We start from the raw sequence: 121,896 nt of genomic DNA, 5'->3' as shown, positions 1-121,896 counted from the left end.
CCAATCACACGCATGGCCAGACCCAGCAACCGGGTAATGTAATGGGCCATTGCTGGGTCTGTAAATCTCTAATCATGCAACCAATATGAAGACCAGAACTTTTGCAGTGATAAATACTGTAACTATATGGATAGTTTTAATGATGGCAAGTTTTTTTCCTATGCCTACTTCTTTCCAGTATTTGATTCAGGAATTTAAAGCCACGCTAAGTTACACCCCATTTTCCACTGTTTATTTCACTGCCCCCTCAAAAACAAAACAAAACAAAACAAAACAACAAAACAAAACAAAACAAAACAAAACAAAAAACAAATCCATGATCATCTTATGTTAGAAAATCCACTTTTATTGCTGTTAAATAGCATACATGAACAAGACCAAAGCATGCATCATAGGAAGACACTTAAATAAATCAGTTACATGCCTAAATGAGGCTTTATCATAGACCTCAGCCTCCACATGTTACAGCACTACTAAGGTTAGAGTCCATCTTTAATTCTCTCATTGGCTCTACATTGATATTCTTGATGTCCTTACATCCATTTGACCGGTTTTCTGAGTAAAACAAAAAACAAACAAACAAACAAACAACAACAAAAAAAACTTTTAGCTTCCAGATCTCTCTGACAGCCCCTCTGGAAATCACTGCATGCTGACACATTTTATCTATTAGTGTTCCTCCAATCAGGTGGAGTTAATTAGCATACAATCAGTGAAATCACCCGGTGGAGTTGGAGAGAGTTTATCACTGCGCCATTTTGCAGAAGTTAACACCATACGCTGAGTCCATGAAATGTTATAAATACCATGAAATGTGTAATTTTAACTGTAGAAAAAAAGATGTTTTCTAAATTCAGCAGACATTTTGATTTGATATAATACTGAACAACAGCCAGCAGACAGATAAGGAGGGAAAATATAACTGATACAATACCACCACACACTTTGTACAACTTGACAAGTGGAAAGCAGTTATAGGCTTTGCATTGTGTTTTCAACATGCAGAAGTTACCAACATAGAAGCACAGATACACAATTCTGTCAGCGACTGAAAATTCTACATCTGCACAAAAGCAAAAATAAAAGAAAAAAAAGAAAAAAAGACCACCCTGAATACTTGTGACATTTGGGCGTTAAAAATGTCCAGCAAATATAATGTTAGCATTTATTTTGAAGTGCCCATCCTTAACTTTAGTTGAAAGTTATCAGTACTTCCATAACTGTAGTCAAAAGTTGCAGCTTGCAGAATTATTTATTGATAGGACAGTCAATCTTTAAGAAAAAAAACAAAAACAAAAACTCAGAAACAAAAGCAGACCAGAAGAAATGTACATTTAAATCTGTTATAAGATAAAAATCAACTGCAGCTGAGTGTTAGTTTTAAAAAAAAAATCAAGTTATCAACACTTTACTGTTTCCCTACAAACTCTGTCAGTTTGTTAATGCATGTCCTACTTTTGTCCCTATAATTATCTTTCTGTTTAGTTATGCATGAGAAGCATTATTTTTAGAAAAAAAACATAGTGCAAGCTAATAGCTAATCTGAAACTCTTTAAACTAAGAAAATAAACTTTACTGGAGAAAAAATCTGTACAAAATGGGAATAAATATGTCACCATTTGCAATATCCACTCTATGATAATCTAGTGGAAAATGGGGTTCACATAGATTATTATTTGCAAACACAACATTCAAAAGATGCTTTTCTAGTACCTTTTCCATAATAATCCCTCAAAATCAGCTTCTAACCCCAACTCCTCAACTCTTTTCATTTTTTCCAGTGAGAAAATTGTTCACATGCCACCAAGGTTACAAACAGGTCACTGAGTTCACTGGAGTCTGAGTTGCTTCCTGGCTAATTTTAAACAATGAGGCCTCCAAAAATAGATAGACCACTTTTCCATATGGGAGGATTATTATTATCCGTATAACTCAGATTCCACATTGCAGCCATGTTTGGAGCTGCTCTGTTCTTTGGCAACTAAAAGATTTTTTTCTGTGCAGCTGATTGTATTATCAACGAGTAACCCACCACACCTGGATGATGTCACCACTTAATTTTAATTGAAAAGGGGACAATGGGTCCAAACATAGCCAGGTTATCTTGTGCTTTAACCACCTAGCACATGTTTTATCAAAATGATTTGTCTTTACGTTTATCTCTGAATTTCTTAGGCACAAGGAGATGCACAGAAAAATTTGAAGATGAAAGATCTGATATATGTTTAAATCAGGCAGATTTTAACTCAGAAAAGTAAACAGCTCTTCAATGGCAGCTGTAATGTAGCCACAAAGTGTTACAGCTTGGCATCAATTTTTCACTGCACTTTTTCTCCCTCTCTATTTAAGGCAAGCTTTCTCTTCCTCTGTCTCGTTCCCTAAACTCCTCTGTTCCTTCTTAAATATTTCACCCCCTCCTTCTCCTCTCCTCCTGTTGCTGTCTTTGCCTTTTTAACCCTAAGTTATGTTTTAACAGCTAAACTGAAGACATTAATAAAGTGGATTAGCATGTGTTCAAAACAAGAACCATGTTAAAACCAGTGTTTACAAAGCAGAAAGCACAAGAGGAAAAGTACAGCTGACCCCTTCCATTGTTCCATCCATTGTCAAAGTTCCCTATAGGGGCACTTCTCTCCCTAAGCTACGACATAAAAGGGTTCAGAGGATTTAATAAGTGTGAGGCGAGGTTTACACAGAGGTCAGGTTGTGTAATTGCTCCTTTAACGGCTGGTTTTTGATACATTGCCAATAGTAAAACCAAACCTTGAATACATTGCTTTAAGCTAAAAATGATGTGATGGATATTACTGTTGAAAACAAAGAAATATAAATTCATCAAAAATGCATTTAGAGAAAAGACCACAGACTCAGTTTTTATTGCGTTCAGGAGCACAAGGATCACCAACTAAGGAAAACAGAGCTTTACTGTGGTCATCAGGTACATGAGGTGTAACGGTATGTACCCAATGCATGACCATAAGCCCCTGTGAGACATCTCTTTAAGGTCTGTGAGAGGAACATTTTGATCTTTAGCCGGTGTTCAATGGAAAGTTTACCCCACAGCTGTAATAATAAAGCAATGTGCCTACAATCTGTTGAACAGTCAACAGTCGTCTCATGGTAGCTTTTAGTTCTAGCAAGTTAAGCTTATATGTTCAGTACACCACCTGAGTGGGATTGAGCTTTTTGGGAGTGTGTATACACAACCAGAATCCCACTTTGTCTTTGTGCTCTGGCAAGATCTGTAACAGAAACAGTCTGAGCTGGTGTTCAACGCCTGCATATGCCTCTTAAATACATCTACTATAGCTTCTAATGAACTGTTAAGTCAGTTATGTCTTGAGCTGAACCAAGTATATTTTTTATGTGTAAAATAAAGTATGAAGCCATAGACACAAAGTAGAGTGGAGAGGAATCCAGTGATAACAGTGAGTGACTTTGTCCAGCTTGGTAAAGCACAACACAGATAGAGAGTCAGTAAACATGTCCATGTGTGTTGCATGGGTGCTTATTGAGAAACACTGAGAAATTGGAACCCACCCAAAGAAAGTTGTACTTTTAAAGGTTAAGCTTTTTGAGAGTCCTACAGATGTGGAGTCTGAATTGATGCTAGCTGACAACAGCTAATGTAGCAAAAACAAGTTTGAGGAATTCTTTCTCACTGGGGTGGGATTTAACATGCAAAGCTGGTCTTTCCAATCAACCAATTAGCAAAACATTAAAAAGAGGGTATGATGCTTTCCCATGTTTTAAACATGGATTTAGGGTAACAATGCTGGATGTCAATACCAACGTCCAAATTTTTAAACTGCTACATAGTCATCTTCACAAGATCTTAATGAGACTTGCTGAAATTATGTGGTCATCTTATAAGGATTGTTCTGACTAGCCCACGATAATTTCAAAAAGTGGGCCTCAATCACCAAAGTCAGCCCAGACAAGTGCCTCTTACAGGGCTGGCCAATCAGAGGGGAGGGGGTTTGTGGAGCCTTAAAGAGACTGCGGCAAAAGTGAGTCACTTCAGACAGAGGCTGAAATAGGGGTTTTCTAACACATCAGCGTGAGAAAAACAGGGATTTTTTTTTTTTAGATTTACATCGTTTAAAGCTAGGTACCAGGGTACCAGAGAGACAGCATAAACCATAAAAAGCATAGTACCCCCTCTTTAATATGTTGAAGGTTTTTTCTGTGCCAGGAGCTGACCGATCTTCAAACAGACTTATCACCCAGTGTTAAATAAACTACAATCACTCCCACATTGTGGATTCAGGGTAAACAGAGTGAGTCCTCTAACTGTTTATAGAAAGACACTCATCTGATCTGAAAACATTTCCTGGCGCTGTGGGTAAAGCCAGTCCACGAGCATGCGTACATCCATCATGAGGTTGAGAAGTTTTTCAAGATTTTAGATTGGAGGTGACATTTCAATACGTTTTTAGATACATACAGGGGTTAGAGTTAGGTGTGAGAGTTAAAAGTCATTTGAAGTCAGAATTGTCAAAGAAGCATCCTCTAAGCGTATGCGTAAGATTGTCTTTGTTTCCTTTATTCAACATGACTACACCTGCAGCAACCAGCTCAGTTCAGTAGCAGTCGATCTCTGTGAAGTCACAGACGACTGAACATTAGTGTCTCAATGAGTGCTTTATTCAGATCCAGCCTCTAGAGTCTCACCTTATATACACTTGTTTAAAAAATCCATACTGTTAGGGTCAGTGGCAAGAGTAGACACGTTTAGACCTTGCTCATCTCTTGAATGCAAGTCACAAAGTTTGACCATTAGGATTTTATGATGGCCTTGACTCTTTTTTTGTAGCCTGTTTTATCTTCTATCCTGTAGTTCAACCAAGTCTCTTTCTTTTTTTCCCCTGCTGTTTCAGCTCTCTCTTTGTTACTCCTCCCATGCGCTGAGATCTCTTGGTGTCCGGTTTCGTTCACCGGAGCTCTTACTACGAGCCTTCCTGGCACTCTCCTGTGCCTGCCGATACTTCTCCAGCATGCTCTTGTGTTTCCTCCTCAGTTTGTCGTTGCACCACATCCTCTCGCAGTACTCCTCCACGTGTGGCAGGTTGGACGGCCCAATCAGCTGCATGATATCCTTGAACCATGTACGTGACTGGCCCATTTGGTTCGATGATCCCCTGCTGTACGCGGCACAAGGCATCCAGGCCCTGTAGCTCCCAGCGGATCGGTCTTTGAAGGAGTCAGGGAGGCCGGCCATGTTGTCACGAGCCATGAGCTCATCCACAGTCTCCCCCTGGAGGACTTCGAGGGTGAGGCGGGCAAGGGTCTGGGTGAAGCCATGCTCTCTGGAGCGACAGATGTACACACCTTCGTCCTGGTGGAAGAGGCTGCGGAACAAGAGGCCCTGCTCTGTGGCCATCACACGATCATCCAGCTTCACCTGAAAGAGGCAAAGAATAAGGCCACTATTAACTCTTTCCCCACCAGAGTGTTAGTAATAAGTTGTCAGCAAGCGCCAGCTTTTTTGATCATTCTCACTTATCTTTGAAGGCCTGCTGAAAATGTGTAAGAAGTATATGAACACTGGTTACATCAAATGAAAGAAAAAACTTGAATCTTCAAAACAAAAAAAATATTTTATTCTATCTTTATTCATTCTTGAGTAATTAACATTTGAACATGGGTAGTTTTCATGAAAAAAAAAACAAAACATAATTTTGAACAAAAAAACAGAGAGAAAAGCTTTTTTTATCCAAGACATTCTTTAGGAAGATAAAACTGATTAGATATTTACATTTTTGACTGTTTCTTAGATATTAACAGTAACACAACATTCAAAATGGTAAAATATAGCATTAATGGTAACAATAATAATAATTATCTGTTTGAATGTATCCCAAAATTCACAAACTTTCTCAAAAACTTACCCAAACTTTACACAAAACGTTTCCAAGGACACAGGATTTCTTATCAACTTTACATATTTACAAAAATCAATAATAATTTCTCTATATAGCAGTTTAGCCTCCTTTATAAACACTTTCACCGATCCTCTTTATGTGGATGTGGGGAAAACATTCAGGATATAGGATTCATAACTAGAGGTAGACCGATAAATCGGCCGGCCGATATATCGGGCTGATATTTGGACATTTGTCTCTATCGGCCATTGGCCATATTTTCTTTTAAAAAGCCGATTTTTGATCCGTTGTATAAAATGACGCAAATTTTGATCAGGCACAAAAAAGATGAGCACCTCAAACTTGTGGAACCACTTGGATACATGACATACTTTTGTTCAAATTATATTAATAAGTCTAAATTTCTTTTTTGACATTTTAAGAAGAGTGTGAATGTTTACTACTGCTTGTTACATTGTGTGTTTACTCAGACAAAATATTTCATTGTTTTGAAAGCTGAACAAATGTTCAGAGGACTGGACACGACTTGTCGTAATAGATTTCTTTTAGTTGCTCAGAAATTGCTGCGTTTCACAAAAATGTGATAAATATATATTTATTCAACAATTGGCCTGAATATCAAACTGGAAAAATTGGCTATGCATATCGGCATCGGCTGCCCTAATTTGGAAAGTATCGGCATCGGCATCGGCCCCCAAAAAACCCATATTGGTCGACCTCTATTTATAACTTTAATGTAACTCTGTTTCCTGGGTCAGCAGCTTCTTCTTTGTTTGTTTTGAGCTCCCAGGAGTGCATGGTCAGTCACAAGATACGCAACAGCGCACCACCCAAAAACATGGTGAAAACACTTATTGACGGGAAATCTCGTCAATGGCGGGGAAAGAGTTAACAACCAACTATAATGATTTTACAACTCCAAATCTGTAACACTTCAAAGGAAAAATACCAGATACAGTTACACTTTGTTAGCAGCAAAGTCAGCTAATGCATCTGGCTGACGCTAACAAACTTTAAAAAGGAATCAGGGGAAACATGGCCAATGAGCATGTGATCCACTCTTCTGTGTGAGAAAAGAAAAAGGGCTCTTTGTACTGTTTTCTCAGCCTGAAATCCAACAGAAAGAATGTAGCATGAAATCCAGTCCCTGTTAGTTTTTACTTGTACCTTTCCTTTTTTTTTCATTCTTTCTCCACCAGGTTATCCTTTCTTTCAATTTTACCTCTTTCTTTCTCTATACACCTCCTGATCCTTCCCCTTCCTCAGATTCCTTTCCCCTGCTTGTCCAACTCTCCCTCCCCGCCAACACAAACACAGCAGCCGCATCAGCTAGATTGGCAGCCAAATGTTTATTTGCAAGGAAACGGAGAGGGGTGGTAATGCTTTAATACGTGCACGGCTGGCTGAGGCTTTCAGCTAAGCTTGGAGAAACATATCCTCAAACAAATGAATGCTTACTGTGGGTGTGGATAAACACTGGAATTTAATTTTCTAAGTACTTTGCTACACCATGTTTAAGTCAGAGCAAGCGGCAGACATTAAGTGACACTCCAGCTTTCAGAGGCATGTGGTCAAGGTTTGAAAAGAATTCACTGTTTATCCAAGAGAACGAGTGGCTGTGCACTTTGCTTTGAAATGTAACTGCTTAATTTCAGCCACATGCCGAATGGCTGTCAAATGTGTCAACCACGTGCCAAATTCACACTTAAAGCTCACTTTTAAAGGTAGGAACCACAGCCAACGTTTGCACACTTTCGTTTCCTTTCCTTGTCTTGCTTCCCAACCTTCCCCCTGTCATAGCTACATTAAGACAGGCTGGAATGTTAATATTTCACAGCTGATAGAGATTGACATATCATCTTACCTCTTCCTTGTGGTTGTCACGTTGGATGAGCCAGGTAACAGTTGCTTGTGGGGAGCGTGGAACACACTCCAGGAAGGTGCTGTTGTTCTCAGTGCCGTACACCACCCTGTCCTCTGTCACATCAAGGTCTTCTGGTTGAAAAAGGAATCAAGTGACAGAGAATGAAATATTAACTTTTTTATGTGCTTTAGAGCAGTGTTTCCCAAAAAATTTTTTCAGGTGACATTTTTGGGGAAACAAGCCAAACCAAAATATGTCATCTGTGAATCATTGACAGGGTAAAAAAGGAATCTTTAATCATGTTTCTGCATCTTACATCTTTTGTACCTGCTAACAGGCCTAACATATTTGACAAATGCATTTCAGCTCTGAAAATACTCACATTTTTACGATAAAGGTTAGCCTGCTTGCTTTTCAGAATTGTATCCCAGTCATGTGATATTCAGGAAAAGATATTAAGATGCCATGTTCATCCAGAATAAAATTAACAGCATCTGTCCATGCCTCTTTTTCAGTGGGACGTCACTGCACAGCTGTAACAAGCTGTAACAGCCCTGTTTCTGCAGCTGGTGCCTGTCCAAGATCCAGCAGTGACTTTAGACTTTCAAACTCAAAGAGGTTTTAAATATGACTTCAAATCTTTCTTTTGGAAACTGACGATCAAAGTATGTGTGATGGTGACACAGTGACAGCGTTTTCCTCTGAGTGCTGTAAAACAGTAGGAAACATACAGTGGTTTGGCTTTGGTTGTTTGAGTAGCACCAGCTCATGGCTTTAGACTTCTGAAAAACAGTAACATGTTTCCAAATACAGTAAACATTGTAGCGCTGACCCTTTAATGATGAAAACATAACCAGATATGACAGTGTGAGGAGCCAATTATCAGTAAACAAATCGTCGAGGGGAGACTTCTTCTGGTTAAGGAGAGCATGAATTTGGTGTGAACATTTTGAAAACTAATCTGGTGACCCAAAAAAAATCTCTGGCGACCCACCTTTAGGTCAGGAGCCAGACTTTGGGAATGATTGCTTTAGAGAGTAGAACTGACCTATGGCTAAGTCCCACCCTCAAACAGGAAGAGCCAATCAGAGTGTGTATAGCCATTCCCATACACTGACAGTCTCCGCCTGAACTCCCATTGAAATACATCATGGAAAGTCATTTTTAGTAGAGTTTTCTGAGGTTTTTCTGAGGTTTTAGGTTCAAAAATCGTCAAACACTGTTCATGCGGTACATGCAACTCAGATACAAGGTTTCCTGAGAGGCTAGGTGTATTTTTTAACCTTTTCCTAAGCCACATCTCAGCCAAGAAAAGTGTCTTTGGGTTAAAGTTGTGCAGTTGACCACAAAATGAACTCAACTTGAATAAAATTGACAATTTTAACATTTTTAAATTGACATCTGTTCTAAGGTAAGCTAACATTGTATTAGATGCAACATATTGTGAATTTGCAGGAAGTTATCTTTCACATTTCTATATTTAATTGAACACTAGCCTAAAATTTGCTCCTGGCTGTGTTGTTCATCATGTTGCTTTGTCTGTTGGGGGTTCGTGCATCATTGTTAGCTGTTGTCCAAAAAGCCAATATTTTAATAACGTTAGCTTCTGGAGCATAGCTTCATTAGCTTATCTGAAATAGCTGTGATAACACATGTTGGCAAACATTCTGCTGAATGATTCAATCTAAATACTGTAGCACCAAACTAACACAGACACACTCTTGGTAAAGCTTGTTAAAAAAAAAAGCTTTCTGGGCTGTTAGTGAGGTTACAAATCACAACCAAAAGGGTTTCTCATGTTTGACAAAGATAAACCATGTTTGTTACCTTCAAATTCAGGGAAGAATAGTTAATTTCTCAAAACATGAAACTTTTTCTCCCAGGACTTTTATCCCAAATATGTCTCTGATATGTTACATTCCAAGTTGCAAACTGTTGAATGTGGCAACAGTTCATATATCTTGTGAGTTTATATTTAGAATAACTATCAAAAGTCTTAAGTAGGGATGACAGGTCGCTCTCAGAAAACAAACATGCCTCTGGGGATTGACACCTTGGCAAAGGAAGCTTGTAAAGTCTGAGTTCTTCCAAAGACCTTAAGGGAGACACATTTCAACACCTCTGCATTAGAACTCAGTGCTCAGGTGAGCTGGTACAAATCCAACACATGCACACATTCTTTCTTCCTGCCTCTCCACATCCTCACAGATCTTCTGTAAACCACACCTCCAGATCCCCTTTGTCTTATCATCCAATCCTCCAAATATTTTGTCTTCTTACTTTTGTTTGTTCTCGCCTTTCTAATGATAACTTCTGGCTGATAGTTTGAGTTCTCAGTTCTTCTTTATCTCTCTAATACACACAGACATGCTTTTTCATGCTTGGAATAATGAGGTGATAGGTTTATAGGATGTCTTAGTGTATATTACCCTGAAATCACATCTCACATCATCCAACAAGGTTAAAGTTCTGGTGTGAACAAGTACAACAGCGTGTTCTACATGTACCTTATATGCAGTGTTTAAACAGATGTGTGTTTCTGAGGAGCTGACATGATTTTTTGTCTATTACACCTTACACCATCTGTTTCAAAGTGTTTGGATAAAGTGACCTGTCCAAGTCTGACTTTTCATGTAAATACCCTTTGGCTTTCATCCCGAGAAAGGCATAAAGGGATACACCGACCCTTACAGACACAAACACAGACAATTTTCATTAGGTTGGCACATATCCAACAGCATCCCCCCTGGACATGGAGAGTTTGGGACTCATGAACAGTTTACACAAGAGCAGGGCCTCGATGGACTACTCCCCGTCCACAGCTAAACAGTTTAGAGAGTGCAAGGAAAGCACCGCCCTGGTCCAGATGTTACAAGAAGAAATGCTTTTTGGAAAGGAGCTGAGTCTAAAAACAAGACAATCAGAGGTCTAACAAAACATTTATTGTCTTTATTACAAGTTTTGAATATGGGCTGTTGTCAATACTGAATAAAAGTGAAGCATGTTAAACCTTTTATCCCTGTTATAACTTACATAGTATCTAAATTGTGTAAACTAAAGAGCACACTAACCCTATCTGCCAGACATTTGTGTTTGGTAGATTATTATTATTATTTTATTTCATTTTATTTTTTACTGTAACAATTCTTCTTCAGTGGTGACACATTTTTAAGAAGGTGGGTAGAAGGTTTTCTGAGAAGACGACACCCTCAGAAGATGGTTTCCACATCTTGTCAGCACCAGTGTTGGGCCTGTTACTGAAAAAAGTATGAAGAATTTTTACTCATTACTTGTTACTCTTTACTTATTACACCTATGGATGGGTACCTGTCACATTTGAAATGACATGGTACTGATACCTGGTACCTGGCAATCGGTACCGGTACTGAACAGTACCAGTTTTCTGTACTTTTCTGTGTTTATATGATAAAAAATATCAATTTGTTTCATAATTAAATATATATATATTTTTTCAATTTAACATATGTATTCTTCAATATATGACCTTACAATGGTGTGTTCATGTCCAGTACGGAAAATCACCTACTCTTCCACTCCCTTACAGTCACAAGGATGTACCTAAACATGGTACCTTTTGATTTTACATGAAAGGGTACCCAGTACTTTTGACATAATTTGGTCTGTACCTTTAAAAGTTCCTCATTGGGTATCCATCCCTACACCCTGCCAACACTCCTGATTATATAACTTTTCTTTTCACCCCTCCAAAATTGATAATTGTTTCCTTTCCCCTCATGATTCTGAGTTTGCACATGATCTCTGTATGGACGTCTTCAGTGGTGCCTTTTTTTTTCCAGCAGCCTGAGAATGTATCCTAGCTACATGCTTTATGAAATACACATCTAATAATCTAATTCAACTGAGGACGACAGACACAATTTTTGAAATCCTGTCAAAGTTGATCTAGGTTGAAAGAGACCCAGTACTGGGACACAATTTACATCTGACAAAGGAGTTGCTGTCATCTTTCCTCTTGATAAAACTAAAGTTATGGTCATACCTCCAGCTGCTGAAGGTAAACGGGCACCCCTCCATCTTCAAGCTAGCTAGGATTGCCAGGTATGTATGACAACAGTTGAAAAAAAAAGCCCATTTGCCAAAAAAAACAAACCCCATTTCTGGAAAAACACATACCTGGCAACCGTGAAGTGGTCTACCTTGCATATCAGCTGACGTGCCTGATGAAATTAGTCTGCAGCTCTTTGTATTTAAAATCATTGACAACAGTGAGGGAGTAACAAGTTATTTTAGCGCGAATAACTGTAACATTATTACTGAAATCTGATGAGTAATTCCTTACACTACTCATCGTAAGTAAAAGTAATATTATTACTGTAACAGGTTACTAGTCAGAGCTTAGGAACCCCAGGCTCTCTTCTATGGATTCGCTGTTAAGGTTTGCAGGACAGTGTGGCAGACAGCTCTCTTTACAAACAATTTGATTTAAGTTTTGTTGCCAAGAAACATTGTTACAATAAATAAATAATCTATCAAACACAAATTTCCTTTACCTTTTTTTTTAAGTTTATAAAGCTACTGCTAGCAGCTGCTAGCTTAACATGATGATGATGATTTGAAGCTAGGCGAAAAGTTAATTTGAACAAGGCCAGCACCTCTCCTTTGTTTATCCTGCATAAAAAAAATGCATCAATGGAAAACTGTGGTGTAACAGTTGGAAATAGCCACTCAGCAAACTTTGTCCCCAATGGTGAGCAAAGAAAGCACATCAACCCACACCTACCACTCAGATTCTGATCCATACACTGCAGCGTAGGGTTTCCATGCCTTATGTCCTGTCTGCGGAAGCGCCGTTTGCTGTTTGGCATATATCGTGAACACAGGGATCCATCCCAGGCGCAGTAAGGGTCTCTGGCCAGGCAGCACTCAGCGCAGGCTTTGCCATATGTCTCACAGCGGTGGAGCTTCACTTGTGCCACACCTGCTGGAGAGCCCACAAACAGGGCTTGCTGTTTGAAAGAGGAGGGAAAGACTGTCACTGTCACTTCATGTTACAATGTTAGCGTGAGCACTACTAGTTATATTTATGACAACCTACCCTTTTCACTGAGATTTCCATTGATGTAATTGGAGTTGGCACCTGGGGGAATGAATTCACGGCAGGTTTTGTCAAAGTGTTAAAAGGTTTAAACAGAATTCAAAGCAGAAACAATTCATCTTTTCTTCCAAGAACTCTTCATTGGTCCAAATATAACACAAGTTTTAAAAGATCTTATAAACACAACTGTGTAAAACTCACTTTGAAGACTTGAAGTTCCTCCAGTGTTACTTCCTCTGTCTCCAAACTGTTTCCACTGTGCAGAGCGATGACCTTTAGTACAGTGCCAACGTCTGAAAAAAGGGAGAAACACAAACTCTGAGTGACAATGTTTCAGCAGGAGCTAAATATCATTAATGTATTGTTGTTTTCTCTGCTCAGTGGAGTTTATCTGAACTCCATTTGGAAACGTGCACAGTTCAGGTGTTAAAGTTTGGAGAGGAATACAATCACACACTCGTTCCAATGAACATGACATCATACTGCCCGTCCTCTGCCTCGACTCGGTCCACCACGATCTGTTTCAGCTTGTAAGGAATGTTTGCCTTTACGAGCACAGGTTGGCGCAGAGCTGGAAACACCGGTCGCCACATCAGCGGGTGGTTGCGTGCAAACTGCAGAACTGAATCTGGAAAGTCCTTAGTGCTGCCAAACTCTCTGCCTGGCTGGTTGGTGATCTTACTCGGGCACTGGAGAGATAGATAGGGTGATGATTATTAATAGAGAACAACTTTGGTGGAATCTTTGTCCAAAAAATGATGCAACACTGGAAGAGGAAAAAAACAAATAGGAAACTTTGAGACGTTTCCCTCAGTGATGCTATGTTCTGACCACTGTAGGCATACTTTCTACAAGAATGGTGGCATTTTTTCCTGATGTCTCCTCAAAAAGCTCTCATTAGTAGTTTTATTGAGCCTTAAAATGCTGGTTTGGGTCTAAAACTGTTGTAGTAGAGATTTGGCTGTAGATTTCAGCTCCACAGAAAAAAATAATTAGGTGTTTGTTGAAAATCTTCATTTTGTGTCATTGAGAAAAGAATTGTGCTTGTTCTTGGCTGAGAAACTGTTTAACTCAGATCATTAAAAGGGCTGAACACCATCCAATGAACTCATTTACACACCCAAATAAACGCATTCACGCGCATCAGTGACCTTTTGGTTTACCCAAGACTGAAATCATAAATTCCTTGAAAAAAGCCAAGTTTTTTTTTGTCACGGAGAGTTTTCAATTAAACTGTCTACTTGTCTAATGCCATTATGAGAAAGTAATGGTAAAAACTCCAGCTGCAGTCGTCAGACCTAATTGAATGTGTTGTCCCTGCTGATGGCCAAAACTATTATGTGTATTAAGTGTTTCGTTTCTTAGCTTGTTACTTCTCTGAAAGCAGGTCAGACTCTTTTTACCTCTTTTATAAAAGAAGGATGCAGACGGTGAGTGTGTTGTATTATTTTGTTAAGGGACAATACAAAAAACTCAAGAATTGTACAGCATCTTACTTATACTAAAGAATGTCTATCAGTTTAAACTTAGCTGCCAGTTGTCCCTCCTGCCCTCTCAGCTTTAGGGTAGGATTAACAGAATGGTTAATAACAGAATTACAGGTGACAGACGTTGCTTTCAATGTCTTCTAGAGTACAGAGGATGAAGCTGGACACTGCCCCATGGATGAGCTTGCTGAATGTTGTAATTTTGCTGTGTAGATCAATAAGACCTTAAAGGATCTCTGGATTTTGAGTAACATTCTCACATTTAAAGATTTTCTCTTTCTGACTGACAAATGAAGACATCATCATGTCCCACCATTCTCCCTCCTGAAGTGTCGGCTATGACATGCAGGTCCAAGGCCAGCTATGACACAAATTACATGGAAACGTCTGAGGAAACTGAACCTGAGCCTACTCTAATTCAGGATGCAACAGGAGTTTCTGTTATGAACTCCAAACTGGCTACTGATGCACACCTTCCAAAATGTGGACCCAAGAAGGACAGCTTCTGTTGCTCAGAAAAGAACAGCCAATCAACACGCTGTACTGAGGAAAGGAGTGTCTTGCAGATCATCTGGAGAGCCCAACACCAGAAAATTAAAGAAGCTGCTTCCGACTTGCTTTAGAGTCTTTAGAGGTTTAGAGGACCTAGGGGGATCACTTTGTTCAAGATGGCTTGATTTGAATAAAGTTTTCAATTCAGGCTGACTGAACTCCTTGGCTGATTAGATGCTGCGTCTTCTTCCTCAATAGTCTAACATCAAGGTATTAGAAAATTCAGTGATGAAGTGTTTAGGCAGAAGAATCAGGGGTCTGTCCCAACGAGGCCTGCAGGAGGCCCAAAGCGCCAGAAAAAAAGTTACTACAGGTCTTGATAATTTAAAAGCTAATGAGTACCTAAATAAACAAGGAAGAAATGCTCTGAAAAAAAAAAACAACCTCTCCCTGGATCCCAGTCCCCAACTAAACCCCAGACAGAGGTGGTGATCACTCACAGCCCCATAAACTCAATCCCTTTACTTCAACTTTCTCCAGCAAACTACATTGCACCATGCCACTGAACACACTGAACACTGCAACTTTTCTTTTCATCATACATTTGGTCTAAACAGTGTTATGGATATACAATGTGCACTTTGGAAATTATTTCTTTTTAATGGATTCAGATTTATAATCAGTCTTATTTGGGGCCTACAAGCACATATTGAGTATAACATTGATATATACAAGCTGTCAATAATAAAGGCTAAAATTCAAATGTGAAAAAAAACAAAATCCACATCATTTGTGCTATACTGTGGCCGATCTACTGTGCACATGCTTTTGGAATGTAGCTGCATGCCGAACAATGTTAATAACAGAATTAAAAGAGATCAGCAACTTTAATCACTTTGTGAGAGTGAGGGATGGTTTGACTTAAAATATCTACAGATTGGCTTAAATGAAAGCATATGTACAACTAATGGGGCTGAAAATTGGCCAAATATGAGTGTAGTTCCAAACAGGATAGATTGATATTGAGTTTAGTACACAGAAAATATTCTTTGAGGATTCATTCAAACCAGGGTTTTTGGATAAATCCCAGAGCCTGATATTGCAATTCCAGACATCCATATGGTAAAAATATTGCTGCTTTGCTTATCACAACAGAATCTGATCCATGCAATAACCTTTTAATGGTCTGGATTCAGTTCCAGAGGAAGATCTGAACTGTGCTGACTCAAAATGCAAGACCATCGAAATTTAATGGAACATTCCTCAGAGTGTGGTTTACCAAATGGCAATAATTATAATGTTTCCCATAAGGTGTGAAGCGTGTGTGTGTGGATCCAAGCTGAAGTCTGAAACTAGCTGACTTCAAATTCTTCCTTAAAAATGCAAGTTTGTTTACAGTCTGATCAAATATAATGAGAAACATGTGCATGGAGGGATCATATATGATTCTAAATCAAGTCCAAGCATTCTCTCCTTACAGTGTTTGTTTCTGATGAAATTTGGAGCTGACACACAGATCATGCAAGCACATCCCGAAAATGACAGTCTGTTTGACACTTCCTGCTGAACTGTTTCTCATCTGTTTGCACAGCATATAAAATTCTGACTGGAATCACTCCAAAATCTATCATCAACTCATCCAAACTGTGCGCAGCACGTCAACCCAGTGCCAAGTGGGACTAGATGTGAAAGAGATTTGCTGGGTACTTGGCAGATGTATTCAAACCAATCGCTACCATGTATCTGAGTGATTGCACATGCAGAGTTAAACACAGCAGCCTGTATCCAAAGCCTTAAATCAAATCATGTCCCTAAAGAGAAGGTTGGCTGAGGTGTAAATCACACAAAAACTTCTCTCCTCTCTGCCAGCATTGCTGTGCATTGTTTAGCTAATATTCCAGGGATGCTTAAGATCCCCAAAAAGTAGATTCTTAGCAGAATCAAGTTTTATTGCCAAGTACATTTGCACATACAAGGAATTTTACTTGGTGTGTTGGTGCAACAGTAAACAAGGAAATAATACAGAATTACTTGCTGTAAATTCCGTAAAATAGAATACAGAGAAAGTCAAGATATACAATATACAAATATACAAAAAATACAGAGAAAAATGGAATAAAACAAAGATAGAGAACAATTGTGGAAAAACGAAATAATAATTAAAATAATGATGAGAGAACAGAGGATACAATGTTTGATGTGGAGGTGTGCAATCACATTTTATTATATATTACTATATTGACATTTGAAAACCCAAAAGATGTCAAACTATCTATCACTACAGTATCTCCATTACTCAGCTGTATTGAATACTTGATTCTGATTGGCCAAAACGCCACAGTGGTTAATTCTTAACAGCAAAAATGAGATGGGCAGTGTGATGGCACACATTAGATCAATTTAATCCATGAAGAATTCTGTTACACTCCACTTTTGCCTGTTGACGCTTGGGCAAAACATCAGCTGCTGTTAGCATCCCAAATTGTAGGCTCCACCAAGGGCTCCAGACTTTTTAGCTAGTGACCTACAAAATAGCCGTGCTGGAGACAAGTGAACCCCAACTGTGATAATGCACTTGGCTAATTAAAAAAACAGACAACCCCCCCCCCCCCAAAAAGGCCTTGGTAATACCCCAATCCAAAAACAAACAACAGTGATACAGTAAAATAAAGATACTGAAAAAGGACTGTGAGGACTATCAGTTTGAAGTGGGATGCAGTGACACCTTTGGCCGGGGTTGCATGTGCATACTATCATGATGACATGACTCTTAAGTCGTGTGTTTGTTTTGAAACATGAATGGAGATCAGATCTTTTTAATGCCTCTTTTCTTTGCTTAAAACAACTTATACTGGAGACAACACAACAAGGTCATGTATTTATTAACAGCTACTTAGCACTGTTATTTGAAATGTGACAACAAGCAAACTTTGTAAGTTTGTACTGTAGTTTAGTAGCCAGCTATATGAGATGTATCTGTAACTTGTAGCGTTAGTAAATCCTATGTCCTGCCAGTCATCTACCAAGCAGAGCTAACATAACCTCACTCTTTATGCTATTGATAGATTCCCAACGGCTACATGTGGTTTGGAATAAACATTATCACAAACAATTTAACCTGTGTTTTAGCCTTTAGCCCGTGTTTCAGCCTTCAGTCCAGTCCTGTCCACCCTGATTGGGAAGTTGAGAAATACCATTTATAAATAACCTATATTAGTGCTGATAATCTCATTTTAAACTGTATATTACGATCAGGCATATATGTAGAAGTCACACTTTTAAAAATCACTTAGAAGGTCCACTCAATCCCATTGGTTTAGTTGATCTATAGAAAGTTTGACTACCTATATGCACATATTGCTGTGTTACCGAAATCAATCTGACCCTAGCACTGTTACGAAATGAAATGAAATGAAAAAATACTTTATTTATCCCAAAGGGATATTCAGGTAGGAATTATCCTGGATTAGTCACCTCAAGGGGCTTGGAGCAACAGAAAAAGTGTAAAACAGATCTAACACTTTCTGCTTGCACAATTTAACATCAAATTTGACACCTATCTTGTTTATATTTTTACACTATGCCCCTGGAGTCATTGTTTTACAACCGCCCAGGGGTCCCAACCTCTGAATTGGAACCACTTGGCTACACAGCAAAGGACATTTTTAGCATTTGATTCTGTCTTGCAATCCAGGCACCAGCAGCAGAGCTGGTGAATGTGTTTTGATGTTACCAACCGTTACAAAGTAATCCAAACCATGAGAGCCCATCTTACATTTTACATCTAATCTCAAACCAGTATAGGCAGATAGCAATCCTGAGGCTAATGGGGCAGAAACAACGAGTATGAAGCTAAGTGTCACGGTGAAATACACTACAACATGTGGTCTGCAGGGGCCAGGGATCAGACTGCTTTTACCTCTATGAACAAAGCTGAAACACAGCTGGTATATAGCTGGTTTAAAACAGAGGAATGTGATTTTAAAGTCAGGAATCAGTCCAAAAGAATCAACCCAGGTGGATAAAGTGATGCAAGGATAAGCAATTTGAATTTTTACAACCTAAAAGTTTCACATCTTAGTGTCAAACATGAGGTCTTTTTGATGAAAATGGATGTCAGCAGGGACCCAGGCAGCTAACACATCACAGAGCTCATATCTGATTGAGACTGAATAATTAAGTCCAGGTACGATTACTATCAAAGCTTGAGTAAATCTAAAATGAAGCAACTACCTCATCCTTTCCCCCATGAAAGAATGAGTTCTGACACAAATTCAAACAATATGCTGCAATACCTCAATCCAGGATAAATATCCTGAGAGGATAAAACCACTGAATCCCTCTCAGATGAACTCTTTGGAACATAAAACTGAACTTTAAAGCTTCATCCTGAGGCGAGTTTTGACAGGTGAGTGAGGTGATGTGATGGATAGTGGGCCGAATGAAGCTTAAATCTGTTCAAAAATCCAGCAAACTGATAAAAAAGAATTTCACAGTTCTCCTCAAGAACAAGAAAAAGTAGGTCGTTATCATGAATTTTAAACTGTTTTGTGACTGAAATGAATAAATATTTTAACTTGAGCTAAACATACAGCCAGGATTCAGAGCTGTCATTCATCAGATGAGTTTTGATCCATATTTTACTTCTCTCGTCTTCCCTTTTCTGCTTCTTCTGTGCCTCTTTCTCTCTGCAGTCCTCTTCCCCCTGTTTCCTCTCTGCCTCCCATTCCTCCTTCTCATCCTCACTCAGTTTTTAGGCCAAAACATTTGTGTTAATCAGGGATTCAGCTGCAGAGGTGTCTGTTCTCACATTATTCATATTCCTTCTGCCTCAGTGCACTCTCCCTGTAATGAGGGGAAATTACATGTGCAATGTGAGTGTGTTTTACACGTGTGTGTTTGTGTGTAAAACATGTCTAATTTACAGTGATCTGGTTTGGAGAACATGGCAGGTCTCCTCAGAGAGTCAGGATGTAAACCAGGACGAGGCTCTGCACTGTGTATGCTCAGCACAGCTGCACTCTCACAAACAGTAGTTTGCTTTACTGATATGGAAACTTCCACAGCTCATTTATTATTTGATGATCACTTTTCTACTCGTAAGGGTGCTTTTTTCTCCCTCTGTTACGGCTAAGCTATGCACTGAGCCTGAGCACACTGACACACAGCTAAAGTCCTGCTATCCTCTGTGCCCAGTCATGGACCATGATTCATATGTGACTGTTTTGAAGAAATGTAGAATGACTTAAATATGAATATAACATGCAATGTAAAGCTCTTTAGAAATCTATAGACAAAAAGAGTATATTCTACTTCCTACTAAGTGTTATTTTTTTCTTTGTTACGACCTAGAAAAATTTGTCTGCAGTTCCGTTTAGCAGAAGGAATCACTCCACTATAAGTAAGGAAGAACAGTACATAATATTATTTCCCACTTTTTAAATTTGTTAATCAAAAAAAAAAAGGTTAAATGTGCTGTCATTTTATTTTACTTTGAACCGAAACTAAAAAGTTCTTATCAAATCTTATATATACAGTGGGTAAAATGAGTTTTGAACGCATCAACTTTTTTCTCATCACATTTATTTCCAAAGATGCAATTCAAACAAAATTTCTACCAGACATTGGTATTAACTCAAACAATCCACACGTGAGAAGAAATCATGACATTCAAGTCCATAAATAATGATTATGTGGAATTAAGTGCGATAACAAAGGAAATAAGTATTGAACACACCATGGAAGGCTGGATACTTTGGCAAGGAATTGCACCATACCACCTGAAATCTTTCAGTAATTATTACTTAAACTTTAAATTAGTGCAAACCAACATCAGCTGGGCTAGAGCAAATTGATGGTCCTATAAAAAAGGTTGTTTTTTGCCAAGCAGTTAAATACAACACACCTCATGATGGGTAAAGGCAAAGAGCAGCACCATTGGGGCCATTATTCACAAGTGGAAGAAGCACCACCTTACCATCAACAGGCCACGCACAGGAGCTCTTTGCAAGATTTCTGACCAGGGAGTCAGAAAGATAGACAGAAGAGTACTCAACGAGCCAAGGACCACCCTGAAAGTGCTCCAGAAAGACTTGGAGGCAGCATGTACAAATGTTACAGAGAAAACAATAGGCAATGCACTCCACCGCCATGGCCTCTATGGCCTCTTTTTTCCGGGCTGTACATGTATATTGACCTGCGTGCAGAGGTGATGTGAAGGGTTGGGGAGTCAAAAAGAGGGGAGAAAATGTGTGCTTGTGTGCTGTGTTTTTGTTATGAAGGATCTGATGCTACGGAAAGAAAATAATAATGAAAAAAATACAGCACTGGGAAGTCCTGGACAGAAGATAAAGTCCTGTTTTTTTTTCATTGGTGCGACATCTTCTTAGAGATAATGCCAAATTTGTCCTTTTTGCAGGGGGGGTGCTATGACTTCTTTAAGTGGAGTGGTAAAAATAAGACAATGACAAAACGCAGGACCTGCCCAGGTATCTGCATGTACCAGGGATGCAAACAATTAATCGATTATCGATAAGAAATTACTCAATTAAAATAAATTCGTTGCAATTAATCACGTTTTTAACCTGTAATTCCCCGCCACCCCGCATGAGGGCGCAGTTGGCGCCAGACGTCCTTGATGCACAAAAGAGAAGCAGACCCCTGACAACAACAACACAAAGACAAACGAACAGAAGTGGTCAGCTTTCTTAAAGGTCCACCACCACTCCCTGACGCAAGTCCTGCAGTATGGTGGAAGGTAAATGAAGGCAGGTTTCCAAGAGTGGCAAACCTTGCACGGAAATACCTGGCCATACCTGGCACGTCTGTCCCTGCTGAGCGAGTGTTCTTGGTAGCTGGCCTGACAGTGAACAGGCTGCACACAAGGCTCACTCCTGACCTGTGTTTCCTCTATCATTGTATAGGGGGGCAGCCCACCCTCCCAACAGAGGCACCCACCCCGCCGGAAGTCGAGTTAATTTTACTTTCCATAGAGCATCAGATCACAGCAGAAGTGATTCAGAGTTACCTTTCTCATAAATCAGGCCTATACTTTTTTTTTTAATTTGACAGACTGAAAAGCAATATCCATCTAATTTACATGATGTGATGTCATTTGTACATCGTTGCGTTCACATTTCTCACTGTTTCGCACTGTTTCGCGCAGGGTGAAGTTTTACCTTTTTGGCTATCTACTTCAACAACTATCAGCAAAATGTTGAATTTGTAATATTCCTGTGCATAATTGTCTAAACAAAAGAGAACACACTAACACTAAGTTGTCTTAGCTTGGAGCACAGATATGGCCTGGCAGGTCAGGTCTAGAGTCCAGCTTGCGGCCTCATTTCACTCTCACCCTGTTTCTTGGCATATCCACTGACCTGTCCTCTGATTCAAGACATAAAAAGACTGAAAGGAATAATGAAGGAAATCTTCTTAGTTTGCACTTTGAGGGCTCAAAAAGGTCTGAAATGAATTAACTCACTGAGGAAAATATGCCTCATCAAAACATAAAAAAGGTACAGTCAGCCAGTTGATTTCAACATGACTCCCACCCCTTAAAAAGTAAATAGCCAATCATAGCTTAGAGTGTTTCAGGCTGGCTCCTGGGACTAGCCAATCAGATTTCAAGGTTGGACCAGTGCCACCCTTTGCCAACACACACCACAAGATTAAATAAATGGTTGTAGGTGAGACACTTGAAGAGAGTTCACTTACCACACCAGGTCTTGGGTAAGGAACCCTGCCTTCATAAGCTCCCCACTGGTAGTCAGGGCTCTCCTTGTGAGCGAACGGTCCATTGAAGGCTTCTCTGATGTCAGACATTCGATAGACACACACAGCAAATCCCTGGAACACGTTACTGTGAATGAAAAGAGGAAGAGATGTACCGATAAACATGAAACATGTTTAGCTTTGTCTGGATTTAACATAAAAATGATGGGCAGATTCAGTTAAACTTGCAATCATAAAACTAAATAACATTATTCAAAGCTAATTTTGTCTGCTCATCAATATTTAATTACAATCCATATGAGGTAGCACATCTTTGACTGTCCCTCCATGGTTACTCACCTGATGGTGCTGAAGATGGCATACACATCTGGGTTCCTCTCATCCTTCGTCCTCAGCAGGAAAACATCCTCTGTTCCACAGAAAAACACAACATCAGGTGTACTGTGTGTGTGTGTGTGTGTGTGTGTGTGTGTGTGTGTGTGTGTGTGTGTGTGTGTGTGTGTGTGTGTGTGTGTGTGTGTGTGCGCGCGTGTGTGTGTGTGTGTGTGTGTGTGTGTGTGTGTGTGCGTGTGTGTGTGTGTGTGTGTGTGTATGTATGTGACATATATGGCCTTTCATATCGCTCTGTATTTTTCTCACCCAGTTGGTTGAAGTGTGTGTCGATGCCATGGGGTCCTGGTACGGAGCACACCAGCCTGGCTTTAATGAAAGTGCTCCATTTGTTCACCAGCACTCTCTGGCCTCCAACATCATTCTGGGAAAAGAAAGAAACATCCATAAAACAGTGTATTCAACTCCAAAAGTGCACTTTTATTGTTTTGGCTTTTGGCTTTGGGCTGCAGCGTACGATGATGTACGATCAGCTCTGAGGTTAAATCAACTTGAAGGGTGTTGGAAGAAAGTGAAACAGGGTGTTAATTTTTTATGTTTTCAAAAATTCTGCAAACAATGTGTCACTCAGTGCCAGTACAGACATTCATTTTTAATTAAAACCAACTGATTATGCGTTTTATACCGAAAACAAGACAGCAGCAGTATTGGAAAAAGCAGCTGATGTAGGTGATGAGTATGAGTGATGATAATCTGCAACTACAGGGAAATAGTAGGAGAACTTGTAAGCGGCTGTGGAAGAAAAAACTAAACGTGCTGTTGGGACAGAAAGAGAGAAACAGATGGAAAGAAAGAGGAGAGATGGAGAAATGTATGACAACGTTGTAATTTGAAGGTTTAGGTGGGATTTTATGCTTTGTGCAAACTTTTCTGGCACAGTGAAACAGTCTCGGAGGAAATCCTGCAGCTGTCTTTGGAAGTGTGAGCGTATTCAGTGTTTGAGTGTATTCTTTCATGCCGTACCTGCACTCGCAGCACACAGCGCACAAAGCAATGCGTGAATAATGTGGGAGAACTCGCAGAGCAGATGGGGATCAGTTTGACAATTCGACAGCTGTGTGTGCTTTGGAAGGGGAAAGGACTCATAAGATTCTGGATATCATGATGCCTTCACGGCCCTACGGGGAAATATAAATATTTGATCACTCCCAAAGACGTTTGTCTTTTACACGAGAGGGTTTGGAACAGTTACCTCCCCATGAAATCCAGAACCTTTCTGAAAATGAATGTAACCAAAACTCAAGACGTTTTTTTTGTCTTTAAATCAAGTTTCTTTTTTTTTATAAGCTCCAGTTTGCTTTGTAATAATGTTCTGATTAAACTCTTCTCAAGACAACTTCAGTTTAAGCTCATAGGTCAATTGGACTTACGGACCAAGAAAATCTAAAAACCCTTCATTGGTGGAATCACCCACAGAAAATGAAACCCCACGAGTCCCCTGGCTTCATAAGGACCACTACAGCTTGGACTGAACCATCTCTGCAGATGTCTCATTCCTTTCACTTGAATCTTGTGTGGCCATGAAGACATGTCACGCTCCTGTGACCATCTGTTCTCACTCCTCTTCTCTTTGTGTATTCAGATCATCTCTTTATCTCTCTGTGAGCTCCTGCTGACTGGATTGAGGGTGGATGTGCTTCTGCTAAGAAAAATATTTCCTGAGGTTGTGTGTTTGAATTTTCATTGAGCTGAAGGAAAAACCCCGCACCAAACAAGCTGTACAAATATTCTGTAGAAATATCAAAATGTGCTGCATTCAAAATGAAATGTAAACACATAACAGTTCAAGTGTCTCACCGCACACACTCGTCCAACTCGTGTGTGTATGGCCCCCTCCCTGTCCCCGGCCTCTGATGCTTTCTCAGTGAAGAAGAAATACACTTTATCGTTGTCTCTGTCGTCGTTGTCTGGGATGAGGTGAGCAGCGATGAACTTAGGATCTAAAAAGTGAGAGGTACAATGAATCAACAAATAATCAATCAAGTCTGTTTGGAGAGCACCAGTTAATGGGAAATGATATCTAAAGACACTCGGCAAAAAGAAGGTCCAGATTGTGTCATTGATATAACGATAAATCCACCATAAGCCATGACTTGGCCTCAGAATGTAATTTATTGATTGCAAAAATAGCAAAGTTAATCCTAATGATTGATATTCTCCTCATAGCAGAACCTAGCTCATTCGCCCTGATGGATAAACATGCTTTGTTGACGAGGGATGTGCCTTTGACTGTCGCCTTTACAGTTAAAGCCCAGGAGGCAGAATTACAATTGTGCTAAATGATTTTTGCAGTTTGTATCACTGCAGTGCAAAAAATGCAGGTCATAAGTTTGTGGCTGAGCTAAGGTGCAGCCATCTGCTGCTAGTTAAAGTTAATTTCTACAGCCATACTGCTGTCACTGTAAATTAGACATGTCACTGTTCTGTTAACCATGTGATGAGGTTTGTTAGCACTTAGTTAGCTTTACCAGGTTAAACCAAGGGGCAACATCCAGTAAGTAAAAATGAAGCTTATCCAGAAGTGCTAAAAGTCCCGCTCAAGGCTGGCTGCAGAAAGACCAGAGGTCATGTACACACATAAAAACAGACTTCTATGGCATTAAAAATATATATTTACAGCCTGGTTCAAAAAAACAGCTTGGGTCTAAAAAGCAGGCATCTGTCTCTGTGGTTAAAAAGTTATTAGGATCGTTTGATTGTCAAATCAGAGGTACAGCTCAGATCACGTGACCACAGGGTGCCCTGTAGCTACTCGAAAAAAACTCACAGCCAGCGAATGTGGCTGCGTCTGCGGTCTGGCTTCATTTCACGGTTTCAGGAACAGACGGGTGACGTCACAGATGCTTCATCCACGTTTTATAGTCTATGGGTTAAACCAGTGTGCAATCACTTGACCTGAGTTAGGTGATGTCACCTGTCAATCACAGGTGATGCAGGCACAGGACCTTGCATCACCTGCATATCAAACACATCATAAGTTGTGGTGCAAATATATGGTTGGTATTAATCAATTCATTAAAAAATTAACGGCCAATTTTATAGTATTGGGTTATTGTGGGAAAATATTTTCAGAATAAAATTAGATATCACTGAAATCTATGCACTTTTACGGTTTGAGAAAAAATATAACTTTAAATCCCCTTTAAATTTATTAGAGAGGTACACTGTGTTGCGCTGCTACAGCGACATGTTGTTTAACAGCTTTCTGCCTTTGCCTTTTGGCATCCGGCTTACACGCCACCTATCACGAGAGGGCACCGTTTGCAGTGAAAACGCAAACGGGATCAGGCTTAACTGTACCAAACGGTACTGAACCGAACTGGACTGCTCGGTGGAAACGCGGCTATATGTGAAAAGTACCCATCCCAAGTCACAACGACTGGGAAATTGTCACGTGGGAAAATCCCTGGTATGACATTGTGAAAAGAAAGACTTGAAAAACTGGAACATATTTTTTTTGTGTGATAATCTTAAACATAAGACTGAAGTCATTCAACATCTCAAAAGCCGTACCAAAAAATTGAAATCTTTTGAAAGTAAAAACTTGAGCTAATAAAATAAAAATGAGGATTCATTGACTGCAAAAAATTTTGTACATTTTTACTGTGCAACTCACTGCATTCAAACTGCATCCAAACATTTGATGGCTTTTATCGCCATTATTCTTAACAACCCAGAATTGTTAAAGCATAAATTCTTTTAACCTGTGACATCAAACATTAAAAAATCTGAGTCCACAAATGTAAATGTGTCCTTGTGTTCCCTCTCCCTCCCTGTTCTGTTCTCTGTCCTCCTGCTCAGCATGTGTGGCAGGGGGCGTGGCTACCTCCCTGCTCTCCAGCTGATGTAGCACACCTGTTTCCACTCAGCTCATCAGCCTCAGTATAAAAGCCGGATTCTCACTGCACTCCTCTTCCAGATTATCTGTCTTGTGTGCAGTGCTGCTTTTTACCAGTCCACTGACTTCAGAGCCAGAGTTTCCTCAGCCAGTTTCCTGCCTCCAATTCCAGCTTTTTGTTAATTTTTCAATGAACTCTTTCTTTATACTCCAGCCAACAGGACCAGAAACAGTCCTTGTATGGGGAACAATGTCTACTTTCCAGTAACATATCTGTTTAATGGGACAGATAAACAGAACAGTGGTGTTACCATGGAGGAGTTTCTGGTCGGTCTCTGTCCTCATAGTGGAGCGACCTCCCATACTCCTGAAGATCACAGAGTCTCTGCCCAAGAAGTCTGCTGTCAGTCCTGCATACAGCTCCCCACCTGTAGGAAGAGGAGGAGGAGGGTGGTAAAGTTAATCATACACTGAGAAAAAGAGAAGTGTCAAGTTACAAAAAAAAGAGGAAAAAAGTGAGAAAAGGTTATGAGAATGCAAACAAGGAGCAGCAGTGAACAGGAAAAAAGATTAGGGAAAAGATTAGGAACTCTATGAAAAAAGGAGACCTGAAAGGAAATCAAAGGTGACAGAGAAAGATTTTGTGGTTCAGGGAAACGAGGGCAGAGGGAAAAGGAAATCAAACAAATCCTATATAAAACACACAGAGTGTAACCTGAAACCTAAACTCAAACACACTCGGAGCTGTGCCTCCTCCACGGGGACCCACACCGTCAACACGGGCTCATTTTGAATTTCAGCAACTCTGGAATTTGACATCGGTGCAAATGAAAATGAAATATTTTCTGTGTCAAAGCTCTGCTGCCACATTACATCAGTGAAGTCAGTCTGGGTCATCTGTCTTCAGATGAGACTGAAACCTCAGACCAAAATAACTTCATCACCTTCTTAATGATGGCGATTAATGTGACGTCATTTCCAAGCTGTTTTTCATTCCTTTTAAAACACAACTGTCGTAACAATTCTGAAAATACTCTGCACACTCAGACTGTGTCAGTGATCTCATGGCTGTAAATTAACTTATCTTCTTTAGCTGCAACAATAAAAGCGCAGACGCCTCTAGACAGAACACAAACAGGCTGATGTTTGTCCTAGCAAATATCAACAGTCACACCTACTGTCCGTAATTGCTGATGACAGAGTCTATTAAGATTTGTGATTGTTGGAAGAAACTCCCGTATTTCAAGAGTGGGAAACGTATTGCTTTGACAGCTGATGAATTAGACTCCCACCATCCCTCACTCTATCCTTCAGGCTGTATCGTATTTATTTCTGGCTCTGTCTAATTCAGAGATAAAATGGCGAGCTGTGTGTAAAAGGAGCTGTCCAAACGAGGGGGTTTTCACCCACATGATTGTGTTCATGTGATTTTCACTATGTTGCCGCTGTCTGAGTTGCATGGGTTCTTGGGTAGCTTCAGGCTGCTGACGTCATCAAAGGTGACAGCGTGTTTTGCTGCTCCTGTCCCTGTGCTTCAGTAGTTTTCATCTGATGTTAGCAATAAAGGGGTAAAATATTTTTTTATCATTATTTATTATTAATATAAATATTGTTGTAGCCTTCACCGGTGTTTTTTCACATGTCTAGGGACTGGGTGGAGAAAAGAAAAACATTAATTATTTATTCTTTAAGGAATTTTTTTTCAATGATTCCCTGATTTTGACTAACATTAGAGCCTTACTCTGGGGTCTTCTCATGGTAGCATTTTTTTTGTGACTGGAGTTTCATGATAAGTTGCATATGAAAAGGTAAAAGAAGAAGTACCATGTTGACCCAAATATAGAACAACCCTGATTATAACATGACCCCTCTATTTTCAAGACCAATCTTCAGAAAACAACTCTGAAAACATAAATTAACTTTAACAGAAACTTTTTTAATTGAAATTCTGAGATAATCATTTACTTCTGTCTGCTGACACTGTGGCTAAAAACTAGCTTCTGTTACAGATAAAAACTCATTTACATCCAAGGATTCTAATGTTCATAACCACTAAGTCATAGGGATGGGTACCTTTTAAATTTGAAATGATACTTTTCTGTGTTTATGTGATTAAAAATAACAATTTGTTTATTAATAAAGTATATAAAAAATCAATTTAACATATTTATTCTTCAATATATAACCTTGAAATGCTGTGTTCATGTCCAACATGGAAAATCACCTACTCTTCCTTTTCCTCCCAGTCACAAGGATGCATTTAAGTACCTAAACATGGTACCTTTTGATTTTACAAGAATTGGTACTCTGTACTTTTGACAAAATTTGGTCGGTACCTTTAAAAGTACCAAATTCAGAACTGATCCCTGCTCAGTCAAATATACATTTTATCATATGCCTCCACTTCAGGCTGATCTTGAGAGATGAAAAATAGTTACGGGTTGGGGGGCAGGTGTGACAGCAGCCTGAGGAGCCACTGGGTCCCAACACTCTCTGATAAGGGAAAAGAAGAGCAGTGTGATTTCCTGCAATCCAGGCAGCAGCAGGATATCTGGGAAGCCCATTTCTATATTTCTGATCACCACAGAAATAACAGACTGGATATGGACATTGTATGTTTCAAGATGCTTCCATTGTAAAGCAATATTCAGTTTAATGTATATTATTAGAAAAATCAAGACTGACTTGTTCAATTTAGTCTTAATATGTCCCGTAAGGAGGCGGATAAGAATCCATTGATTCTTAAGTTCTACAAACAGTAGATTTGGGGGAACCATTTCTTTTAAAGCTGTAAATAAATCCTAAATCATCTCTTAAACAACAACAAAAAAATCTTTATATATTGTGTGACTTGTTCTTGTCTGCTGTTGGTAGCTGGGTAATGGGAAGGATAATGTACATTGAGTTGCACCTTTGCTCACCCTGTCAGGATTCTAATCTGCACAACCACCCAGTTACGATACTTCTTTTGGCTTTTTCCTTTTAAGGGGTCACTGCAGCCCCATCACTTGTTTCTGACGTGGGTTCTGCATGTTAATTTGGCACAATTTTATACCAAATCCCCATCCTGACACAACCCTCCCTATTTATCCTGGTGCGGGACCAGCAATGATGGCTTTTGCCATTCCCCCAGTGGCTGGGTTGAAGCAAAACTAACCACCTGTTGGAGCAATTTGAGGTCAAGTACCTTTCTTGAGAAGTGAAATCAACCTTCCGCGTGGGAGACAACGACCTTACAGCTGCCCCATTCACTTTACACTATCCCTTAACTAATGCAGGAGAACAAACCCCTCTAGCTCTTTGAAAGCTCAATCCAAATTATTATTATTTTATTAAAATACTTTTATATCAATTTCTTTACGAGGAACTTATGCACAATGTAAGTATCCCCCTGTGTGTGTTTCTGCAGTATATCGTAGCTGAAGTCCAAAATACTGACACCATCTTTAATTTTTCTTGCCAAATTTTGCGTCTTATGGGGGAAACTTGGATGCTAAACAGGAAGGTAGGACACTAAGGATTGGATAGATGGATGCACATGTACACTTCCACCCCCAGTGGCTCAAAATGTACCCTGTTCCTGCAATAAATCTGCTGAGTTTCACAAACGAAATGCACTTTGACGTTCTGAGGGGAACACCCAGAACATTTTAACCTAGTCAGCATAATTCCAGTGTATGTGTGTGTTTCTGTGGGTTTCAGAGCCAAAAAAGGTTTCTTTCTGGCTGTTCTTATTATCAATTTGGGATTCATATATCAGGCAAAGAGCAGCGAGCTGGAGGTAAAAGAGGCAGAGAACAGACTCTGTGTTTGTCATTTATGATAGTTAGATGTGGCAGAAAAAGAAAACAATGATACAAAAGGGTCTTTGCTAATGTGACAGCTTTGTCCAAGCAGATCAACTTGTCAAATTGGTACTGAAGACTCTGTGCAAAGGGAAAAGAATAAAACAACCCCCCTTTTTGGATTCCACACCTCACGTTTTCAATTTTGTTTTGGGGTCTGTGCCTTTATTTTGACAACGTACAGAAGAGGTGGACAGGACGCAAAAACAGAGGAGGCATGCAAAGAAAATTCAGCTGTGGACGTGGAAGTTATTATGCATGCACTGAAACAATATGAATACCAGCGCTTCTGCTCCATAAACTGCATCAGAGTTTAGAAATGAATTCAACACATATGGGACATACCACTGAAGGTGCTTGCAAAGGGGAGGCTGGGGTCATGTGGAACCTTCCCTCTGCCATTTTCCACATTGGTAGGGTCCATTGTGAACACATGCTGTAAGAAGACAAGATTCATTAATACAGAAAAATGGTCTGTTTGATCACATATACACATCAAAGGTTTGTGCTCTCATTGCTTCGGGTGCTTCAGACTGTACGCTGTTAAAAAAAATGTAATTTTATAGGAAATGGTCTGTAATTTTTAACAGATTTTTCCTCTTTTCTTATGAAACAGCAAAATGCTAGAAGGTTTACAGATATTTTCAGTATTTTTACACAGTAAAAAAAAATAAATCAGAATTTTACGATTAGTAACCCTTGATTTTTAAAGTATTTATTATGTTTTTTTTTTTGTTTTGTTTTTTCTAACACTAAACAAAACTGTAAAATTAAACAAATTATCTGTAAAATGACATCCTGGATGTTTTTAAGGTATTATGTCAGCTGAACCCTGTACTCTCCTTACTCGTGGTTGCAATTCACTGATTTAAAAAAAATGGTAAAAGCCCTGGCAGCAAAGTATTCAGACAGTTGCTGCATTATTACAGTCAAACACTGAAAAAACATGGAAATAACTGTAAAACTACAGACTTTACTGTAAAAGAAATAAAAATCTGACAAAAAAAAGGTAAAGGCACTGGCAGCAAAGTTTCCAGAAAAATACAGTTTATTTACAGTCAAACGCTGAAACATAGAACTCTAATTAAAAAAAACTGTAAAAATACAGGAATGAATTGTTTTGTGATAAGAGACAAATTTAAAAAAAAAACAAAAAACCTCCAAACAGAACACACTGCTCTTCTCCTAAAAACACTTTCCTCTAATGCATCAACTGCACATTTTGTCCTCCATCAGTTTGTGTTATTAATTTTACTATTTTCTTTTTATTTCACAGCAAAATCATTTTTATTGTGACAGTACTTGTAACCATGAGTGAAGAGGACACACTGTGGATATGACTGCTATACAGGGGGCACAGAATGTTTGTGCTCCATGGCGCGAACCGGCTATCTGTACTTTAAGGCGCGGACCAGCTGTTTGTGCTGCGGGGGACTGGCTGTCTGTGCCCCATGGGGCGGACTGGTGCTCCCCCGGGCAGACCAACTGTCTGTGCCCCATGGAGTGGACTGGCTGTCTGTGCTCCATTGTGCAGACCATGCCCAATGATTTTAAGATTGTGTTTTGTTTTAAATAAACAAGTTGTGTTAATGGTCTTTGCTATATTGGTCAGTTTTTAAAAGCAATGTTATTTGAATTACACAGCTGGTCCATGCAGTGTTGCATGGCGTTTTACATACAGAGTTTGTTTTCATACATTACAAATGTTTAATTGTACATGGTAAAAATAATACTTTTCACAGGAAATTACTGTAGATTGATTTGACTGTAATTTTATGGTATTTATCGGGAAGCTTTGCTGCCAGTGCTTTTACCGTTTTTCTTAATTCTTTTTTATTTTTACAGTGTAGAGTTCAAATGAAACTGAACTTGTCCAAGCCCGAGCACACAGTGGACCAACCCAGGTTTTCAGATGGAGGTTAGTTTCACCAGCTGAAAGACCATTCTTCTGCCTCATTGCTTACACATAAAAAGGGGACAGGAACTGTTTCTAATCTCAGCCTGTTACTGATTTATCTGTCCTCTCACTGAACTCTGAATGTCTGTCTGAGAACCAAGTCACCGTCTGAGAAACAAGGAAATGCTGGATCAGTGGCGTTGCCAGACCTCAGATGAATTTCCCACTCAATTCCCAGATCAACCCAAGAGACTAAGTGTGTACTGAGCAGGCAGCAGGATACTAACTGTTATCAAATAAAAGCTACGTTTACATTCCAAACTTTATGAAAAGAAAAAGAAAACAGATCAGTCATATGAACAGCTGGGTCTCAAGCCCTGAACTTGCTCATCAGTTACCGTCCAACCAGGTAAGAAAATATCTGCTCTAATTTACTGAAATAATAACATTTCATTCAACGGTTTGTAATTTACTGAGAGTAGCACTCGGTGTGTGATACACCTTTTCCTTTAAGATTGATTCTGTTCTGAAATGCTATCAGATTTGACTTTTTTTTTTTTTAAATAAAGGTTAAAGGTCTTGTTCCATTTCCCTTCTTCACTTAATAACTTCTCAAACTCTAATACCCAGAAATGAGTCTAATGTTGAAAGACTCACACAGCTTTTACAAAAGCAGCAGTTGGCTTGAGGTTAAAATATTATTGGCTTCAGCTCTCCTGGTGTTTCAAGTCATATAAACTACTGTGTCTCACTTTTTAACTTGAGGAAATAGAATCATCACTGTGACCTGTACACAATCTCAAATTGGCCATCTTTGAAGTTGAGCAGGCATTTACACTGGTTAAGTCTGATTTATAAAGCTCTTCTTGGTTTGGTGCCTACTTATCCGTGTTTTTAGCTTCAAGGAACCACAGTGCCTTGTGTTCCTGTGAGGTCTTTAAAGTGTCTGTCCCGTGTGTCCACACTGAGCTCCATAAAAAAGCATTTAGCCTTGCTATTCACACTGCACAACACTTCCTCCAAAATAGGTTAAGAATGGTGTGTCTTGGCTTGATCTTAAGAGACAAAATATGCACGACAATTGGACAGCACAAGTGTTTTTGAACTGTAATCTGTGAGCAAGACTCTGCACTTTGTTTGTAGAGCAATTTGCACATTATTAACTGTTTTCTATTGGCTTATTGTTTGTAAACTGTCTTTTTTTTATCATGTTAAGGCTGGTAAATATTGAAGGATTCACTAAAATTTTAGAGACCACACACTTGATGCCAAGGGCGTAGGTTTGCATAGGGACGGTAGGGACATAACACTACCAACTATTCAGGGGGCACAAATTGTCCCCACTAACTTTTAAGCAACCTTTTTGCATTATATAACGACTTCAGTTATATAGGGAATTTAGATTGTCTTTCCATATGTTGTAAGGATAAAATTGACCATTCTGTTATCAAGTAAATTATTTTCATAATGTTCTGACTTAAATTTACCCCTTTTCACTCGCTGAATGTGCCGGTCCAATTTTTTTTTCCTCAAACGCACGTTAGATTGGCTAATGACACACACACACACACACACGCACACTCACTCAGCCCCGACAGAAATACGTGTTGACAACATGCCGCCTCCTTCGAAGAGGAGGGATATTATACGTTTTTTTCGGCCAGCAGCAGCCACTGTAAGTAATGTAAAAAGACGTCAATGTTGTGGAGGCGAGGAACACACCACTAAATTTGATACTGAAAGTCCGACCTGCATCAGATTTAGCATACTGCGCATGCGCTGTGCTTTCTAGAGAGCTCCTTTCTTTGAGGGACAAAAGTCTTTGTCAGTTCAGAGGTCACAGCGCTGTCTGGAGGGACACGGACTTCAGCAGATCATTGATATCTAACTCAGAGCGGACTATGATGGAATATTGGTGAAAAACACAAGTTTTTGGGTGATTAATGCAGTTTTAGGAGCGGTGCTGTCTATGAGTTTGGCTGTGCTTGTGGACAAAAGCAGTAGTGTTTTACCTGAAGGAAGGCTCCATTTTTATTTATTTTTGTTATTCTCTGACTAAGACGTTTTTTCAGTTATATTTAATTTATTTATAAGACAGACAATGTTGAGTGGTCTTAAGACAAATGTTTATTTTTTGCATTCAGTAACACATTTGTATTGTGTATGTTACTATGATTTTAAGTTATGTTCAAATATTGCAATTTAAATTTGCTAATAAAATCCAGACATTTATTCTGGAAGTTCTCAAAATGTTTCTATAGTAGTTTTTGAAAATAAAGGTTTGGAATGGTGTATCAGGTGAACCAATACACATTTATTTTGCATCGATCATTTAGCCTGTCTATCCATTAGGTTCATATTTGTGAGAAATGTAGCCCTGACCCCCGTCCACCCAATCTGTTTGGTCTTATTAATGTCCCGTCCCCAGCAAAAAGTGTACATGCAGGTTATGCTGTTATATTGTCCCTACCAATGTTGAGACCAAACCTACGCCCTTGCTTGATGCTAACAAAAGAACCATAGCACAAGATTTCTCTGTCCTGATCTTACAGTGTGTGGTCTGCACTCTGAGGACACCACACACTCACAGATTCTTCAGCAGAGTTTCAGCTTCTTCATGCTCAATATTCCAAATCTTGTGTAGTAAAATGTGACTTTGGTTTAAAGAAACATGATGGACGTACGGGAAAAAGCAAAGATGATTGTTTTAGAACTCTAGAATTTCGAAAAGGGATGTAGGGATGGGTACCCAATTAGGTACTTTCAAAGGTACTGACCGAATTCTGTCAAAAGTACCGGGTACCGATTCACTTAAAATCAAAAGGTACCATATTAAGGTACCTGAATACATCCCAGTGATTGGGAGGGATTGGAAAAGTAGGCGATTTTCCAAACTGGGCATGAACACAGCCTTGCAAAGTTATATACTGAGGAATAAATGTGGTAAATTGAAAAAAAAACAAAAAAACAAAAAACAAACAAACAACAGATTATGTTGTAAAAAAGATAGATATTTTTTTTACATTAAGCCAAAAGAGTACCAAAAAGTGGTACCGTTGAGTACAGGTACCGAATGCCAGGTACCGGGTATTGGTACCGTATCATTTCAAATGTAAAAGGTACCCATCCCAGCTGAGTCAGCTCGCGTCTTGATTGGCTTTGCTCCTGTACATGTGACATTACACACTGTATCTGCTCGGCTCCTCTCAGAGCGCCCCACACACTACAGGATTTGTAGTCCAAAATATTAAACATGTTCATTATCTACGATCTCTGAATCGGAGGCCTTCAGAGCAGCTCTGACCAGAAGAGATCACTCTTAACACACCCCACACTACAGGAATATCACACATGATGTCATCAGACAATCACGCCTTTGCTGGTTTGATCGTAAGGGGTAGATAGGGACAAATGTCAGCCCAATTATCCTGTAGTGTGTACCCACCTTTAGGCTTTTTATGATTTCTGCTGCTGCCCTCTTGACCAGTTCAGCCTTTTAAAAGAGACCCTGATCCGAATGGGTTCTTTAAATGGCAAATGGACCAGTACATGTATAACACTTTTCTAGTCATTCTGACTGCTCAAAGTGCATTACAATGCTAGTCTCATTCACCCATCCGCACCACGTTCACTCACTGACGGCAGAGGTTTTTCTATTACAGACACCATCAGTTTATCTATCACATTCATACCCATCAACACCACTCACTAACAGTGGGGGCAATTCAAGGTTCAGTATCTTGCTCAAGGACACTTTGGCATGTATCTGCGGGAGCCGGACTCAAACCCCAACCCTCCAATTGAGAGGTGATGACTACCACTGAGCCACAGTCACCCAATTTGTATTTACCTGGTTGAATAAAAATAACTTGTCATAAGCACTGTTTGCTGATCCCAGCGCTCAAGAACACTAAAACACAAAAATGTCATCATCTTTTTAAACAATTGAAATGATTTTTTTTTTTTTGGTTTGAAAGAAAAGGAAACATTTGGGTTTAATTTATTTTCCTTTGAGCATCCAGACAAAGATCAACCCTAAATTAATTCTGACCTAAAACTTGCTTGTAATAAACACTTACAGACCAGACTTTGGCAGCTCAGCTTGCAGACACTCCTGACTCTTGTGTCCCTGAACAAAGAGCATCATGGATGGTTTTCATTTATGTGGCTGTGCTCAATTATTCTTCTGACAAGTTTAAGTCACCCAGTCTGTTTGCTTTTTTTCATTACAGAGGAGGAGACATCTGCAAGTAACTGTTTCCAATAAAAGATATGTGGACAAGGAACTGAAAGGTCATTTCAGAACTTGTTTTTTTAAGTACATCCAGCTTTGCTGTTGATCTTTTTTTTGTTTGTTTTTGCACTTCTTCACAGCAAGCAGCTTTAGGTTGACAAACTGATAGGATACCAACTTTCAAAAACGGAAAATATTATTTTTAAGAAAAAGCCCTCGAAGTGGCAAAGAAACAAGACATTTGGTGAAATTTGACCTGAAAGGTATTGAAAAAGACCTTTTATTGATTTTCATTTGACACCTAACTTAGTTGTTTTTCACTTTTTGGGGTGGACCACTTTGGTAAACAATTGAAACAACAGATTTGTAATTTCTGTGTCACTTAACAGTTAGGTTAACCAGATAAAACTCAAACCACATCCTTGAATTGTGTGATTGTTCAGTAAGGAAAAGGTCACTGTCATCCACAGTACAGTCAAAAAGCTTTTACTCAGAGCTCTTCTCCTCTCTTTTCAGTCACATCAGAGTCCAGAGCTGTCTCTGCCAGAGCAGGGTGGGTGTGAACAATGAGGGGCCAAATGTTACTCAAGAACAAAAAGGGAATGAAGGGTGACGGGACCTCCAGTTAAACCTTATGTTTGATTGCGTATGAGTGATTTGAGTGCCCTCGCAGTGACCTGTGTCCATGTTCCTCTGACAGACAATGGAGTATTGTTACAGTGAGGGTGAGTCTCCCACTGAACCCAGATCACTGGGGAGATGATGACATTGAAGTCTGGGGGATAAATATAATGTAAGAAACACATTGGACAATGCACACTCTCACGCACATGACACTTTGCACGTGCACCTACACATTCTCACTACGTGCTGAGAAACATGGATGCAGCAAACTGCAACAGTCAGAAAAACATTTGGGGTCAGTTCCCAGCAGGTGTAAGGAAATAGGTAGAGACAGTTAAGATAATGTGTGATCCAGATGTTGGTTTCTGGATGTTCATGAAGAGTTCTGTTTCACAGGTGTCAAAGTGAACACGTACAGACTTAAACTCAACACAATTACAAAAAGTGAGTTTATAAAGAATATTTAAGAAGTACCCTTTGTCTTCTCTCTCTGCACTAATTTATGAAACAATGAACAGTAGGACTATCGATTTGTTATTTTTTATACACATTGATACTTACTTATAGACACTAGACCTACATTGGAAAAAAAACATCATTAAGAAAATCTGTTATTTTGGTGAATCACGCTGCCAGGATGTTACACGCAAAAACAATTTTCTGATTGGTGATAAAGTGAAAATGATTTCTTGATATATTTTGGTAGAATTTACAGATATCACTGGGGGCTGTCGGGGTTAACATTTTAATCCAGAAACAATGGAGGTCATAAATTCATACATTTTTTTTTTTTTTTTTTTTTTTTTTGATCCACTGAGCGCTATTTGTCCCTTTTGGCACGCCTTAGGTAAACTGCTGCAGCAATGATAAAAATAACAACACAGCAACACTTCTGAATGGCATATTTTTCTCTTAGATTACTCAAGTTCAAACAATAGACCGATATTTTCGGGACTGACCCTGGGATACAACAAAGTCAGGGAGGTTGACTACAGTACTGACTAAATGTATGGCAGCTGACTGCAGCCCTGTGAAGGCTTCATTAAATTTGTTTGATTCCACAAAATCAAGACACACTGGTAAGTTTTGCTTAACATTGCAAGAAACTGTTATAAAATGCAAAACAATGGAATTTTGACGTTGACTTCAAACTGTGAATAGTTGTAAATTACTTCTAAAATTATTAATTTCAATAAATAATGATGATAAACAAATAAAAAACTGCTACTGGGAATATATAGTTATCATTTTTCTCAAACACCGCAAAACGGCTTTTCAGTGATAACTATATTATACTTAGCGTATTTTCCACAAAAGCCAAATCTAATAGAAACATTTATTACATGTTATTTTTTTGAATAAATAAATAAACAAACCATTCTGCGCAGCAGCTTAGGCTGTGTTTGAGAATTACGTGCTCCAGTGAATGCATCACCCGCGATGAACGGTTTAGCGGCTAACGTCTGTGTTGTTTGTAATTCTGCTCGAAGTTGTGAGACGGGCTCGTTCGAAAGTTAAACAGAGAGCTAAGTGTTATTCTCTGACAGTTCTTTAAATTTTGTTTTCATGTTATCAGAAATCACCAATAACGTAATCCATCCATTCCTTATGTTTGAACCGCAACGTATGATGGTAAATATTGCTCATATAGTGCACATCACTAATACGCTACTTTCCAAAATGCATTGTGGGATACAATGAGTGGACTATATAGTGAATAACCATGCTCGCTTAGATTTCGGACAGCACTACAAAATAGTGTTTTCACTAAATAGTGAATAGGGAGTGATTTTGGACACAGCCTATGTGTGCAAAGCTGGAACTTGAAGGAAGTGATGGAAAGACACCATGAGTGAAGCCGGGAGCCTAATTTGACTCAACACAGGGAACTTCACCTGGTCTGGACATAGAGAGAATTGTCAGCTTTGATAGAAGGGACATTTTGACTGACAGGGAGAACTTGTGGTGAAATACTAAATGAACCTGAAGAGCACCAAGACAACCTAAAGCAAGCTAATTTATTTAATTTTATTAGCCTCTCAAATATGGGGTATGGTCCAGCTCGCGTTTCACAAAAACCACTGGTAGAAATACTCAAAGACGCACTCTTCACTTTTATGGAGTACATTTCTGAGCCTATTTATTGACTTTCAGAATCGGCACAAAATAAAAGTATTTTCTTACGAGTAGAGTAAAGAATGTGTTTTTTCCTGTCTCTGGATTTAGGTCACAGGTACTTTAAAAAAAGAAAGCATGTCATTCTTGGAACACTCCTGTCCTCCTTTGTAAATGTGTCGTTGGTTTGCTCTGTGGCCCACTGAACCTCTCCCCTCCTTCTTGATCAAACTCATTGTTTCTCTAAAGTATTTCTCCTCCGCCGACCACTTTTAGCTCACTCGTTTGTCTTCCTTGGTCTGTCAGCACCTCTCCCCCTCCTGTCACTGAGGTTAACGTTACCGCACCTCTGTATTCTCCATCGGAGTGTATGTGTGTGTGTTATCTAGGTGGAGTAACATGGTGTAGGTATAGGAGACCATGCAGTTCAGGGTTGTTTGTGTGTGTCTGTGTTATCTCATTATGATCCAGAGGAATGGTGCGGCTGCCTGTGCAGCTGATTAGTCTCTCAGAGTCACTCTGCCAAAACAAATACACACAAGAGCTGCAATACAGAGAGGGAGAGGCATCCAGGCCACTTTGTTCTGGCCTGTGCCAAGCCAAACACATCACGACCCCAACTACAAAACCACTGAGACAAGAGACTACAAATCCTATCTTTGTGAACATGATGTTGGCACATAAAGCTGATTCTAATTACTGATTTAAAATCAACATTTTTTTAATCATATTTGGACAAAGTAGTCACTAGGAAAAAGGCAGACTCTTTTTAAGGGAATAGTTTGTCTCCAAAATGTTTGGAAACACCTCCAAACATGAATGAATGGCTTAGGAACCAGTTTCTTGAAACGTGTTTCTGGGGCTCGATGAATGGTCATGTGCATAAACTGTGTGTAAAATATGAAGCAAAACTGCACATTAATTTTTTTGGGTTGTTATAAGGCCCAATAATAGCAGCCAACAATCAGGAAATGCTCATTCTCCCTAATTTTTGGTCAAGTTAGAAACAAACAAAGAGGTCGAGCTGGGTTGGACTTTGGCCTCAAGGAAAGCACAAACATTTTTCATTCAAATCAGCCATGCCCCTAATTATACAAATCTATGCTTTAATCTCAGAAAGAAAAAGAAAATCTGTGCTTTGTAACAGGTTAAAAACACGTTCAATCTTACTTTAAAACCTGACATTTTACTCCTGGTCTTAATGTATGAGGCTGATGTAGAGTTGCAAAGGTCTTTGAATTTCTGCTTGAAGCTGGCTGCAAAAGCCCCAGAAGCCACTGGTGCACTAATTCAAAATTTTCATTTTAAGGGGCTGTGAGGAGTTTCTGGGTGATCATAAAAAAGTTTGAAATGCTACTTTGTAGCTTCCAGATCAGGTCAAGCAGAACTGGATTGATTTACATCACATCTAGGTATCTCTGACAACATCACAACAGCTGATGAAGTTTAGCAATGAGAAGAGAGATCTGTGTTTTTCTCTGCTGTAATGATTTCTGTGATTAATTTTGTAGTGATGGTGGACACTGGAGCCTAACTGTCAGACAGAAAAAGAACAGAAGAGCAGAAGAAAGAGAAACAGGTGAGAGATCGAGCATGAGCTAAAGGCTAACACAGTTCCCCCTTGAGAGGAACTGTTTGTGATAATGTTCATTTCAACCCACAGTCAGCAGTTATTCTGCATTGGTCTGTTCAAACTTGAGAGTCTATCAATAAAATGAAGAGTGAGGTTACGTTAGCTCTGCCTACCAGTAGCGCTACATAAAGCTGGCTAACTAAACTACAGTGCAAACTTACAAAGTTTGCTTGTTGTCACGTTTCAACAACAGCCCTGCGTAAGTGTAGTGATAAATACCTTACCTCATATCTGGTAAAAAGTTTACTTGAATTAAGAAAATTTGTTTCAATCTCCATTTAATTACAAAACAAATAAAGAAAGTTCTGGGCCAAAAGATGGCGCTGCAGAGGAATTAAAACAGATCCTCCTCAGAGCCCCTTTAAGAGAAAAAACAAGCCCATTAGGCCTGGTTAAAAAAGCATTTTAGTCTGAATAGCTAGTTTCTTGAGTCACCAACTGACAGACAGACACAGCTGCTGTTTTCCAAAGACCCTACTACACACTACATGTGAGCGTAGTCTGTAGTAGTCACTACATACTACCTACTGCTTTTGCTTATAGTATGTAGTAAGACAGATCTGTTGGGTCTGTTTTGTAGTATACTACTCTGGTTTCCAGTCTCTGAAGGTGGAGCTACAGATGGTGTTTTTTTTTTTGTTTTTTTTTTTTAACCTTTATCATAAATAGACAAAACAATCCATGGGCAGATCTCGGTCTTTTAGTTATTTTGTTAATCATATCACACAGAATCATCATACAATTTCTTATTTTACACCAAAAGTTATATCCTTTACTGAAAATAAATCTGACACGGATTTTTATTTTTTACAGCTGATGAAAAACCCACTTTTATATACTCCACATATGGTTTAAAGAGTGAATTAGTGGTTTATATGGGCTAATAAATTTGTAGAAGCAAAAACTTATTTAAGACTGGAAGTGACAAGTATAACTGGTGTTTCTTCGCATCACTTCACTTCTGTCTCACAACAACACTAACGTTAGTGTTGTTGTGTTGTAGTTATAATGTAGACTCATTTCAAAAGATGGCGGTAATTCACCAAAACCTGCCACCTGCATAGACAAACAGCATCATCGCTGTGCATTGTGGGAAACAATATGCCAGATAGACTGGTCCATTGCATGTACTAAATTTCAGCCAAAATAGTAGGCACTGCTAGTGTAGTAGGCGGTTTGGAAAACAGCCATAATAATGGTTAGCAAGGAGCCAAAGGCTAACGTCAGCCCATTGTTTCTTGATAAGTCAACTAAAAGTTAGCTTAAGTCAGCATTTTTTGCTGCTGTCAATGAAGTTCAAAACTTCACTTCAGAAGCTGACCATGGACTGTATTTCAGCATTTTTGGAGTAAATGGATCAGACCAACTAGAGAAAATTGTATTGACACCAAAATGATATTCTTTTGTCTTCTCTGGACCGAGCTGACTCACTTATTAGGACTGAAACAGCAATGACTGGATAGGTCTTGAAAGTGTGTGTTTCTCAAAGTAAATTTAAACAAACAAAAGTAAAATGCCTCGGAGGTGAAATCAGTTGGTGTGCATGTTGAGGATGACCACACAATTGTAGCTTGGTGTAAAGCCACAGAAAACCTCCCAGAGTAATCTTCACATAACAAAGTGGACTTTCTATTGCAAGAGACACAGAGCATAGTGCATCCAGGAGAGGCACAGGAGGGGATAAGAGAGACTTTCAGTTTTAATCACATCATACAACCCAGTGAGACAAGTCTAACAAAGCAGACATCCACCTTTTGTACTCTTGTGTCACACAGTGCAACAAAGGTCTGCAGTAATAACAAGGGCTGCTCCATTATACATGTGATGATCTGAAACATCTGTGGAGGGTCCTGGGGTTTATCTCTAATTCTCAACAGGCCATTTATAAGGCCTTATTCCTTATAGCTGAACGCTGGATAAAAGTGAACCACACATTTAAGCTCATGGTCTGATTTAGAAAATTTGCAACTCCAACAAAAAAAGGGTTTGGATTGACTTCAAGGATCTCACAGTAACTCAACCAGCTAACATACTTCATCAGAAAACAGCTGGCTTGGCCTTTTCTTCACCGATCAGTAAAATCAAGGCAGGGCTCCATCTGTCAACACTCAAGTCTCACTTCAGTGAAAGGATGGGAAGCTCCCTCTGATTTAATCCTCTCTTTTTTTTTTGTTTCTACAATAAAAATGGAATAAAAAATCAGTCATAAAGCAGAAAAGGATGGAGAGACCTGATGACGAGTTGTGGAAATTATTACAAATTTTAAACGCCAAGTTAATGGACTGGAACTGAAGCGGTGGACATAAAAAGTCAGAGGCAATAAAATAAGAGGCTTCGTTCATCTCCAGTTTGAGGGCCTTTACTCCAAAAGCAACATACATGGGAAAAATTACTGGGTGATTTACAAGCAATTATATTTTTATTACGTTTTCAATCTTTTAGTCTTCTGTTTTTATCCACATTAATGCTGTGCCTCTGACCCTGCTGAAGAGCTCTTCAAACACTGCAGTTTAAAATGTGTTGCACTGTGATTAATGTGGGTTTTTGCCATCATGGTAACAGGAAGCTGTGGCTCAAAACAGAAACATGCTGAGGGAAAATTTTACTTTGAAAAGGACCCAATGTTTCAGGGGCAGCTGCAGTTCCAGGCTTTTTCAACTCAGGTGGCCTAAATGGAGTTTTGGAGTATACAGGAACGACGTGAAGTGTGCAGTCAGACACATACATTAATAGCATGACCTTTCCTCTCTCTATCAATCAGATTTACATTAATGTTGAAAGTTTAAAACTGTGAATACTTTCCTGTAACTTTGAAGATCTAAATGACGTCCCATTTTTCCAACTTACTTTTTCCAAAGTTTAATCTTTGACAGTGTCACCAAAAAGAAAATTTAATTAAATGAGAGAATAAGATTAATTAAAGCGCAATCAACAAAATAAAGGGTTGGTTTTCAGTGTGATAAAAAAAGAAATGCCTGTAAGAAAATGTAAAGATAGGTTGGGGTACCTGTTGTTATTACGTCTGAGTTTGCTTATGAGTGAAAAAGGGAAATAAGGACGAAATTATAAAAGGAGGATGTGGCGTCAGGGAAGAAGTGGAGAGGAGGATCGAGAAGTAATAGGGACAATGGACCAGGAGTGCCTGTAGTAAGGGCCTGAAAAAAAAAGGAAAACAAGGAAAAGTAACAAGCTGTCCAGTAAAAGGGGCAATAAACTTAAAAATAACGAAAACAGAGGGTGGTTACTTGAGGGTGCCGTTCCAACATCCCAGCGGATCCCAGTCGGTTTGCTCTCCCGGGGACCTGGAGTGTGCGCCAGGCATGCAAAGACCTTTGTGGGAATTAAGGTTTCTGCTGGAGTGGTGAGATCATCTTTCTTTTGGCACTTTTCCTAGTTTACCAGTGTTTCATTTGGTTGATTGATCACAAATTTTAAGATTTGGGTTTTTTTTTTTCTGTGTCGATTACCTTTCGTCCCTCCTATTGGAGGATTTACGGCGTTTTCAGTTGTGTGCAATAAGGAAAAAAATCTGTGGGAAAGACAATTTAAAAGGACTCAAGATGGACAAGCGGGTTAATTTTTGTTAGGTTGGGATTTTTACATTATTTAGGATTAGAAAAGACTGTGTTTGGGGGCAATGCGCTTTGTTGACAGGGTATCCAGGTGTCCTGAAAGTTTCCCCCGTGTGTGTTTTTAACGCTGACTTGAGAAGGGTTGTGTTGTTACAAACTTTCTTCGTACACATTGTGAAACAAAATTCAGGTGCTTAAGTGTTTTTTGTTCGATCATTGGCTGTGATTGTTGACTTCCTTTTCTTTTTGTGTCAGGCCAAGTTTATACCTCTATCCTTTGATAGATTTAGTGGGTGTCTGTAGGAAGTCTGACTTCTTATCAACTACCTTTGAAGAGACACAAGCCTTAATTTCTTTGAATTTCATATTAAGCTCAGTATTGATATTTCACCACACCCCAATCCCTGTCTTACAGGACGGGGTGTCCGAACTCTTATCAAAAAGGGCCACATTTGGTCTTATGAAAATGACCAAGGGCTATGAGCCCCCACTGACATATTTATCAACTGTGAAAGTAAATGCACTATTTGATAACTAATTATTTTGCCAATTTCTGGAAAAAATAAACCACTATGTGGCATCAGACATACTTGTGAACTCAAACCTCACCTGCCCTTCAGTAGTCTCTTGATACCAGACAATAAGTGTACAGTTCCCTGCAGTGTCCACAAACTGTGCTGAAAGATTATGTTGGGATCTTCTCTCTTCCAGGATCAGGATCTGGATTGTATCAACATTTTTTCTCTCATAATATTTTTAAGACTGACCACCAAACAAAAAATGTTTTTTTTAATTCATACAAGTAAATCTACACGTAATTTAGAACATGATTATTTCAGTACCATAATTAATACATTGTAAGATGAGAGTTAGGGTGGGTAAGAAAATGGACCTGGATGGCCTGACTTTGGACACATCTGTTTTGAGGGAAAAAAAAACAGCACAAACACAAAGAGCTGTGTGTGCTTCATTAAAACACAAGTAAGGTTAGGAGCTTGTTGCAGCACATTGTTTAATATAAATCAAGTCACAGGTTCAACAAAGCAAAAAGCAGATCATTATTATCTTGAGGCAGCTTGGGGAGCAGCCTATCAGGTTTCCACCTTCTGGATCTGACCCTGCAACAAGCTGTCTCTGTGTTCTGATGAGTGTTTACCTTTTTATCCCCTTTTTCAATCTGTCAGTAGTAATTCACATTACACACACGTACATGTCTGCTCAGCTCTGTGTGTGTGTGCGTGTGTGTGTGTGTGTGTGTGTGCACCTCTTTCTACACATTTGTTTTATATATTTATGTTTAAATGTGCGTGTCTTTCATCATGTTTATGTGTGTTACTGACCATATCCCCACATATTTATATCTCCAGGTTTCTGTCATTTGTTTTAATTCACTGTGTATGTGTGTGTGTGTGTGTGTGTGTGTGTGTGTGTGTGTGTGTGTGTGTGTGTGTGTGTGTGTGTGTGTGTGTGTGTGTGTGTGTGTGTTCCCCTGTATGAGGTCTGGTCCTCTGTATGTCGTCACTGAAATGAGGTGGTTTATTTTCACATGTATGATGCTGCTCATGCAGCCGTGTCACTCGCCACAGGGACTCTGCATTGTATGTTTGTGTGTGTGTGTGTGTGTGTGTGTGTGTGTGTGTGTGTGTGTGTGTGTGTGTGTGTGTGTGTGTGTGTGGGAGGGGGGGGTTGAGGTAAAGCACTGAGAGTTAAGACAGATTATCGAGTGTCATCATTTTGGAATAAATGAAACCTCGTACTAAGAGCTAATCCAAACAAAGTATTAGCACTGCAGAACAAAAATAAGACCTATGACAGATTCAATAAAAAATGGCGACATATTTAATAAAGAAATGGCGACATGTTCCATTAACGATGACGTACTTTGACCCTGATGATATGAAATTCTATTTCACAGCTATTTCAAAAGATTTCTGGCAGTTCTGACTCATGAATTAGTTACACTGCAAGGATATCTGTGAAAGGATTTCTTTGTTTAAATCTTGGATCAAAGCATGAAATGTGGATCGGACAACATTTTTCCAATATTAGGAAAACTTTGTTTCCAAACATTGTTTCTTCACATCAACACAGCTGATGTTTAACAACTCACAGTCATGTCGTTTTTACTTCTACATTTTTACAAAACCCTGCAACACCAGGTCTTGATCGAGAGACAGAGAGGTGGCACGAGAGACAGAAACAGTTTGAGTGTCTGCCTCTCACAGAGATGAAACACCCACAAGGTCAAAGGTCATCCCACCCAGAGTCCGAGAGTTCGAGGTCTCAGCTCTATGGAGAGGTCACACAAACAGACGGGTGTGTGTTCTCCAATAGTTAAAGATTGGTTAAATAAATGGACAGGATCCCTGTGGAGTCCTCCATCCAGACGGACACTGACGAACTGAAAAGACGCAGGTTGAGGTTTGAGTGATGGTGGAAAAACACACAAACACACACACACACACACCAGAGGATAACTGGTATCCCAGCATCGACCAGTACTACAGAGGTGTTTTTTATGTACCAAAGCTTACACACCCTGGGAGTCATTTCATGCTCACCTGATTGCAAACTAATGGACCATTTTTAGCACTCTCATGCATACCACTTGCAAATAGCGACATGCAGTCATGTGTATACAACACTTAATGGTAATGTAAAGATTATTATATGTAAATAAATTAGGGATAGAAGATTATGGGCCCGGGCCAATATTTGGCATTTTGGGGCATATCGGCATCGGCCTTTTTTTTTAAATCCGACAGCCGATACGAAACCAATCCCAAACTGTGTTGTTTCAGCTCTGATGCAGCTGTGCAGCTGTCTGCAATCACTTCTCAGTCCCCAGCACTGTCCCACTCACAGTACCATCTGATTGGTTACAAGCAGAGCCATGGCTTGGGTAACAGCCAATCAGCAGTGCAAGCTGTGCACATGCAGCACTGTCTCTCTCTTACACACAGTACATTTTTCTGCCTCTTAGAAATTGATAAGAAATGTTTTAAACTGCAGATATTCAGGAGCTGCTTACTGATGCTTCTCTGCACAGAGTTTCTCCGTCTACCCTATGGAAGCCCTAGATGGTCATTTAAAATCAACCATGTAAAACCAAACAGAAAATTAGTTCAACTGCATAAAATGCCTGTAAAAGGCAGCACAAACTCAATTCTGTCCAGTTTTATTGCAGTTACATTGATGTTTTAGAAAACTATAGCTATTATGCTTTACATTTTTCATTTAACTTTATAAAACATGCTGCTAAGCCTGGGAGCTGTTTAATAAACATGTGCTTGAGGGCGTTTGAATGAAGTTAAGTGTTGGAGTTTGTATTCAATTTTTTTTTGCCAATATTTTCACTTTGACTGCAAATTGATATCTGCTTCAAATATTGGTTATCAACCTCCTTGCCTACTAATAATCCGTATTGGTATCAGCCCCAAAAAATCCACATCAGTCTATCTCTTTATATATATATATATATATATATACATAATATATGCAAATATTGTAGACTGGAAAAAAGACTTGACTCGATATTTATAATTTTATGACATTTAAGGATCAAGTCATTCTGTGGCTTGTGTGTGCCTTCATGCATCACAAAAATGTTTCTTTGAATTATTTTTTTTTTTCTAACTGCCAAAGAGCTGCTCTCTGTTAGCTCACTCCGGAAAACAGACTGGACATATTTTGTGTCAACACAGTGTGTGTCTCATGTGTTAGGAATCTAGTCCATAGCAAATGTGTGAAAGTATTCTCCTCTCTGATCAGCCCATCACTCATAATTGGAGAGATATTCTAAATTTCATTTCATTATCAGTGTATAAAGGACACTTTAATTTTGAATTCCTAAAGATGACTTATGTCCCTCTATATTTCCTTTCTCATATACTACTTATTAATTTACAAATGACTCATTGTATTTCTTTTAGAGTTGATTTCATGTCCCACATTGCTCTGCATCCTGAAGCAAAAGGTATATCAAACAGTTAAAGTAATGTTTGATTAGCTGCCTGCACTTAATTAGGTGAATTTAATAAATGTTTCCTGGAAATGAACTTCTGTTTCTAGCAGGTCTCAAACATGCGACCTACTTTTTGGAAAACAGGTTTCAAGTAGCACCTTTTAAGGATACCACTGACTTGCAAAGCCCGAAGCTATTCAGTGAAAGCAGAAGAGGACTTTGACTTTTTTTTTATGATGTGCCATAAAACCCCAGAGTCCAAAAACCACAGTGAGGATGACAGATTGAGGGTGAGGTGGAAAACGGCACCAAGAGAACACACACGGTGACAAGCACCTAAATCTACAAGAAAAACTAAATGTAGCAGTGAACCTTTTATGTTCACACACACAATCCAGCAAACACACACTCTTTCCACTAAAGGGTTGGCACTCTCCCACCCTGCTGTCTCATTTCCCCTTTCTTTACCTTTTACCAACATCCAGCTTTCCTCTCCCTCATGCCCAGTCTGACCCCCTCCTGCTGAGCCCGGCAGGGCGGCACACAGGGCTGCCATTTGGAGGGCCGCCGTGAAACAGCCAGCTACGAGTTTGTCTTAATGGCTCCATTCACTGATTTGTGTCTTTCAAATGGCTCCAAGTGTGAGGCTCTGCAGTGGGTCCCACAAGCTGAGAGGCTGAGTGGAGAGCCAGCCTGTGTGGCTGAAAAGACGTATGGAGGGCTCGATGCTGTGGCTGAGTAGCCCTACAGAAAGACTCATGGCAGAGCTGCCTGCTGAGGCTTAACCTCCAACCCTGGGGATGTGAGCACAGAGAAAGGCCAGTTTGCACTGCACTCTCTTTTTTTCAACATCTTGGCATCAACCATATTTATTTCATTAGCCTGGTTTCCTCCACAGGACTCCTTCGGGGTCCACATCAATCCCTTATCATCTCATATGAACCATTCCTGTGTTTACTGCTTTAGAGCACTCTGTTCTGCCATGACGGTACAGATATTTTCCACTGACTTGTTCATACATTAAAAAAAATATATTTATTTTAACTTGATTAAGTTTTCTTCTAGCTCTGGTTAACTGATCCAGCTGGATATTACTTTAGTAAGCACCCACTGTTATTTACAGAGCAGCATTGACTCAAAAGTCTGAAAAACCATTTTGCAGCTTGAAACAAAAGGATGAATTGTGAGGGCGCTCTCATTGAGTTTGATGGAGGGATCATCACAAAGCAGAGTCAGGTGTGTGTGCCTGATTGCTCTTGATTAGGAGCAGCTGGTGGAAGCTTATATATCCTCCTAGAGTCCAGTGCCACGTGCTGACTCACTGGGTGACCTTTAGAGGTAGTGAGAGCATCTCTCTGTGTTGTCAGTGTGTCTCTAAAATGAGAATTTTAACTTTATCGGAGATCTCTGGCTTTTTGTTTTTGCCCTCGGCCCATTCTGTGTTTCATAAAGTAGTCTCTCCAGGGTCTCCATGAGTTTTTGCTTTATGATCAGCTACTCAGCAGTGGTGGTTTAAATCACCTTAACCAGGCTTTAGTTTAGTTTAACTGAGGGCGTATTCAGACCTGGACTGTTTGGTCCACTTTAAACGGACCAGGGTTCATTTCCCACGCTGGTGCGGACTTTCCATGCAGGTGTGAATAGACACAAACGAACCCTGGTGTGGACCAAACAACTGGACCGAGACCCACTCTTTAAGGTGGTCTCGGTCCGCTTCCAAACGAACTCTGGTGCGGTTCGTGGTTCTCCGGTGCATGTCTGAATACAAACCAAGGTCCATCAGAACTAACTACAGGATACATGCTCCTTTTGGGCCTATAAAGCCACCGTAACCTAACTGTCTTTAGTTCATACCTGATCCTCCGTCTTCTGTTTAGCCACACTGTTGCTAGCATGTTGTCAGGACACGCAGAGCATAGCGTCTCCTTGCTGCGATCATTCGTCTTCCTGTTCCTAAATTGTAAACGGTGTTGTTAAGCCTGCTTTGAAGGAGCTGCTCTTGAAACTGAAAATGATTTTACAGCTCTAATAAGAGCAAAAACACACATGTTTACCTCCATTTCCTGGTCTGTATTCTGTGTGCCATCCTTTGTCAGTGCTGTCCAATGAGAGCACTGATCGTCACACACGTGGATGTGTTTACAGAATACAGTCCACTTGCAAAAAGTACAATCTGAATACGAACCGCACCAAACGAAAAAAATAAAGTCCGCTTTTGGTCCGGACCAAACAAGTGGACCAAAGGACTTTTCTGGTCTGAATACAGCCTTAGGTTAAAGGAAGCCTGTGTGTTTGCAGCTCAATACACTTGGGGGGGTTATCCACGGAGTTGGGTAAAAAAGGCCAGGCTATCCCCAGTACGCGTGGCTTGAATAAGTGGCGGCTTTAATCTTAGCTGCAACTCGTTCCACTGACGAGGCTCAGCTGATTTTCAGAGACACTTATTCAAGCCAAGCTGATCCAAGCTGCGACTGAGCGCATGTCCAGGGTAGATAAAAAGCCCAGACGTGTCGTCTCATGCCACTTGATGCTAGCCCAAGTTGACAGTTCACCTCTGGTACCCACACAACACACAAACTATGCAAAGTAGTAAACTGGCTGATGAATGTTCTGGTACTACCTAAATGTGAGTTGATGGGGACCATGAGCCAAAGAGTTAAATAAAAGCAAATGAATTATGGACTAATTCTATTCATTGGAGAACGACTCCACATTAGTGTTGTGTTGCTCTGTCCTCGTGTAAGCAAACTACAGTTTGTCCATGACATATCAGCACCATCTGGTTGGTAAGCGTAATGTCACTTGTGAAGTAAAATCTTTGTTTAATTTAATTTATTTGTAGCCAAAAGGTCTAGGTTGCACACCCCATGAGGCAAACCCTCTCAAGTGGGTGGTCCAGGTTCATGTCCAACCTGTGGCTCCTTTCCTGCACGTCACTTCCCACTCTCACCCCATTTCCTCATCTGCTCACAACTCTGTCCTCTCCAAATAAAGACACAGAAGCCCAGATTCAGGTTTATTGCCAAGTAGTTTTTGCATCATGTGGAATTTGTCTTAGTCTGTTGGTGCAATAGTTAAAAAAAAACAACAACAAAAAAAAAACAAACCAACAACAAAATACAACTGATGAAATATTAAGACTATAAAAAAACAGAAGTCTTTGTGTGAAAAGATGGAAAAAAGTAACACATCTACAAGTATGTAGACTAAGAAGACAAGATAACAATGGATTGATTTAGGGAAAAATTGGTTTTCAGGTTCAAATGTTCCTTAACTTGTTAGTTACCCCCTGCTGTTCTGTGGATTTTTCTATGGATAATTAGCTAACACATAGTTGGCCTACAGAAAAGTATCAAGCCAATGCCGTTGAGGTTTATACTTTCACTACAAGCTAGCTTGGCTACTATCATCAAATTTGATCATTTACAACTGAGTTAAAAAATGTGCTTTTTTCTCATCTTGCTTTGTGAAGTTTCCCCCATGGGTCTCAAAAACTTGCACAATTTTGCAAATTTAGCATCTGGCTGAAAGGATTCCTGCACGCTATAAGCCACATTAGCAGAGAGAAGTGTTTTGTCAATCAGTCTCTCTTATAAATATTGTCAACAACTTCAAACGCTTATCATTTAAAAGCACAAGACATTGGTCTCAAACACGTTTGCTAACTCCATAGCTTTATGCTAACATCATAGAACTAATGAGAGGTTATGTTTTCTAACGTTTTAAACTGAAATGACCAACTTCAACCTTCTCTTCTTTCTCACCTCATGGGTATTGGAAAGAAAATCAAACAGTCCTTCAGACTCTGATCACCAGAAAAAACGTGAGGACGGACTTTGTTTTATTCTGCCTCTAAGGAACCAAAAGCTGCCTCATGCAGCTTGCACAAAAAGTGTCCAAAATCAAATCAATTTCAGTATGAACTTGTATCTGTTTATAAATCTGACGCCTCGATGGAAATTTAAATCATCACAAAGTCAACTGGGAAATACATATTTTCTGAAGTCTGTCATCATGTTGTAGGAAAACTCAGCTAAAAGCCAGAGGATATATTAGGGTCAACTGAACCGTCAAAAACGAGCAGTCTTCCTAATTGCTTCACGGTGCATTAAAATTCAATTTAATTTATAGTTTCCAAACATTCCCTTTAGGAAATGAAGACAGAGTGCAGCAGTAGTTCAGTTTGCATTCAGAAAAATATGGGTCTTACACAACTGTGACATCTGTATATCAGCGTTTTCTGTAAAATCCAAATGTTATTTATGGCATGTGGTTAGCAGCACACATGACTTATGTGTTTGGGCCTGTGTCTAAGTGTGTGTTTTTCTGTTTGAGTGATGTGCTGAGACATTTCTCCACCAAAGATGTTTTCAAGGCCCCTGCAGCTTTCCCGCACAGACCATTCCATCACACACACAAACGCTGTCTCACTCAACCAGGGCTTACCTCTCCTCTGTGTCCCACATAGATGAAAGCACACATGGGCTGGAAGGCACCCGTGCCACAGGCCAGGAGGTGGGTGCGGTTGAAGGGTTGCAGGAGACGGACAAAGTTGGCACACTCGGTCTGTAAAACACAAACACATCAAGATTCAGGCTCTGTGTCTCACTGGAGTGTGTTTTCACTTATGATACATGTTGTAGAGGCAGGTTGAATTCATTTAACTGATGCAATAGATAATGAACCTTGAATAATTTCCCATTTAACTTGTAATTAATTTCTACTAAGCTCCAGAATATGCTGCACATACATCCACAAACATACAGCACACGCAGACATATGCCATATTTCACCGCGTTATCATCCAGATGCAGATATGTTGATTTCACAGAGTTGAAAAGAAGCAAAACAATTTCTTAACAACGCACATTGATCCCACATGTTGGTGATCAGAGCCAAGGAAAGAGCTTTATTAGATGAAATGGATAGCCCGGCACTCGTATCTCTTGTTTTTGGACTTCAGCCAATGGGACAATCTGATGTTGTAAAACAAGTTTCATCACGTTCAGGTCAAAGCCCAAGATGTGTAAAACTTAAGAAACGCCTGAGAGCAAAAATAAGAATCTAAGGGGTCAAATCAGTGTGAAGATAAGGGTCGTATCTGCGTGTGAAGCAAGTGAAATGGAGACACCAAGAATAACTTTAACTTTATAAAACCACAGACCCTACTGCTTTATTATTCCATAAACTCTCTTTTCATTTTATACTTTTGAGGCCACATTTTCTTGGGTTTGTTTCAAAGACTGTAAAAACTCTAAACCTGTCAGGCAGACACTCAAACACATGAGAGCAAGAACAAAAGAGGTGGTGGCTGAGGAAACAAGTGTCCAGACGTTAATGCACTCAACAAAGGACCAGAGGAAACAGAGGGCACCAATACTTCCTGTTTCCTGTCTGCAGCAGCAGCTGACAGAGGATGTGAGCTAAGAAAGAAGAGATCAGCTGGGTGTCGTTCCCTCAAGTTGGAAAAGGTCAAACTCGTTCTGCACAATGAGCGTCTGGGGTGTCAGTGCCAGGGGGACAGTTAAGAAGAAGATATACTTTATTAATCCCCTTGGGGGGGACACTCAGTTTTTATACTCTTAATCATGCTATACACACACACACATGCCAGACAGCATTTTGCACAGAAACACACACTGATTAGAAAGGACAGAGTGATGATGCTACACTCTCAGTACACACCTCAGGGCTCATTTATAAAAGAGTTTAGAATCCTTACTAAAAAGTTATGTGTATATTTGATGCCTGGTACAACTTAAGGTACAATTGTTTGGAAAAATATGATAACAACAAAAAAGCTCATAAGAGTTTAATCTGAGGGCTGATACCTCGTCATTTTCCATGGTTTCCTTGATAATTACCATAATCACTGAGGTTCTTACATTTATGGATATGGCATTGCACTACCAAAAAACAGAGCTTTTAGGCATACCATGTATTTTTCTTTCTGCTTAAGTCACATATTGCATACAGGAGTGAGTCAGGGATGGGTACCTTTTACATTTGAAACAATACAGTACTGGTGCCCGGTACATGGCAATCAGTACCGGTACTCAACTGTGCCAATTTTTTGATCTTTTTTGTGTTTATGTGATAACAAATATCACTTTTTAACAATAAAATATACAAATTTTTCAATTTAACATATTCATTCTTTAATATATAACCTTGCAATGCTGTGTTCATGTTCAGCATGAAAAATCGCCTACTTTTCCACTCCCTCACAGCCACAAGGACCCACACAGTGACTAATCCAATTACCTTTTTGGGAACGTCACAGGTAACCATAATGAATGACTTTTTTTCCAAAATAATTTGCCCATCACTGGCTGTAACTCTGCCTTTCTCATTCTTTCTCAGCCTTACCTTTTTTTCTTGAGTGAGAGCAGTGGACTTCAGCTTGCTCTGTAAAATATTTACAATCCAGACAGGAAATGTCTTTGGCAACTCCTGAACCATAGAATAGATTTTTATATTGGCATGACGTGAACATTTCCATGTTATTTTGGCATTGAATGATTGTTTCAGGAGTCTGTAAGATGGATTATACTGGGCTCTGGACTTTGGATATGAGTGGATATGAGTGATGAGCAAAAGATTTGATTTTTGACCCGTAGTCATGTTGGACACTGCTGCTTTCAGTACCTGCCACAAAATCAGAATAGTGACTTCATTTTAAACAGCCCATGGGAATTATCTGAGTCAACCTACTCCTGATAAAAACCTCTGTTTTAACGGTGAACCGTTCTCATTTAGTTCTGTTTCCACCAAGCGTTCAGCCTGGTTCATCTCAGCACAGCACACACTTTGTGGCTTTCCACTGACTAATCCCAAGACAGGTCCCCAAATTAACAACCCATACCGTCCCACATTTTGGGACTCTTCCGCTGGGGTGCCAGACTAAACTGATCAGAGACCCAGAAGGGAGAGCTAGAAACGTTGCAATCTATTGATTGGTTGAAAGAGTCATCACTTACTGTGCAACAGAGGCTGCCATACTTGTCCTCTCGGCTCACAAATTTCTCTGAAACAAAGCTCGATTGCACTTGGCCACAAAGAGCCACATGCCAATCACAAAGAAGACAGAAAAGCTGGATGTCTTCCATTGTTGTTTTTTGTTAACTGTGTCACATTTGTCTTCTTCATTGGATTTATTAGCACTGTATTGCACTGCTATGGTGTCACACTATTATGTAACTGAATCAGCCATCAGTATCTGGCTTACACACCGCCTATCAAGAGGGAGCACAGTTGCCTATGGAAACACAAACAGGATCAGGTTTTACCAATCAGACCTGTACCAAACTATACTGACCCAAACAGGAGCGCTTGGTGGAAACGGGGATTATGTCTACTTCTGACTCCCTTTCTTCCTCCCCCAGTGCTACACAATGTGTGTCTCTGAACATGGATATAGTCTCTGTAATATCACCCACTGTTTGCCAATTTTGCAGCCTATGAGTCGCAGAGGCTGCCACAGTGGGAATGATAACCCACCTGGGAGGGTGCCTCTGTTCCCAAGGTCCTATCCCACATTTTTAAGATTTTAGCTAGATTTTTTGCTTTAACTGAATCCATTTTCAATCAGGCTGCTTTATTTCTTCTTGTCATGATTGTGACTGTGAGGATCTGTGGGCTGTGGGAACATAGTGGGCAATTGACAGTGGGGAAAAAAAAAAAAGTCTTACAAATGTGGGAACATAGGGCTGACCCGCCATCTCCATCCCTGACCAAGCTTTGGATTCACGAAGATCAATCACTGACTGTTTTGAGCTGCAAAAGTTGCTCCCATGAGGTGGGAAAAGGTGGCAACAACTGTAAAAGCACGATATGCTGCAGTGGTAAGAACAAGACAAGCTGGTCAAAGTTAGAAATGATGTCCTGATCTCTCTGAGATCCAGTCCGCATCTGCCTTTTTTTAATTTGGTCTTTTTTCAGATCGCATCTATTGTAACGTACTGGAAGCTCTTGTCCTCTTTGCAGTGGTAGCTGGTTTGACCCTCAGCAACAGCGACTTGTTTTATAACTACTCACTTACTACTTTCTCTGCCTTTCTTTAGCAATACCATCCAATGAAGGCAAATAAAAGCCCAAAAAATCTGAAAAATCTGAAAAGAAATGATTTGGATGGACAGGAATTGAGCCGTTGTCCAATTGCAAAATAAGAAAAGCTAATTCTGAATCTTCTAAGATGGTTTCTGTGCATGTGTTGTTTGTTGATAGGTAAATCAGGGATTTCTCTTTTGCGTGTGGCCTGATTTCTCTTTAAAGTTGCCCTCAGACTCTTAAATGTTGTTGATAATTTTCTCAAGTGCTTTCAGCGCTGCCGGCTTGATATAAACCATGTCTCTGCAGCACGGCACACAGTTTACACCAACACAGTCTGCCTTACCCAAACAAATCCAGACCAGCTATGAATCAAACAGAAACACATTCGTGTAAAAAGCCTTTTCATTAAATCAGAATATGATGGTCATTATTTAGTTCATACATAACATGGCAATCTGACATGTTTCTCTTTATCCATCTCAGATTAGCATTGGCTTTCTTTTGAAATGAGGATTATACTTGTCACCAATCTGCTGAAATCATCTTCTGCAGGGATAAAATGAAAAGCTGTTCTTAACACGTTGTTTCCATCAGAAGGTTACAGGAAAGCCAACCTAATAAGCTTATAATGAATAGAAATCTCCCTCCCCTGCGTTCTCTTTCTACTACTCTGGGAGTCGACTTACACATCTGTGTGGCCGAGCAGAGCAAAGAGTGGAATGAAACGCTGAAAAGAAGAAATATGTCTCTGCTCTCCCCACCCGAGGGCCTGAGGTTTAACATGTCTGTGTGGTCTTTCTGAGATTAAGTGTCAATAAAGGGAGGGGTGTCAGGCAGAAAATGGACTGGTTTGCTTTCTAAATCTGGTTTAGCCTCATCGGGGGGATCTCAGGGAGCAGCCTGAACATTCAGCCAAGATTTGAAACGCTGAGATGTATTGACTACATGAATAAGCCAGGGTCAAGGCTATTTAGCGAAAACAAGAGTTAGCAGTGTTCGTTTATTAAGCTGTGATCGTCAAGGGATGGACGGTTGACCGCGGATACTCTTTCCCAGCTGCAACAAGCTGCACGTTCACACAACTCAAACTGTGACACAGCCCACAGAAACCCACAGAAACCACTGTTTTGGTGTCTTTGGGGTTCTGACAGGCATGTGCAGGGTTTCAAACATGAAAACTACATCTATTTTATGTGTATTGTTAACATATACAAACAAGGGCATTGCCAAGACTTCTGGCAGCATCCCACAGCTTTCACATTTTGCAATACTACAACTTTCCCATGAAGTGTGGTAATACTGAGGCAGGGCACAGCGCTTCCAAGAAAGTTAAAGGCTCTTCAGATGATAAATGTGTGAAACTACTGCAGAGCAATACTTCCCACAAGTTCTATAACAGTCAAACAATTATACCAATGTTTAAGGAACCATAGCCATAGCTTTATTAAAAGTCTGTTACTCTACTTGGATGATGAACATTTGGCAGATTTTTCTTCTGTCAAATGAAAAGAGAAAAAGTTTGGATGAAAAAGTCGAAATGATGACTCCAGAGAGTGGGAGCGGAGGTAAATGTCAGAAAGAATAGCTTTTATGGCAAATTAGTTCTGTGAAATATGAGTTTTAACAACATCGCAGGCCACAAACCATATGAATCAAAGTAACGATTGTTAACAGTTTGTACAATAAAGGATCACAGTTTGATGAGGCTGTATTAATGTGAATTTATTGGGAATAAAGAGCAAACTATCAAGTTTTTTCAGGACAGGGAACAAAGTCTGAAATTCTGCAGAGCATTGTTGAATTCATGTTGCTGACATTTCCTGGGATTCAAAAAGATTTCACCAAAGTGTGTCATCAGTAAAATGCTTTCTCTTAAGTGCCACATTAGAGGCTTGTGGTATATGCTCTGCGTACCTCTGCAAAATGCCAAAGCTTTTGTCTTTTTTTATCTTATTTGACCAGGTTGGTCCCATTGAGATCAAAAACCTCTTTTTCAAGATGCCAAGACAGGCAGTAGCAAAAAAAAAACAAAAAAACAAAAGAGACAAAGCAGAGTCAACAAAACACAAACCTATGAGTCATTTTGGGAATCAATTGTTCTAACAGCCAAGCTTCAACATTAATGTCTTCCAGAAACTGCTTTCGTGTCTTTCATTCCAGATTAAAAACATATATGGACACCAGCTCATTGTACTTGAAGTCATCATGCAGCAGATTCTAGGCTTAGTACCCAAAAGTCCTTAATCTGGATTTGGAATAAAAGTTGGTCTTTGTTAATAAAGAGTTTGTGACATACATTTGCTAGGACTTGAGAACTGGCTGCATTAGCAATAAGAAGATAGATGGGCTTGGACTCATAGACTGATGAAGACTGGTTTATTGTTTGCTTAACCTCTTTGTACAAGGCCCTAATTTATTAAGTTTTTTTATATGATTTTTCACCAACATGCTCCGTCACAAGCTGTGCATTTTCCTTTCATAGATTCTAAAGCATGCAAGTACCTATAATCAACGCTCCATCTAAGCTAACTGTTGTGTCTCACTCAAGCAGCAACCTCCGGTCTGAGAATATGAAACAATGCGGAAAATCTGCTGTTTCTCGAGTGTTCGCTTGAGACTGGCTCCGGAAGTACCAGAAGTCACATACACACCAAGCCAAAAAAAAACATTTTCAAAGCAGAAATTAACCTATTTACAGCCTGGTTCAAAATACGTCTCCTGTCTAAGTCACTAATTTTACTACCGGCACCCACTGTACGGGGGGTGAATTTTTTTCTAACGCCGCCGTTCAGAGGATATTAACATCGCAAGCTCTCCCAATAAGAGGCACAGCTGAGGGTCACATGACGGCCGGCGCCCTATGGCTGTGGGCGAAGCCCTTGCCACTACCAATATGGCCACTATAGCCAATGTGCTTCATTTTCCGTTTCAGAAACAGACGGGTGACGTCGGCGAGACTACGTCCATGTTTTGTCCAGTCTATGGTCTCACTTTAACTTCTGGATGGAACCTGGACAGGTCTAGGTCAAAAGTTTGAGATTATCTCATCTTCTTCACAATGGGTCTTACAACCTCCACATGCTGCACTGCTAGCCTTTAGCTTGTTCTCTACCACGCTCCCATTTATCTTTGTTCTGCTCTTCTGTCCTTTTTCTGTCTGATAGTTAGGCTGCAGTGTCCACACCACTACAAAATGAATCACAGAAATCATTTTCAGCAGAGAAAAACACAGATCTCTCTTCTCACAGCTAAACTTTGTCAGCCAGTGTGGTATTGTCATAGAGACCTGGACGTGCTGTAAATACATTAAGTCCTGCTCAACCTGATCGGTAAGCTAGGAAGTAGCATTTGGGAAAAAACTATATTGGTGCTGATAATCTCATTTTAAAGTGTGGATTATGATCAGGCATATATATGTATTGGGGAGACTTTCCCAAGATCACTTAGAAACTTCTAACAGTCCCTTAAAGGTTGGTAAACAAGCCAACACAGAGCTAACAGAAAGTCAGGATCAAACAGTAAAACATGAGGTACCTGCACGCACAAAGTGCATGGAGAAAGAACTGAGTTACGCTAGCCACAAAGTGGGCCAAACATGCTCTGTGATGACTGACCCGGGCAGGGAACAGTGCGTTTGGCCAGAGTAAACAGTCAATGCTGAGAGAAGTCAGATTCTGTAATACTAACAGGAAATGAGGAGCAACACATACACATAAATATGCACATGTACAAGAGTACAGTGAGCAGGACCTCATACACAAACACAATCACACACTCACACACACAAACATCATGAAAGCAGTTCAAAGCCAGACAGTGCTGGCCTCTCCAAGTCTTTGGTCTCAGTAGCTGTTTGATCCTCAAAGAAACCAGTTTTCTAAGTACTCTTGATTGATTTCCATTTAGGCCCTGAGATCTTTCAGTGAGGCAAGAAGTGCTCGCCAAAGTGTGTGAGATGATTTTTCCAAATATCTCCCAAGTGCTCCCATGAAGCAGCAAATCAAATAATCTTTTATATGATGTAAAACCACAGTCACCTTCTTGGCTCTCTGGCAGACAGCAAGGCTGCGACCACTTCCCGTCAACCTGACACTGAGAGGGCAGAGGACAGGCGGGGACAGACCCCACTCTGTCCCTGTGTTTCTTGACTTTAAAGCATCTGAGACCACAATGAGTTCATTTGTGCAAAACATCCAAGGTCCATGTGTGTTATTAATGTTAAAGTGAAACGAGTTTACTTCCAAATTCAGACATTTCAGTCAATAGGAAAAGGAAAATGTGGAACCGTTACCATCTAAGCTTTCAACAGTTATAAAGACAGATAAAAATAAACAGATCTTTGGCTGCATTTGTATTAATAACCTGCTGCAAAACACTCAATCCAAACACAATGGAAGTGATTCCTGCTGTGCAGATGAAGCCAAACCATGAGGGAGGCTCCCTGACATTATCAAGCTTGACATGAAGGAGCAAACCGCAGACAAATCAATCAGACTGGAAATCCTGACTTGCATACACAATGTGTAACTCATCTCCCAGAAACTGAATAACCCGTGCACAGGAATGTCTGTTGTTTTTCATCCGTCTAAATGTGATCAGCACATCGCTCTGGAGAATCAAGAAGTAGATATCTGATTTGATCGATTCAGCCAGCAGAGGATGCAGATAGATGAGCCAGAAGAATGTGTTAACAGCCAGAGCAAGACACCACACGCTTGGCTGAAGTCACTGAGAGCCTCCCCTCAGCCTGTTATTTATTTGTCTGAGCTGTAATTAATGACAGTGAAGGCTGGGAGGTTGTGACTCTGGGAGGATGAGCTATCAGTAAAAACATGTTGAAGGTGTAGGACACTTGTTAGTGGAAGACTTTGGAGACAGATTCTTTCATTAAACAGATAAACAGTGCTCTGTAAGAGTAAAATGTAACGTTGCCTGTTAAAGATATTTAATGTCGATAAAGCCTGTTTCAGCTGCTTTATGGTCTCTATGCCTCTGGGTTAAAGTGTGGCACAGCTGCAAAATTTTCTGCTCTTCTGGCACTTGAGCCATTTTTTCACATAGTTCATGAATGAATGCTTCGAGTTTCTGCCTTCACTCAAACTGCAAGAAGCTTCTTGACAGCTGCATTAAAGAAAAGTCTGTGTGCAGCAGGTGTAATGAACTTTTTGTGGTATTCTGGCTTATTTGATATCATGCAAAACTTTTTTCAAGCTTGTCTGCATTGCACAGAAATGCAGAAAAACAGCAGCTGCATGTAATGTATACTGGTATGTAGGCACAACTGGAATGACTCAGTGAGCAAGAAGGCTCAACTTTTGTTATTTAGTAGATTCATTGAGGATATCAACAATTACTGACATGTAAATAAAAACTGGCAGAATTACCCTAATGCCATATTATTCTCACTGGCCACTTTTTTAGGTACACCTTGCTGGTACCGGGTTGGACCCCTTTTGCCTTCAGAACTGCCTTAATCCTTGGTGGCATAGATTCAACAAGGTACTGGAAACATTCTTCAGAGAGTTTGGTCCATATTGACATGATAGCATCACACAATTGCTTCAGATTTGTCGGCTGAACATCCATGATCAGAATATCCCGTTCCACCACATTCCAAAGGTGCTCTATTGGATTGAGATCTGGGGACTGTGGAGGACATTTGAGTACAGGGAACTCATTGTCATGTTGAAGAAACCAGTCTGAGATGATTCCAGCTTTATGACATGGAGCGTTATCCTGCTGGAAGTAGCCATCAGAAGATGGGTACACTGTGCTCATAAAGGGATGGACATGGTCAGTAACAATACTCAGGTAGGCTGTGGACTTTAAACCATGCTCAGTTGGTACTAAGGGGCCCAAAGTGAGCCAAGAAAATATCCCCCACACCATGACACCAGCAGCAGCAGCCTGAACCGTTGATACAAGGCAGGATAGATCCATGCTTTCATGTTGTTGATGCCAAATACTGACCCTACCATCTGAATGTGGAGCAGAAATCCAGACTCATCAGACCAGGCAACATGTTTCCAATCTTCTATTGTCCAGTTTTGGTGTTGCTGTGTGAATTTTAGCCTCAGTTTCCTGTTCTTAGCTGACAGGAGGGTCACCCGGTGTGGTCTTCTGCTGCTGTAGTCCATCTCCCTCAAGGTTGGACGTGTTGTGTGTTCAGAGATGCTCTTCTGCAGACTTTGGTTGTAACCAGTGGTTATTTGAGTTACTGTTGCCTTTCTATCATCTCCAACTAGTCCATTCTCTTCTGACCTCCAACATCAACAACACATTTTGTCCTAGAGAACTGCTGCTCAGTGATTTTTTTTTTTTTTGTCCAGACCATTATCTGTAAACTCTAGAGACAGCTGTCACTTGTACCACCTTACTTCTCTGTCCTGATGCTCAGTTCAGCAGGTCATCTTCACCATGTCTTCATGATTAAATGCACTGAGTTGCTGCCATGTGATAGATATTTGCAATATTGAGCAGTTGAACAGCTGTACCTAATACACTGGCCGATGAGTGCACTTAAGTACAACCATGCAACCAGAACGTCTACCAACCAGAATGAAACTTGACTGTTTCGGCAAGTATTGTTCATTTCAGATTTTTTCTCATGTGAAGAACATCTTCTCTTTTCCTGACTTACACAACTTTTTCTTCGCCCATTATGTACACAAACTTTAACTCAAACGCTGAAGTTCAACAAACATCTGTGGTGACCTTTCACCTTTAACCTCCTCCATGTTTTGTCAAACTCAGTTATGTTTGGCAGATGCAGACAGAGACAGATATGAGATGAAACATGTGTCTGTGTGTGTGAGTGTAAATATCTGAGTGTATGCTTACATGTGTGTATGTGTGTGTGTTTGCTGGGTATATGCTGTGGATACAGCAGTAATCCATCTGTGCTGACACCAGAATACTCAGAAACATGGAGAGGCGTGCAGGAATGCAGGGATACGTCTGTGTGCTTTAACGTAAGCTGACAAACACCTCAATTTGTCTCTCACACTATCTCACACACGCTCTGTATGACTCCTCTGGCAAAAGTAAGGCAGAGTTACACACTAACATATTTTTTTAAGAGCTGTTTGATAATGCTGTCACTCCTATTTATCTACTGTATAGACATTACAGAAGCATAGGCAACAGGCAACAGGCATACACACACACCTATATAAGCCACATGAGCAGCTTGAAGAGGAAACACCTAATAAAACTGATATAAGACACCCAAGACCTACCTGTCACTTCAAACACAGAGAATATATACCTGGTCACACATCTGTACACACACACACACACACACACACACACACACACACACACACACACACACACACACACACACACTGATACACACACACTCTAACACATTCCAGATGGAGGTAGTAGTCAGTCAGTCTTCTTGCAAAAAGGGGCTGAATTTGTTTTACTGCTCTTCAAATAATGTCTTCATTTTGTTTAGAGTTGTGTGTGCATGTATGTTTAGTGTATTTGACATAAATCAGTTCTCACTGGTAAGTTTAGCTAAAGTTGTCTGAACTCAACTAAAGCCAAAAACAGATTCACAACTGGGACATTCAATGACATCTCATCTCATCTATCACTTTTTTTGTACAAGAATGTGAAAATGTTTATTAATGCTTTTAAAATTATTTGTAGGGCTACACGGTGGTGCAACGGTCAGCGCTGCAGCCTCACAGCAAGAAGGTCAGTGGTGTGATTCCCAGGTTGGCTGGTGGGCCTTTCTATTTGGAGTTTGCATGTTATCCCCATGTGCCTGCATGCGTGGGTTCTCTCCTGGTCTTCCGGCTTCCTCCCACAGTCCAAAAACATTCTCAACATGTTGATTGAACACTCTAAATCTAAATAAATAGGTGTGAGTGTGTCTGTAAATGGTTGTCTGTCTCTGTGTGTCTCTGTGATTGGCTGGCGACCAGTCCAGAGCGTACCCTGCCTCTCGCACAATGACAGCTGGGACAGCTGAACCACGACCCTGAACAGGATAAGCGGATCAGAAAATGAATTGATGAATGAATGGAAATTATTTAAAAAGCACCCCCTTTTTTGGGCTTGGTGTGTACGTGGTTTCCAGTACTTATAAAGTCAGCTTTGTTAAAGCCTGATTTCTAACAACGACCAGAAACATAATAAAAAATGCAATATAACTAGACATGCATTGATCGATCGATCGGTGCCGATTTCCTTAATTTTGGGGGATCGGTGATCGGTGATCAGAGATCAGAGATTAGTGATCGGCCCATTTTAACATGTGAATACATATATATTGTTCAATGATTTTCAATTAAATAAGATTATAACATTAAAGGTGTATGCTGTCAGTTATAAAAAATAAAAGTAAAAATTGGTATCAGCCCAAACACAAATCACAGTATCAGTGGGTCAGGCTCTTTAAAAATCGGTGATCGGCCAGAAAATTGTGATCAGTGCACCTCTGAACGTAACCCAAAATGTAATAACTGAACCAAAATGAAACAAGTTGTTACATTTTGGGCAAAAACTTATTGAGTTTAGGGCTCAGCATCTTGTAACATTATCAACCACTTTTAACATTTTGGGTCATTGTTACATTTCAGGCTCTAACAAGCCTCAAGCAGACACTTGAAAAATTACAGTTTTTAAACACTTCCACAAAGGCTTCATTTGGTTGGACACTGGTCATTTGGTCTCACTTGGTGAGAACATATCAAGTGATGCCATGGGCTCATGGGAGGCTGTCCTGACCCTGGCAGACCAATTGTTATTTATTTGTTAATAAAAAATCTTAAACGACTCTTGATTGGTCCAGAACCACTGAAATGTTTTCCTGCATTGACACAAAAGTTAAAAAAAGAGGCTGACATTACTTCAGAGGAAAAAAGTGAGAACAGTGATAGCTTTCTACTTTCTTCTAATAAAAAATGTCCTGGGCATTATGCTGTTTTAGTTTTGGGCTACCTGACAACTTGCAGTTTTACCCTGAGCTCGGCTTTGGCAGATCTGTCTTCTTGCTTCCTAACATTTCTGATCCTTTTCTCCCTTCCTCTCCCCTTTTAATCCACTTCTCTTATTTTCTTGTGCAGTGAAGTTGTTTTAAACCTCCTTTGGGCTGTAAACAGAACGCTTCGTCAGCTTGTGAGGAGGTAAACAGCCAAAGGTGCTGACACATTCAGTTCTGTACCTAATGGATTTGTTAGTGTATGCGGGTTTTGAGGCTCACACTGTCTGATGAAACTTTTTGTTGTCTGACATTATGGCTTTTGATGAAACTTCCCCTTCAGTTTGTAAACCTGCTCATTATTCGATAATCAATGTCTTCCCTTTCTTTCTTTTCTTTGATACAACCCTTTCCTCCTTTCCTCCCTCATGTCACTTTACCTCCTTTCCCTCTGTTTTCCTTAATCAAACCTAACCCTCCCTCTGTATTTGCAGTACTCCTCTAGAGCAGCTCTGCTTTTAGATTAACCTTCACAGAACCTGAACTGAGCTTTCTGTTGTCTCGAATACCTCTGGCTTCCTCTAATAAGCGGGATGCTTTCAGGATATTTTGCAATGATTTAATATTTTGACTCTTATGGGGGACATGTAGGGGTCTGAAGTGACGTTTGCTGTGGGGTAAGAAATTGTAGAGCTTGAAAAACTTGGATAAATCCAACACTTCCCATCAGAAGCGCAATTTGGGGGCTGCTTTGAAAAAATCTTGTCCTTTGGTTCAAGGAGTACACATTCTTTCTTGTTAAAAACTGGGGAAATAACAGCAGGGATCGGAAGACATTCAAAAACCACAAGGACAGAGAAAGAGAAGAGACTGACGTGGCAACAGAAGTCAGCTATTTGGCAGCCAGAACCACTGAAAGCCCTTAAACTGACTCGACAAGCCAGGGTTTGCAGGATAAGTGCCACACTGAGAGCTGCTTCTCTGCTCTTCACTGGGAGCATTTTTGGCAAAAATATAAAAAGAGCTGCTCAAAGCAAAGGTCAATGCAGTCACCTCAGTTTTAGAAAACGCAGAGTCCAATGGGTTCATCTTTTTTACCACTTTGTTACGGTCCAAGTTTCAGTTCCAGCAGAACCAAATGCAGACACCAGCAGACAGATTTAATGCTCTGAGAAAAAAATTGAAGTGCAAAAATCAGCCTCATCAAGATAATGATTCTGGAGCTCATTACAGTGGAAAGAAAAGAAAATATTTCAATAAAGAGGTCTTAATAGCCATATTTATGAATCATGGACTAACACTGGCACCCGACCCGTGTCCAATCCATCTCCACCCTGTTGCGGTTTGGCTATGTCTCCCCATGTGCATCACATTCACCAGCAGCATTTCCAGAACTGGCTCAGAGGACAGCTGGAGACATGAAACAGAGGACTACAGCCCTTTCCAGCCATGAAAATGATCCAGTCCTCATTCATATCGTCTTTATTAGCCTCTGAAAACATCTCACCTGCTAACTTCAGGTCTGGCTCTGCCCAGTATCATGTTGTTTGTTGTTGTACTTAAGTAAAATACAGACTTTCATCTGCAAGACTGTTTTTTTCTGTAGATCATCTGCTTTTACAAACTGATGTGTGCCATAGCATTTTGTGCTGGCTGGAGACTTACTGAACATGCATCTGGTGTAATTTAGCAATTAAAAAATCATTCTGCTTACTCTGGTGTCTGGTTTATCTTTGAAGAATGTGATAAGGGAAAAGGATTCAATCATCCTGAATGTACCAGAATAGGTAGAAGAACAGCTCTCTGGGTGAGTTCAGGATAAATTCAAAGCTAAATGTTAAAATGCAAAGAGTAGAAAAGCAAAGCAATCAAGATCATGTGAGTTACTGAGACTTCTTTTTATACCAACCATAGACTGTAAAAAAAAATGACGTCATCTGGCTTGAAGTAAGGTGACAACAAAAATTGCTCCCCCTGGTGGCTGGCTGCAGTAAAGGCCAAAAACTGTGTCCCCAGTCATTCCGGATGAGCTGTGGTCAAACTTTAAAAAATTAATACAGTTCATCTGGAATGTTTCTCACATCCCTGTGCTGTGGTGACAAGAAGATATTATTTGGCTGTGTATTGTGTTCAAGTATGTTTTTTTTTTTTTCTGAAAATTTTCATTTTTAGTAGTTATTAGAGGTTAAAAACGTGGTGCTAGGTCACATTTAATATTGATTAACAGCTGCTGTTCTTGTGGGGTTTTTCTTTGGAAGGAGAGCCAAGAAGAGATTTGAGTTTTGAAAAAATAAAAAAAAGGATTATTTTTGTCACTCAGCTTTACTCAGATTCTCTCGGAGTCCCATGTAGTCTCAAATGGGCAGACTCTGGCGGTGCCTCTGACAGGGGTAGTTTGGCTTCAAAACTGTACAATGGTAAAAGGCAGAGCCACGCTCTCCACTCTCTATACAGTCTATGATTCCAGTTCACTGTCAGGAGCAGGAACTTTTGGACCTGACTCAACTAGGTCAACCACACCAACCAAAGACAAACCTTTTTTTGGCAAAGTATTAAAGAAATGCTGATCTATAAAATGCCTACCTGTGGATCCTTCCCAGTTTGAATGCAGTCCTCTCTGTTGCCTGGTAATGGGGGCCAGTAGATCTATAAAAAAGGGAGAAACAGAGAAAGATAGAAAGATGGAAGGTCAGATAAAGAAGATTAATGACGTCATCCTGATGAAATAATGCAAACAACTGTCTCCTTCAGCTATACCGGAAATAGAATGGGCAAATGCTAATCTAAATTTATAACAATCAGAATTTCTACATTGGCTTAAACACTGGCCATTCAGTCTCAGGCCAGTAAATTTGGGAGTTGATGTTTGGCTTGTAGAGCTGTCTTGATTGAGCCATGACCGGCGCTTCATCATTCCACTTTTTCAAACTACACAAACATTCAATCCACCCAAATGAAGAAACATAGAGTGTCTCATTTACCCGCATCTAACCAAGCCATTGATTTTTTTCCACATATTGAAATAACATTTCTCTTATATATCTGCTTCCAAAACAATGGAGGTTAAAGGAATTTCACTTTGTGGTGCTCCCACATAGAAATGCCTTTTAAGAAACAAGCACCAGTGGACGGAAACAAAGCTCTGCGAAACCCATCGACTCTGCAATGACCGCTTTTCACTGGAACCACCAACTGTTATAAATAGTGCACTTGAAAAATGTCCTGCGGGTTATCCGGAGTAGAAGTATATTTGTTTAAATGTGATTTTTCAAATGCCTTGGACACCAGAAACACAATCTTTTCAACCCAATTGTGTTGCAATGAGGCTGTAAATGTCAGGAGCAGACATGAAATTTAACCTTTACAGATTGAACCAGAGCTGTAAGGAGAAGCCACTGTATGAACGTTATGTATTTCTTATTTTTCAGACATTGGGTAACCTTCGTCTTTATTGGGCTGAGGGTTAAAAAAATCACCATATGCACCGTACAGGCTTCCTGAATCTTGCTACTGAGGTCTGGGACTGCTCTCTTCCAAAAATACAACTTTTCACAAATTTGATTTAGCAAATTCTCCCACAGTAAATGATGTGAAATGACCATTTCCTCTGTTTTTACTCATATTACTCAGCATGGATGATTTGATAATTTGTTCTCCCGTAGGCTCCTGAAACTCATTACTTAGTGTCCTTCGATGTCACAGGTCTGTTTTTACAGAAACTGAAATTAGACCGTTGGCTAAATACAAGCAGGAAATCAGTGCTGAGCCAAACGCTTAAAGTATCCTCACTCCACCAAAGGGAGCTTTAAAAAAGAGGGGGTATGATTAGTTGTAAATCTCTCTTGGACTGTGTTTCTCAGTTAGGATCCAAGATTACATGGAAGTTAAGTCCCAGAGTCCTCTGATTCTCTGAGGTGAGTACCAGATAAGCATTGAAAAGAATCTGGAGCTAGACTCAGAAAAAGAAATGACGTCCCTACTCAAGTAGAAAGATCAAGTCGAAGTTCAGAGACAATGAGGTGTTTCAGACTGTAGTTTGATGCAGACTACTAAAGGTTTGTGTGAGACAATAGGTCTTTGTCTGCCCCCCTATGAAACTGGCTTTGTTTTGGCTAACAGGGAGAATAGGAACCAGAGGTGGACACAAACAGGCCTGACTTGCATTACAAACGTCTGATCAGCTTTAATGTGCCTGTGTGTGTATGTGTGTGTGTAAGGACCACTGTGGCAGTTGTTCAGTTTTTAAGTGTTGAATAAGAAAGAGATAAAGTTACTATAAATGGAAATTAAGTTGATGGTTTAAGTGAAAAACTTCTTCCACTTAAGCTCAACATCCATCCCTACATCCTTTTTTGTAATAATCAAATCTTGGATCCAGCATCAGCAGTGAACGTTGGAGACAGATTCAATCTCCTCGCTCATGAATACTGACAAATCAAATCAAGCACGGTGAACTGAAACTGCTCACAAGGATTCAATTTCTCTGGATTCTCTTTCAGTCCTGTATGAATAAAAGATGTGACATCAGAGAGCCTGGGATATGCTAAATGTAATGGATGATAAAAGCCAAAGTCTTTGGCTTTTTCTGTCGATGGAGTGAAAGAAAAGTTTAGTCATTGCTGAAGATCAAATAATGGGATATGCATCTTTGAGGTGATGCAACGAGTGTGTGCATGAGAATAACTTTACTGTGAAGACTTTGTGAGAGTGAGAACATTTGTTGTTTAGACTTCTTGCAATAGACTCCATAAATACTAGATTTAAAATCTGTTGAAGTTGAGTTAAGGCCTGTGTCCACTGATGACATGGTACTGTATGTTCTTGGGGTGCTCATTTTCTATATAAAATCTTGCAGACAAGCCTTTTCACTCTTAATTTTAGATAAAACTAGTTCTTTTGTTTAGCACCACTCCACTGCTTAATCACCAACCAATCAAAATCAAGAAGAGAAGGGACTTGCCAAATCTGGAGATCTGTACAAAGAAGAAACAACCAACTCTCATTTTTCAGGTTGCCTACTTCCAGGTCTCTGTATATTCTAAATCAGGACCTCGAAGCATTAAATAAACCAGTGGTCCAGTTGTCTGAATTTGCATTCCTATTTTTCATTATTCCTAAATAGTTGTCCTGATTCTGTCACATAAATGATTTTAGACAGTTTCTCTGTTTTCTCTTTTAATTTTAGCACTTTAGAATTCATGGCCTTGTATAGTACCATTGTTACAATTGTTGCAATCTACCGTGTTGTGCTTTTGCTGCTGAATCTGCTGACTGTCTTTAACAAAATGTGCATTTATTGCTCCACTTTTGCACTTAGTATTCCCCAATACACCAGATGATCAGCTCAACTCTACTTCGGTGGAGATTTCCCAAAAGCGGCTTCTGGACAAGACAGTTAAAACACCGACTACAGGCCTGGCATGCTTACTACAGCAGTTTTAGTCCCTCAGCGTTTCTGTGTAAACACAATTTTTTTTCCACTGCGTTTTCACAGCGTTTAAGTGTTTTCAGATGAAACCTTGTGTACACGGGGCCTATGACTTTGCAGGGTACTTCTGGTTGCTTTTGAGTAGTTACAAGGTTTATGGTAAAAGACAGAAAAAAAAATCATCTTTAATCCAGACTGGAGTCATTAAGACATCTGGAAAGCCTCACACTAGCCACTGTCCCTTTAAGGCCCCCTTAAGGCCCAAACAAGGCACTCTGGAAGCCGCTTTCACTGTTGCCAGGCACCAAAGATGTGTTCTAGTTTTGACAGTTCATATTTGGCGCATGCCAACTGGCAGTGTCATGGTTTTTACATATAAAGTGTTGAACCTTAATCCCATATATTACCAACATTATAACTTGTTAAAAACTATAACTATTATATATATATATATATATATATATATATATATATATATATATATATATATATATATATATATATATATATATATATATATATATATATATATATATATATATATATATACACACACAATTATATATATGTTTGTATGTATATATATATATATATATATATATATATATATATATATATATATATATATATATATATATATATATAGAGAGAGAGAGAGAGAGAGAGAGAGAGAGAGAGAGAGAGAGAGTTGTGTGTGTGAAAAAGCTTAAAAATGCCTCTTAAAATTTCAATTATTTTTATAATTTTAATTACTTTTTTTAAAACCATGGAAATGTATCTGCTTTGTTTTCTTATCAAGAGTAGGACCCATTTCAATTGTGTAGAAAGTATGGAGCTGGAAACTTGGCTTTTCAAAGTTGTTATTTGCTTCAAACCACATTTAAAAAATACAATTGGTCTTGTTAAGGGGCATTTAATATGCTTGGCTATTTCTTATTTGCTTGCCTGGAAACTAGTCCAAGCCTCAGAAATACCCCATCAAAATGGAATGAGGATTGTATCTTGGTCTTACATGCAATCCTGCTTTTGATTGACCTCCCCACCATCACACCGTCTGATTGGAGGGTTTGTTTGACACCCAGCCTGCCTTTGTCTTGAGCTGGCTTTCATTAGTAGGAATCCATCAGAAAGAAAACTTTTCTTTCATGCATCAAAGAAGTGATTGTATACATTAGGACCGGTCTCAAACTTGGCTCAGCGGGTTTCATTGGCAGCAGGCTGGGCTGATATGAGAGCTTGGCTGTGGAAAGGCCTGGCTTGTATACACACATGCTGACCTCTAACAGCCTGATAGCGTGTCAGACTGATAATGATATACTGTGAAATCAGGCCCAGCCTTAAATGGTCTGAGTCAGAATGTTTCATCCATTGTCTGAAAATCTCTCTCTCTATGCTTAAAGAAATATGGCCGACCTCCATCCATCATCATGTTTCTCCCTCTGTTTGACATCACTGTGATCCTTCCTCTTCAAAGTGTTCTCTATTATTCACACCGCCCTAGGACATCATCCACATTTCCTGTGTTTGGTTTAAGAACTTTGACAAAGTGTTTCTTTGGCCTGATACAAGTGAGCCAGGCAGAATGGAGCAGAACATCAGCTGACCCTCAAGAAAATTCACAGATGAGTTGAAGCCCTAAAGCAGGGAAGCTACTTGTAACAAATCCAATTGACCCATCTGAGAGGAATTAATTACTTCTATCATTTTTCTCATTGAATGGCAAAATAACGATTACCCATCAGCATATTATTGTCAACATGTGCACTCAACATGTGGTTCTGTTTCTTGAAGCAGAGTAGAAGTCAGGATGCAAACCACCAGCTGCAGCGACATCATACAGCTACAGGCCGATACAAGCGGACACTTTTTCAGTTTTGGTGAGCTCAGTTGTAAATCCACACACAGAACCATCTGTCTTCCTGTCAGCTCAGTATTGTTGAGCCAAAGCTAAATTTGGCAGAGGCAGGAGGCTGGAATCATCGGATGTGATGAGTTTATTTTCATCTTCATCAGGAAACAGCAAGGCTCAAGTTGCATCATTGTAACAATAGACTTAAATATTGAAGGGACCTTTGCAGTCTTAATCTTACACCGATTCATCTTAAACAGGACTACATGTGGCCTACAGGGAGATTATTTAAGTTTGAAAACATCTGTTGTATCACCTTATTTTGTTTTACATTCACTAAGAAAGCACAGCAATACATGATGTGTGTGTGTGACCAAACATGGCAATTGTTTCAAAACATGAGTGTTTCTTTGGCAGGTACCAACCACATACTGGAAACAAACAAAGTAAAGTTACAAACTTGTTTATGTTTCAACAAGTATCGAGTGCAAGCGTTAGTCTGTATTTGTATCTGCATAATTAACACAGTAAGAACTCAACACACACATTGGAAACACTGATTTTATGTAATCTGACATTGTTTTCACACAAAGCCTTGTGCTCAGAATTTCACCTTAATCCCATTTTAACAGTCAGCGCCCTGTCAGTGAGCGTTACGAGGAAAGGATGAAACACTGTTCCTTTCTGCCAAATCGTGAGCTCATGTGGGCAGAGTTTAATCTTTAAGTGAAATTAAATGAGCCAGTATTCCTGCATTCAGCCCAATCACACACACATTTAAAACAAATTCATCCCTCATTGTTCTACATTAGGTCCCTCTCTGTGCAGGGTCAGGTGTGTGTCTCTAATCAGCACTGATTAAAACCAGGTGTGGACTCGTGCTGACTGCTGACTCATAACCTCACCATCAGAGGTAATGAGAGATACTTTTAGTGTTTTCTCTTGTACTGCATTTACCTTTCTGTGTGGTTTGTCACCATTTCTTGTGTCTCTAACACATACTATCAAACTTAATGAACTACACAGTGGAGCTCAACCTGTCCTCCTGACCAACACTAGAGAAAGAAGAGCGAGTCCAAAAAAAACATTTATTTTTCTGACTACGGATGGGTACCGAATTAGGTACTTTTTTAGGTACTGACTGAATTCTGTCAAAAGTACCAGGTATCGATTCATGTAAAATCAAAAGGTACCATGTTTAGGTACCTTAACGCATCCTTGTGACTGTGAGGGAGTGGAAGAGTAGGCAATTTTCCATGCTGGACATGAACACAGCATTTCAAGGTTATATATCGAAGAATATATTTGTTTAATTGTAAAAATTATACATTTTGTTATTGAAAAAAGTGATATTTTTACCACATAAACACAAAAATGTACCAAAAATTGGTACCGTTGAGCACCGGTACCGATTGCCGGGTACCGGGCATCAGTACCATATCATTTCAAATGTGAAAGGTACCCATCCCTATTTCTGACCCATGGTTCCATCTTGCAGCACCAATTTGATGGTTGGTGGCTTGGTTTTAGGACTTGAGGCACTGGGTACTTGGTGACTTTATAGGACAGGCAGTTTTGGGGTGGTTGTGGGTTTCTTCACTGAGTGCTCTTCTAAAAGTACAAGTATGTGTTTTGTGTTTATGCTTGACCGATTCACACATAAAGCCCTGTGCACTATGTACTACGCCATACTTAGAAACCACTCCAGTCAATCATTGCATTCACACAGCGCACACTGCGGTCCACTGGCACTGCGATCACCAATGGCTAAGCATGATGGTTATGCTGTGAGTCCATTTTTGCCGGAGTGCGCTGCAGAAACTCGTCAATCCCTGCAGAGCAGATCGTACCAAAAAGGAAATCAGACACAAAAACAATCTTAGTATCTGGTCATTTCAAAATGAAGCTCCATGTTCTGGCTCTCAATCGGCAATCTCATCCTTCTTTATCAAAACTTTGTCACTGGCACATGGCCATAAGTCATCAGCAGGTCAGATCCAGAGGATATCTGACGTTTTGGTGGAAGAAAAGTTAATCTTGGAGGTAAAAAACTTCATTATTCTAAAGGACACAAAACATTCTTTCTATAAGGACACTAACAGAAAGGAGAAGGCATGGATTGAAGGAGCTGAAGTTTAGAGAGGACCAGATGAGCTAAACACACTAATTAATGACCATGAAAGTATGTTTTCGTGGGTGAGATTCCTGCAGGAACATGTGGTTCTCCTGTGATCTTGTGATCTCTGGTATCCAGCTGCTTTGGGCACTGCCCTGTACAGCGCTATGCGGCGCTCCAGAGATGCATTCAGTGTGAATTGGCTTGCACCAAAAAACTGCAGTGCTCACGCTCTATGTGTGAATTAGGGGTGAGACTTCTGCATGTTCAGAGCGTTCTGTTGTCTCATTTTTGTGCCTAACTGACACAGCAGAACCCTGTTTATAGAAATTTTACATGCTAAACTTTGATGCCTCCAAATTGGTATGGGTATTTATGAGAAGTGACCATGTGAATGCCCCCCCTCTAATGGTAATCACAACATTATAATATTCTGTATTTCCACCATTTCCATTTCCGAGGATGTCTGCAATTTAGTTTTTAATTTTGCAATGGGGGGGAATGTGGGAAAGTGAGCTGGTGGGGGCTGCTTTTAAATATGTAAAGTACTCTATAAATTAAGTTTGATTTGATAGAACACTACATTGTTACTTCACTGACCGGGTCTGTAGTTACAGGCACTAAATTACCAAACATTACTGACAGCGCAGCAGTTTGGATACTGTTAGCTGCATACAGAATCAAAAGGAGTTATTAAAATTGTTAATCCAGATCATTAACTTGAATGTATTTTCTTCCATTTCTCCGTGCGGCAGTTTGTCACAAATAAAAAAATAACAATTTGGTTTGGGGGTTGATGTTGCTGTTGCCTGGTAAAGCTGTTCCCATTTAGTTACCACTTGAATACCACCTCATGTGCCCGGCTTCAAGACTTAACCAAGCAGCAGCTTCTGTGTCAAGAGGTCAGGAAGTGTCACAGATGAAGCTGAGTGTTGTTTTTTATGACACACTACATGTGATAAAACAGCAGGTTTACAGGGATGGTTTAGTTTTGCCTGTAGTCTGACCTCCACCACAGTATCATTTTCTGGTGTTGGGTAAGTGTTTTTACCCCAGGCTTTAACTTGTGTTTAATCCCTGAGCACCACTGTGCTTTGGTTGTGTAGTGTTTCCTTGGTTCCTGGTGACAGCTGGCTCAGCAGCAGTGGTTTGGTTTCTCCAAAAACTAACCATTGTTTACAGAAGGACGCCAGTGTGCAGCTTATTATTTTTGGTTAAACCTTCTCTCATGAAATCGCTTTTAATTATGTGGTTTTTCCTTTGAGACAACTTTAAGACGCTTAAGTTTTGGTCCCTTTCACGTCTATGAATCACAGAATAGCTCAATTTCCTAACAGCAGTTTGCTGAAGACATCAAGTTTCCAATGTCATAAAAAAGTTTGGAACTGGAAGAAAACCATCAATACAAAATCAGTTTGTTGTATTTTCCAACACATACAAAAGTAAAAAATAAAGACTTTATTTGAACAGAGGTTTTGTGAAGATACACATTTTAATTTGAAATTAGGCAAAACCTGTTCTTACCTCCTGCAACGGCTAAGCTAAATAATCAACCCCTGGCTACAGTTCCTGTAGGGTCCTCAATGCCTCAACACTGATGTCACAGCAACCGTGGTTTAAAATCCCCACGTTGTCTAAAAGTGATAATTTCTTGTTTGCAGGCAGAGACTGTTCATTTCCATTCTGCTTCTTTCTTTTAAACGCTGGTTTTATGGGGTGCTTGGCAGGCGTGAGACGTGTTTCTGAATTCTATCAGTGGTGCCAGTTCAGTTTAACATCGACTGGCTTTGAAAGAAGCCCTCCTGATATTTAGCTCCTAACACCCTTAAGCAAACCAGAGTATCAGCAAGCTTCATGTGTTACTATGAGCCTGAGACAAAGAGCGCCGAGAGAGGAAGCAAAGGGTGGATAAGGTGGGCGATAACTGGCTCACTGTGTATATAAAATTCACATGTTAACACTGCTGCTTTCAGCAAACATTGAGCTTAAAGAGGTCTTCTATTTGAGGTTTTTTTTGGTCATAACTGAATAAAAAACACTTTTTGAAGCACATGGTGTATAACAGTGGATGATACTGAGGACAAATATGGTAAAAGCTGCATTTTCCCACAAACTACTCCCCCACATTTCCAAGGAAAAGTAAATTAAAAAAAAGTTTGTCTTGTGCAAAAAGTTTCCAGTAAATCCATCAGAAAATTTGGAGATGATTCTCCAGAAATCAACCCTGAATTAACGACATTGATTAAGATTGTAAACATTGTGATATTACTCAGTTCTTGAAGTTATTGTGTTTGTTACAATTAATGGAGATAAACATTTGATTAACTGAGCTCACCCTTGGTAGTTGAGTAGTTTGTGGGATAATGTTTAGTCCGTAGTTAGTTATTCAGGTTAGAGTCTTGACAGGGTGAGTATGACCATGATGCTTTGTGATACCGCCCTGCTCACCCTGTCAGGATTATAATTTATATAAAACCTAAGGTCAAATGTTTTAAGAGCAATAGTTAAAATGTTTCAAACTGACATTGTTTAACTTCCTTTTCACTCGCCTCCTATAAAACTCCAGTGTTCGATGATGGCACTTATTTTGTATGCTTGTACAGTTACAGTTTTTCTCCATTGGTTTGGCTCAAAGTTCTTGAAACAGAAATTACATTCTCAAAAATTTAAGATCATTTGGCAAAACAGTTTTACAGTTTAGCACAACACTGTAGCTCACTTGCAAAAGCACATGCCTGTACCATGCTTCAGACATGCGCTTCAAAGCTAAATTCCTTTCCCATACAAAAAGTCAGTGCCACCAAAAATTGCAAAGATCCTTCCCAATTGCTTTGGCTTGTTTCTCAAAACAGATCGGGCATTCTCAACAGTCTGGATTGAACAGCATAACACCATGGATCACCTGAAAAAAGCTCGTATCTCTCCCAAAATAGTTCAGTTATGAGTAAAAAAAAAAAAAAAATTCTGTCTCGTACAAATAGTCAGAGCCTCCAAAACGCATCGACCCTTTGGCTTTGTGTGAGCACTGCAAGTCAAAACGTTTAGATGTTTTGTCACTATGGCAGAGGACCATTGAAATATCCCTCATGTCCACCTCTCAGTCTGAGCCCAGTCCTTCATTGACAAAGGTTACTGTACTCATTGTTTTGTCTAGCTAATAGAATACAATTTTTTTAATAATATATAAAGCTGAATAAAAAAAGGGAAACTAAAAAAGATTTTGCAGTAAGGTTTGACATCACACATTGCACTCGTACTGCTGAGAACACTGTAACCTTTATTATTCACACACATAACTTAACTTCCCTGCATCAGAGTAAAAAGAAAATGTATAAAGCCCAAAATACTGTAATAAAAACGAGGAAACTATGCATAGCCTACAGTGTCAATAAAGCAGGAGTTCCACCACTAACACTTCTTCACTGGTCGCTGTCCTCACCCTCTCTCTCCTGACCAATCACATGCCACACTCATCTTCAAGTTCTAGTTTCACCTGACGTTTGATTTATCAATTTATCAAATGCTCCTAGAGATTCATATATGGTATTCATGTTATTATGGTGCTGACTAATTTTGACAGTTGAACAGACTATTGTGCATAAGATGACTCCTACAATGAAATGATGTTGATATTTTTTGGAGAGACTGATCATTAGACTGAGAATCAACAATCAGTTTAGATCAACAAGATGTATTCAATCATTTATTGAAAATCGTGCCAAATCTAGGCTAACTGTGCTAACTGTAGGTTACTTGTACTTTGTATTTTGCAAAACTTAACAAAAGCATTTGCAATTTGATGAAATTAAAGACAAATTCAATTTTGTTGTGAACAATTAGTAGTTCAGAGGTTTGTCCATGTTGTTTTGAGAATGTAATTTCTGTTTCAAGAAATGAGCCAAACAAATGCAGAAAAACTGTAATAAAATATATATCTTCACACACATTTCCCAAACACATTTGACAATGAGAAAAAAATATCAACAGATCTTCTTAGTGGGTCATAATTCATGCTCATGCCCTTAAAGTAAACACAGAGAAACCGTCACAGTACATCCTCTCTGTTTGACAAGTCTTCCTGAAAAATGACTGCAGATTCAGGGCGACACAGATGGAGAGATATGTTTTGATTTATGACCAGCTGTTCTTTTACAGGTGTTCCTCCACAGGAAGGGCAAGAGATCATGGACATGTTTGAACAAAGGAAACAAAACATGGATATAGATTGTTAAGCTAAAGGAGGGGGAGGCTGCAAACAAAACCAAAAACAGAACGTAGAGTCAAGTGATCATAGATTAATTGATCTTTTATTCTGTCCACTCACGTTTCTCTGAGCTTTGATTAACATTCCTTTACCACTTCTGTGACTGTTTTATTGACCACAGGATGCCAATGATTAAAGGAACAGGCTGCCCAGGCTCAAGTCAGTACACTGATGATTCATTACATGAGAATTTGAACCAATTTGTCGGGAGGTTATGGGACTTTTTGCTCTTTTAAGAGAGCTGATTCTTTTGGCTAAGTTCCTTAAAAAAAGCTCTCAAGTGGCTCCTGGGATTATTTTGTAGACTAAAGTTTGTTACCTAAAATAATGTGGTAAATCTCTAACAAGAAAAGACATCACCATACATTAAATCAAATGTTTACTGTTTGTATGGCTTTATTTCTATACGCAACAAGCTACATGTTACACAACATAGCACAGAGAACAGTACCAAAAAAGTCAAAAAAATAATAAATAAAAAGTAAAAAAATAAGAACCATTTTAATTCCTCAAATACGTCTAGTCTCTGATTGTTTTTATAATGTTTTACACTCTGTTTACTCTTCTGTTGCTTTGTCTGATAAAAGCCAAAAGAGACCCTTAGTAAAACTTTAAAAACCTTTAGTGAATCACTACAACCTTCATCCAAACATAACAAGCAGGATACAATGCAGTAATTACACTGAGATGAGAAGAGTTGAATAAACAACAACAAAAAATCTTACCTCTTTGGACTCGCTGCTGGTGGGTCCCAGCAGGAGAGAGTAGAGCACATCTTTCCCTCCCAGGAAGAGGCGGTCACGGTACTCATCAAGGAAGACTGCGGTGAGTGAGAGCTGGCCGTGATGACCGCTGAAGATGGATGATCTGTTGGTGGACAGCAGGTCTACAAGGAGGGGACAGGAAAGAATTAGCAGTGCTACTTTACAAAAGTTTTTTTTACAAAGACCACAGAGATAATATATATATATATATATATATATATATATATATATATATATATATATATATATATATATATATATATATATATATATATATATATATTCATTTAAGAAGAGCGCGGATCAAATGAGGCTGGAATAAGACATAATCAAGAGTGCATGACTTCTGACGAGCATGACTTAATTTGATCACACACTTCTGATACACACTTCCAAACATGCAGAGTGAACACAGCAGTCTGCACCTGGCTCTCCTTTCTGATCTGGCAGCAACTTCAAAGTCAAAGGTTGATGCAACCACTCAGCAGGAGCGGCAGAGATCGGGTTGAATTTAAGTTCAGATAGATGTGAGAGGTGTATGAGACATTGTCTCTTCTCTCACTTCTCAAAACATTTCACCTTCCCACTCAAACACCTTTCTATCTGCTTCTCCTGACTTTCTTTTTTTAACCCTACTTTTCTCCTGTATCACCTCTTGTTGATTTTCCCTCTCGGTAACCAGACGAGGAGGGCGATGTGTACGTGTGAGGAGACCTCTTGGTATGTCAAACTCTCTGTGGAGTAGTCTTAATCGGCTTTCTGTCTACCTCTCATCACTTGAATGTCGCACGTTATTCCTCACTGTTTTGCACTTCACACACACTCCGACCTACACACACACACACAGACGGTGAGAAAGTAGGCGCCGTCATTCACCACTCAACCAGGGCACTGACAGAGTGAAGCACCGTGGGCCTCGTGTTCCACTGACACCTTGTCCATCACTGGGGCCTCGCAGACACACAAACACAAAACCTGTTTTTAGAAGAAATCTCAGTTTCTCAAACTTCAACGCATGCAGATAATGTCAAACTCTCAATGTGCCGGGTGTTAGAATCACTTTCTGTATTGATTCTCTGAAAAACCCAGAGAGATCCAATTTATTCTGATGTAGAGAGGAGCCTGTCAAAAGTCAGCACATAAACTCTCTGCAGACGGATTTGAGGAGAATTTTTTGGAATGAAACTTGATATAAAAGCTGATGGCGAAGGACTAATGAGGAGACGCTTGAGCAAGGAGAGGATGAACTGTAGGGAGTTTGAGGGAGTTACAGAGTGAAATATAAAGTTGGAGGAAGGGGGGTTGGGCTTTGGCTTTAAGCAGATGGTTAGATTCAGAAAATAATGAGGAGGAAGAGAGACAGGCAGAGGTTACAGTCATGAATGATGGATTTATTGGGCTTGACTCCTACAAGCAGAAACCAGGGATAGGTGACTTTGTTTCATATGTGCTCCATATGTTGATTCTCTTTTCCCCGATTGCTCATTATTTCTTGTCAGCAGCACAAACTTGTGGATCTTTCAGGCTCTAATTGAATCCGTCACTTTCCTGACAGTTTATCAGCAGAACACGCAGGCAGCTCAACAAGCTGTCAGACCCTGGCTGTCTGTCACCACAAGTTCAGCTTTTTCCACGTAGCGCTGAGCCCAGAGATGACCTCCAGCTGCAGAGTGAGTGACGAAGAGTAACTGGAGGTTTGCGCTGAGACCTGTTGCAGATAGTGCTGTATTGGAGTAAAGTCTTGTGTCCACACGACACCTCGTTGTTTTGACGTGAAAGATTGCAGAGGAGGAATTCTGTCATGTTAGCGGGACAGTTGCTCAACTATGGAAAATGTATGTATTTTTATACATATAATATGTGGGTAAACATAAAGAAAAAAAAGAGTAAATTGAAAGAAGAAGAAAAAAATGTACAGGGGCGCGGGGGGGGGGGGGGGGGGGGGGGGGGAATATAGGGGGTTTAGATTAAATCAATGACACCATGTAGCTCAATCCTGCCGAAAGTTATAGTGCAGGTAGCAGAATATTTGCAACACCTCTTGCAAAAATCAAAAATGAATCTGAAATGGCTTATTAGCGATGACTACTTCGTCTGAAGGCTGATATGTCATCAAGTAGTGAGTCAGAAACAGTGGGAAGAGGCTTAAAATATAGACCTGATGATGGCTCTGGAAAAAGGATTGATAAAGTTATGGTGATTCCCCCCTGTGTTATAATAATGGTTGTACCTCTTGGCACACCAGTGTATTTATATTATTCCATTCAAAGCCACATTCCATTTATTCCAGTCCAACCTCAGACTTATTCCAAAAAATAAAATTCAGGGGAAAACCAAAGTCTGCAACTCCTTGGTTCCTCTGCAAGCTGAAATGGTGAACTGAAGTGATGTGCTGTTTGTGAACAATGCATCCCAAATTAACAAATCATCTGAAGGAACGTTCTAAAATGAGTCACTTACTGAAAAGAGTCGTTCATTTCTCAACTTCAGTTGCACTCTCCTGTTTCGCTCTAGATCAGTCTTCCCCAACCCTTTTTTGTGCCACAGACCAGTTTGATGTCAGACAATATTTTCATGAACCGGCTATCCTTATGTCTCCTCCCTGGCTCTTTTACCCTGCCTAAAGAAACTTTCCAAAGATGTTTGTTTTTTGTCCATTTTGCTAGCTAAGGGGGTTTGGCGTTAAGAATGAGTCATAGACAGGTATGACAGAGACAATACGGTCATTTTTCAAAATAAAACATCATTCAGAATCATCTAATAAATCAAACTGAAATAATGTAAGTTGAGTATTTTTAATGTGTGGCCCAGTACCAATCGACCCACGGACGGGTACCGGTGGATTATTGGGGTATATGGTAAAAATAAAAGGTGTTAAAAACTACAACAGTGTACACCGAACTGAACTGAAAACCTTGACCACAAAACCGTAACAAGAACCGAACCGTGGTTTTTGTGAACTGTTCCACCCCTAGTTTGAACCATACACACCATAGACTGTATATAGAGTGGACAGCGTTGCTCCATTATTTACCAGTGTACGGTTTCGAAGCCAAAATTCTCTCGTCACAGGCGCAGCCATTGAAGCAGTTGTGCAGCCAGAGTCTGCGCAGTAGAGACTGTGAGAGATTCTGAGAGAATCTGAGTGGAGCTGGGTGACAAAAATAATACTTCTTTTTAGAGTACTATCACTTCTTGACTTTACCTCCCAACATATTATACAATCCCCCCAATAATACACAAGAACGTCAGCTGTCAACCATCGTTAGATGTAACAAAAAACCTTGTTTTTAACCTCCTATAACTAATGGAAAGGATTTTTTTTTTTTTTTTCAAAAGAGGACTTGAACACAAGGCAGCCAAAAAATATCTTCAGATCACCACAACAACAGGATGAGAGAAACATTTCTACAAGGTGTATTAATTTTTTAAAGTTTGACCACAGCCCATCTGGAATGACTGGAGAGATGGATTCTTTTTACTTAGTCTTCATCCAGCCACCAGGGGGAGCAGTTTTTTTGTGGCGACCTCACTTCGAGCCGAGAAAGATGACGTCCATTTTTTTTTTTACAGTCTATGGTTTGAACCAACCAGCAGCACCTTCTCCCCATATCATTCTCCATGCTCACCCTTCTAACAGTGGCTAACACGTGGAAACTGCTAAGAGGCTGACTTACCGTACAGTTGGATGTTACTGTGTGATTTTGTGCTACTAACACGGAGAGCTACTACGCTGTATAATAAATGTTTTTTTTTTTGTTGGGCTGTAACAGACAACGCTGACAGCAAAAATTCCTGTTGCGATTGACCTGGATCAATCAATCTGACTATTTTGTAGTTGTAAGAGTCTGAGAGTCTTGTCATGGTGTTATTTTGTCTATGGTCTTGGCCCGAGTGGTGGAAAGAAAGACTGTAGCACAGATTAAAAAAGTACAGCCCCCCCACAGGTACAGTCTGTCCTCTGCTCTGTTGTTTTCCTGTTTGTGGTTTGCATTGAAATCAAAAAGTCAGCCATCCTGGACTATAAGTTCTTTGTTCTTTGCTCTAAACAGTGACTTGTTGCTTTCCACGCACAACAACATCAACTAATCTCTTTTGGTTTTTGTTTGGCAGCTGGAAGTGTCTCTGAGAGCATTTTGACAAGCACTTTGATCATTTTTCTTTGCAGTGGAAAATGTCGTCACAGATCCAGTTTCCTGAACTTTCATCCTTGAAATAGAACAATTACCCACGTCAAGCCCGTGGTCTGTTTGCGGCGTGCACCTTCTTTCACCCTTTCATGCTGTAAACACCAGCTCACAAACACACCCAGGCTTGAAGGCAGACTCCTGATGTCTTCACCTTTCTGTCTCGTAAATCACTCAGAAGAATACACAAATCTGCAAACATTACAACAAAAATGTCGAACATAAATACCACAACTGAGGTCGCACACACACATAAACACACACACACTCAAATAGAGGGTAAAGGTGGGCCAACAGCTTCCATCTGCAGCTTGTTATCACTCCGGCAGCTCATCGCCTCACTGTGGAAACCACACCACTGTCTCACCTCTCAACAACCTCTCCTCCCCTCCCTCTTTCTTTCCTGTCGTCTATCTATCTTCACTTCTGTTCCATCTATCATTTTTACCTCCTCTTTCCAACACACTGTCTCTGCAGTCCATCCATAGTTAACTTCCTCTCTGGTGTTATTTTTCCCTCTTAGAGACACTTCTAAAGGTGGCTTCAGTTTCATCTCATATGCCGTCCATTTGTCTTCTTGTCCCACTCCACTTCACTGACAAATATTTCTTTCATCTCTTTTCCATATTTTATCTTGGACCAAACAACATTCTCTAGAGCTGAAAACTGAAGCCAGCATGCAGGTACCAAATTCTGCAGTTCTTCTAACGGCCACTTGGGGCTGTTTTTTTCTCTCAGTGAGTCAATCCCTATCTTATCCTCATAATAAAATGCCCAAGTTAGTGTTATGCCTGTAAATTAACTGCATTACATGTGACTAGACATGCATCAATCGATCGGTCACACACACACTAAGAAGTCTAATAAATTGCAGCAATTAGAAAAGTTCATGCAGCAAACATGGTTAACATGAATAATGCAGACTGAAAAATGCACTCACTGATGGAAAATTGCTGAAAATAGTAAAAAAATTGGAGACATGTCTGGCTGCAGACCTCATCTCTCAAGCCCCCATCTGGCAGACCTCAACCTCTGCAATCAGCCTAGGAAATGTCTTGATTTATTTCTAGGGATGTCCTGATCCCCATCCTGATTATTTAACATTGAGTATCGGCCAATACCGAGTCCCAATCGGACCTTTGGATTTGGAGTAAAACTTTGCAGAAAATGACTGGTTTGCTTGCTAAATGTAGTTGAAATAAAAAAAAAATCAACGCTTCTCACAGCTTTCAGCAAACCCTGAACGGTGGACAACTGTTAGCATGTAATACACCATGCTAAAATCAGAGGCTGCCCTGAACGCAACTCTTCGAAGACAGTGAGAGACTTAAAACGTACATATTAGACACCAAGGGGACTATCTCGTGTTTTTCTCCTTTCATGGAAATATCTATTCTGCTAAAAACCAGATTATAACTTTAACTGAACTGAGCTATCCATGGCAAGGGAGTGCTAGTAGCTAGTGCTGCGAGGCTCAGCAGAAACACCGACAGACTTCTGTTGTCAAACTGGTCTCACCATCATTACATCCTCATGTTACTACAGACTGAGCTGTACAGCTTCAGTGAAGCAGGTTGATAAACCAAGTGTCTGAACGGAGGGACATACCGTGGATAACTGAGATGGCATAAACCTGCGTCTCACCTTCTTCTCAGAGCTTTTTGGGCACTGTCTTTCTCTCTCTCTAGATATTAATCCATTCTTTTAAAGCTCTGAAACAGCAAAGCGGACTTTCCTCTGCGAGTGCACTACGTTGCACGTTGTTTGATGGTTTGGCTGAAAAAAAAAAAATCTTGAAAAGATCGCAGAGTAAAGATGTAGCTGTTGGACTGTTTTCACTTTCTAGTTTGATGTACTTCCACACTGCTGACACTGATGCCATGGAGTTGTTAATGCTAAAGCTAACAGACTTTACCGTGTTTGTTTCTTTTCGCCCTTATTCCAGATCACCAATACTTCACAAAATGCCAAAATCGTCCCAATCTGATTCTAGGGATCTGGATCAGGACATCCCTATTTATTTCATTTAGACCAGAAATAGTAATATGTCATTACACACGGAGAAAACAATAGGTCACTACACTGTAAAAAGTTTTAAACAGCATATTTTTGTGCTATTGTTCATCTTAATATGCTTATAATAAATAACTCAAGTGCTCTAAACTTAAAGGTGTACTGTGTGGAACAGTTTATTTGGGACAAAAGAGACCAAGGTATTTTATTTGCAGCAGGTTTGTCTTAAACTTGTGTTTTTGATTGTCTCTATTTCAGACTTTGCATAATGTTTCACCATCTAAAAATTGTCGACTATCGCCTCAAAAACCAACATGATGACAGGCAAAAAGTAGAAACTTTGTCTGCAAAGGACACTTGGTACAGTATTACGTGACATTCTGGTGGCTACTTCCATTGTTCATTCATCCGATGCTCGGGACCCTATATATTCACAAAGCCCTTCTATGATCCATAGGGAAACATTCACATCTGTCTCTAATGTGTCGTGTTTCTCTAAAGTCTGCCAGCCAAACGCTGCTCCAACAAACAGCAGCTGTGCCAAACCAAAGCGACACGCGAACGAACATCTGGTTCCACTGTACGTGTCAAACCTCAGCTATCTCATGATGCAGTGTCAACCACTTCAAAGCTACGTACGCAATAATCTATTCTGAGGTTTGTGTGTATTGTCAATGTTCCGCTCAGTGAGGACGAGGAATGCCTCGCTGTCAATCAAGCCCCAGCGCCCCACATGTGGACTGTGTGGTTTCATTTCCTGCTGCTGTTAGGAGAACATTTGCTTATTTGCATATTTTTGTTTGATCTAGGGGCTTGCACCCGTCTTTCATCACCCATAGTCCAGTGCAGTGTAATCAAACTTCTGATTAAAGATACAAAGAAAATATCCAGCGATGAAACTGAGAGCAGAAGGAATTCATGATCGCATACTTGAGTTTTGTGATAACAGGCAAAAGTACACGAGAGTGTGTGGAATAGATTTGAGATGACAGCTTTGGAAATGAGGGTGAATGAGGGTTCAAGAGGTGGAGAATGAAAATAGTTCACCTCCATATCTCATGCTGACATCTCTGATGGACAAATTGAGCACAGGCAGAGTGTAAGCTAAGTTAAGCTCCACACACACACGCCCAGTGATGTATACAGACCTATACATACACATGATTGAGCCTATTTCACTGTTGGCTGTTGAAGTCAGGAACACATATGAAGCAAATTAGATCCTCCTGTGCTGCAAAATGCAAACCCTTATTTCAAAAGCAGCATGCACATACACTCCATCATGAACCAATAAATCCCAGCGTCAATCCCACCAATCCCAACCTCAGCTGACAAAACTCACTGTTACACTTTATCTCCAAAAATTGCTCCAAAAATGTGTTTTTTATAATCTCTGACACAAACACACGCTTACAAGCCAATACACACTCATTAGTCTCATTACGCGCTGACAGGCTTCTCAGGGTATCATCAGATCTGGGTGTATATTGTTCCAGTGGGCCAAGTATTTCAGGAATCTGCTGCACAGACAAAAAGTCATCTCACAGCGCTTCTTCTCCTCCTCACCACTCCCATTCCTCATCCTCATCCTCCTCTACAAGGTTTCTAATTCCTTCTTAACCTCTTTGTTATGACTCCTTGCAGAACTTGCAATTTTGCTAAATTTAACCACAGCTGGAAAAATCATCCACATTTGTATTTCTTTACCAAAGTTCTTATCTTTGAAAAAAAACTGCTAAATTAATCCTACGACTACTTTAGACAGACTGTGTCGTTACCTGCATCCTACTTATGATTTGGATTGGAAATCTAAACCACAAATGGTTAACTTCATTTTAACTGAGGCGCTACTTTAAGTTTTAAGTATTTATGTTTTCTATACAGATAAAATCTAGTGTTTTCAGCAGATCATGGTGCTCCAGTACACAGTGCTGCCAGCTCAAAAGCCCTTGAGTACTGTGACATCTTTCCAGCTGCCAGTAACCTTTCCTATCCTCTCTAGATTATAGTCAAAACACACCAGATACCTCTGAAGTCTGGCTCAGTCATGGCACTAGATCAGATAGGTTTTTGTTATAGTCAATGTGTCAATCTACACTTGACCTTGACCAGGTCACAGCTGACAGCGTCTGCAGTCATACGGACTCTGCACAGGTCTGTCGTGGTGAAAAGGGAGCTGAGCTGGAAGGCAAAGCTCTCTGTTAACTGATCGATCTTCGTTCCCACCCTCACCTATGGTCATAAGCTTTGGGTAGTGACCGAAAGAATAAGTTTGCGGGTACAAGCGGCTGAAATGAGCTTCCTCCGTAGGGTGGCCGGACTCTCCCTTAGAGATAGGGTGAGAAACTCGGCCATTCAGGAGCCAGATGAGGTGGTTTGGGCATCTGATGAGGATGCCTCCTGGACGCCTCCCTGGTGAGGTGTTCAGGGCACGTCCCACTGGGTGGAGACCCTGGGGTAGACCCAGGACACGCAGGAGAGACTACATCTCTCGGCTGGCCTAGTTACGTTTCGGGATCCCGCGGGAAGAGCTGGTAGGGAAAGTAGCTAGGGAGAGGGAGATCTGGGCTTCCCTGCTTAGGCTGCTGCCCCCACGACCCGACCTCAGATAAGTGTCAGAAGATGAAGATGAAAATGAAGACAGATAGATAGATAGAAATACATACATACATATATACTGTGGCACATGAACACAAGTGCAATCTCCAAAACGAGGGCTTAGTTCAGAAATTGTTGTACGGCAACATTGATGATTTTTCTTTTATCATTCCTTGCTTTCACTTTTAAAACGCAGGTATATATTTATACAACAAAAGCTCTGAGACCAACTTTACTTCATTAAAATAATCATCATTTGTGTTGGCATGTCAGCAGAGATACCCAAAGTCGGGGATACCTCCGTCATCATCACTGAGCAGTGAGGGTCCTATAAAAAGTTTTTATCTAGATAACTCCATTTCCAGGTTTTCAGGCTCTGCTCTGAAAGAATTAAACTAGTTATTAGACACATGCTTCCCTGATTTATGATGGCAGAGATAGCTCAGGCCTAAGAAGTGATGGAGTAAATCCTGGGATTACCTGCCAACCTGTTCCTGCTCCTCACTACAGCTGTCGTTTTCCACAGCCGGCTCGGATCTTTTACACACTTGATTGTGTGATTAAAGCATGAGAACTGCGATAAGATCCACAGATAAAGTTCACACGCATGCACACACACTCACTGACAAATTCAAGACTTCTTCTCTTCCAGCTGTCTCAGGATGCCTATCAGACTCCCAGTTACACGATCTTCTCTTTCTGGCCAATCAAAACACAGCACTGAGTGTTACCTCATCACCCTCGATCCTCATCAGCCCTCGCGTTCCTCTGCTTCCCCTTCCTTCCTCATTTCATCATGTCTCCCCCTCTTCCTCCCCTCCATTGCAGCTGGTTGCTCTACAGATCCTTCTTTCTCTTTAGTTCACTTTTATCTTTCCTCCTCCTTTTTTAATGTTATCTTAGCCCATTACTCATCTGTACCACACATAACTTTCTTTCCAGAATGATCCATGAAAAACTGAACTTCTCTCTACACACACTATTCTTCCCCAGTCCTTTCTCTCCCAGATGTGCTTCTCTTCCTTCTTGATCCCAGCCTTCCTCCCCGTTCCTCTGAAATCCATCATCCTCCCTCTTCACCTCTCCCTCCTTCCTACTCTGTTTCACTTCATCCATCCAGATCACGAACCATATATTTTACTGCAGGGACAAACCAATCATCTTTCCTCCCATCACTTTATCCCTTCAACTAAATTCTTTGTCTTTTTCTTTTTTTCTTGTTTCACCATTCACCGCTCCTCTCTCAGCAGCCAACTCACAAATCAAATGCAGCAACTTGCAGGCCTAACTGCAGTTCTGCTCTGTGCAAATCATTTCTTCTTTTTTGAGTCTACTAGCCACAGACCTATGTGAATAAACTTCTTTAGAAAGAAAATAAACTGTCAGCTTGAGAACTTTGATGCAGACTGCAATGTGAAAGATAAAAGTTGTATTGAGCTATAGAGTCTTAGCTTTTGAGATCAGGCAACACATCTACAAACAAGGTTCCTCTTCAGATGTGAAAAACAAGAATTTTGCTGAAATAAGCCACTTAATCTTTGAATATGACAGTCTCTTTAGGCAGCATACCACTGGAGCCCCTATTTTTCTCCTCACTAACATAAGGCGATGGTGAAACAGCCTGTTTAGTTTGGTTCATTGACAAAAATCCACGGTTGGGGTTTGGGAAGACATTGTGAACCGCAGTATTTATAGTCATCAGTCTCAGACCAGTCAAGAGCCTTGGTCTCAACCATAGACTGTTAAAAAAATGGGCGTCATCCTGCTCGGCTCAGTGAGGTCGCCACAAAAACTGCTCCCCCTGGTGGCTGACTACAGTATAGGTCAAAAAAATCTCTCTTTCCAGTCATTCCAGATTGGCTCTGGTCAGAATTTAAAAAATTATTACACCTCGTAGAAATGTTTCTTGCGTCTGATTGTTGTGATGATTTGAAGATATAATTAGCTGCCTTGTGTTCAAGTCCTTTTTTTTCTGAAAAGTTTCGTTTTCATTAGTCACAAGAGGTTAAAAATGTTAAACGATGGTTGACAGCTGCCGTTCTTATTTTTTTTTTTGAGGGGGGGCTGTAAATTATTTTAGGAGGTAGAGTCAAGAAGTGATAAGACTTTCAAAAGAAAAAAAAAAAAAAGCTTTTGTTTTGTCATCCGGCTCCACTCAGATTCTCCCAGAATCCCTCACAGTCTATACTGAGCAGACTCTGGCTGCACAATTGCTACCAATGGCTGTGCCTGTGACGGAGGAATTTTGGCTTCAAAACTGTACAATGGTAAATGGCGGAGCCATGCTGTCCACTATACATACAGTCTATGGTCTCAACGGTCAGGATGTTTTGTTGCACTGTCCATGCGTTACATGTGTGCTTCTATTAGATATGAGTTTTTTGTGAACAGTTCTTTTAAAATGACTGAACCACCTGGGTGAACAAACTGAACTGACTCACTAACTGAAAAGAGTCGTTTGTTTCTCAACAGTTGCGCTCTCCTCCTTCCAGTCTTGTGTCTGTTTCTCTAGACTGTAAGGGTCACTTGATCTCTCCATCCCTCTCCCCTTTTTTGTCAGTGGTACGTACTGATGGAACCAGGGATGGGCAGGTACCGATACCAGGTACTGGTATTGGGCCGATACCAGCCTTTTTTCAAGGTATCAGTACTCGTGAAGGCTGCAGATACCAGCAGCAGATACTCAAGGCAAGAAAATCTTACGTCAAGCAAGTCCTCCTCGCCACGAGTTGCTGATAATTGCCAAAGTTTGACACCACGGCAAATGTGCACCAGGTTCTGTTCAGACAACATGAATGAACCAGGAAGAGTTAACAGTTAAACTGTTTTATTTTGCCCTTTATTTTACTTTAAAAAACACTTAAACTCTGACAGTTGCTAGTTTTATTGTATACTTTTAATTTAGATTTTTTTTTTGTAGTATTTATCATAAAAATTCAAAACACAGAGAGAGTTTGTGTTTTATTTGGACGTAATGTCAAAGTGACTGTGCTGTCTTTGATCAAAATGATCTGTCACTGTTAAATGGAATTTTATGTATCAAAAGTACTGGTAGTATAGGTACTTGGTATCAGTGAGTACTCAAGAAGGAGTTCTCGTACTGGTATCGGTCTGCATAAAAAAGGGGTATCGAACATCCCTTGATAGAGCCAACAGGACAAAGTTGGTTCGGCGCCCTGTGTCACTCAAGCCAGACCCTTAATTGATTACATTGCATATATTTTATGTAATATTTAGGTGTCATGAAAACGTATTTACTGTCTTTATAGCTGCTGTCACTTTGCAAACAGCTTACAACTTTCCTAAACTCAGCGGGCTGTTCTAACCTCCTCTCGGGATGGTCTCAATTCAATCATGCTTCATTAAGTAAAATGTTTCACTGAGGCTGGTGAACATTATGTCCCAGAAAAAAAAATGATCAAAAACTGACTTCTTTTGCAAAATTGAAGGTTGAACACAATAATTACTTTCCCTTGTAACTAATTACATTTATGTAGGAGTCATTCGGTTACTAATTCAATTAGTTTTTGGGAAAAGTAACGAGTAATTGTTACTACTTTTTTAAAGTAATTTGCCCAGCACTGCTGAGAATAACTAAATGTTCAGCCATGTTTCAGCTTGTTAAATTCTGATTTACAGGCAGAGCTGCAGAGAAGTGCTGAACGATTCAGTGAACAAATCTTTTGAATGAATCACTTTACTGAACAGATTTGACTGATTCAATACAGAGAAAAGAACTCCTTTTCCTATCACTTCTACCAAGCAACATTACCAAGTAAACCCATGTGATAACTTTGCACAAAAATTAGGCTGCACTCTTTGTCAGTTGATTTACGAACTCAAAAATGCATCCATGAAGAGGCACATGCAAAGCCTGTCCACTGGAATCAGTTCATGTTTGTCAGCTGTTGTCTAATAGATACATCAGTCCACAGTGGGCCCTTGTGCTCCACTCGTCTTGTCAGCAGCTCCAGTGGAATTAAATGATTGCTGCCAGAGAGGGGGCGTTTCTTTCTAAGGCAGGGGGTGCATCACCTCAGTGTGTGTTACATGTTATGTCTCCCATTCTGCATTAAAGGGGGGTTCCCATCACCTCTGACCTTTTTTTCTATCACTTTGCATTGGAGTTGAGCCAATGTGCCAAATAGTAGGACGCTGAACTGACATGAAAAGACAAGAAGAACCCCCTTTGTGCCTGTGTGTGCATGTGTGTGTTGGTAATCAAGCCATGAGGTTTGTTCTGTTCTTTCTGCTTTCTTACACGCCGCCTGCTGCGCTCTGCAGGAGGACCCAGCTGCTCTTTAAGTGATGCCCAATAACTCTTAAACGTCTCCAGTAAGAAAATACACAAGCAGAGCGGAGGATGTTTATCTATCTCACAGGGAGAGGGTTCTGGAGGATTGTTTCTGTCTCATGTTGGAACAATAACACTTACTATAAAACACTGGCAAGGCATCTGTCATTACAACACCACGACCCAGCATGCACTTGGCCAACCGTGACGTTCAGGAGGAGGCCAAGTTCAACATTAGTCCAAGTGAGCAAAGTTTTCACAAGGTGTTATTGTGAGAGTAATTTGTTGAAAGTATTAACAGCTTTGGGTTGACATGTGCAGTAGATGAGTGCAACTTACATCAAGTCTCATTTTTAAACTGTGTTTGCACCAGGTTTTAAATATGGAGCCGTAACATCATCCAACAGTTTGTTGGCAGGTCAGAGACACTAGAGCACACACACACTTTACAAAGCACTGCCTGAATTTAATGCATGTGCTGCGAGCATGGCTTTAGTTCTGCCAAGTGAATCATATCGGTGATGTTACCAAGAAAAGAATGATATCATTCGGAAAGCTTCAGACTCTGATACTGGGCTGCAGTATCTTCATCTTTTGGCTACATGAGTTTATGCTGATGGAATTACAAAAATTTTTCTCCAGTATGAGACTTTTTTTCCCTGGAAAATCAGTGTTCAAGAGTCAAATGTCAGGAATCAACGCCTGAGTCATTTCTGAACAACAAAACTTTTTATGATGCCTTTACTTTTTTCAGCTCACCAGTGGTAACATTTTATTTTATCTCAATTATATTCAAGTGGTTGCCATTGAATTTGGTTCAGACATTCTAGCCTTACAAACGTTAGGGGTACCCATGTCCTCTGTCAACTGTTTTTGTTGGTATGTTTGTTTTTTCATCTTCTAGCAGTACCTTCTCTCATAGGAAAAATCTGTGCTGTTGAGTGTTTTTAGAAGTCGATATCAAAAGCATCAAGATGCTCTAGAGTCAGTCTTTATCCCTTTTTTCCCCTCTCTGCTCTCCGTTAAAAGTAGTTTAACTTTTTTTAACACAGTCACACTCATCAATAGTAGGTTTCCATTACTATCCACTAAAAATCAAGGAAAGTGTTGGGCTTTGTTTTTCAACTCTGACAACAACAGTACAGTGAAAGTCTGGAAGAGACTGCTAGACTATACCACAACCCAAGCTTAGCTAGTTTTGAGAAACTCTGCCTAGGCCAGGGCAATGTGACCTTTACTTTCATAGGAGTCGTTTGTCTCAGCTCATTTGGTTTAAAGTTACTCTGGAGCCACAAAATCTACTTTATCTTCTGGAAAAGACAATGTAGTGTATTAAATTCTAAACATATTTAAAGTCCAGTGAATAATTATCTATACAAGGTTAGAGATAAAAATTGATTTTATAAAATTGTGAATGTGATGTCTTTAAAAAAAATGCAAAATTCCAAAAAAGAAATTCAAAAAAATGCAAAAATCTTAAAAAAAAAAAAAGAATTTTAAAAAAGAAAAAAAAGAGATGAAATTCAATAAATTTGCAAAAAATTGCTAAAAAGTTGTATATATTGCAATTTTTTTATTTTAATCATTTTGCAAATTTTGTAAAAAATGAAATGAAATTTGCAAAAATGTTGAAATAAAAATAAGTAAATATCAAAAAGATGAAATTTTATACATTTGTAAAATTGCAAAAAAAAAAAAAAAAAAAAAAAAGCAATTATTAAAAAAATTGAAATTTCAGAAAGTTGCAAAAAGAAAAAATTAAAGAATAATTTTCAATAAAAAGTTCAAATGGTAAAAAAAATCCAAAAAATTAAACAATTTTGAAATTTCAGAACTTTAAACATTTAAAAAAAAGTAGGAATATCTGTTTGTCTTTTGTCTTAGCATATTAATCATGTATGTTGAGCCGGCAAGTTGGCAGCCAAATCAATCCATCAACACAGAGATCAAATCTTCATACACGCATGATTTTATCTGGTGTCAATGTCTTTAGTCATCAATACCCTATGAAAGAAAAGTAAAAATTCATTTCAGTAATATTTATTAAAGCTACATGGAGTCCAGTCTACAAAGGAGTCAAAAAGTCTCAAGAGGCTCCAGGGCCACAGGTTGCAGACCCTTGGCATAGACACTTGTGTCAGTGAGAAGGTTCCCTCTTCTTAAAGAAAACATCAGGGAATTTTTTTTTAAGAAGAAAACACATTTACTTCGGTCTGTATTCCTCAACATTAAAACGTTTTTCCACCTTCAGTGAACTGATCAGTTAAGGCCTCCAGACTTCAAAAGAGACAAAAATACAGACAAGTACCTCATACAACCCCACTTAGTCCCCCACTCCCACCCACCTGCAAACGATGTCTTTTAGAGTGGCTACCAAGTTGAGTGGAAGTGCCTCATAACAACTTTCACAACCCAGATGCATTAAATGTTGGTGAAAAGCCCTCTGACATGGAGGCACTGGCTACTGCTACTATTCAACACTGTTGGTGGACACAGGACCTTACTTCACTTTACTTCCTTCTTTTTTTGTTCCTACATATGGTATTCAAGTGTTACTTGACCAAACAAAGTTTATGAATATGGGAACCACTAAACCTCAACAGCAGCACTGATTACTAGAGTTTGTAACATAGTTACATGGATTTCAATATCTCATTCTTTTTTTATTACCTTTATCTCAAACAAAAGTACATTTTAAAAAAATATTAACAATAATCCTTCTGTGTTATTTCAAAAATGCTCTAGATAGATTAAATCTCTGTCCAATCTCAACCAAAACAGAACAGGTCAGGTCTGTGCTCAGCTGAAGTTTGGGTCAGACCTCTGGTGAACAGCAGGAAGGATCATGAGTTTAGTCTTCAGGGTGTGGAACAGTGGTGAAAGTTTAGATAAATAGTGTTTCCAGGACATGAACCCTCCTGTGAATGCACACACACACACACACACACACACACACACACACACACACACACACACACACACACACACACACACACACACACACACACACACACACTTGTTCATTGTCTGTAGATAGAGAAAATGGATAAAGATTGAACAAAGGAGAGAGATACAGGATACTTCCACCATGCACACAGGACACACACTCACACAGGAGTTATTGGAGATGTGTGTGTCTCAGTGAAAGAGGAGTGCTCAGTAATCTACATGACAGATGGTCAAAGCCACATTGTTGGGACCTGAACCCTCAGCCTCTGCTCCTCAAAGGAGCTAGTGTCTGTCTTCAGGTTAGCTTTTCTTCTCTTTTTATCCACCTATCTCATTTCTTCCATCTCCCTCATCTCTCTTCACTTTGTATTTTTTATCTCCACCTCTGTCTTTTTCATCCATTTGTCTTTCTCCACCACAGTAGCATGACCTCTTTTTCTCTGGCTTACTCTGGAATGTCCATGTCCACCTACTTCTCGCCTCCCCTCTTTCATTTCCTTTACATTCACTCCGTCATTTGTTTTCCCTCCGCCTGATCTTTAATTCATTGCTTCCCTCGTCTTGTCCTCTGTCCTTTTCTTTATCTGTTCTTTGAAATTCATTGAGGTTTCTTCTCTTTCTTGGACATTCACTCCATCTATTCATCTTTCAGCCCACTGATTCATGCCAGCATTAGGGGCGCATGTTTTAGTTCACAGTTAATTCCCAGTTCAGGCAGATGGGCTTTACAGGGGCCTGTGACCTCTGAGGGGTTCCAACGCAGGGTTTATCTTGACATGTTTTTTTCAGCAAAGCTAAACTGTTTGGATCAAGCAGGAGTCTATCTGGCCAACCTTTGACTTTAACATGAGGAGTAATAAGACTGCACTGGCAGTCAGGCCTTACTTCAGTGGTTTTGTGCAGTGGACACATTCAGACTTCAGCTGTATCAGGCAGTTTTCCTTCACAGAACTGTCAGAGATGATAGATGGTAAAATAATTTATTGTATTATTTCTCTTTTCTTTATTTCTATTTCTTCTACATTATAAATAACTTTGGACTGGTTTCACAACGGAAATGAAGTGATGGGATAACTGGTGTGGAAAAATCACAGGTCTTTGAATGCATCACTCTTATAGCCATAGCTTGGTTAGGACGTCATCAAAGTCTATTTTTATTGGTTTTTTTACTTAAAATTTATTGATCCAGGAAAGACTCATTGAGATTAAAAATCTCTTCTACAAGAGCATCGTGGCCAAGATAGTACCAAGTCAAAGAACACAGTTACAGACAAAAGACAAAACAATAACGAAAGTCAGATCACTGTATCCAGTGTGACACTGGAAATCGGGCAAAAAAAGATTCAGACCTGATGCAACATCCTTCAGAATTTTATTCTACAGTTAAAAAGATATCTAGAGACTTGCTCCCACAGGCCCAACGTCTCCTGCGACATGTTCCACACTGCAGGACCACATATCTACAACTCCCTTTCAATAATGCAGGCTAATCAACTCTAGAGAAGTGGCTCCAGCTGAGAAGGAGGTGGAGACCTATGCCGTGGACTCTCCACAGACAACCAACACCTCTGACGATTGATTTTAGACCAGTTGTTTTTCTTTTGTTAAAACTCAACTTTTGAAAAAATTACATGGTCTTTGACATCAACACTTGGACTTACCACTTTCCTCACGCCTCACAGCTCCCTGGCTTGTCACAGACTCTGGAGCCCAGGTGAGCTTATCCCCACTTTATTTATCACTTCTGAAACCATTCCTTTTTTTTCACTTTTTGTTTCCACACGTGAGTGGCTGCTTCCTGTTTTTTTTTTTTTTTTTTTTTTTTTTTTTTTTTTTTTCTCTGACACTATCCAACCCCTGACAGTATAAAATAATGCAACTTTTACTCTGTGCAGTCAGAGAAAATTTGACATGCTTGGTAACACATCATTAAACACCCTATGGGTGAACCAGCTTAACCAAAGCAAAAATGGCCAAGAAGGTCCAAACCAAATAGCAAGCTTCAGTGTTAAAAAAAAATCCTCAATTCCTCAAGTGTCTTCTTGAAACTAACACTAAAAGCCAAAAAGATCTGATTTTTACGTTTATTGAAATGTTCATTTCAAAGAAAAAAGAAACACTCATCAAACACTTCATTCATTTTCTTAACCCCTTAACCTGTTCAGGGTCGCGGGTGGCTGGAGCCTATTCTAGCTGCCATTGGGCGAGGTGAGGTACACCCTGGACTGGTCATCAACCAATCACAGGGCAGGCACAGAGACAGACAACCATTCACACACACACTCACACCTATGGACAATTTAGAGTGACCAATTAACCTGGTGAGCATGTTTTTGGACTGTGGGAGAAAGCCAGAGGACCCAGAGAAACCCACACATGCACAGGGAGAACATGCAAACTCCACACAGAAAGGCCCACCTGCCAAGCTGGGAATTGAACCAGTGACCTCCTTGCTGTGAGGCTGCTGCGCTAACCATTGCACCACTGTGCAGCCCCAAAAAGAAACATGTTTAGGGTTAGTAAAGTGTTTTTTGTAAATACTGAAAGTTGGCTGGATGGATGGATTTCATTCATTTTGAAAACATCAAGCCACAAGTTTAACAGGAAAAGATGAAATCAGGGCAGTGGTTGACATGACTGTCATACATTGTACCCTGTTGGTCAGGAGTCCAAAGGCTGCGTCAATGTCACTCCTTTGCTTCTGCTAGCACTCAACAGAAAGTTATGTTGTGTCATCATTTCCAATATGTCAACCACCACTGGGCTTAAAAGCTCTCCTTCAGAAACCAGTGGGTGAAGTCACTGTAACTACTCCCATGTTTTGACCCATCCATGCTCTCACTACTGTCCAACTTAACTGACTTCAGCATGTTTGACTGGTCCCACATGAGTCTTACTTTGGCTTAAACTGGGCATGAACTCAGGGTGAGGATATGTGGCTTGGTGCAGGGACAACATGAGCATCACAGAGGAAAGTACATGAGCGAGAGATGGGCATACCATTTGGAGAGAAAACTGGATGGGTTCCAAGTGGGCAACGTTCATACATTTTGGTCCCTGTATGGGCCCCTCATCAACCAATCAAATCCCTGTGGGGCCTCCATGAAAAATAAGAAAACTGGCTTGAGCCCCATGTTTGTTGTCCAGGAGGGCCCCACATGACAGCCTTGGTCGAACAGGTTTTGGCCCAACACTGGTGTCCTCGCTTGGTTGTCTATGGTACTTAGATCAATCTAAGAAGAAGAAATAGTTGTAGAAATGGCTGACCACACTGTAGATTTCAACAAACAACCCTTAAAGGTCCAAAGAGCAGTTTTTTGAAGTTGTTGTGAAATAGTTCTTCCAAAACAATGAGGCTGAATCTGACCTTTGTTCCTCCAGAAGAAGAAAAATGAAGAAATGGCTTTTCTCCCCCAACCCCATTAAGCCAAATCATCGAAACTTGAACCCCTCAGCCTCTTCTGATAAGTGAATTCATATATTCTTACACATTCTTCACTCAATCTGTCGTTTTTTTCCCCCTCAAACATCCCAGACTCCTCTCCTCTCACCGCAGCTTCCTCTCCATCTGTCCTCTCTGATCTTTGTCAGACAATGTGTTGGAGACAGAGAGCAGGAAAGAGTTGACACAGTTGGTTCCCTCTCCCACTATCTCTGAGCCCGCCCTCCAAATCTCGTCTGTGATCTGGCCAAGCCGCCATCTGAGGGATGTCACAAGAGACATGCTGTTGACACGACGCACAAGTGACACCCTGGGACACACAGATGTCTGCATCAGATGCAACGGCTCCCTCGGTCTCTGTTTGGCTCAGGCACACATTCACACAGTTAACTTCAAACACACACACTCTGATTAGTCGAGTACACACAGATGTCTACTTCAGAAGCACTTCATACACACTTACACAGTGAAGCTTACACAATAACACAAATGGTTAACTGAATACAAACACCTGCGCAGTAAAGCTTCTGCACACCCAGATATCGATATCCAACAAACTCACATGTGCTTTTGACCAGCCCCTCACACACACACACACACACACTCACACACACTTACTCTTCACCCCTCACATCATGCAGGCGGTGTCAGAAACATGTAATGTGTTCCCTCTGTCAGCGGGTCCACATACCAGAACGAAAACCTCTCGATAGTGGCTCTGCAGCTTCCAAACTAAATATGGTTGGCTTTTTTTCATGGACTGGACAAAGACACTTCTTGTTCCATGGTTATTATAGTGTGTAGGATATATTTTTTTTTATACATGTATAAAAAAAGCCTTTTCAAAATGTCATATTGGGTAAAAGAAATAATAGCTCAGGTTGTGATTTCACATTTAAACCAAAATACTGACACAGACAACGTCAGTATGATGTGGTTATAAAAGCTTATTTTTTTGACACATTCATTTTTAGTAAGGCCTGGGAATTTCATTTTAAACGTAATAAAAATAAATTAGTGCGAAATAATTCAGTTCTTGCCCTGGTAACTGGAGGTATCATCCATTTATTAACAAATTTAGGGACATCAGTCGCACACATTAGATCAACATAAATCTGTGCTTGGTTTTACTCTTTTCTTCTTAAAGACCAGTGAAGAGTAGGGGTGGTCGATATGGCCTCAAAATTATATCATAATATTTTAAGGTAATTTGCGATGACGATATTTATGATGATATAGGGGAAAAATGAACAACTTATGTGCAAGTGGTTGCTGCTTCTGAATAACAGCAGTTTTATTGCACACACAGTGTGGAAGACACTTTTTCCAATCATTTACTACTACTACACAAGTTTGAAATATAAACATAGTAAGTAGATCAGATCCAGAGAAAATCTGACGTTTTGGAAGAGGAAAAGTTAATCCGGCAGGTGAAAAACTTCATAATTCTATATGATACAACACATTCTTTCTATAAGGACAAAAACAGAAAGGAGAAGGCATGGACTGAAGGAGCTGAAGTTTTGGGAAGGCTAGGTGAGCTGAACATACTAATTGATTACCATGAAAGTACATTGTCATGGGTGGGATTCCTGCAGGAACATGTGGCTCTCCTGTCATCTTGTGATCTCAGGTATCCAGCCGCTATGGGCGCTGCCCTGCGCTGTGCTGTGAGGTGCAGCGCTCCAGAGACGCATCCAGTATGGATTGGCACACGGCTTAAATCCACAGAATTGCGCTGCATGGCGCTCACATTTTATGTGTGAATTAGGGGTAGTGCTGATGTCAGGTTTGGTCGTTCGGCTCGACCACATGTCCGTGGAAGAGGCAAAAAATATCACCAATAATAATGTGACTTTCACGTCCTCCTCACGTGTCTTCACAGTCTGGTTGTATTCGGCCGTGTGTTTCAGCTTTAGGTGGTGGAACATGTTTGTGGTGTTGCCACCCTTCGGGGTAATAGTTCTCATGCACATTTTGCATTTAATGTGTTTTGCTGCGTGTCTGATCTTTGGTCAGCCAAACCACCTCCACATCACAGAGGTAGCTCCTCTTTTAGGCTCTAAATCCTCATGTGAGGATGAAGTTGATGCTGTTGTGCTACTTTCACTCTCGGCCATTGCTGTTTTATACACAGCAGGGAGCTTCATACGTCATTGCGTCCCTGCACTGTATAAATCATGAAATGACAAATTTATATCATCCAAAAAATTCATACCTGTATTATTGTAGACAGTATGATATGGCACACCCCTAGTGAAGAGTTCACTTCATGTTGTTATTTTTACCTGGCAAAGCCCTTTTTGGAACAGTCATGTGTTTCTCTTAATTAAAGGTGGGGTATAATGCTCATTTATTTAGTCTCTATATTGTTCATGTGAAAGTTTTGTAGTAGCTTTGCAAGGCTAATGCCTAAACAAAAATATATGGTGCTTTTGGGACCCTTCATTTCCGCCTCTGTTTTGAAAGCTCCAATTCAGTTTCTGTCTCTTTAGAACCTCCCCAAGCACTCTAGAAGCTTCCTTCACTGTTGCCATACAATAGAGTTGTAGTTTTCAGTTCAAAATGGCAAATTTGCCCTTATAAGGAGATTAACCAAGTGGAGATGCCACAATTTAGGGACGTCTCATGTGGCTTTTTCCAGTTTCACTTTGGGATTACTCAAACATGTTATAAGTGCTACAGAGCTTGACGTTCAGTTTTGTGAAACCTCCTCCTGCTTAGCTATATGTCAGTCACGTTCCAGTGTATACAAACAATTACTTCTGTATCACATGGACTAACTTCATGGAGATATAGTGAGTTTTATAAGTCCAAGCTCTCTATTTCAACCTCATTTTATTTTACACTGCAGCTTCCCTCTCTACTTTTTTTTTTTTTTTTTTTTTTACAAACTATTTGGACTGTTTTTCCAGCACCGTAAACTTTAAGTATCAGCTATTTGGCCTGCAGGATCGGAGCTCCCTTGACTATATGATACGAATTTGCAGCCTTGATAAATTTGAACATGTCAGCCATTATTAAATCATTAAAACCTCTGAAGCTCTCTGTTCTTTACAATATTTCTCTGAGCTGGAGTTTATTTACAACCCAGTGAAACAACACGTCTGACAAGCCAGCTGGCGAGGTTACTGAACCTTCAACTTGCTCTCTTTTGTTTCCTCCTTTACTCTTTTGCTGTGTTTAGCAGATCAGTCCAAAGCCTGGGAGCACTTAAACCAAACTCAGGAAAAGCAGCAGAGAGGAAAATTGGAATGAACAAGCTAACACATGGAGCATGGGGAAGTGATGGACTGATGGATCCAGAATGGAAAGATAGATGAAACAGAATGGAGAAAGAAAGGAAGAGAGCTGAAAGATGAAAGGGTGAGAGACGCCCTACATTCCAGCAGCCCCAGAGCCTCCGACAGACTCTTAAAGATTACCCCGTCTGCCTCAGAGTGAGCAACACCCGTCTTTTTTGTGTGTGAGAGCAACGCCAACAGAGAAAACAAACTCATTAATTCACAGGCTGTACGTGAAAACAAACAGAAGCCTTAATGCAATCTGATCGAAAAAGGACGCTGATGTGTGCGTTGGCATTTTCAAGAGCCCCCCTGCCTGCAGCCAGACAAAGTGAATATTGTCTTAGACTGAGAGTGTAAAGTCAGAGTGTCTTGCACACAAATATACACACAGGGAATTCAGATGAATAAGTGAAAGCGGCAGATTGAAGGCTGAGGAAGACAAATGAAAGACACGCAGCGCTGAAAAACACAGGAAAGAAGAGATGCATGACGAGAGGCGGGTAGAGACTGGAAGTTCAGCCAAACGTACATCACATCACATCCCAGCGCGTCAATGTCACCTCCAGAGACACACATAATCTCTTATTTGTTGTTGAGAGCTGGAATTGCAAATTAAGCTGTTTAAAATCATCAACTGGGATGTTCAACAGACACACTAATAGCTTAATCTTTACAAAAAAGTATCCAGAACTTAAAGTCCAAAGAGCTTCTTTTTGAAGTGCTTAAAGGTTTTGAACAGCCAGCAGAGCTTGAAAACTCATGGAGATATAAAAAAAATTACTGCACTGACATTTCAAAACCTAAACCTTTACTAAAGTTACTTTGTTAAAATAACTCTATTATGCTATTAGTTCTTTCCTTTTTTAGAAACGTTAGGGTGTGATATTACAGCTCATCAAGATAATCAGATAACTGCTTAGTTTGAATCAACCAATCAGAATTAATTATCACTTGCCCTCATCAAGACTTGCCCTCAAAGTCCCTGTCCCTTTGGGAATCTCAACCCTTGTTTGTCTTGATCTTTGTAGTGGAACATTAGGAGTACCTGGGCCCCTTGAGAAAACTCCTGTGAGGAAAAACTCAACAAATCTTTAGAAATGCTGAGTCCTTTGATGTAAAAAGTGTAAGTTGGGTGGAAATAGACTACCTCTTATGTAATGACAACTTTCTTTATCCCTTGGACAAAATAGTCTCTGATAGCAACAGCTGCACCTTACACTTCTCCTATCAACATAGAGTGAAATCAAACCTGAATTTAGGGCCTACTTTAAGTTGAGTTTAAAGAGGGGGTGTTCTGCTTTCCAGCATTTTAAAGATGGATATAAATAACAATACTAAATGCCCATGTGTAATGTGTGCAAATATTTTAAACAGCTACAAATTCACATGTAGAAATTCCTGAACCTGTCTGCAAACTGCTAAAAAATAAAGAGGTCATCACAACAAGATCTCTTAAATAGTTCATGATAGGTTGAAGAGGTGGGCCTCAATCACCAAGGTCTGCCTCCAACAGACTTCCAGAGGGCTGGCCAATGAGAGGGAAGGGGGTTTGTAAAGCAAGAGGCCTTAAAGAGACAGCAGCGATGATAAAATGATCCAAACAGAGGCCCAAATAAGGGTTTTCTAAAACACAAATATTTTTTTTCAGCTGTAAATCCTACTACAAGGGCACCTGAATGACACTATAAAGCTTAGATTTTTAAAAAAGATACCCCTCTTTAAGCTGCTCTTTAAGTGTAATTCATTGTATAAATAACATTACTAAATGCCCATGTGTAATATGTGCACATTTTTAAACAGCTACAAATTCACATGTAGAAATTCCTGAATCTCTCAGTAAACTGCTCAGAATGGTCTGCTTTTTCATGAGACTTGCTAAAAAAAAAAAAAAGACGAGGTCATCACAAAAAGATCTCTTAAGTAGTTCATAATATGTTGAAGAGGTGGGCCTCAATCACCAGGGTCTGCCTCCAACAGACTTCCAGAGGGCTGGCCAATTAGAGGGCAGGGGGTTTTTGAAGCAAGAGGCCTTAAAGAGACAGCAGCAATGATAAAATGATCCAAACAGAGGCCCAAATAAGAGTTTTCTAATACACAAATGGTTTTTTTTAGCTGTAAATCCTACTACAAGGGGTACCAGGACAGTAAAAAGCTTAGATTAAAAAAAAAATAAAAAAAAATGATACCCCTCTTTAAGCTACTCTTTAAGTGTAATTCACACCATGGGTCCTCAGCTATGGTAAGGACCGCCCACTCTCTGGGTGTCCAAGGCCATGATCATGTGAAGTAACGGACCTCCTCAGTGTCATATGTGACTGATTTAATATTTCTCCTCTGTGTCACTCCTGATGTGTGTGCAGCTTTTTCCCTCCTCAAGGAGAGTAAGAGCGCCCAAACTAAAAGCAGCCCACTTGAAATTGGATCACCCAGGATGTGTGTTAATACCAGGTCTGAACAACCCTGACATTTACTGAGCTACACAAAACAAATCCAAGGAGAGGAGGGAGTTTTTAATCCAGAGGTAAAAACACCACCACCCCCTTCCCTTCCTGCTCGAACTTCTGCCCACTAATTGATTAAAATGAGATAATGACGGCTTTTCCTGTCGCCAAATTACCGTCACGTCCTCCTGGGAATACAAACACCCTCCAGGCTTTTCCGGGTTGTAATGAGAAAAGGGGTTGATCGGGGGGAACAGAAACAAACCACAGAGAAAGAAGGACCCTTTGGTGAGACAGAGGTGTGAGACAAAAGGCAAACGAACATCACGATAAGTCATTTGGAGACAAATGAAGTGATTTTGCAGTGAATGCTTTCTAGTAAAAAAGAAGTAAAAGAGATATTTGCTAAAACAGGTCAAACTATGGGGTCAAAATAGAGGTCAAACAACCAGGAAGCAAGAAACCAGTTGGTCACCAATGAAAATACAGAGAAAATTTCTTCCCACACTGTTTTTAGTACCTGCAAAGTGAGAGCTGTGCTTTTCTGTGGCAAGTAAAGAAGGAAAACTGGTTCAATTTTATGCTTTTTATTTTAAGGCGTAAGTTAAATTGGACCTTTGTTGTACTTTAGACGAGAGACTCTACATAGACTCAACTGAAAAAATTGGGCTGTGCTTTTTACACTTCCAATGTCTGAACACATCATAAAGTCTTTTTGTTCCGCAACAAATCTTCTTCTTGGTTAAACTGGAGCAGTGATGTGTCTAATAGTTTAATACCTGGACTGTTGAACAATAAACTGCAATCACATTTGTACAAAACAGGCTCTAAGCCCACGTTAGCAACATTTTTATCACTGATTTGATTTGGAAATCAAACATATGGAATGAAATGAACTTTCTGAACTTTCTTCTTGACTTTCTTCTTGATCTTGACTTTCAGATTTGTTGTGGAGGTAAGAGAGAGCTTTAAATGGTTAATTCCAGGGGAAATGCAGGAAACATTTTAAATAGGCTTCATTTCAGCCAGGAGTCTGTGAAGACACTCCAAAATGATGCTTTTTGCGCCAGATTTTGTGATGCCTTTGTCTGCTGACATAAGTTTGATCACCTGAACCTGTTTGCTTCGTTCATTGGTGATAGGTCAAACTCAAAGTAACATGTATCACAGCAGAAGTGCGAAGACACTGAAAGGGACGATATACAAGTGCTACTTCTTGTGTTGGGTCTATGTATCATGCAAATTATTGTGCAAAAGTTGAAGTTGGTGGCTGATGGTGGCACAAAAGAAAGATTAGAGATCACCTCGAGTATAAGGGGTTATCATCTGTAGACCACAAACATGACAGGGTCTCAAAAGTTCAGGATTTTGGTATTTCATCACACCTACTTCATTTTAACGCTCCTACACTGCTGTTTGTTCAAGCAGACGGGCCCTCTGTACACTCTTTTCTCTTTATCTTAATCTCTCCATCTTTCTTTCTTTATTCCCAGTCCAGCCAACAGGAAGACCAGTACACTCAGACCAGAGGGGCTTTTTTCTCCTGAAAACACTGGGTTGAACTGGAGGAAATCCTGTATGATATATATCGCTGATGATGATGACTGCGGACCTTCTCTGGCCTGAGTGAAACGAAACAATGAGAACAGCCAAGCAACGGCACAGTCAGAAGCAATTAAACACTCAAACACACACACACATACACACAGATACACACACCTACTGGGTTGTTTTCTGCCTTGTTAGCATTAAAAGTGAGTGAGTCACGGCCAAAAACAGGATTTGGATCAGAGAGGTGAGAAGGAGACTTTATGAAACAAAAAGGCTTTAGAAAGGTTGCAATAGATTTATGACAATTTAAACATTCGGGCCTGAAACTCATAAAATCTTTAAAAATCATATCCCCCTTCACAGAATAGCAGGGAGAAACTACTTTCTGGCAGCTTTTAGGCGAAACTTAACCTATGTTTGGACACTTCCCCTGCAGGACAATAAGTCAACTCAGTGCAAAGCCTTTGTGCAACTTTCTTAATGAACTCTGTTGTTACAAAGCCTCTTGGATTTAATGCCACAGGCCATTTCTAAGAAAAACATGCCAATCAGTAATTGCATTAACCTTCCAAGGTATTTCGTTGCGGTTGCCGTTCCTACTAAACGTCTTTAATGAGATGATCACACCCCGGTGTATCCCGCCGCAGCGTGGTGAACCTCAGCCAAAATCTCCCCTGGCTGGATCCCTGCCTGCGCTGCGCAGCGGTTTCAACCTGGAAACTACCATATTAACATATGTGTGACTTCTTAAACACACAAACCTCCAGAACAGTAGCCAAAACATGGACTTGCATTTCACGCTCCTAGCTCAGACCACCGTGAAGACAGTCCGTGGTGTGAAATTAATGCGCAATTAAAAGAAAATAAGCCCACAAGCTTCGTTTGCAGGAGGGCGTTAAGTTAATATGTTCACAGGAAATAAAGGTTGGGAGTGAAGGAGAGAGGACTCCAGAGATCACCAATGAATGCCACCTGTGCGCGCGCACGGAGGCAAAAAGAGAGGGTTATTGATTATTGATTTACCTTTGTACGACAGTCTCAGCCGAGGTACGTTCAACTTGGTCGCTGAGGCAGCGGCGACAAGTAGCGCAGCCAGCATCATGTTGAAGAAAGGTGTTAATCCCTTCATTCTGCCTGGAGATGTCCTCTAGCGTTTCACAGATGAAGTCAAGGTGTTCGCCAATAATCTCACTAAATATATTCCAGAGGAAGATTAAGAGGAGGTGAAAAGATCTCACGACAGCATTGAAGTTTTGAGGTAACTCCCTCAGTTTCTGGCCGAGCAGCTGTGCGGAGCGACTGTCGCTCTGCCCGGAATGATGAGCTGATTCACAGGCTCCGCTCTTGAGGCTGACGCTCCTCCAACTGCTGCCCAACAGAAGTCTGTTCCTGAGAGGGAGGGGGGCGTCGCAGTAGCGCTCGAAGGGAACGGCCCCTCCTTTACTCTCAGCAGACTCGCTCCAAACCAGGCGCACTTACAGGCACGCTCCTTTGGATGATTCATAGCGCAGTTTCGACATCAAATGAGGCTTTTACGAAAATTTACTGAGGCTACAAAAAGTGTTTTTGTAAGATAATCTGCGGAGCTTCACCCATTCCTGCTGCCTTATCCAGTTTTTTTTTTTTTTTTTTTTTAAGGTTTGTAGCATTCCTTACATAAATTTACTGATATTTTATTTTCTGTGACCATTTAAAAGTTGTTGTTTTTTTGCAATGTTAAAAAAATGTTTAAAGCCCCCCAAAAGATAATCACTTAGAAATGATAAAAAAATTTACAAGATTCAGCTTCAGAACACTGTTTTTTTTATACTGAAATGGTTATGGCAGTGTTGTAGGGAAATTGATTTAAAAAAAAAAAAAAAAAAATCTGAGAAGGTTTCTCTTGAGTTTACACCAGCTGGCTTTTTTAAGATAAGGAACGTATCCAGGCTCTGATTCATGCTCAGCAGATGACTCAAACAGCACGGCCATAATAAGGAATCAACATGGTCTCCATCTCCACATTTCTCCTAGCCCTCTGCCCTGTGCATACTTGGCCTTCCTTAACCCTTTCAGTGCTGATGAGACGTGTTCTGTAGTTTAATTAAGTCGTGGGTTGCCTTCTCATAACCCCCTCCTGTGTGCATCTATTCACAGACCAGCCCTCATGTGAACACAGGGGTCACTGCAGGGTGAAGAGGAGCCATTCAGTGTGGTAGTGTTGCTGCAACCCAGAGTCTTTTGGGAGCACTTGTTTGTACCCAGAAAGAGAGTGTCATACATGTTTCATGGACTGAAAAGCAGAAAGCTCACAGGGAGGAGGAAGAGTGCTTGAAGTGTTCGCAGGAATGCTGGGTGCTTCTGGTGACTGGGGGGCTTGTTTGTGCCATTGATGGGCTTCAAGTTTAGGTTTCATGGATGAGCTTGTCGTGTCCTGACAGACCCACAGAGCGACACAGACTCTAACATGTGCTTGGACAGATTTGGTTTCTCAAGGCCAGTAGATTGTGAATAAACTTCGTTCGTTCGTTCGTTTGAAGCTTTTATTATAAACACTGTAAATGTTAGGGGGACAAGGAGACCAGTTTCTGGAAATCTAAAACTGAAATTGTTTTATCTACTCAACAGTTTGGGGTCTCCCTTTTGCATTTTCATTTCATCATCAGCACACTGAGAGTTTTTAAAGGGAAACAATTAAAACTGCAGACCAGTTAAGCACCAGAGCCCGTATGCAGGTCCAGCCATTAGCAATGAAAACGCACTATTTGTACAAATGGTGAGGAAAAAGAAAATCTATTAGTGGTATGCATGAGCCAGGTTAACACCCCAACAGTAGGGATGGGTACCTTTCAGTTTGAAATGATATGGTACCGATGCCCGGTACCCGGCAACAGGTACCGGTACTCAACGGTACCAATTTTTGGTACTTTTTTGTGTTTATATGGTAAAAAATATCAATTTGTTTATTTATAATATACATATATATATATATATATATATATATATATATATATATATATATATATATATATATATATATATATATATATATTTCCAATGTAACATATTTGGTTTTCAATATATAACCTTGCAATGCTGTGTTCATGTCCAGCATGGAAAATTGTCTCCTCTTTTAGTCCCTCACAGTCACAAGGCATTTAGGTACCTAAACATGGTACCTTTTGATTTTAGGTGAATCAGTACCTGGCACTTTTGACAGAATTTGGTCGGTACCTATAAATGTACCTAATTTGGTACCCATCCCTACCCAACAGAGTATCAAATTCTAATGGTGGTAGACCCCACCTTTACAGGCGCTAACGGCAGCGTTACCGCACCTGTTTGGCTGGATGGTGGACGTCATGCCTTACTGCTTAAGATGAAATACTGGAAGACTGCGGATATAGGGATCGAAATTAGTCCATTGGAAAAGTATGTCAATGGGGAGATAAGAAAAACCTAGATTCAGGAGACACAACATTTTTCAGTGAACAGATGACATAAGAGAGGCACCTGAAATCTCAAACCAGTAAGCCGCCATCAGTTTTCAAGTTTCCTTTGCTCTTTGTTTTTATGCAGCTGGGTCCTTCTAAGAACTTTGTGGTGAAATGTTGAAGTTCACCAAAAAACTGTTTGTGAAGTTATTTATCAAGTAACAGGGGCATTGCTGCGGAGCTTGTTCCTCAAAGCAGCTTTCGTATTATTTTACTTTTGAGGTTTTCTACTGTGCGCTTCGAAACACCAAATGCATTTACTCCGTTCAAGATCTTTATCCAAACCTTCTTTTTCTCTTTGTTTGTTATCTAACTGACTAGCTGTTAAACGGCTGTTTCTTCATTCTATACTCTTCTAATAAAATTTTCAATTCTTCGGCTGGAAAAATGTTGATTTTTGATCTTCTGTCAGTCACACCGTTACCACTCTCCAGGTGTATTGCTGTTGATACGTAGTAGGCATGCCCAATATGAATTTGTTGGATAGGGGGTTTTCCAAGAGGTTCCCCTTGATGTTCTGCACTCGCCACCCTTTCATGGTATAGTTAACAGGCCGACTATTTGCAGTCGTACATCCACTAACACTATGGACACATGGGTCTTTCCATCACAGTATGTTAAGACTGTTGGTCCTGTGAATATGGGCCCAGGACTTTCTACTACACAGCCGTGCAGTTGAACACACGCAGAATGGCGTGACATGCTGTTGGCATATTTTCCTTCAAATATTGTTCATCATTTAATAATGCATCCCATGTCTGCGTCTGTTCTGGATCATATTGATAAATTATTTCTTTGTGTGGAAGAGCTTTAACCTGATTTTGGAAGCAGACTGTGGTCACAGACAAAGGTTTAAGGTCTTTATTTTGAGCCCTCGGGTTGTTTTATCTTGCCAGTTGTATCAGAGATTCCTCATGATCTTATCACTGTAAATCAAACTCATTTCTCTCAAACTTTGGAATGATTTGCTCACGCAGACTCTCTTAGAGCTGTGAACCACTTCCAATCATTACTTGTGAGAGACTTCTGAAATGACCTTTTTATACCTCTTCAAGTTGTCACCTGTTGCTTAATAAGGTCATTAATTGTGATGTTTTACTCCAGGTAGGTTGTTTGTTTGATTAGCATGACTCTTGCTGGCTTTATTTAGAAATTAACCAATATTTTCCACGAACCAATGTTTAAACGGGTTAATACTCTGAAGCGTCACGACAGCAGCTTGTTCATAAACCATACATGTGCATTTAGCAGCAATCGCGTGAAAAGTACCATCCAGAAACTTTCAAATAAAGGCATGTACGTGTGAACAAATCTCATTTTATTCCTTTCACATGTGCGTCAACAACTGAAATGAGGGGGACATTATGTAAGACCTCAGGTTTTCAAGCTTGAGAAGAACAAGTTGTTCTTTTTGAAGTCGCAGAATTCTTTTTTCAGGTTTTGGAGAATAATGATGTTTTGTGTCTTGGATGTCTATCCTGTCCAAGTTACATAACTAATGAAAATTTACAACACTAAAAACAAATTATGTAACTGAAAAAGATGTCACCCTCATTGACGGTATTTGCATAACTTGATTTCACAGATAAATCAATCAAAACTGCGTCATTAAGTTTTTTTTGTTCTTCAACTGCCACATTGAGTATGCCTCATTCCACACACGATACTAATCAGAACATCAAGATAATAAAAGAGTGTACACAGACCGAGGAAAAGATGAGCAGAGTATCTCCACACAGTGATGTAACCTAGTAACCAAACCTCAGTTTTGCAGCTAGACTGTCCAGGGTCCAAGTCAGGTCTGAAAGAAAATCATTGTTTTGTTTTCCGCCGCTTATCTGGGTCCGGGTTACAAGGGCAGCAGTGCCATCAGCGAAGACCAATGACCCCTGTCCCCGGCCACGTCCACCAGCTCCTTTTAGGGGATACCAAGGCGTTCCCAGGCCAGTCAAGAGGTATCATCTCTCCACCGTGTCCTGGGTCTCCTCCCAGTTGGATGGGATGGTACCCGAAACACCTCCCGAGGGAGGCTTCCAGGAGGCATCCTCATGCCCGAACCACCTCATCTAGCTCCTATTGATGCGGAGGAGCAGTGGCTCTACTCCAAGCCTCTCTGGGATGTCTGAGCTACGACCCCTTTCCCTAAGGCTGAGCCCAGACACCCTGCAGAGGAAACTTATTTCAGTCGCTTGTATCTGCAATCTTGTTCTTTCAGTCACTACCCACAGCTCGTGGCCACAGGTGAGGGTTGGAACATAGATTGACCTGTAAATTGAGAGCCTTGCCTTCTGGCTCAGCTCTCTCTTCACCACAACAGACCGGTACAGCGTGTGCATCACCGCCGACGCCGCCCTGATCCATCTATCAATCTCTCGATCCATTTTCCCCTCACTCGTGAACAAGACCCCTAGATACTTGAACTCCTCCACTTGGGGCAAAGACTCTCTCCCTACCTGGAGTAAGCAGTCTACCCTTTCTCGACTCAGATATCAGTCAGATACAAACACTACTTCATTAATGTGAGCGCCCATTTATCAAGATTGGAAATTCTTGGGTTCACTTACTGGGTTGATATCTAGCTTCGTGGTACCACTTATAAGGACTGTGAATGTCTCGTTAAGTCCACCCAGGTAACAGAGAGTTAATTTTGCTTCATAGCACTGCCTCCTGCTTTTCAGTTCTCCAGTATTACTTCTGGCGTCATATTTTGGAGCATGGAACCACTGGCCCGCTGCAGCAGTTAAGCTCCTCACAGCACAAAGGTTCCTGGTTTCAATCCTCAATTTGCAGAACCTTTCTGCATGTTCCCCCATAGACTGCATATAGAGTGGACAGCGTGGCTCTGCCATTCACCATTGTACGGTTTTGAAGCCAAAATACCCCTGTCACAGGCACAGCCATTGAAACAGTTGTGCAGCCAGAGTCTGCGCAGTAGAGACTGTAAGGGATTCTGAGAGAATCTGAGTTGAGCCAGGTGACAAAAAAAGTGAATTATATTTTTCTTTCAAGAGTCTCATTGCTTCTTGACTCTACCACCCGACATATTTTACAATCCCTGAAAAAAATAAAGTTGTCAATCATTGTTAAACGTGACATAAAACCTCATTTTTAACTTCATACAATTAATGAAAATTCAACTTTTCAGAAAAAAAGAGGACTTAAATACAAGGCAGCCAAATGTTATCTTCAAATCACCACAAAAATCAGACGTGAGAAACATTTCTAAAAGGTGTAAAAATGTTTAAAGTTTGACCACAGCCCATCTAGAATGACTGGAGAGACAGATTTTTTTTTACCTATACTGCAGCCAGTCACCAGGGGGAGCAGTTTTTGTGGCGACCTCACTTTGAGCCGAGCAAGATGACATCTATTTTTTTCTTTTTTCAGTCTTTGGTTCTATGGATACTCCTTGAGCCCTAGAAACATGCCCATTTAGGTACATTGCCCTTAGGTGTAAATATGCATACATGGTTGTCTGTCTCTGCATGTTGCGCCTGTGATAGGCTCTCCAACGTGTACCCTGCCTCCCCCCACTGAAAGCTGGGAAAGGCTCCAGCCCCTATGACCCCAAAAGAGAAAGCAGTAAAGACAATGGAAGATGTGGATGTATAGTAGGAACCTCTTCCAGTTTTCTTATTGGTCTCTATCACTGTGGAAAAACATGGTAGTAAGTGCAATCAGAAGTCAGCATGAATGTTTCATTCAGAAAGTAACCAAAATACTTTTGTGTAATTCCGAATGAAACCGCGACACCACCAACGGTTAGCCTCAGTTTCATTCCAGTGCTTCTTATAATTAGGATCACATTTCCTGTAAACACTGATGCGTGCTGATGGAACAAAGATGTTTCTGCTTGTTCTTGCCTTCTGGCACATGGTTTTGGTATCTTTTGGAGGACAAACATGTTTGTAAGAGTTTCCCATCTGCTATTCTCCAGTTTCATTTTGTACCATCACGGACTCTCTGATGGGTAATCTGTATTTGCTATTTTTTGTGCCAAAAAGTAGATTTTTTCCAGATCAAGTCCTGTTAATGTTATTTGTTACCAAGGTGCCAACTATTCCCAGTATATGGTTTGTATTATCAAAGACAATTTAAGAACCCATTGAAGGCATGCAATTGAAGTTTAGTCATTTCTAAACAAAGAACTGATTTTCACAGAAACCTTTGATTGAACTTGATGTTTTCACAACAAATGTGGTCTGTGTTGTATTATTCTGTTGGTCTTACATACATAAAACTAATCAAAACAAACCAATGGGGCCTTGTGTCAGCTCTCTGTTGTAAAAGCATGAACTAAAATGATCTTAAAACAGTAAATTCAGGAATAAAAACCATGAGGTCATTTAAAAAAAAAAAACCTTCAAAGTGCATGCTGAAGGCAGCAACAAAAGTTATTCAAGATTCATACAAATAAAAACAACAAATTAACATTGATCATACTGATGAAATGAATGTGACAACTTTCTTTTTCCTCTGAAAAGCGAACAAGCACCGACTGATTTAACAAGCTGGTGCCCACATGTGATTGAAGTGCTTCTGGTGTGTCTTTTTGTGGGAGTGGAGGGCTCTCAGCTTTGAGTGGCTTCTGATTGGACGATACTTGTCCACATGCAGACTCTTTTTGAAGGACAAACAGACGTGGGAAAGCACCCAAGAGGCCACAGGCAGTGAGTGTTTAGCAGCTGAATTAATGAATTTGTTAAAAATAAGAAAAGAAAAGTTTGCCGCGCCCTGTTCTGGATTAATTAATGGAAACAACTTTGGAAGAACTGTAGGTTTAAAGCAACATAAGAAAGAAGAGAGGGTATCCACTGATTAAACAAAATGAACCTCCTGCCTTTGCTATATTTGACTTCTCTTGTCTTGAACTTAATACCTCAATGTCATAACCAATCACAGACAACACTCACATGTATTTAGACTTGATTCCTTTTCTTGGAAACCTCAGAAAGATCTCTTTGTGTCTCCCCCCGACCCTCCAAACTCTGAACAATGTAATTCAGTCTGTCAGGAACACCATCCGTCTCCACATCCCCTCTGTTTAAGAACATGGTCCGTTGTCTGATTGAATTGTTCTGTCTGACTGAGGGACCTTCTCTGCGCCTCACAGAGTCCTCACGGGGCTGAGTTATGCTGCACAAACCGTCAGTGAAGATGAAACATAAAACCACTTACAAACATCTTGACGTTGCGTCACTTTGACAAATCAGAGCTGTGCTCCTTGAGAGGTGATTGGGAATGACAGGGCAGAAGTTCATGAATTCACAATGTGGGAGGTAAAGGGCAGGAGTACAGGATGGAGGATGATTCTCAAGTGCAAGGCAAGGAGACAGGCTGAGTGTTTGTGTGCGTGCTTGAGGGCTCATAAATGTTTTATCTTCCTTCGCAGTAAGGCAGAAACCTAATGACACAGAAGAGGACAGTGTGTCTTAGTCGAGAGAGGTCAAAGAAAAAAGTAACAAACGTGCAATAAACAGTAAATAAAGCACAGGTGAGGTAGGATTGCTTCATAGTGCTCTCTGATAGTCACTCTAAGAAGGAGGTATAGATCAGAAGATAAAGGTCAAAGGTCAAAACATCACACCATTAAAAAAAACTATATTCAAATACAGAGGACTGACAACACTCTACAAAAGACAAGCTGCTGCATTTTGAGTGGGTGGGCCCCACCCTCATTTTCAGATGGGACTGGCCGAAAACCCTACTTTCTCATCAGGGACTGGCCTTGTGTTAATATTAACTGAATGTTGTAAATAAAAGGGCATCAGGAAAGTATTCACAGCACTTCACTTTTTCCACAGCCTCATTCCAAAATAAATTGAATTCATTTTTCCCCTCAGAATTCTGCACACAGCACCCCTTAAAGGCAAAGTGAAAAAAAGTTATGGTGAATTTTTTGGCAAATTAATAAAAAAAAAATTAAGACATCACATTGCCTTTGCCACAAAGCTCAAAATTGAGCTCAGGTTCATCCTGTTTCCACTGATCCTCCTTGAGATGTTCCTCCAGCTTAATGTAAGTACACCTGAGGTAAAATCAGTTGATTGGACATGATTTGGAAAAACACACACCTGTCTAAATAAGGTCCCACAGGTGTCAGAGCACAAACCAAGCAGGAAGTCAAAGGAACTGTCCGTAGACTTCTGAGACAGGATGTTCTACAGGCACAAATCTGGGGAAGAGTCCAGAAACATTTCTGCTGCTTTGAGCACAGTGACCACTGTCATCTGTAAATGGAAGAAGTTCAGAGGACTATTCTGGCTGCCCATCTAAACTGAGTGATCAGGGAAGAGGGGCCTTAGTCAGGGAGGTGACAAGGAACTTTATGGCCCCTCTGTCAGAGCTCTATGGTCCTCCAGAAGGACAACCATCTCTGCAGCAATCCACCAAACAAGCCTGTGTGGTAGAGTGACCAGACAGAAGCCACCCCTCCATAAAAGGCTCATGGCAGCCTGCCTGGAGTTTGCCAAAAGAACCTGAAGGACTCAGACCATGAGAAAGAAAGTTCTCTGCCCTGAGACCAGGGTGAACTCTTTGGCGTCATGTTTGGGTGAAACCAGGCATTACTCATCACCTGGACCATACCATCCCTACAGTGAAGCATGGTGGTGTCAGCATCATGCTGTGGGGATGTTTCTCAGCCGGAGGAACTGGAAGACCAGACAGGATTGAGGTAAAGATTAATGCAACAAAGTACAGAGACATGCCAAATGCATTACTGCTCCAGAGCTCTTTGGGCCTCAGACTGGGGTGACGGTTCATTTTTAGCAGGACAACAACTCTAAACACACAACCAAGATATCAAAGGAGACAACTCTGTGAAGGTTCTTGAGTGGTTCAGCCAGAGCCCAGACATGAATCTGATCCAACATCTGTGGAGAGATGTTAAAATGGCTGAGCCCCGATGCTCCCCATCCAGCCGGATGGAGCTTGAGAGGTGCTGCAGAGAGGAATGGACCAAACTGTCCAAAGATAGAGGGGCTAAGCTCGTGGCATCATATCCCCCCCCCCCCCCCCCCCCCCCCCCCAAAAAAAAAAAAAAAAAAAAAAAAAAAAAAAACTCGGACTGTGATTGCTGCAAAAGGTGCATCAACATAGTATTATGTGAGGCTGTAAATTCTTATGTGCCTGTGTTTTTTAGTCTTTTTTTTTGTTTTTCATGAAATTGCCCAAATTAGAACAAATAATAATTTCAAAAAAACATTATTCGCATTTACATATTCGGGTATTAGAAAAAGTTAGATTGAAAAAAAAAAATTTACTCAATTTTCAACTTGGTAAGTTCTGAGAAAAATTAACATTGGTCCATTTATAATCCTACCACGGTTTTTGAGGTTGCTATCAAATGTTTTCAAAAACGAGCATACCTTCAGGCTTTGCAGATGAGCCAAAATGAATGACACAAAATGTTTTGCTTTCATTGAAAAAAATAAAAAATGAATTGCGAGAAATGCGTTTCTAACAGCTGCTGCCTCAGTAAGCCGGGGAATGTACTGACCCAGTTTCCACGACATGTTTGGCCCCCGACTTCAGCCACAACAGACTATCTTGGACTCTCGGTTGTTATGTCTGTGGTTCCATTTATTTATTAATTTGTGTTGTTTTTTTATCCTTAATGAAAATAATTGTGTAATGTTAAGCACAGTTGACATGTGAGCTGCTTTAGTATCTTTTGAATTTGATTTGGCTGAGGTAACAGCAAACATCATGTTGAAATAACGCTCTCCTGAAGCCAAGCAGCAGGCTGAGTGGACAGGCTATTTCCATGTGATGGAAGATTGAAGCTAACAAGCCAACAATGATCCTACCAGATTTTATGTCAGCTGTGCACATGTGTGTAGGTAAGGTTACACACCCTACGGACGAAAGACCTCCATCAATCCCCTCAGTGGATTATCTGGCCTTTCAAGAACTTTATACCCTGTCAGGGATGGATCATAAAATTTAAGAAATCCCTCTGCAAACACAGCTGTAATAATTTTCTCCTCAGTCTCTGAAGCTGAGGGGAAGGATCAAGAAGTTGTACCTGTATTCCTGAAGGAGCTGAGACTGCTCATGATGAATTAGCACAACGGTGAAGAATTGTTCAGGCTCAGCTTGTAACAGTGCCTCAAGGTGGCCATCACATTATCATCCCAGTTTGTTCAGGTGTCTCACACAGGCATAGCTTTCACCATTCTGCATCTGTTTAATTCTCATTTAACGAAAGTAAAGGCAAAATTCTCTATTTAGTTTGAATTGGGAACAAGTGTGTAAATTTAGTAAAGTACAGTAAAGATTCAGTGTTGATTCTTACTAACAGCAAACAGGCCAAGTCTTGTGCCAAGATCACAGCTAAAAGTAGAATCACATATTGCTGTTGCTTACTGCCCTGTCCCAAGACACAGTTCACAAAACATTGTACTGATGGTAATTCTCTGATCATGAAAATATCACTCATCTAGGATGAAGAGGATGAGGAAACTGTTTCTGCTGCCTTTCAAAGGTTCCATATTACGCAAAAATTACTTTATTAAGTCTTTTAGTCAAATTTGTGAGTCTTTGGATTTCCTCCCAGCCCACAAAATGTGATATTTAATGACAAAACCTGTACTTAGTAGTGCTTGTGAGTGTAAAATCCTGACCTAAAACGAGCTGTTTTGATTTTGGGGATTTGCTGATGTCAGCGACTTCCTTTCTTGACCAATCAGGAGCAAGTCTGACCTGTTGGTCCACTGGAACAGATACCCCCGAAGAGCAGGAACTTCTCATTCTCATGTTTCCAGCTGTTTGGTGGTCCTGCAAGGTGCTGGACTGGTCACACAGCCGGCGCAAATTGATGGATGAGAGAGTACGCAGTCAACACGAAACAGTGTGGAGCTGGAGCAGAGACCCCTTGTCTTAAGCCACGTTTTCACCAAGCAGTCCAGTTTGGTTTGTCTCGATACAGCACTCATTTTGTGGCGTTTCCACTGACTTATCCCGGGTTGGCGAGCTGTCCCGCTTTTTTGGACCCTTTCGTATGGGTGCCAGACTGAACCGATCCAATCTTGCGATGTGGAGATACAACACTGCAGACCGTTGATTGCATCTTTCCTGGCGGCACACAGACTTCTCTGAAACAAAGCTTGATTATACTTTGTAACAAAAAGCTACATGCCAATCACAGAGAGGACAAAATGCTGCATGTCTTCCATCGTTGCACTTTGTTTACTGTGTCGCGTGTTTCTTCTTCGTTGGATTTATTAGTGGGGTACACTGTGTCACGCTGCTACAGCGTCACACAACATGCGGCTGTCGGCATCCAGCTTATACTCAGCCTACCATGAGGGGACATGGTTGGCTGTGGAAATGCAAACAAGACCAAGCCTAATCAAGCTAACCCGTACCAAACCGTATTGATCTGAACCGACTGGTTGGTGAAAATGGGGATTTAGATGTTAAGTTTAGCTTTTTCACTGTCAAAGTCAAAATTATGGAAGATGAAACGTCTCAGACATCTCTGTTGGAATTTCTCAATGAGCAGAATTTTGAAAAGTCAAAATTGTGAGGAAAACAGTTTGAACTTCCTGTTTGAGTCCTGCAGGGGGAATTTGGGGATGGAAGTCAGAATGCCTTTTGTGAGATCTTGTGTCTGCAGCATAATTACCCAAAATGTGAAATGTGTGGTCCGGCAGTCAAATGAAATCGACAAATGAGCATGATCTAAGGATTGTCATGGTAAAAAAAATGATCTGAACTGTCGTCATGTGTGTTATCTTCCATAGTTTTAAAGCTGGATAAAATCCCAAAGACATCATTGGTGTGTTTGTGTGTTTGGCCTGAACTGATGAGCCTTCTGTATCACCACTCTTTGCAGCACAGAGCTGCACACAGTGCCCTCATCCTGACTGAGCTCAGTTGTGTATGAGTTTATATCGTCAGCAGAGTGAAGAGGGGACACATTGTAGCAGTTTATTGTGAAGTTGAAGTCTTAACAGATGTGATCTCAGTTTTATCGCTTGTAAAAGTAACTTCTGGAGGATCAACTCTCAACCCCGTCCTGTGGCCTCCAGGCTGTTTTTACACAAAGTGAAGTGTGCCAAGGTTCAGCCTTGAACAGAAACAGACTGATTCAACCCTAAATGTCATAGTAGTTCTTCTATTAATTTACAGATTGTATTAACATAAAACTCACATTCAGGTCTTAGTCTGATTGCAACATCCCAAGTAAATACTGCTGCAGTTACCATCCACTTTCTGCAGCTGATAGTAATTTCACCGGTGTTTCTGTTTGCACACAAGTTTGTGAGTTAGTCATTTTTGGCAGAAATACTCATTAGCAAAGAGGCCAATTTGATTCTTAATGAATGTTTAATGACTAACCATGATACGCAGAAAAGCACCAGAGCAGACGCTCAGTTAGGAGTGTGTTTAAACACGTGAGCACTTTGCAAAGAGACTGATTCAGTTTTAGGAAGGTGCAATCTTCTTTGAATGAGGTCCTCTGGATGGTTATTGTTGGCCTCAGGAGGGCTTACCTTAGACTAAGCAAATGGCCTGTTTCCTTTTACAGTATGTCTATAGCACTACAGGCTAAGAACAGGCTGATTGGTCATTTGGCTTAATTTAAAGTATCCTGACATTATCAGTTTGATGAGTTTTGGGTTGAAGTTTGGTTTTGCATATTTATTGAATCCTATTCACTCCAGTACAGTAATATGCTGAGCTTCTCTTTGTTTTCTCCACATGTTTTATTCTTGAGTGTTCAGTGATACAACAAAATTCATGTACAGTCATCCACTCCTGTTCTTCCTTTTAGCTACAAAGTTACAAATGACATCATATGGAAGAATAAATAAATAATCCCCCCAGGTTAATCAATAATTACATTTTCCCAATAACTCGGTTTGAATCAGAGTTGGGTACTTGGTTTTGAGGACTTTCTTTGAGTTGGTGTTTTGCGACTCAGACTGACCTCGTGTTTGTGTTGTGTAAACAGTAGGGATGGAAGGAGGGAACCAAAGAAGAGAGGGGACAACAGAGAAGAGGAAAACAGGGCAGGAAAGGAGGAAAGCTTTGCAGTAACATTAAACAAATTTCAACTATAAAGAAAATAAAATGTCAACTTTTAAAGGAATAATCCTGCTTAATCATCTCCTCTGGGCCTCTTTACATACAGTATGTGTCAGTGTCTGTGTCTGCCTCAATCTCCCTCCTCTGCCTGTATGTTTGATGTTTCTGGGCTGGGAGGTATACTTGAGTCATCCTGAGAGGCTATGATAGTGGACATAGCATGGAGGAAGTAAAACCGAAAACCAAAGTGAAAGAAATGCCAAACAGATAAAGATTTTTTCCTAAATGAAGGTGAAGCTTGGCTCCACTTTCGGGAACTTGGAGAGCAACACGGGATGAAGAGCGATGTGAGTTGGCTTTCTGCGAAGCAGGTATGTGTCAAATACCCATGATTAGCTTGTGCTAACATGCCAAGCCAGGTGCACAGCTCTTAGGTCTCTCCAACGTAGAAACACAATGCTACAAGTGAGTGTGTGTCTAAGTCTGTATATAGAGCGGACAGCGTGGCTCTGCCATTTACCATTGTACGGTTTGTGAGCCAAAATACCCCTGTCACAGCCATTGG

The 121,896-nt window shown here is 40.2% G+C and overlaps 1 protein-coding gene across 2 annotated transcripts; it reads right to left on the bottom strand.

Moving 5' to 3' along the window:
• Positions 1-316: 316 nt before the first annotated feature.
• On the bottom strand, positions 317-108,190 carry sema3bl (sema domain, immunoglobulin domain (Ig), short basic domain, secreted, (semaphorin) 3bl). Of its 2 annotated transcripts, none has more exons than XM_074681210.1 (16): positions 107,845-108,190; positions 80,021-80,181; positions 68,222-68,284; positions 53,098-53,217; positions 30,958-31,048; positions 27,079-27,195; positions 24,727-24,869; positions 23,179-23,293; positions 22,879-22,948; positions 22,522-22,666; positions 13,284-13,515; positions 13,028-13,119; positions 12,827-12,868; positions 12,512-12,737; positions 7,750-7,877; positions 317-5,404 (listed from the first exon to the last, which is right to left on the bottom strand). In XM_074681210.1, exons 1-16 carry the CDS (start codon positions 107,948-107,950, stop codon positions 4,892-4,894), a joined length of 2,364 nt encoding a protein of 787 aa, XP_074537311.1. In that variant the 5' UTR covers positions 107,951-108,190; the 3' UTR covers positions 317-4,891. The 2 variants fall into 2 exon arrangements, with proteins under 2 accessions (XP_074537311.1, XP_074537310.1); XM_074681209.1 differs by having other exon boundaries at positions 318-5,404; positions 7,750-7,880.
• Positions 108,191-121,896: the final 13,706 nt, after the last annotated feature.

The sequence above is a fragment of the Halichoeres trimaculatus genome, unplaced genomic scaffold (genome assembly GCF_033239565.1).
Source record: "Halichoeres trimaculatus isolate MK-OKI-2021-1 unplaced genomic scaffold, fHalTri1.1 fHalTri1_scaffold_11, whole genome shotgun sequence".
NCBI lineage: Eukaryota > Metazoa > Chordata > Actinopteri > Labriformes > Labridae > Halichoeres > Halichoeres trimaculatus.
The sequence above is the reverse complement of the archived record's forward strand: the minus strand, read 5'-3'. Positions and strand labels throughout refer to the sequence as shown.

What these genes read in the sequence shown, in the direction of transcription:
- sema3bl (XM_074681209.1), bottom strand. Translation starts at nt 107,950, where the DNA reads ATGAAGGGATTAACACCTTTCTTCAACATGATGCTGGCTGCGCTACTT. An exon ending in CCAGCAGCGAGTCCAAAGAG is followed by an intron (nt 68,285 to 80,020) that starts GTAAGATTTTTT and finishes CCTTTTTTATAG; the next exon opens with ATCTACTGGCCCCCATTACC. An exon ending in GCCATCTTCAGCACCATCAG is followed by an intron (nt 22,667 to 22,878) that starts GTGAGTAACCAT and finishes TTTCATTCACAG; the next exon opens with TAACGTGTTCCAGGGATTTG.